Here is a 115,741-nt window from a genome sequence, read left to right as displayed (position 1 = left end):
CACGTACATATTACGTATATAATCATTGCCATCATTACTAAATATCTGATTTAACCATTGTATGTTCTTATATTATGTTGTCCAATGTATGCATGCCATTTTATATGATCTATATATAAAATAAATGATTTGAATTGAATCTGAATTTATGTTAACAATTTCAAGACATACGACTGGCTGCTCCTAGGTGATGACCAGGTCACCATGCAGTGCCATACGTCCAATAAAAAAAAACCCAGCACGATGGAAATTGATTACACTGTGACGTATTCTCGGAACCGAACATACGGGTGCTTCGACCCCTGGCCGCCATTGTTTATCACGTGACGCGGTGAAGCTTTTCCGTAGTTGCCTATGGTTTGATAGTGAAATGAGACAACTTTCGTCGATCATTTACAGCAGTTAACGGCCAAGATGCCTATAAAATGTTGTGCAGTTGGCTGTATAGATCATAATATGAAAAAAAAGAAAATAATGTCTTATTTAACGACGCACTCAACACATTTTATTTACGGTTATATGGCGTCAGACATATGGTTAAGGACCACACAGATTTTGAGAGGAAACCCGCTGTCGCCACTACATGGGCTACTCTTTCCGATTAGCAGCAAGGGATCTTTTATTTGCGCTTCCCACTGGCAGGATGGCACAAACCATGGCCTTTGTTGAACCAGTTATGGATCACTGGTCGTTGCAAGTGGTTTACACCTACCCATTGAGCAGATCTTGTTTTATAAATTTCGAAAAGATGAGACCAGACGCCGCTTCTGGGTAGATGCACTAAAACGTGACAAACCTGATGGAACGCCATGTGACTATGTTGAGTTTAATGTTGTTGCTTGTCGACACTAACCGACGTTAATAGCAAACAAATGGTTAAAGTATATGCAATGATAAAATTTCCACATTATACTATAAATAAAATACACAATTCCATCGATATCCATGAAAAAAAGAAACTGATGCATCCAGTTCTTCAATAAAGAGTATACATGTACTCGTTTTATCATAAAATGTGTGTGGTCTTCATTTTTCATTTAATCTAATTTTATTGTAACTTTGACATTCTCTATACTTGTATTTATTTTGCCATACATAAATTTTAAAATAAAAGTAGGCCTATATACCGTTACATTACATATATATAATAATTATAATATTATAAGTTCTATTATTATTATTTATTTATTTTTGCAAATATGTCTGTAGCAGGCCTGCAGTACAAAAATATAGGTTGTATTCTTCTACTCTCTCTCTCTCTCTCTCTCTCTCTCTCTCTCTCTCTCTCTCTCTCTCTCTCTCTCTCTCTCTCTCTCTCTCTCTCTCTCTCTATCTATATATATATATATATATATATATATATAATATGGCTTCTCCCCCACCCCTCCCAAGACTGTCCCTACTACTAGACATTTTGCCCCCTCCCTCTCCAGATATTGTTCCTACGAACATGTATCTCTGAAACTAAAATAATGGACTGTTTAGTATTTACTTGGTTCAGAGGGAAAATGTATGTGTGCCTTTGTGTTAGAAATATATATAAACATTGACGCAATACCGCGGGATTTAAAAAAAATGTTGACGCACGAGGGTCAAAATGAACACGCACACTGATCAGACCAGAAATTAATTTTATTTGGCCTAATATATATATCTTTTTAATTGAATCTCTTAAATGGTATGTCCACCACATTCCCCCACCCAGTTAACATAGGAATTGATTTGGTATATTGGAACCTCAAGGTAGCACGTCATTAAGAGTTGTGCAAAGGTAGCAGACATTTTTTTTTACATACAAAATATTGTTTGATATTTATCAGTTGGTATATTACTTTAATTACTGCTTGAATAAACTGACGATCAAAAGAAAGTATACCAATTATTTTTATGATAAATAAACACAATACACGTTCATGGAAGGTTAGATAGGTTCCAGTATTGTTCGTTATAATGCAATCAATGACGAATAGTCGCACATTGCTGCGTTTGGGCGATGCCGCACGTGCAAAATGAGTTTATTCATCAAATTTATACTGCACGAGAAACATGATACTCGTGCACATAAGGGTGTAAAAAAGGGGTGCCATTGCTTAGAACATGCCTCAGTCAACAGTGAAACACCAGAGAACATGGCAAGGCTAACTGCTGAAGAAAGAGAGAGCTATTGGTATGGTGCAGTTGGGTGCGAGTTATGCCCATGTGGCAAGAATCCTGAATTGCACAAAATTGACGATCACCAGGTTGATACAGCGTTACAGGGTGACTGGCAGGTCTGCAGACAGACCATGAAGAGGCAACATCGACCCCGCGTCACAACAGCCAACGAGGATCGCCATCTCCGCATCTTACACTTAGGTCTCACTACACAGATGTCATCTGCCATTGAAACACATATTAAATTGCCCAACTTCAAACGAAGATTGCCAATAGAACGGGTTCTCGTTGGCACTAACAACATACACCATTGCGAACATACATTATATAAGCATTTATTTTCACTCCAAAATTGAGAACATTTCCGTCTCAGTTTGTTTGCTATAATATGACCGCATCTGGCTGTAGTACCGGTCCGAACAGATGGTTCATTAACCGATTCACTCCGGATGTCAATTGCGCTATATACCCATGTCCCAAAAGGTCGATGCACAATATTACAAAATAACATGGGCAAAATACAGCCAGAAGGCTTACCATTAAACATACATATTGTTTTAATTCTTCACCATTTCCTAGAAGTGAATATGTGAACCATAACATGTGTCACAATTAAGAACTATAAGTGATCCGTGTAGTGAGACCTTACGTAACAGATTCCTCACTATGACGTCATCTGCAGCGATTGGCCTTGGACAGGTCATCAGTCGTCACATTGTACGTCGTCGACTACGACAGCATAGGTCTCACTACACGGATCACTTCCGGGTGAGAGTTGATTGATCCACTATAGTTCCTAATTGTAACAATGTAATATCAAAACACAACATAATTATTCTTCATTAAATGCATCGAAACTATAAGGTAAATACGCATGATGCATACATAATTAATACAATTTTGTTTACATATACAAACAAATGTTATCACAACTTGATATAATCATAAACAAATATAATTTAAACGTACATACTCCTGAGTAAAGATTTGACTGAACATTACCAAGAGCCAGTGTTGTTGTGAATTTTTTATATTGTCTTTTAAATGAAAGTAAGGATACACTTTTTTTAATAGAATCTGGGATTGTATTCCATGTTTCAACACCGGAATATCTGAAAGAGTGTTTATACAATTCAGTGTTGGGTCTTGGCAATACAAGATTATTATGTGTTCGCAATGGTGTATGTTGTTTGTGCCAACGAGAACCCGTTCTATGGGCAATCTTCGCTTGAAGTTGGGCAGTTTAACATGGGTTTCAATGGCAGATGACATCTGTGTAGTGAGACCATAGTACCAGGGCCTATCGGCCATTCAGAGGGATGACATTGACGAGGCAACATCAATTCGACGTTTACGTTGGGCACGTCAGTTTCAACGTTGGCAACATCGGAACTGGCAACGTGTACTCTTTTCTGATGAGAGCAGGTTCCAGTTATTCAGAGCTGATGGCAGGACTCGGATATACCGACGTGCAGGAGCGAGAACAGCTCCGTGCTGTGTTCAGGAGACTGAACCGTTTGGTGGTGGATCTGTGATGGTTTGGGGCGGTATTTGTGGCCAACAGCGGACAGACCTTATTGTCATTGACGGAAATCTGTCCGACGTCGGATCCATGCTTGCATACTTGCACATGGTGGACATACACGCTATTGAAACATGTTCTTTGTGGTCAAATTTATTCACCTTCGTTATGAGTGGTCCTTTATGAAATCGCACATTTCACCCTAGTGCTGTTGTGAACTGTGATATTATCATTTTATGGGTTTTATTGAGTGTACTCGTGTTTATTTATCGCCAAATTATTATACTTTCAAAATATAACATTTGCATCAACTTGTCTTTTGTGTTGTTTTTAATACTTTGAAAAATAATTGGTATACTTTCTTTTGATTGTCAGTTTAGATTTCTGTCGGTGGTTGCCTGTCTGACCGTAAACGAAATCTTGTAGAATGTCCAGGTAATGCTACGACCCTAATTTTTAAACGCTACCTACCTACCTTAAGGCATATTTTCCACTGTTAGAGCCGTTTTTGATAACTGAAATCATACTTTACTTTTATTGTTTAGATTTCCCATGTCTGTACATCCTGGTGTTTTTAATATCCTAAAATGCATTTTTCATATTGTTAAAAATGCACGAATGTCCAAAAGTTTTAGTTATGGAGTCGAGTTTTAGTCTAGGTTTTTCAATGTCACAGACTCGTGTTTCACTCTGTTGTAACTTTATCCAAATGTGTTACAGGTTTGTAGATTAAAGCCGCACGCCCTAGTTCCATCCAGCGAAAATAAATTATAATTTTGGTTAATCTACAAACCTGTAACACACTTAGATCACGTTTTTATAAAATGGAGTGAAAAAGCAGGTTTTATATCGATAAATACCATGGGAATCCCCATGTCCCAATTGCTTGAAATAATTTTGAAAGTTAGTATTCTGATGTCACGACACATTTCACAGAGTGCGCACAGACTTGGAGTGCGTTCCTTTCACCTCTCCTGGACATGTTCCAACTGTTCTGTCCTGGACAGCGAACGGAATGAGTCTGGAACAGGAAGTTACTTTACGAACATGGGTGCTTCTGTTTAGGAAGTGGCTGCTGCAGCAATCATGATACTTGAATGGGAATAAGACGACACTGACCATGTTGACTATACTACAGTGTTTGAAATAATAAATTTTATATATTTTGTATAAACCGCAATTAGCCTACATTCGCTATTCGGAACCGGGTACTAGTGCCTAACCTATTGTTATTAGCATTTAGATGCACCGTTTATTATTGGTGATGGTGGGTGGTAGTGGTAGTGGTGGTGGTAGTATTTTTTTTTGGTGTTGTATTTTTTTTTTGGGGGGGGGGGTGGTGGTAGTAGTAGTAGTCGTCGTCGTCGTCAGGGGTGGAGAGGCACTTCCCCTCCCCAGGACGAAAATGTAAGATTTTTTTCCCCATCTCTATTTAAATAAAGGTAACAATATAGTTTGTGTCCCCCACCCCCACCCCCCAAGGTTGTATCCCCTCTCCAGATATCGTAAGACTTGTCTGAACTTTATTGTTAATGAAAATGTTCACGAACTGTGAAGAAAAACCTCACAAATGAACAACAAGCAAACGACAACAAATCGGATGTTGATTGCGCGAACCGTGCACGAGAAAACAAACCGAACCAAAATGATAAAGGTCACGTGGTATACCAACGTCTGTGACATTGAAATGGGAATATCCCCTCTAAAAATAGATTAAACCTTGTCTGCTCAACGGTTTTTTCTCAGAGGCGCGTAGCTTTTTAAGAAATACGAAAAATGCATTTTGTGGTATTACAAACACCAGGATTACCAGGATTACCAAAAAACACTTCAGGTGAATGGAAATGTATATTCTAAATAATAAACGGTAAGTAAAGTGAAATTTTATTTGTGAAAAAATGGGTTTAATAGCGAAAAACAACGGAGTAATGGTTAACAACTAGGGCGTGTCCCTTTAACTAAACTTAGTGTCCATTTTCACGGCCTGAAACTAGGGCCTTTAAGAGTTCTTATGACTCTCTCGACATAAGAAACTTTGATCTCGTTCTGAGTGAGGTAGTAGGCCTATCTTTCACCTTTGTTTTTCAAATACAATTTCATTTCTTATTATTAAATTCATGACGTTTATAATGCAATCTATTTTTGGTAGAGGCACAGTGGTAACAACAAATTGTAGATATTATTTTCCAAATCAAAATAAACCATGCATCTACAAAATAAATCGAAATAACTGTCCAACGATGTATTATGTTTTGTCCATTAAGCGTAGGCCTACGTACATCGGTATATTTCAAATATAAGAGATATAATTAGGCCCACTAAGTCAAAATCACTCAAATAGCTCCTTAATTTACTTCAAAATCACTCAAATAGCTCCTTAATTTATTTCAAAATCATGCGCCAAAATTATCATGGGTGAACCAGTTTCGGTGAGCATAAGCATTCGGTTTTAAAGCAAAAAAATATTTATAAACAGACAATTGTTATCCAAATAGCTACCTTTTTATTAGTATTTCTATGCTTCAAAGTTTGTTTAAAGTTTGTTTTGTTGAACGACACCACTAAAGCACATTGATTTATTAAGCATCGGCTATTGGATGTCAAACATTTGGTAATTTTGACATATAGTCTTAGAGAGGAAACCCGCTACATTTTTCCACTAGTAGCAAAGGATCTTTTATATGCACCATCCCATAGACAGGATAGCATATACCACGGTCTTTGATGTACCAGTCGTGGTGCACTGGTTGGAACGAGAAATAGCCCAATGGGCCCACCGACGGGAATCGATCCTAGATCGACCGCGCATTAAGCGAGCGCTTTACCACTGGGCTACGTCCCGCCCCTCTATGCTTCAAATGAGCACTAAACAGATCGCTATGTAGCAAAGTTTACCGCACGTGCGTCAAAACATGTAGCATGCACCAGCCGTGAATATTGTTAACTACGTTACCTGTTTCAGTGAGTGAAACGTTTAGTGGTATAGCTTACAGCCAAAACTTTCCAACACAAAACCTTTCAGTGTTTTATCAAAACATGTATGTTCTTCAACAAAACATGTACCTATAATAATTTATTAAAAAATTATTTTAAAGATTTTAAGGCGAATTACAAAATGGGAGTCCTCGAGAACCAATGTTAACAGACATAATTTTTTGAAAATGAATATAACAATTCTGATGTCTTGCAGTCGTGTTATAAGTTGAGCAAATGCATGGTTATAATGGTAAAATTGTTTGGTTAAAAAATATAAGCTGCATTCTGAGTTTTAATAAATATATACTCTTCAAAAAAGTAGGGGAACTCTAATAAGAATTTACAATTGCAAAACATTTAAGGTATATTAGCTGTGGGGAATGGTTATATGATAATAGTGAATTAATTGGGCAAACATTACAACCAGTAGTTCAGTACTACAGTAGGTTTTATTATCACCAAAGATCTTAAAGGACGATTGGGGTCAGAAGTGAAATTTGAAAGTTGACGGGGTTTTTTTTATCAGTAAATCGCGAATTCAAACAATAAAAATTACTAAAAACAAAACAATAACAACTGTATGATCAACATAATGAAAACAATTGACAGAAATAACGTTCTACACCTTCCTGGAAATTGTCAATATCGAGAATGACACCCCACGCACGTGTACGGGGCAACTGCGTGACGCATGTGCAAACTATGGAATGTGTTTCGGTGTGTTGTTAAACAGACCTGAACGTTCTTTACTAGGATGTCTGTGGTCAAAACGTAATAGTTGATATTAACATTAATATTTCAGGTTCCCCTACTTTTTTTGAACAGTATATAAACAAATATTCAGAAAGATATTTATGTTAAAACATATAAGGACCATAAAGGGTTTTTTCAAATTTTAAAAAGGTATTAAGAAATGTGCTATTTTCATGAGTGGGTCAAGTTCAATCTTGCTTTATTTGCTCGTTTTAACTTTATTTTTACGAAAATGTATGTGAATATGATAGACATTAGTTTACTTTCCCCATGCAAAAGTCAACGAAGTCAGAAATATTCAAATGTACGTACTGTTGCGCACAAACGACGCATCCACCAAAACATGTCGCTCACCGAAACAGGTCCACGGACGATACGTCACGAAATTGCGCAAACGTTTTCACTTTTGGACTCAATCCAACGGGACATTTTAAAAATTCAATGGCACCACAAATAGCCTACACCCACCCGCTACCGAAACTGGCCGGGCTGGTTTTGTTCTCTTGCACTTGCCAAGCGCGAGCGGTCCCCTCTCCACACCGCTTTCTAGGCTCAAAAATATGTACCGGTATTATTAACATCACTGGGTATTGTGATGCATGTCCTAATATTAGTCTTTGTTTTATGGTATGGAGAAAATGTAGGGCTGCACTTGTGTTATTGATTAGCGTGTAGTGGCCATACACCTACCCATTGAGCCCTTAAAGGGACATACCCTAGTTTTTAAACACTAAGGCATATTTTTGACTATTAGAGCCGTTTTTGTTAACTGAAATCATACTTCACTTAGATTATATTGTTTATATTATCCATTTCCGTACATTCGAAGTGTTTTTGGTTATCCTGGTGTTTTTAATATCACAAAATGCATTTCTCATATGTTTAAAAACGTGCGTGCGTCTGAGAAGTAACAGTCATGGAGTCGAGTTTTAGTTTATTTTTAGAGGGTATTTCACCATTTCAAAATCATAGAATCATGTTTCACTCAATTGTAACTTTATCCAAATGTGTTATAGGTTTGTAGATTTACTACACTTACCTAGTGTGCATTTTCATGGGCTGAAACTAGGGTATGTCCCTTTAAGAAATAGCTATGGGTTGGAGCCAATATCAGGCTGCGAACCCTGTACCCAGCAACTTAACCACTGCGCCACCGAGGCCGGTACAGACACGGAACTTAATTTCTTCTTTTGCAACCTATATCAACTGATGGTTCAAGATTTTTCTTTTCTTCTTTTTAATTTTTTTTTTTATTTATTTTATTTTTATTTTTATTTTAATTGCTATAATAATATTAATAATATTAATAATAATTATTATTATTATGATTATTATTATTATTATTATATTGTTGTAGTTGTTGTTTATTGATGTAGATTGTGAAATCGTCTTTTGTCATAAACACATTAAAAGACCTTACCAGTCGATAATCAAAACAAGTAATACCCAAAAAGCGAATGTGCAAGAAAATCGGGAAAAGGGAGAACAAAAATCTTGTGTATAGTTTCGGTTTCATATTCCTCAAACGGCCATTTTGCATTAAAAGTTTAAACATAAAATGTACATAATACAGTTGAAACATTTATCATGTGGCAGGCTACATAACATGACCTAATGTGGTAAATTTATCTTTAAAAATCTATGATATATCGTATCGGGTACATGATGATGAATACATGGGCCCGTGGGGCGGGGCGTTACCGAGTGATAAAGAGATGAAGCGCTCGCCTGATTGTCAGTCGGTTTTTAAAAATATGAGAAATACATTTTGTGATATTAAAAACACCAGTATGACCAAAAACACTTTGAATGTACGGAAATTGATAAACAACTAAACTATGATTTAAGTTATTAAAAACAGTTATATCAAAAATATGCATTAGTGTTTAAAAACTATGTCTCTTTAATTCAATAATTGGCATACGCACGTATGACAATTTTAAGGTTTATTGAAATATAAAATTACTAAATGTTTGACATCCAATAGTGGATGATTATTAAATCAATGTGCTCTAGTGGTGTTGTTAAACAAAACTAAACAGTCGAACCACCTTGGGGGATCCATTCAACTGACAGGTTTTTTCTCATTCCAACCAGTGCACCATGACTTATGTGCTATCCCTATCTATGGGAAGGTGCATATAAAAGAACACTTGCTAGTGAGCTCCATGGTCTAATGGATAAGCTGCTGGACAGTCAAGCTGATGACACTGATTCAAATCCTGTCAAAGCTGGCTCACACGTTCATTCATCTTTCTCATCTATCAAGTGTGGAGATGAACAGCAAAATAAGTTGAAAGATAAGAGGAGGTGTCAGCTCAGGAAGAAATGAGATGGAATTTAAAGGAGAGAAAGAAAAGAGGGCAGTGGGATAAAAAAAAAAAAAGATCACTTGATACTAATGGGAAAATATAGTGGGTTTCCTCTCTAAGACTATATGTCAAAATTACCAAATGTTTAACATCCAATAGCCGATGATAAATCAGTGTTCTCTAGTGGTGTCTTTAAACTAAACGGATGAACAGCAAAATAAGTTGACCAATTCCAACCAAATTTTATTGAAAGTTTTCTTGGCACATGTAGAAATAAGTTTCTGAATTTGGTCATTCTGACCAACCCCAAAGATTCTGAGGGGTGGGTCCCAAAAAAGGGGGTGAATAATCACATTAAACAAAACAAAAAATCTTTTGTTCTCCCATAAATGTCAAGCTTTGGCACATGGTGAAATAAATTAATCAATGTGGTCATTCTGAAATGCTGTAATTGAATAATCTTATGTAGCAGACTTTCAGAACAAAATATTTTTAACTCTGAGGCAAATCAATTATTTGTTTCTAGAATAAAATGCTAACAGGCCCATAGGCATAACATCTAGGGTGGGGAAAGAAGTCTTAGTTGGGAGGGGGGAGGCCAAAGCCAGATTTTAATCTGAATATAGAATAGAAAGAAAAAAAACTACATGTATCCGGGGGAAGGGCTTGCACAGGCATCTCCCCCGGTTCTTACAGGCCTGGCTTATATCATGTTAATAATTTTATTTATTATTCGTGATTAAATATTGTTAATTTTCTAATTATTTGAATGAAATAAGCAAACTAAACACTACACTTCTTATATTTTGTTCATTGCACAATAGCATCTCTAACGAAATATTCTGTAACATTAATACATTAGCTGAAATCGGTTGACAATTAACAGTTGCTAATTTAAGCGATGTTTATTTCGTCTGCACGTGGAAATTGCACTTTGCCAAGTAACATGGTTTCACTACTCAACACCCCTCAGAACAATAGCTGTGAACTGTGGAAAAGCTGTGTGCAACGAACTTCAAAATTAAAAATATTTAATCTTACAACATTTATACTGTTATTTTATTTATTATTATTTTAAACTACATGTATAAACAAATGAAATGCATACATGTATTGGCATTCTGATAGTGTTCTGCAGTTAAAAGTAAGATAGACTGTCTACAAGTCATTTGTAAAGTTTACCGTTGGTTATAATCTGGAAATGGGGCTCTATCGGATAATCGGTTATACCGGTTATTAGCATAAATTTGACATAAACCGGGGCTATGCAATTAAATGGATCTGACTGCAAAAATGACAAGAAAATATTTTATTAATCTGATAAGCAATTACCCAGTATTCATAAACATCTACTGGCCTCGGTGGTGTCGTGGTTAGGCCATTGGTCTACAGGCTGGTAGGTACTGGGTTCGGATCCCAGTCAAGGCATGGGATTTTTAATCCAGATACCGACTCCAAACCCTGAGTGAGTGCTCCGCATGGCTCAATGGGTAGATGTAAACCACTTGCACCGACCAGTGATCCATAACTGGTTCAACAAACGTCATGGTTTGTGCTATCCTGCCTGTGGGAAGCACAAATAAAAGATCCCTTGCTGCTAATTGGAAAGAGTAGCCCATGTAGTGGCGACAGCGGGTTTCCTCTCAAAATCTGTGTGGTCCTTAACCATATGTCTGATGCCATATAACCTTAAATAAAATGTGTTGAGTGTGTCGTTAAATAAAACATTTCTTTCTTTCTTTCATAAACATCTATAAGTATCAGTTGGCTTTCAGTAGATGTTTCATGTCTCTGCCCAACTATTAGAACAGTTAATAACTGAACAAGGATAAAATCTGTTATTGTTCCCCCCCCCCCCCCCCCCCACCCCACTCTTCAATGAGTACTGTTGTGTAAGTTTACTGTTGGTGTTAACAATTTGCCATGGAATTTGTGCTTGTACAGTTGGAATGTGAGATATGTCTATTGGTAGAACATGTTGAAAATCTTCTAGCCATGCTAACTATAGCTAACTGACTTTATTGTTGGTTTCTTAATAAGTATGTATATTGATCAGCATGTTGTTTTTCAGCAGAAATCTTCAGTGAACTAAGAAAACGTAAAAATATACGGTAACAGAAAGGGGATTTCCAAGATGGATGAACGTGTGACACGTGGTGAAGATGATACAGATAAAAAGCCGAAGACTGTTGAAGTTCGAGGTTTCAAACAAGACTTGAGTGATGACACACTTCAGTTGTATTTTGAAAACCCTAGAAGGGGTGGGGGAGAAATTCTTCAATTCCAACGACATCATGGTTCTGCTCACATAACGTTTGCTGATTTCAAAGGTAAACACATTTTCCAGGCATCAGAATTCATGGAATTTTGAGCTGGTGATGAAAAGTTAAGGAAAATAAAATCTTATTAACAACTTGGGATGGTGGTGTGTCACATACTATTACTTTTCACGGTCTACTACACATAACAGTAAATCCGTATCTTGATCATATCTTGCATACAGATGCATACAGGACCATCAAATCTCACATGTAAGAAAAACTTGTGATAGTGGTGTGTCGTGTACTGTTACTATGTCACTGTGATACAAATAAATCAAATAATTTGTCTATACTCACTTGTCCCGTCCATAAAATATAATTACTCTTCTTGGCAGTTCTGTATTGTTAACATTACATGCATAAACTGTTTTTTTGCCAATATAAATATGTCACCAGAGTACCTATGCTAAACAAAATTTATTTTTCTAATACAGAACAATAATGTCATTAATCAGACAGCACCTTCTCCAATGGATACAGTATCATCAGTAGTTGGTCCAAAACAAACTCTTCATCCATCCCATTGCAAAAAGTTCACATAGTTAGAATTGAATCATACCCATAACATATTCATTAATATCTGTGGTTTTCCATCAAACTCCTGATGGGTGTATCATGTACTTCACCAGTACTCGTGTTTACCATACACATGAAATCTCAGCCCATATATCTCATTGTGTTGAACAATTTAGTCTCAATGTGAATGAAAACGTTATAGTTACTGAGCCATTATAGATTCTAACATCGAATTACTCCAATAAAGAGCTAGAACCAGTCCTCTGTTTTTGCCCAGAATGTGTTGGCACAAGGATCCCACACTTCTAAACAGTAAAAGCACTGACAAATAGTTTGGTTAAACCTTGGGGGTACCATTGTAAAATAATTCAATTTTTAATGTCTCCGAATACTATGCAGTTCAGGATTGTCGTATGCTTAAGCAGAAAAATGTGATTGTAATTAGTGTTCATAACTATGTATTTCTTTGGTTTAATGGGTCGGGACGTAGCCCAGTGGTAAAGTGATTGCTCGATGTGCGGTCGGTCTGGGATCGATCCCTGTCGGTGGGCCCATTGGGCTATTTCTCGTTCCAGCCAGTGCACCACGACTGGTATATCAAAGGCCATGGTATGCACTACCCTGTCTGTGGGATGGTGCATATAAAAGAACCCTTGCTGCTAATCAAAAAGAGTTGCCCATGAAGTGGCGACAGTGGGTTTCTCTCTCAATATCTGTGTGGTCCTTAACCACATGTCTGATGCCATATAACCGTAAATAAAATGTGTTGAGTGCGTCGTTAAATAAAACATTTCTTTCTTTTTCTTTTTCTTTTGTTTAATAGATATGGAACCAAAACATTTTTTTATCAGATTATTATACATGTATATGAAGCTACAATCATCATTTAAATGTGAATGTTGTTCTTTTTGTATTCATAATTATGTTCAAGTGTTCCATATATTTTTACACGCCCATCCATGGGTCATATTATGGTATGGCGTTGTCCGTCTATCCGTATGTCTGTCCGTCCATCTGTCCATCCGTCTGTTAACTTTTTCTTGTCCGGACCATATCTTGCATACAGGACCATCAAACCTCACATGTAGGAACAACTTGGGATGGTGGTTGGTCCAAAACAAACTGTTCATCCATCCCATTGCAATTTCAGATAATTACAATTGAATCATACTCGTAACATATTCATTAATATAGATATGGTTTTCCATCAAACTCCTGATTGGTGTATCATGTACCTCACCAGTACTCTTGTTAAAAGGTAATATATAAAACAATTCTGTCCAATGTGTTGTCTGTTTTGTAGTTGCTAAGCAAGTTGTTGAAAAGACTCACAGACTTGGCGACTGTGATCTCCAAGTACAGTTTTCAGTTCCCCCTCCTCCACTGGCTCCTCGACCCACCTACACTGACAGAGTGCTGATCACAGGTATCAGAGAGTGCACAACAACAGACTGTTTGATAAACTACCTGGAAGTCCGAGGGCATTGTGACATCACGGATAACAATGTCCTGTACGGCGACAATCAAGGAATGGCAGTTGTCATATTTGACGAAATGCCAGGTACAAGTTTTAAAAGATTTTAGGTTTGTTTCTGTTAAAATTACAATTAGAAAATGTTAACTAAATGCTCTACTTGTGTCATTCTGTACTTTTACAGTGCTTCATTTAAAGAATAAAGTAAACAGTGAAACAACCATTTTTATTTTAGCGAGTTGTCGACTAAACTTTTATTTATTATAATGCCACCTTGTTGTACTATATTTTGTTAAGAGTAATTATTGGGTAAGCTGTCTACTTTACTACTTTAAAGTTTAATTCAGTTTAAAATGAAAAGGCTGAAAACATTTTAATATTTTAGTAAAACCATAATCCTATTGTAGTACTGGAATTCACGTAGCGCAGTGGTAAAGTGGTCAGTGTGAGATCGATCCCCGTCGGTGGGCCCATTGGGCTATTTCTTGTCCCAGCCAGTGTACCACGACTGGTACCAAAGGCTGTGGTATGTGCTATCTGAGGAACTTTAAACAAAATTAAATTTTTAACATCCAACAACATTCAAACAACTAACACTCCAGAAACCGGAAATGACGTAAAACTATAAATCCCAAGAACTGAGCATGCGCGAGTCTGTCAGTGGTCTCACAACAGTACTGTTAAAATATTTCAAGCAAACTATTCTTTTAACACAAGATCCCATGCTGCTAATGAAAACTGTAGCAGGTTTTCTCTCTAAGACCTTATTAAAATTACCAATTAGAATAGCCGATGATTAATAAATTAATGTGCTCTAGTGATGTCGTTAAACAAAACAAACTTTAACTTTTACTGGAATTCACTGATTTTATCACACTAATGAGTGATGTAAAATATTATAAAAAGAAATATTTTCAGGTTTGTAAAATTGATGTGAATGATGAATTTGTTTTGACAGTAGTATATATATTTAATTAAAATTATGCCACATATCTTATGTTTAATGTACTGTTTCTGGTTTTTTAACTTCAGACCTCTAACACCTTCAAGCAGAATGTGAAAAACGACCTCTGGAAGGTTCTAACTTGACAGTCAGCAAGGTTCCGGTTAGTAAGACTATCACTGTACGAGGACTGAACCCAAAGACCACTGAAAATACGGTTTGTGACTACTTTGAAGGGAGACGTTCTGGTAATGTGGATGGTGTGGAGGTTGAGAAAGTCCAGATAAAACAGAATAAAGGTCACTGTCTCGTTTACTTCAAAGATCATACAGGTAAGTGTTCCTATTAAACTATAAAGAATTTTTTGTAATACTTGCATGTAGTTATAGGATTTATTACATACCTATACCTATTCAATCTTACTATAGTGACAAAGACATTTTCAAACCATGTGATAAATTTATCTTGTATCGCACACATGTGCAATCTGGACAAGAACTTTTAAATGGGGAATTCCCTTTTTATTTTTACTGCAGTTAGTGCCTTTTAGTTACTGACGTCATACACATGTATATGATTTACAAATTATGTCACAACATATTTGAAACACTACACAAGACTGCTGCAGAGTATGATTCTTAACGTTAAGTAAATCCATGAAAGGAGTATTAGTCATATATTTAAGAAAGAGTTGTTATGACGTTAAATTAAAAACATTTATTGTAATAACATAACAGAAGGTAACATAACATAACTCGTTTATTTTGCACAAGAACATACCACTCGACCGCTATGTGGTCTCGTGGTATATATTCTTGCGCAAAATAAACTCGTGCAATAAATAGAAGCAAAAACAACGTATGTAAAGTTCTGTATATTTATCCAGGATTTTTCGCCATGGTCCCATGTCTGATGGGATTGGAAAAATGAGTGTGAGTAAATCCTACATGGGGTATTTTTCAGGCCACTGTTAAATGAATTTATTAGAACAGATATATAATTTAACATATATATTGGGAATTTGTATCATGGAAATTGGGAATGTTCAGTACCACTTTCTTTTGGGATGTGGCCTATGTTCAGACCCACAGAAGGCCAGGATAAATCCCTGACAGGGTCCTTGTGTTGACGATTAAGATACATGTCAAGTGAAATACATGTTGCAATGTGTTGACCATTAAGACACATGTCAAGTGAAATACATGTTGCAATGTGTTGACGATTAAGATACATCTCAGGTGAAATACATGTTGCAATGTGTTGACCATTAAGATATATCTCAGGTGAAATACATGTTGCAATGCGTTGACCATTAAGATACATGTCAGGTAAAATACATGTTGCAATGTGTTGGCCATTAAGATACATCTCAGGTGAAATACATGTTGCAATGTGTTGACCATTAAGATACATGTCAGGTGAAATACATGTTGCAATGTGTTGGCCATTAAGATACATCTCAAGTGAAATACATGTTGCAATGTGTTGACCATTAAGATACATGTCAAGTGAAATACATGTTGCAGTGTACTGACCATTAAGATACATCTCAAGTGAAATACATGTTGCAATGTGTTGACCATTAAGATACATGTCAAGTGAAATACATGTTGCAGTGTATTGACCATTAAGATACATCTCAAGTGAAATACATGTTGCAATGTGTTGACCATTAAGATACATGTCAAGTGAAATACATGTTGCAGTGTATTGACCATTAAGATACATCTCAAGTGAAATACATGTTGCAATGTGTTGACCATTAAGATACATGTCAAGTGAAATACATGTTGCAGTGTATTGACCATTAAGATACATCTCAAGTGAAATACATGTTGCAATGTGTTGACCATTAAGATACATGTCAAGTGAAATACATGTTGCAGTGTATTGACCATTAAGCTACATCTCAAGTGAAATACATGTTGCAATGTGTTGACCATTAAGATACATCTCAAGTGAAATTCATGTTGCAATGCACAAAATAAGCAGTTACTCACAGAAACCAGGAAGATAAACCTTGCATGCAGCCAGTAATAATTTCCAATTTATTTATTTTTAAACTAGAACATTCCTAAGTACATTAGTATTTTTAGAGCAGAGCTAATTTCAGTTTTTCAGTTATAGTCCATCCCATCATTCTGAAAAAATGTTTTTTGAAAATAATTTCAGTTTGGTTTGACTTAAGAAGAAAAGTAAAAGTGTTTTGGAAATAATAAAATATTACTACTTTTGTGTGAAATGTATAAATCAGTCGGCTCAGAAATAAATAACTTGTAGTACATTCTATAGTATGAAAAAAGGCATTGCCCAAGTTTAAACCAGGCCCTGCTAATCAGAAAGATTAGCTCATTGCATGGTGACAGCGGGTTTCTTCTCTCATTATTTGTGTGGCCCTTAATCATATATCCGACACGGTATTATAATTAAAATGTGTTGAGTGTGTCATTAAATAAGACTTTCCTTCCTTTCTTGGCTAGCCTGTCATTAAAAATACTCCTTTCCTTTCCATTGCATTTATGACATTTAATTGCCTGTTCCAGCTGTTGAACCAATTGTTAGTGTGAGCAGACCTCACAAGCTTGATGGCGCTGCACTGGATGTTGCTGTTTACCATGAATGTCTTTTTGACGAAGAAGAAGACGACAGTGAGCCAATCTTGTGTGAGATCCCAACTCCAGTGGAAGTTAAAAACCTTAATAACCACAAATTGAAATTTATTAGAGAGGCTAAAACATCAAATGAACCTCTTCTCAAAGATTTGGAGAGTCATCATTCCAGACTAAGCTGGTCAGAATTAGATGATACATCAGTTACTCTGACTTGTACTCTGACAAAGGAGATGCCAGATGCTTGTTCCTTGTCTAGCCGCTGGGCTAGTGATGCAGAGATTGTATTGCACAAATATTTGAATTTGCTGGAAGTTGAGGAAATACATGTTGTTCAAGACATTTGGGATGAAGTTGTGAAAGAACTGGATGCCAAGCACACTGATGATGTGAGGGTGTTTGTTTCGAGGGAACTTGAGACAGTAGTTGTTGCTGGACATACAGCAGTTGTCAAAACTACAGCAAAACAAATGAAATCTTTGGTGAAGAAGATTACAGAAGATTATGAAAGGAAAAGCAATAAAATATCTGATACTATCAGCAATATAAAAGCAATACAATTGTGTCTGCTTCAGATCAATGACATTCCAGAGCAACTGATGAAAAGATTTCCTGGGTTGACAGTTGAAATAAAGGTACAAACAGCTGAAATAGTTTTTCAGGGAGATCTTGGAGATGTTAAGAATGCAAAGCTTGAAATGTACGAGTCTATTCCGGCATCTAAAGAGTCCAGATTATCCAGTCTTTCTGAAGGTCAGCTGCAGTTGGTTAATAAGAAAAGTGTTCAAGATTATATTTTTAAGAAATTAAAAAGCAAGAATGTTTTAGGTGCCTGGGAAGTGAGTGAAACTGGACTCACAGTCTTGACTTTCAGTGACACAGAGCCTGAGGATGTCGAGGAAGTGATCATAGAGTCTGTGGGTTGAGAACAAACAGACTCTGGATCGTGAAGCTGTGGCCCTGTTGTCATCGGATAAATGGAAAACATTCACCACTAAACTCTCAGCTAGTTTTGGTGATATTTTAGAACTTGTCCATGAAGCTGCTAATAGTGGTATTGCCATTATTGCCACAGATGACATCATTTCTGCCGTAACACGGGAAGTTGATCAATTCATTTTTGATAATGCCACGTACACACAGTCAGTCAAATTTCCATCAGGTATCCATCGCTTTTTGCAGCTATACAGTGAGGGAGAGATCAGTCAAATAATGTCTGATTTGAAAAAGGTTCAAGCAGTCATACAATCTTCTGATAGTGATTTTATTATCAATGCTACAAAGAGTGGATTGGATTCAGTCACAAAAGCTTTAAAAGAATTGGCCAGAAACATTGAACAGAAAAAGTGCGTACACAAAAAAACAGGCATTTGTAAACTCATGCAGTCACTGAGAGGAAGTCAGTTCATTGCTGGTTTGCAGTCCAGTGAAAGGTGCATTATTGAAACAGAATTTGATGATGTTCAAACACCGATTGCAAACAGCCACCACACAGTGGAAGCCGTTTTTGCAACTGATATTTCCAATTTGAAAGTTCAGCATGGTGTCCCAGAGCATTATCTTGGTAACAACTTGAATAACAAGGACATTCTTTCTAACGATGATCTCGAACAAGGTAAAACATGCATGTAGTGCTTTTGTTTTTAAAAATGTTTTAATGATTTACTTGACTACCTAGGTTCTTAAAATGGTTCATTACAGAGAATCAGGCTTTGTTAATCTAGTTTTATGATTATTGTTGTTTTTAACTATCTTCAAGTACTTCATCATTGTTAAATGAAATGGTGTAGGATATATTGGTTTCAACTTTCTGAGAAAAGGTGCATATTATATAACAATATTTATTATCCACATAGTAACAAGATATTCAGGAAAATGTAATCAGTATGACCCACGTGTGTCATAATGATTTTATATGCACAACAGATGATGTAATTTTGAGAAACAACGTCATAACTTAATGCAGCTTCCCCTGTCTTAGATCTATGTAATTGACATCATCTTGTCTTCTCTTTCTAGTTATGTTTGAAACGTTTTGACATGGTCCAAGCTTGTTATTCATAAAAATAATATTTTGGATAATAAAGAAATTATTACACTCGCATGTGAATCGTACTGATTTTATGAAACTCATGTCAGGATTCATGTATTAACCTCGCACTGGCTCGGGTAATACAATAACCCTGACACTTGTTTTATAAAATCAGTATGACACACTAGCTCATATAATAATCTCTATGTATTTCTTTTACTCTTGCATATGCAAGACAGAACTAGCGCATCTGAGAAAGCCATATATGTATTCATGTATTCCACATCATTACGCTTGACAAGAAGGGGAGTTAACTTTATTGTTCTGTTTATAAAATCATTATCTGGATTCAGCAGGATAAAACCATCATTCCAGTGAAGGAAATTTCCACTATCTTAGGTGTATTTTTTCTATCACACATGGCCACTTTTGATGGATTCTTATAATCTTATATGGTGGACAAGCTAAAAACATTTTCATTATTGAAAAAGAGGTAGAAACCACATTACTCATCCAATTTTCATGAATATTCACATTACAAAAATCTTGAATTAGTTCGCATTTGGACTTTATTTCTGTGTCAAAGATCAAGGTCACTGTTACTAAAAATACAAATATGGTATAGCTGTAGCAACTTCATTTGTCATCCTATTTTCAAGAAACTTTCCATATATAGGAATATTTTGAACAAGGTTACATTTCCCTTCTCTACATCAAAGGTTAAGGTCACTGTTTCTAAAACTAGAAATACAATGAACATTTTAGCGACTTCGTTTTTCACCCAATTTTTATGAAACCATGTATAATATTCATATATTATAGGAACAGGATCATGACATCTTGAATTTTGTCTCTGTGTCAAGGTCACTGTTACTAATAATAGCAATTATAACATCACAGCTAAACCGTCTTCATTTCTCATTTGATTTTCATGAAACTTCCCATTTATAGGAATAGGATCATGAAATCTTAAGGGGGTTACTAGAATTTCCAATGCCTTATTTGATTAAGATTCACTTCATGATATTTGAAAAATATTGCATTGCATAAGAATGTCATAATTTGTAATGAAATATCCAGATGCATATAATTAATTTTGTTGTAATATTAACCTGTGATTTAAATACAGTGTCACTGCCACAAAACGCTGACTTTGCTTTTGATGGTGATGTCATGAATGTTGATTTTGATACTGTGAAAGATGGCAGTAAACTACAGGTAGGTATTTTCAATCCTGGCTAATATACCATATTGTCTAATTCAATAGCCATTGATTAACTAATAAATCTGCTTTGGTGACACTATTGTTAAATAGAACAAACTTTTAACTTTCAGTCGAACATGGTTGCATGGATGGGTACAAGAAAATGTCTTCACCTTATCAACCATGCATAGCCACCAAAAATTATTTATATAATCTTCAACTGTTTGTCATTTTTTGTGAATTCATCATTGTATAACTATCAGAGATATGGTATAAAACTGCGTATACACAGAAATTTAATGTCAGTGTTTTGTATTTCCCCTTCTAATTCTTCTGCTTCTGTATCTGTTAATTTATTTACCTTAATGTTATTAATAGTTGTGTTATTTTCATTTGCTGAAGGGGCGCTTTTTGAATACAACTTTTCATAAAAAGTTTTAGTTTCCTCTAAAATGTTATTTTGTTCAGTTACTATACGGCCGTCATCAAGTTGTTTTTACATTTGCCTTAAGACGCTGAGCAGAAATTTTGTGTTTAGCTTTACCACATTCTATTATAGATCATGTTTTGACTTTCATGCGATTTACTCATTTTAGACAGATCGAGTTATGCCCTTGAACTTGTGGACTTTTTGTTTTGCAATTCTGTAGATAGCTTTATCATGTACTCTTAGAGATCATGTTTGACTGTCAGAGTTATGGCCCTTAAACTTAGGAGATAAGAAAATTTGTTCTTCCTGGTAGGGGACGTGTATTGCTTTAGCAGTACTCTCAGAATGCTTTTTATATTCACGTGATGTTTCTTTATTTTTGTATTTTCTTTAATCTGCAAATTCATTACATCTTCACCAAATATCATTTGCAGGCTGCTAAACAATCATCTTTTGCTAAAAGACCAGATCGCAAAAACAGACAATTTGATAAACCATCTATGGCAACAGGTATGTAACGAATATATTTATGAAATTCAAATGTAGAAACCAACCATTAGCAAGAAATATCTAACTTGATTATCTGTATAAAATTTGAATGTATGAACAACCATCCATAGTGACAGTTAACAAGCATGAATAAATGTGTGAAGTTTGAATATTTATTAATCAACCATGATGGCAACTGATACACACACATTGTAAGTAACTGAGTAGCATTTGACATAATAACATAATATTACGTACTGTTCATTTGCAGGTATGTTTTCATTTTTAGCAATACCGGTTATCCTGATAAAAATACTCTTTTGTAAATATTTTAACACATTGTTTCATAAAATACACAATTATAGCCCAGTGGTCTGTAATACGTAGCCCAGTGGTAAAGTGCTTGCTTGATGTGTGGTCTGTAATACCCAACTGGAGAATATCACAGCACACATACATGTACACTGTTATATAGTTGGGGTGGGACGTAGCCCAGTGGTAAAGTGCTCGCTTGATGTGTGGCCTGTAATACCCAACTGGAGAATATCACAGCACACATACATGTACACTGTTATATAGTTGGGGGTGGGACATAGCCCAGTGGTAAAGTGCTCGCTTGATGTGTGGCCTGTAATACCCAACTGGAGAATATCACAGCACACATACATGTACACTGTTATATATTTGGGGTGGGACGTAACCCAGTGGTAAAGTGCTCGCTTGATGTGTGGTCTGTAATACCCAACTGGAGAATATCACAGCACACATACATGTACACTGTTATATAGTTGGGGTGGGACGTAGCCCAGTGGTAAAGTGCTCGCTTGATGTGTGGTCTGTAATACCCAACTGGAGAATATCACAGCACACACACATGTACACTGTTATATAGTTGGGGTGGGACATAGCCCAGTGGTAAAGTGCTCGCTTGATGTGTGGTCTGTTTAGGATTGATCCCCATCGGTGGCTGCATTGTGCTGTTTCTTGTTTCAGCCAGTTCTCCACAACTGGTATAACAAAGGCTGTGGTATGTACTATCCTGTCTGTGGGATGGTGCATATAAAAGATCCCTTGCAGCTAATCGAAAGAGTAGCTCATGAAGTGGCGACAGAATTGTTTCACTTTCTATATCTGTGTGGTCCTTAATGATATGTCTGACGCCATATAACCTTAAATAAAATGTGTTGAGTGCATCGTTAAATAAAACATTTCTTTCCTTCCTGTTACATAGTTCGTGAAGTTCACTTTTTTGGAAGGGTCACTTTTTTTCCTAGTCGTTGCTCATTTTTGTGGATATGTTTTATTTTTATAGCTTGTTTTGGAGATCCCATTGCTGAAAAGTTCAACATAGCTGCACAGCATGGAAAGACTCCAAGGACTATGGAAGATTCTGCGATTTCTCTGTACTATTTTTCTGACAAAGTTACACACCTTAATCGATGTATTGAATGGATCGAACGCTTCTGTGAAGAGGAAACGGTCACAAAGACACTTGAAGATGTCTCACTGAAGAATTTGAATCCATCACAGGTTTGATTAGATCACCGTGCATACACATCCACAAAATTAAAACTAAAAATATTAATCTACTTAAAATATTGTTTTTAGATAATATCATTCTGAATGTATTTTGTAGTCACTATCAGACAAGCTGTTAACCTGTCTTGTATAGGGTGTATACTACCAAATCAAATCCCATAGATGACAATAGTAACATATGTGGCTAAAACTCCTACCTGCAACGTATCGACCGACATAAACGCCACGGATATAAATACTACCACCCCTCACACTTAAAATGAATCAGAAAAAATTGGGGGTCAAGCTGCTCGTTTCTGAGATAACAGGTAGCGTCTATGACTACCCTAGTTCCGCACAAAATTCGAGTACTTTTTTTTACAGGTACCCCATACATATTTCAAGCACAAGGCTACTTGACACATTGGTACTAGATGAAATAAAATTGCATATTTTTTTTACCCAGATGAAACTATTATTTTTTACAATCAACACACTCACATTTATAACCAATCACAGGACTTGTGGTGTTCACTTCTCTATCAAAAGTTCGGTGCACCTCAAACTTTGACCCAGCCGGAAGTTATTTGGTTTAGTACTACCTTTAAGGTTTTATATGTGCTCAACTTAATTTGCAAAGTTTTGTATTTTGTGTATCTTTATTTGAGCTTGTATGTAAAACATGGTAGAGACCTTTTATATGTGTAAAATGTGGTTTTTGCATTTAGATGTGTCAGAACAAATCATGCTTTACAACGATTGACGTCATAACTCATGGTTTTCAGAATTCTGTTTGCCATTTCACATTGTATCATTGTTTTAAAAATATTTGAAAAAATTAATATTTTCAACTTTATATTTATTGGTAAGTTGTTACATTTTTATGTCGTTGCATGAGGTGGACTATGTTTTCCCCGCGTATGATTAAATGAGTTTGTAGGTAAAATGTTTATGAATCGTTCTACAATAAACAAACTGTTGCTTACAAAATTAATGTTTTGTTACTGAAATTAAATGGGCAAGAAAGAGAATCAATCACCGCTGTGAGGTATAGATAAGGCAATTCCAACCCTCGGGATAAAATGTTTTTGTAAAGGCCTCGGTAAACCTCGGTCCTCACAAAAACATTTTGTCCCGATGGTTGGAATTGCCTGATCTATACTTCACAACGGTGATAGATTCTATTAGAACCTACCAAAACACCTAGAAATATATGAAGAGTTCATTTCCAAATTGCAATGCATCCATTTACGTCATTTTGAGAAAAATTATATTTTGTTGCAACATGGCATTGTGTATATCTCACAAAGGACACTTTTAAGATTCTGTTTAATGGGCATAGATTGCATTTTGATGGAAACTCTTTAGTGGTAATGCTGAGTTATTTTAACATCTGTATACCTTCACAGCTACATGTAACTGCAAAATTTGGAAATCAAATATTAGTTACTCAGGGCCGTAGCCAGGAGTTTGGTTTTTTCGGGGGTGCGGCAAATGAATTCTTGGAATGAACGAGCATGGAAGATGCAAGGGGGTTCATGGGTATGCCCCATTGGAAATTTTGAAAGTTAGAGACTCAGAAATACCATTTTGCAGCTATATTAGGGAGGTTACATACTTAAAGCATCAATATCAATAACCAATATGTTTCTGTTATTTTTCCCAGATTTGTTTTCTCGCTAGCTACGGCTTTGATTTACTGTTTAATTTTTTTTTCAAGATTGAAAAAGTGAAGTCTCTAGAGAAAGACTACCAAGTGAAAGTGACATACCAACGAGACTGTGGACAACTTCACATACAAGGACTGCTGCAGGACGTTTCTGATGCCTCTGATGTCGTACACAAAATTCTCAGAGAAGTTGATGGTTTTGAGCTGGAATGTCAGAAAGCTGAAATACTTTCCAATCTTGTTCAGTGGTATTTTATTGACGTTGATAAACAGGGAGAAGAAACACTAACAAAGTATGACAAAGATGTGAATGGTACCATAGAGAAGGCCTTTTATGATAAATATCCCATTGTCACTCTGCAAGCTGGTGGGTTTAAATACATCATTGATTTCAGTACCATGGAAGAGTATCCTGCTGATAATAGACTTGACTCTGTCAAAGTTGTCCGCAACGATCTCATTAGAGGTAAGCTACTTCAAATTTGTCTGCAAGGATCTTAATAATATTGCAAGGAAAATTGTGCATGGATTTTATTATAGGTAAGCCCTATAAAGGTGGGTCTATTTTATTAAAGATTATTGCTACAACAACAAAGGTGTCCACAGTCTGCAATATTCGTATTAAGGACTGGTTGAAGATTGTTGGCAAGTACAAATGGTTAGATGATAGAGAACTTTATCAAATGTGAAACGCTGCTTCTGGTGTGTCATGGGGATATGTGAGACTATTGCACTCACTTCTCTGTCATTAACTGTTAATCCTAATCCAGGACAGACAGACCAGCTCCAGAAATAAATTATAACTGAAAAACCAATTGGTCTCATTGGTATAATGGTTATGTTATCAAGCTTATTGTTGGTAGGTATTGAATCCCATTCCAGTATTGACTCCAACTAAAAGAGGTATTTCGCATTCCTATTGTGCATGCGCGCGAAGAGTAACGTCCCTTGACAAAATAGACTGAAACTAGTCTATTTACAAATTGGGGGGCGTGACAGACAGGTTGTTATGGGCGACTTGAGTAGCTTCGTAGGAGACTACATATTTCGAATTAGATGGTATAATGGCCGAGAAAAACGGTCCGCTGAAATTTACAGCGGAATGGTTCAAATTAAGAAGCAGTGCAACAACTTGGACAAAGTCTCTGCGACTCGTACCCGAGGGTTTTGATAACGCCAGATTAAAAGACTATCTCGTAAAAAGTATAAACAAAACATTTGACAGATTCCATAGGTTATGGCATCGACAGGTTATGGCATCGATCGATATATATATTTGAGAGAGAGACAGAGACAGAGACAGAGACAGAGACAGAGACAGAGAGAGAGAGAGAGAGAGAGAGAGAGAGAGAGAGAGAGAGAGAGAGAGAGAGAGAGAGAGAGAAAGAAGTAGAATATATATATATATACACACACACACACACACACACATATATATATATGTATATACAGTCAAACCTGTCTTAAGCGGCCACACAAGGGAGTAGATAAACATGGCCGCTTAAGACAGGTGGCCGCTGAGTACAGGTTGCCACATATATAGTCTTTAAAACATTTGTTGTTGTTTCTTGTTTTACCGTCTGTACTGCTAATTAACGGATGTGTGCTTCATAGTTGACTATAAATCAACTTTTGACATGTTGTCTCCTTCAGAAATAATGCAAATAGAATATATTAAATTAACCGTTCTCCACAAGTTTGTTTTCTTTTTTTATTTAATTATTTAATTCCGACTTCATGTGATGTATTGTCATAGTAAGTGAATCTACAAATGTCAAGCGTAGCCTGCCCAGAGGTAATTAGATGCATGTCAGATTCATACTTTCTTAATTGATACACAGTGGAGATGTCGGGACTGAATGGGTATTAGTATTCCTGAAGGTGTGAAGATCTGTTATTTGCTGCACCTTATCACTGTTGTTAAAATATCCCTTTCATATAAGAGTAAAACTTTACTGTGGCCGCTTAATGCAGGTATTTTAGCGATTTGGGATCTGATTTAGGTGGCCGCTGGCCGCATTAGACAGGTGACCGCTTATTACAGGTGCATTTACATTATAAATAGTTTGGGAGGAAAAAAGTGGCCGCTTAAGGCAGGTGACCGCTGAGTACAGGTGGCTGCTAGGACAGGTTTGACTGTATATATATATATATAGAAGTGTTTTGTTGCATTTTTCTTAGTGTGTATCTAATTGGGAAAAGTCAAAAAAAGAAGAGATTTTATGCTGTTACATGTATATCCATAAAGTGGGAATTTAAAAAAGGGGGATTTGGGGGGGGGGGGGGGGGTTGAAGGTAGGTGCTGTTCTGTTTACCCATACACATAAACGCCTTGAGTATTATACAAAATATATTTATTTTCTTTACTGTTAATGTGTTTTCCACCATACAATGTCATGGCCTCCCATTGCTTTTGCCCCCCAATTTGCAGATAGGTCTATTTTGGCGAGATCTCGCGGTTTGCGTCCTCGAGTAACTCCCCAACGGGCACATGCGCAGTGGAATGAGAAAGAAGTCTATTAAGAATCAATTTTAACAGCTCATTTTAAAGATATAAGACTATTACACCGAGTTCTTTCCATTAACCTCAGACAGTACTAGACGAGAGCTATGGGGAATGTATACCCAAAAAATGTACATAAAATTTTAAGTGAATACAAAATTAAAAGTTGAAAGAAAGAACAATTGTGGCAACGTAATGTGTTTACAACTAACACTATAAAGAGTACTAAGTATATTTATATACACTGTTCTGAAACTATCAATATAAAACATATGTAATTGAAAATCTAGTCTGCGGTCAAAAAATTAAGTCATGTTTATGTTACATGATCAATATTTTTGGTCACTAAGCAAAATGTTAGCAATTTATGTAGTCATCGTATCTTGCCACATACTGTACCGCATGTATGAAATGTGGTGGCCATTTTTAATTTGTTGGTCATCTTGGAAGTTGTTAACATTGACATTGTATTAAAATAATTTAAACTGCATTAATTCATCTGAAAGAAGGCTATATGGCACCTACAATAGAAAAAATTTCGCTTCACGCATGGCAAAATTCAAAATGCCTGTCAAGGTCATAACATGTCACCTTCAAGATGGATCCCAATCTTAAAATGGTCATTACGGTATACAGAATCATTGTGCCAAATGTTATGCTTGTACCATAAAATGCACAAAACCATCTACATTTAAGTTTTTTCTGCTCCACTTTTGTAGCATTTTAGTAGTAGTGCAGATATGACACTGGTACAACTGCAATGGTGCTGTAACTTTAGCTGCACGTGTGCTGTTACCATGTTGTGTTGCTTTAACCTGGCTACCTGCTGCCTGTGTCCGGAATTTGGTAGGGGATGACTTAACACCTCTGTGTTGAGCTATGAACATGCTGCGGATTGTAGCCAGTATTAGAATATATAAACCTGACATCAACCAACCTTAAATGTTAACTAACTTTATAATAAAGTAAAGTTTAAACCAGACAAAAAATATTTTGCCAAGTTGTAGTCAAATAGAAAGAGATGATATTACATTTGTTTTCATTTCCAATAAAGGCTATTTGAGTTTCATATTAAAAAAAAAAAATCCTGCATTAAATTGCTTTTTGGCTTAAAGTTATAGTCTCTGGTTACCATATTATAACATCATGTACAAATATGAAATACAAGCTCAAATGCACTTTTAAAAAACTTGTGTGTGTTCGCTATGAATGGAGATCGTCAAAAGTATACGCTTGATTCGTCGCCTGTGCCGGCAAAGCACAAACGACAGCCTGTTGTCAGTTTCAGTTAACACGTGCATTTGCCGATTTCAGATTGTAGGGTGCATCTCAAAAAATTAAAAGAGAAATCTTGCGCTGAATGAAGAACATTCGGTTGAGGATACGGTACTAGAGTCTTTCCTTAAAACCAGTTTGATCTTGACAACGTATTATCGACAATCGTACCTTCCTATTTCAGAATTAATATCTTATAAAGTGTTAGTAGAACTTTCAAAGTTTAGTTTGTATACTAGTAACACATTAATCATGTATATATTTTTTAAATAAAATATACTAAAGTAGACAATGAACGTTTTCACTTCTTAATTTTACGTGTTAAAATCGACAAATTCAAATAAATATTCTTTCGTTTGGAAAGGGTGAAGTTAGGGGGGGGGGGTTAACGACATCAAAGTTAGAGCATATTGATTTAATAATCATCCGACTCCATACAACCATAAATAAAATGTGTTGAGTGAGTCGTTAAATAAAACATATCCTATCCTTCCTTCCATCTGCTGTTGGATGTCTAACATTTGGTAATTTTGATATATAATCTTAGAGAGGAATCGGGTGCATGTGCAGGGGGAGGGTATTGGAGGTCGAAACCCTTACTTGCCCAAGCTTAAAAAAAATTGAAATGTATTTTCTGGGGGAGCATGGCCCCATATAAACTTCGCTCAACACAGTCTATAACCCCAACCCCACTGAAATTCCTGCACACGTGCCTTGGAAACCCGCTACATTTCTTTTTAGCAAGGGATCATTTATATGTACCATCCCACAGACAGGATATCACATACCATGGTCTTTTATATACCTGCCAATGGGGATCGATTCTAGACTGGCCGCGCATTTCCAAAAAACACCTTTTTAGGTCTAAGTAATGAATAAAATAACATATAGTCTTGAAATGTTTACGTAAATCGAACACAGTACCCTCTTCTTCTATCCATAGAGCGTTACGTAATTAGTAACACACCCTGTTACATGTAACGCGTATGCCAACAGCTGGCCACTGTCAAAATTTCAAGGCAAATCCCCCACCCACCGACCCCTGGAAAGGCGTTGTACCATACCTCTATGGATATAAATATGTTTTGGAAATATGAGACGACCCCTCAATCAAGACAGTTAAATTTGTTCAAAAATTGCAAAATCTCACGTGATCTCTTGTTGGGGAATTCCACACTTGTGATAAGTCAATGAAAACCAAGATCGGTAGGAGCCCGTCAAAAGTGTCCCATTTTTGAAATACTGGCTTTGTTTTTGACCTGGATAAGACAGCGTAGTAAAACCAATGCAGAGTGCGGCATCATATATGCACCAAACGTAATTGGATTTTCTGTTCTATATGCTTAAATAATCAAAATATTCTGGATACTGCCGCTTTAAAGAAAAAGTACTATTGAGTTAACACCCTTGAATAATTTCACGTATGAAAAATGATGTCATCCTTGTTTTTTAATAAAGACTGGAACTGTATTATACATGTATACAGCAAGTCTATTTTTTCAGGGAATATAACCTTTATTTGAGTTGAATATTAGGTATATTATATAATTTCTTTGTTTGTTATCAACAGGCACGAAATCAAAGATCAAACTGCTGGATGTTGAATCGGTTGATTTCAAAGCAGTGCAAGTGCTAGTTGGAGAGCAGCTGGTAAAGAAAAGTCTTACAACATCTGTCCTTCCGAGTGGTAAAATTCAGCTAAAGTGTCAAGATTCATTTACTGAAGCTCAAGAAATGCAAAACATAGTGCAGGCACTTATCAGGCAAAACGTGAAACTTGAAAGCAAAATGTCAGACCAAGAGATGGCCTTAGTTTTAAAAAATCTACAAGATTCTGCACCACAGGTTTATTGTGCTTATATTCCAGATCAACAAATCATTGCAATTTTCGCTAAAGATCAAAATGGAATTGATGCTGCAAAACAAAAGATTGTAGTATACTTGAAACAGATAAAAAGCCAATCTGAAGCGACCAGAGTCCAGGCAGTTGTAAGGGAAGAGTTTCTTGATGCAAATGTAGTCAAGCTGGAAGTTGATTCACATCATTTTGAAGCAGCCAAAAGACTAAAGATTGTTGGAGAGAAGCAGCTGCAGAAAAGTATTTCTGTGAATCAACTTAAATCTGGTAAAGTGCAGTTAATATTTAAAACAGCAGATGAAGAACTACAAAACAGAATTCAGGCACTTTTCAGAGAGGATATTTCCCTTGAAGGTGCGAACTCCGATCAACAGAAAATCACATCAGTTATCAAACATGTACAGGATTCTATACCAGACATTTATTGTGCTCATATTCCAGATCAACAGATTGTTACTCTCTTTGGGGAAGATTGTGAAAAAATAGATGCTGCAAGACGAAACATTCTAGTAGGCCTGGGCCAAGTAAAGATCGGATATCGAGGGCGCAGAACTTGCACTTCATCCAGTAAAACAATGGACTCTGTACAAAAAGCTAAAGTAAGGTCAGTCTTTAAAAACCAGACCATGGCGGGTGCAGACACAACTGGAGTTCAGCCATTCATTAAAGGGAAACTGCTCGATGTCATGGTATACAAGGGTGACATCACTCGGCTATCAGTGGATGCTATTGTAAATGCTACTAATGGTAGGTTAGCTCATGGAGCAGGAGTAGCAAGAGCTATAGCTGATGCAGCTGGTGATGAATTACTCAAGGAAGGAAACAGGTATATTCAAGACCATGGTGTAATCAGTGTGTCTGGTGTTGCAGTTACCACAGCTGGGCGACTACCCTGCAAGAAGGTGCTTCATGCTGTTGGACCAGCCATGTTTGATTATAAGGACAAGACACATTGTCTGGAAGATCTCTGTAAGACCATACTGAGATGTCTGTGTGAGGCAAGAAACCTGAATATGACATCTGTGGCTATTCCTTCCATCAGTTCAGGTAAATCCATTCTTTCTGTAAAACATTTAGGAGAAGGATATAGTCAAGTAGCATGTACCTAAGGTGCCAAATCAAAATAATTTGTTTTTTCCCATTTCAAGCAGTGCTCCATGATTGGTATATCAAAGGGTGTTGCATATATATTTGTAGGGAGTGCATGTTTCATCCCACTTGACATTCTAGTGGGATGTAACACTTTGATATGTACCAAAATATGTTTAACCATATGGGTAATAAATCTATATTTTAAATATATTTGTGAAATATAACAGTTGAATGTATTCTATGAATCTCTAATTAAACTAAATGGGTTTAAAAAAGTAGGGAAGTGAGGCAATTACGAGCAAATTGTTAAAATGTTGGAAATAGTTTAATTTTATTAGATGTGTGTGGGTGTGTGTGTGTGAGTGAATGTGTGTGTGAGTGTATTTGTGTGAGGGAGTATGTGTGTGAGTGGGTGTGAGAGTGTGTGTATGTATGTGTGTGTCTGTGTGTGAGTGAGTGTGTGTGTTTGTGAGTGTGTGTGTGTGTCTGTGTGTGTGTGTTTGTGAGTAAGTGTGAGTGTGTGTGTGTGTGTGTGTTTGTGAGTAAGTGTGAGTGTGTGTGTGTGTGTGTGTGTTAGTGAGTGTGTGTGTGTGGTATTCATTTGTTTTGTTTTATTGATTGTAGTCTTATTTTTACATATATATTTTTATTTTAGCTTGTGACATGCAATATTAGTTTAGTTAAACATTTCTCTAATATGCTTGCTTGACAATTAATGGATGTCTTTTTAAATACATTATTATTGATATTTGATATTCATTTTCACTGTATATATGGAGTACCCAAGCCATTTTATGTGAGGTGATGTTTAATATTTGATATTTATTTTTAAGGTATATATGGAGTACCAAAGCTGTCTTGTGCTCAGTTGTATGTGATATTTGATATTTATTTTGAAGGTACATATGGAGTACCCAAGCCATTTTATGTTCAGATGTATGATATTTGGTATTTATTTTCAAGGTACATATGGAGTACCCAAGCCATTTTATGTTCAGATGTATGTGATATTTGATATTTATTTTGAAGGTGGTGATGTTTAATATTTGGTATTTATTTTCAAGGTACATATGGAGTACCCAAGCCATTTTATGTTCAGATGTATGATATTTGATATTTATTTTCAAGGTACATATGGAGTACCCAAGCCATTTTATGTTCAGATGTATGTGCTATTTGATATTTATTTTGAAGGTGGTGATGTTTAATATTTGGTATTTCTTTTCAAGGTATATTTGGAGTACCAAAGCCATCTTGTGCTGAGGTGTATGTGAGAGCTGTGAAGTCCTTTGACATGGTGGTCACTGGTGGCTCACTGAGACAAGTTCACTTTGTGGATGTCAATGACACCATGCTGCATCTTATCCAACAAGAGTTTGTAAATGAATGGAACAAAAAGCTGGACTATCGTTTCTGAAGTCTTGACAGTAAATTCATCAAACAGTGTCTTTAAGGATACAACAATAGCTATGCACAATTAGTGAAGCAATTTTTTAAATAATTAATAATGCTATTATGTCTTTAAAATTATCATATTCATAAATAACGTACGTCTTGCCAATAAAGGACTTATTATGTTTTCAAAGTGACAAAAATAGCAGCCAAAACTGATCTGTAGAACCAATATGACATGGCTCAACTGCTCTTTACAAAATACTTAGAATTATCCTTTTTTTATTGGTAGTACCACTTGATTGGTTACGGATAAACAAATACCTGTCATGTTTTAAATACATATGTACTAGTAATTGGGCACAAATAAGCTCAGTTCACCAAGTTATTAAAAGCAGTGAGAACTCGAAGTAGCTCTAATATTTTCAGTCAAATATTTTATCTTTTATTTTTTATTGGTCTGGTCATCGCGTGGTGTATAGGTACATAGTAGTTTCCACTGTACACCTATTGATAACCAGTTTATGTGTAAATAATAAATGTCTTGCTAATTGGCTGTTTGTTAGAAAATTGTAACAAAAATTTGCAGGTACACTTTACACTGTAAGTATTGTGCAAGGTGCACGTTGTTAAGGACTGTCAAAAGAAACTGGGTAAATGGTGTTGTATATTTTATGAAGCAAAACTACCCATTTTGGAAACTCATAGCAGCTGCTTGACATTCAAGAACGCTGTAATATTCTGATTGGTTGAAGTAACCCAATTTAGAAATAATATAAATAATTGTGTGTGTGTGTGTGTGTGTGTGTGTGTGTGTGTGTGTGTTGATGTATGAATATCTGTATATTGTATGTCGAGGTTGACTGTTACATACACAGATATTAAAGCACTGGCACAGGGGATAATTAAATCCTTTCTGACCTCACAAATTGTCCCATGCCGTTGCTGGGATTCGAACCTGTGACACCAAATTGCCAGCAAATTGCAGACTAACATTCTGAACTATCGAGGCATCATTTGCGTCAAAAGTCCGGAATAGCAGAGTTTTGTTCCTAATAAATTAACAGTAGCTGGATGGGACTTTCAAAAGTGTGCTGGTTTACACAGAAATCAGGTTTTAGACAGATGCCGGTTTGGACAGAGTCCACTGTATATAGATATATATACAGTCAAACTTTGATAACTTCGATAACTTGATCTTGAAAGGGATGAGGAAATAGTTCAAGTTTCAGGGAGTTCGACTTTTCTAACTTAATATATAAGAGTTCAAATTTTAAACAGGAAGTAAATGATATAATGAACGTAGATGTATTTTGCGGATGTCAAAACATGGCGGAACATAACTAATAAGTAAAACACTGAATGCCGAATAACACAGTACATTTGTTTTTCACAAAATTATTTTAAATTATCTTAATTATTTTAAATAAGAAAAACCATTAAAAAGCACCAATGCAAATCAGGAACTAACATTTATTAAAAAAGAAAGAAACAGTGCTAATAATTATTACAAGTGCTCTTTGAAGTTAACCAGACTTGTGTCCTAATATTTTATCATATAATGAATTGTTCAACAGTAAAAGTATATTTGTTTTAAAGAAATTATGTGAGTAAAAACTATATGCGAGTGATCTACCACACGTGCACTTTTCATTTTTATGAATATATATATATATTTCATTCTTCTCTACACTGTAAGCTTAATTACGGTTTATGAGAATAAGGTCATTGTCATTGTAATTATGTATTAGGTAGCGAAGCTCTCTACCATGTATGATCAATCTATAGATACAGATATATATATACAGATAGATGCACACACATACATATACATATATGTTTACAAAAACATGTTGTATTCAGCTTGAGATTATATGATAAAGAGAGGAAATAATCTCTTTATCATATAATCTCAAGCTTAATACAACATGTTTTTGTAAACTGTACACACAACTTTAATTCCAGGCCGCCATTACTAGACATTCAAATGACGTAAGAATATGTGACGCAGTGTCTTTTTGAATGTCCTTACATCATAATAAACTAATGCATAATGTTTTTTTGTTTTCTGAACGCTGGACAGCTTTCAGTGTAAAATTATTATTGAAATGTTTTTATTTGATGACTATGAATGCATACATCAATTATGGAGTGTCGCCCTTGTACATTTGCTTAAATGTCAATAAACCTAGTGCTGTGACGTCAATTAATTTACATCTAATTTGCAAAGTTATCAAACTCTTAAAGTATGTGATCTGAAAAATACCACATACTTTGATTGCACTGAAAATGTAAGATATTATATGATAAATATTACATACATATATACAGGAGTCATTTTAATTGGTTTTATTCTTTCAACCATTTTGTTTCTTTACAGCTTTGGTAGGTAAATCAGTGGATAAAAATATGTTAGGTTCACAAAGATGTCTCAAAGCTGCACCATAACAAAAAAGATTTTTTGTGAAATGTAAAGATAAACCTTGAATTATATACATGTCCATAAAAATTATATCCAATTAAATTTATTTACTACTTATTACAAATTTATATTATTGCTAAATCCAATAATTGTGACCGACAGGTTAACGCGTGACATCGCAGATTCAGTTTTAATTACATCTCCCCATTAACAAAGAAATAGCTTCTATTTTAGTGGATAAGCGACAACACATTTCTATATTATTTGTAAATTTTGTTAAACATTCTCTAGGAAACCACTGTTTAGGCCAAGTAGAAGCACTTTACAGTTTTATTAGTTTTTGTTAATAATGTATATCTTTATTTATTACAGATACCTATAAAATAACAAAATATGACATTTGCAACTTTAAATATCTCACTAACCATAGGTGTACAGGCACCCATTTTTGTAGGAGGCTGGCTGCATGATTTAAACAAAAATACCCGAAACTGGATGACAGATTTATTTTACATTTACATTAGTGCCTAACAGTTCTATAGTAATACAAATGAATCACTACACATTTTTACATGGATTACAATTAATATTGTGGTATAGAATGATGAATTCAGTCCAGCTCATTTTGGATCTCTATCGTTTTTACCAGAATTTGCGGATTTGCTCCAGCACTAGGGTGTCTCGTACACTTATGTCACCTACCACAAACTAGTTTGGTGTAAAATTTTCTGGGCTGAATTTACAAAGCCTGTTTTAGACACACACGGTATGCTTAAACAACTGTGTTTAAGAAAAACAGACTTCGTAAATTCAGCCCTCTCTTTTTTATTGTGGTTTTTCCACGCTTCTTTTTTTTTCTTTTTCTTTTTCTTTAAATAAAATACATCTCAATTTGTGATGTAAAATTCATGATTATATCTAGTTATATTTAACTAAAATGTGTTTAATGTTTTTAAAATGCTAATTGTATGAAATCAGTTTTTAATACTGTACGGTATACAATGAAGTGGACATCCACAGATGACAATAGCTTACATGTCTCATTGATCTATGATTTATAAATGAAGAAACAGAAATAATGTAAATCATAATGTACAACTAAACACAAAAAGTTGTCACGAGCATTGCTGTCGGAAAGGTTAACATCTATATCTCGCCTTTCGACTTCATCTAAGCGAGACTAAGAGTACATTTTACCATTTTAATGATTTTCTTAACATTCGTTAACGAAATGGGCATCGCTTTCAGAAGTATAGTATGCAGTTTTGGTAATGACCACTTCATGTTATACTAATCCATGTGATTTTTCATACATTCAAATAAGTTGATATGTATATTTTTAGCTTGAAAAGACCCATTATTTATAATATGCAAATCGAAAGAGAAGCCCATTATTACATCACACAAAAGTGAATAAAATGATGTACCATATTATATAGCTTCTGTACATAAATGGATATATATACCAAACTGAGTTTACAATTTCTTCAAAGTACATGTATTTTATTCAGTATCAGAAAATCACATTTGTGTGGGGTTTTCATATCTTTAAACTTATCAAAATGGTACAAGCATTCACTTTATATTAACATCCGTAATGTAATAAAATGTATGTTGGGATCAAAATAATATATTTTGTAAACTATGAAAATTAACTGGGTAACTTTTACGATTTAAGTTCTATACTGATAGTTCTTCCAAACAAATGTGTTTTCTTAACCATGTCATAATCTTGATTCTTTTTTTTCATTTTCTCATTGCAATTGTAAAATATTTCCTGGAATGGTAATTTTAGATTTGTTCATTATATTTAAATTTAGTAATGTATGTTTATAATCGAGGTGAGACTTTAATAAACAATTTGTCTGATTGTCTGTTATTTTCTTTTGTAACTGACAAAATCGTGATGACAGGCAGGACACGATACCTTTATTATAGCAGGCTAAATCAAAACAAATGAGTCTGGCAAAAAGGTTTAATCTTACCTTTCAATATATTGACCGGCCTCGGTGGCGTCGTGGCAGGCCATCGGTCTACAGGCTGGTAGGTACTGGGTTCAGATCTCAGTCGAGGCATGGAATTTTTAATCCAGATACCGACTCCAAACCCTGAGTGAGTGCCTCGCAAGGCTCAATGGGTAGGTGTAAACCACTTGCACCGACCAGTGATCCATAACTGGTTCAACAAAGGCCATGGTTTGTGCCATCCTGCCTGTGGGAAGCGCAAATAAAAGATCCCTTGCTGCCTGTTGTAAAAGAGTAGCCTATGTGGCGACAGCGGGTTTCCTCTAAAAAAATCTGTGTGGTCCTTAACCATATGTCTGACGCCATATAACCGTAAATAAAATGTGTTGAGTGCGTCGTTAAATAAAACACTTCTTTCTTTCTTTCAATATATTGATGATCTTGTATCATTCAATAATAATAAGGTCACAGATTACCTTCATTGATTTATCCACCAGATTTAAAAATAAAGGAAACTATTAAAAGTATAAAATCTGTTTCATACATGTACCTTGATCTATACACACGGGCGGGATTTAACTCCGTCAGTTGATTGCTCACTTGAGGTGCTTGCATCACAGGATCAAACCACCTCGATGGATCCATTCAGCTGATTGGGTTTTTTCTCATTCCAATCAGTGCACCACAACTGGACAAAGGCTGTGGTATGTATTTTCCTGTCTGTGGGAAAGTGCATATAAAAGATCCCTTGCTGCATTAGAAAAAATGTAGTGGGTTTCCTCTGATGACTACAAGTCAGAATTAACAAATGTTTGACATCCAATAGTCAATGATTAATTAATTAATGTGCTCCAGTGGTGTCGTTAAACAAAACAAACTTTCAACTTTGATCTATACATACAGGTAGAGATTCAGAAAGACGTTGGCCTTCTTAAAAAGTTTTATGATAAAAGGAATGATTTTAGCTTCCAATAGTCAATTTTCCCTTCATGTTGAGCAATATACCTTCTGTTCCAGCTTTTGATGTCTATATTTGGCTAATTCTGAGATGCCTTAAATTATACCTGCTCATCATATGCCATTTTAAAGACCAACATATCGTTTTGGTAGAGAATGTTTTTGACCAGGGTTATAACATCCAAGGACACCTCATCTGGAAGCTTTCAAAACGTTTATGGTAGACACTAGGAAGCCATTTCACGATATATGACACAATGTCTGATGAAATACCCTATTTTGACCGTGTACATGTCTTTTCATCTTTTTGATGAAAAACTTGTACATTTTAACCAGTTCAACTATGTAGTTGATGGCTGTAGGTTTTTACAGTGATTCACGAGTGCATGCTATCACAGCTGTATATGAAAAGTTCAGGCGCAAAACGCGATATATCCATTTTTCATTTTCAGTAAAAATGGGTTTTTTAATTGGCGTATATCGCGTTTTGATACCAAAAAAAACGGGATTTACCCAATACAATTTCATAAGGATCAATTATGTTTTGCAACAAATCAGCGGGCCTACGATTAGCCCTTACTGACATACAATAATGGCTTTAACTAAAAACTAGAAAGAAAATTGTTTATATCGCGTTTTGCACCTGAACTCTTCATATATTCCATTGAACTTTATCCTGTGAAAGTTCGGGTTTTCTAAGCTACCGGTACATGTAGTCTTTGGAGTGGCAGTCCTCCCTCAGACTGCAGGAAGGATGAAGCATCCTGTTATGTATCTCCTAAGGGAGTGGCAGTCCTCCTTCAGACAGTGCAGGAGGAGAAGCATCCTGTTATGCATCTCCTAAAGTAAGGGGTTGGCAGTCCTTCCACAGAGTGCAGGAGGGATGAAGCATCCTGTTATGCATCTCCTAAAATAGTGGCAGTCTTCCCTCAGACTGCAGGAGGAAGGGGCCTGTTACGTATCTTCTAAGGGAGTGGCAGTCCTCCTTCAGACAGTGCAGGAGGAGAAGCATCCTGTTATGCATCTCCTAAAGTAAGGGATTGGCAGTCCTTCAGACAGTGCAGGGGGAGAAGCATCCTGTTATGCATCTCCTAAGGGGTTGGCAGTCCTTCAGACAGTGCAGGAGGAAGCATCCTGTTATATATCTTCTACGGAAGTGGCAGCCCTCCTTCAGACAGTGCAGAAGGAAGCATCCTGTTATGTATCTTCTACGGAAGTGGCAGCCCTCCTTCAGACAGTGCAGGAGGGGAAGCACCCAGTTATGTATCTCTTAAGGGAGTGGTAGTCCTTCCACAGAGTTCAGGAGAGAATGAATGAATGAATGTTTAACGACACCCCAGCACGAAAAATACATCGGCTATTGGGTGTCAAACTATGGTAATGCAAATAAATAAAGTGATGTTCAACATCAATATAAAAATTCAAGGTTTAAACAAAAACAGTGTAAAGAACTGCAAAAATACAAATACAAATATCACAGAATTTTACGGACACTGAATTTTACTCTAAACTTCAATTTGTGCTGTATTGGCCATTCTCAAAGAGAATGTTACACCCCTGCACCACGGTGAGGTTACAGCACACGCAGGGGGAGTTCAGGAGAGATGAAGCAATCTAATTAAAATTAGCTCCACTATTACATGTGGATCTAACAGCAGCTTGTTGGTGCTCATGTCCAGTTGTTCTTTCATTCAACCAATCAAAACCGTACTTGCTTACTTGGATCATGGAAGCAGTCACGACTTTGCCTAACATCCTTTCGATTGCCTTGTGCAGAGAAACGATTTTGCTCATGGAATAAGTTTTTTTCATTCAGATTTATAGCAGAGCTGTTAGTCTTAAGCTAAGAAATCAACCTCACAAACACACACAACTACAGACTATTTATAAAATCGGTAGAAAGTAAGTTCTAGTTTCCAGTGATCGATTATAATCAAAACAATGTATCGGCCATTCTCAACCGATGTGAGGATCGATTATAAATGTCTAATTGATTGTCGCAATTTTTTTTTAACTGTAATTACTGTAGTTAACTGTCCTTTCAGTTTAGATCATTGAACTGATGTGTGTTAGGGATGGTGGGGGTTTTTTTCATGTATACATAAAGAAAAAAATCTATATTAAATATAAATTAAAGTTAAAATTAGCGATTTTTAGGGTCTGTCTTGGTGAACATGGTGCAAGGTCTTTTTAATTCAAATTCTTAAGTTCGTGTAAATCTAATCAATTGTGTAATTCGAAAGGTGATCGCTTGGTGCAAACCGATTATGACCGATTATTGATGATGAAACTTTAACAGCCAGACTGACACTAGGCAATTTGTTGTTAGAAAAGCTCCACTGACAACTGTGATAGCGGAAGTAAAATTTCTATATAAATATTTTAAATTTAAAATTCTGTAAGAAAATAAACTTTGAAAATGTTCAGTATACCCAGTAAATTTTTATTTTGATGTTTTTAATTGAATAAAAATTCAAACTAACTTAATTTATAAAGACTACCCCAGAGAATCATAGTACCAAGTGGCAGAAATATCTAATCAAAACTCTAGGCGAAGATAGACTTTAAAGTTTTCAATTTAAATGTTAAAACCATTTAATAAAAAATTTAAAATTTGCTAAATATCTCTCTGTTAGTTTATGAAGACTGCCCATGAAAATATGTACATTAAGTTTCAGAACTATCCAATCAAAACTATAGGAGAAGATGTACGTTTAAATTTTCAATGTTAAATTTCTATTTAAAATGTTTAAATTTCATTAAAATTCACAAAAGCAAAATGTCCAAAATATCCCTTTTTCGTTTATGAAGATTGTCTTTAATAGCTTACCACGTTTCAAAACTATCCGATCAAAACTCTAGAAGATAGACCTTTTAAATGTTCAATGTTACAATTGCTTTCAATGGACATATGGGTTTTTTAAAGCTTAAAGGGAGGGTAAACTCAAATAAGAGCCTTATGTGTTGGAAAGATGCATACCCGGACCACCAACACATACTGACACTTTAACAAATGAAAAACGCGTAATTTTAGAGTTAATAAAAAAAACATGATTATTCCTGCTAACTGGGGGCAGCCATTTTGTTTCGTTTTTGTGACGTCCGGTGGTATAGCTTCGGGCGAAGTGACATCAGCTCCGTCCAACTTCTCTCAAGCACAGTGTAAACAAACGCTCTAATTTACGACAAGGCGCTTCGCTTTCATCAACCTGACTTGTAAAACAACATAAATGACTTGATAGTATAATAAACTATTTAACTAAATATATTTCAGTTTCCATCAATAGAACGAAATGGAGTTATAGTATTTTCCTCTTTAAAAAAAATCCAAAGAATTTTTATTTTATTATTAGGCCTATTGGTAGGGTAAGTTCGAGCAAAAACGACCACTCACAATACCCAAGTACCTTTTATTTGGGACTACGTAATTGGTCAGTTTTGTGATTTTAGATGGGAAAGTCTACTTAATCAAGGGTTTTACAGAATTACTTATAGTAATAAAGTGATAATGTCCATTACGATTTGAGGGGCGTCTGCGCGGCTATCAGACAATACCTTGTGATCATATTAAAAGAGGCACATCTTTTTAGTGTGTCAAGACACAGTGTCTGGGGACCGTCTAAATATGCACCTGTCAATCAGGAATCACCGGTACAGGCCACCGAAACAAAAGACTAATTAACCAAAAACACACTCCGATTATTATTTAAGTACGTGGGTTAATTTATGTACAAAACATAATACAGTAACTGAGTTATTTCAACACTTTGACAATGGTGGCTTATTTTGTATTGAAAAATAATATATACTTGTCGCCGGCTTACTGGGATGGATATTATTACAGAACATTGCGATGCATCCGCAAAAATCAGGTATGTTTTGTTTCTTCATTTCGAAGACTAATTCCTGACGTGACACGTTATGTATTACGTAGCCACCAGCTCGCCAGAGGGCGTATTCACTGGGGTGGTACAAAATGGATGTGCCCGTTATATATAATAGCCGTCACATTTAAGCGTTTTATTAATTAACTATACGATTATACTTGTTGATATTAAACAATAGTGTACGTTATATATCGTTGAATATGCATACCAGGCCAAATGCCTTAATTGTCCCTTCCTTTAAATTTAATAAAAAATTCCCAAATTCCCAATGTCCTAAATATCTCTATTAGTATGTGAAGACTGACCATAGTAGCCTACCAAGCTTCAGAACTATCCAATTAAAACTATAGGAGAACTTTTTATTTAAATTTTTTAAGCATTTATAAAATAAATAAAAATTACAAATTATCACCCTAGAAATTACTGGTAGGCCCCTAATTTATGGAAGGTGCCCCAGAGGATCATTGTGCCAAGTTTCAGAACAATTCAATCAAAACAATTATGAGAAGGAAAGACAAATTGGTATAGAGAAGCTAAAAAGGTCTAGCCAGATCATGTTCTGAATTTTTTTAAAATGAATAAATTCCATTTCATCGTCAGCACATTAATACATTTGTTCCAAAATCATTTCCTTATGCTTTTTTTTCTTCCTAGATATGGCCACCATTGAGTTGAGAGCTGTGATCAAATATTTTCATATGAAAGAGAGGACTCCCAAGCAAATCAATGAACATATGATCAGTAGACTTAAATGCGAAGGACCTTTGCATGTGCTTAGGTGAAATAATCGTTGCAAAATAGTTTTCAGCATTCAGTCGGGGTAGGATAAGTGATGATTTGTTAATGGGCACGCCCAAAATACGATTAGTTGCACATCATAGCTGCTGTTGAAGTCATTGTACAGTTCCAAAATAAAATATTCACAAAAGCAAAACGTCCTAACTTTCTATGTTAGTGTGTGAAGACTGCCTTTAGAAGGAAGGTGAAGAAAGAGCGGTGCTGAAATTTGGTACAACTTACTCCATGGCTTGTTCCATTATATGGCTGTTCCTAGGTATACGAAATTACATATATACATTTCTGAAAAGGCATGCATATTTTATAAACAACTATTATTCGGTATCATATGGCTATTTTGAAATTAAGTGAAAGGAGAAACCTGCTGCTGCCACACATGCTACTCCTACTGAAAAGCAGCAAGGGATCTTTTAGATGCAATTTTCTTTAAAATATGACGGGTGTGGTTGCATTATTTTTCTATGGAAGTCGAGCGACATCCAAAAATGGCAACATATTCCAAACTACACTATCAGTAACGTGAATTAAATACAGGATTTCCATGGTACTTGAAATTCAAGGAGGGACTGCATTCCTCCAGCAACCTCCCTTTTGATCTATTGCTGTATTACGTATCGCAGCCTTTGATGTACCAATCGTGAACCAATGGATGGGATGGGTAGGCCTAAGTTTGGGTCCTTTTAGATTAATATTTATAAGCATTTAGACTGTATCAGAAACATTATTTTCTTGCCATGAGGTACCATTCTTAAATTGCTTTAGATCTTATTGACAGTCTACGTCACCATTCTAGAAAGAAAAGTTGAAAAATATGTTTATAAAGTTGCATTCTACATTTTATTGCCAAACTGCTTGGGAAAATATGCCTTTCTTTATTACACTAATTAATAGACAAACCTTTTTCAGTTTGATAAATATCATATCCAAGCATATACAATCTAAAAAGACTATTTTAAATCATAAATTCTCATACATGTATTTGTTTTTAATGTCAAATTTAATGATTAGGTTGTCTTTTTTCGTGCTAAAGGTCGACAAATTATTAAAGCTAAACAAAACATGATATAGGCCTACTATATGGATATGTGAAAGTTCGAGAATTCCTCCTTGGATAGTGAACAAAAGTAATAAAAGAGCAAACGCAGACAATAACATCCACAAATACCTCCTAAAGGTATCCTAATGGTTTTCTTATAAAATACAAATTAACAAAACAAAATTAATGTCCATATCAAAATGCCCCAGAATGCAATAAAAAAACAACAACAAAAAAACATTAATTAAAAAATAAATCTATTAAAATTATATATAGGGAGGGAGCATTGTCTCACATTATCCTCATGTTGTGGATTCAAAATAGGTCTTACCAGTATTTTTAGACTTCCTTATTTATACATCCAAAATGAATAATGTACTTTATTTATTCTGAGGTGCTCCTGCTAAAATATGGAGGAAAGTTCAACCAACCAATCAACCATGGCTGGCACATTGATGATTTGCACAAGTCTGACAAGGGCAGCTAAGAAAATACTTGTCCAGCAATTTAAGTCGAAATATTTTTCGGTGACATGTTCAAGAACGACGTCATCGTTTACATACGTTCCAGACACAGCGTCTCCAGAACATGGTGCGAGTGTATTCGTTATGGGGAGCGAGCAGTCTAGAACTTAGTCGACGACGGTCACTTTTCCGAGTTTTCGCACCCTTGTAACGGCTTGTTTTGCCTTCGAACATAATAAATATAACATATCATACTGTAATTTCAGTTCACATTCACCCTCCCGCCCCGGATGTGGTCACTGGCGAAGTCAGAGGCTAGATCCGGGGCGGGCGTGTCTGAACCCTTGTGGATAGGGGCACGTTAATAGAGTTGCCCGTTCACATTCATATATCATACATAGTAGTGACAAAAGTACCTTATTTTCCCCACCTCTATTTTAAAGAAATATTTCTTGGAATTAGTTTAAGGTTAGGGTTAGCGATAGTTATATACAATATATTTTAAAACAATTTGTTCTGTAAAACCAACATGAAGTTTATATTTCGTAATCCAGTATCGCTATGTTTTGCCTTTGAAAAATTAGACATTTTGACTATTCTGTATAAAATTTCTTCCACACGGGTGCTTTTGATGGTGCTTTTAGAAGAAATATAGCACAGAAGACAGAATGAGGCATCATGGGACTAAATCTTCGTTTTATTCCGTACACGTTCGGTTCATTCCGTCATCCCTATGAGATTTATAAGTATTAAAATGCAGTTTCACTTTTTGATCCACTGCATGGTCGAGTGGATACAGTGGTCGGCTACAGTCCCGATGGTCTGGAGTTCGAATCCAGGCCTAGCACTACATCGTTTGTAGTGTTTAATGCAATACCCAGTTCATATGGTTAATTCAATACCCCAATAGTGGGGAAAATACGGTACTCTTTCCCTTTTTTTTATTAAAATAAAATATTTTAAAATATGTTATATTTATTGTGTATAAAGTAGGGCTCGAACTTAACGACGGCACTGACAGCAATTGCCGTCGTGATATAAATTGCCATAGGTAGAGCGCACCACTGATGGCACAATAGTGCTGTCGGTAAAGCTCCTCTACAATGCCAAAATGTATTCACCTGGTGTATATTATATCTGCCAGTATTTAACGTTTGCACATTTGAAATATGTCTACTAGAGGTGTAACAATATACTTGAATAGTGATCTATACGGGGACCAGACAACTCGGCCCAGACAACTCTGGGCCGAGTTATTAGACTGATAGACGGGGCATGCTGTGACACATTATATGCATGTTAAGTATGATAGTTGGCCATGTCGTAGTGTCGAAGTATTGTACTATAGTAATAATAATGCATTATACTGATAGATACCGCTAACTATATGGTCACCATTAAGAATGACAATTGTGCATGTCATACACGCATATCGTAGTGTCGGATGGGTTTCTAGAAGTATTGTACTATAGAAATAACGCAAAAGACATCATTTGCCAAATTCCCACATTTATTACATTAAATACATACGCACATATGTACACAAAAAACCAACAGAACACATATACATAAATAGTTATAATAACGAAATAAAACACCAATCACCAAAAGAACATAGAAATAAAACGTCCAGCAAAAGATAAAAGTCAGTGTGCAACAGGGGCGTAGAGCTTTCCACAGGCCGACAGGAATCTAGAAGTGGACACGTCACCATCTGTGTAGCGTCCCCACAGTAAGAAAATTTGTCCCTGTAGATTCATGAAGGCCTTCCACTGTCACCGTCGCATCTTCCTCTCTGAAACGAACCGGCATGTCAGAGGAACCAGCCTGGCTTCGGTGTGGAGCATGGGAACCAACTTATAGAAGGGAGGGGCTGTTCCAAGGGCACAGTGGTTCAGTCGGTGATGCCAGCCCTCCACATCGTTGTTGGTCCTCACACTCTGGTTGAAGACCGACGGAACAACGCCATGTTTTTTCTGGGATCATCTCGAATGTTTAGGTCACCGACTGTAGAACAAAAACAAATTATTCGAACAGCGGAAACTATCTTCAAAGATAAATGGATCAGCAATTTATCAATCCGACATGACACTTCGTTTCGGGACGTTTAGGTTAAGGTGGGACTAATTCAATACTAACAAAAACACATTCATTCGGTGAGAATACTTTAATTTAAAAAACAACACTTGTCCAACAATAGACAAGATTGTCCCTGTGCCGAGTTGTGTCTGGACTGGGCCGAGTTGTCCCACAGTATTCGTATTCATCACCAGCTGAACCGAATACACGAATATGTATATATGTAATGCTAACTGTACAATTTATGTCTCTAATTCACGCTAACCAAAAACGCAATACCGATTCGATTGTTTTGATAATGTCCAAATCGGTCTTGTATTAGGTCAAGTGCATAGACCAATCCTTTTTTATCAACCCATTGGATTGGTACCCTACATGTACCTTGATTTCACTTTTAAAAAAACACACCCATTATTAAGGCCGAAGAAAAAAAATTACTTGTTTCCTATTACATGCTGGAAAAATATAGGGTAGGTAGGTAGGAAAAACATTTTATTTTGGAAAATAATTGGATATTAAATAAAGGTGTTGACTACCAGTATCCAAAATAACCTCTGCATGTATAGAAATGCATTATGCAAACCAACAATACCATTCATCACAGTGTTTTCCCTAGAAATGAAGTAAGGCATGGTAAAGTGACGTTTTAGAGGCATATTTTATGTGCAGTTTTAAATATAAGGGCTTTTTTTTCCATTATACAATTTTCAAAAGGACAAAAACCTTATGGCCATTTTATTTTTTATATCTATTTCATAACTTAATTTAAAAAAGGAAATATATAGTATTATCCACATAGGTGTGTTTAAAGGCTTCTTTTTACATGGGCAACTTATAAATTTATAAAAGGCAAGGCATTTTGATTTTGAGGGCAACATGGTGTTAACCTATCTGTGGGAGAGTACATACAAAAGACCCCTTGCTGTTTAATAATAGGCAGCTTTACTCTCATACTAACACTTAACTTCTGTACTGGTCCAGGACAGACTTGGTTGAACCTTAATTGGATAGAAATCAGTAAATAAGTTATAACAATTTCTTTTAATGAAAACTGAAAAGAAGGGTTCTATATTTATCTGTCCAACAATAACATTTAAAAAAAATGTTATGAATATTATCTTTCCTAGTGTATCTAAGAAATGGTAGACTTACCAATTTTATAATTTGCAATGTTAGTTTTATTCTGTATGCATCCAGTATTAAAGTACACACTTGGTTTGAAGCAATCAGTTGGCCCAATGAATAGAAATGCAGTACAATGCTCAGGATGCTCAAACGAATGTTGAAAAGTAAAGTTTGTTTTATTTAACGACGCCACTAGAGCACATTGATTTTTATCTTTAATATCATCGGCTATTGGACGTCAAACACATGGTCATTCTGACACTATTTTTATAGGAAACCCGCAGAGTTCCCAGTGACCACTTGCAAAAAATAACGAAACGCATCGAGATCTTACTGACATATTTAATAATTTGATTTGGCAGTAAACTCCATCAGTATCGGTAAACATTCCCTCCCCTAGTTTATCAGAAGGTCACTAAATTTCTACACGGCCAGTTTGTCGCAGGAGTAAATCATTAAATATAGTTATTATTATTATTATTATTATTATTATTAATCGGAACACCTCGCTACGCTAGATGTAGAGTAAATTGGAAAAGATCGCATATATTCGTGAACATTTTTTCTGACTCTTCGCCCGATATCTCACGAATGTTACCGAACTTCAATTTGAACGGAAGTAACTCCATCAATCAATTGTTAGAAAAAAACATTTCGTGGCTAACGGGTCACCAATAAAACTAAATTTGCGACAGTAAAACCACCGATATGCATCCGCAAATCGGAAAACACAGTAGGGTTATCCCCTAAATGACACCAAATTAGTGCTTGTGATAGTTTTGGAATGTTTTCGTGGAAATCGTTGTTATATTAAAAAAAAAAAAATTGGATATACAAAAAAAGTTTTAGGGTCGGCAGGTTCAAATTAGAGTCGGTCGGGTAACCGGAAACAAACAATATTTTATGATATGCCTAATCTGTTTTTACCTTTAAATTTTAAGTTTTAAAAAATGTTGTTCTTCCTTTCTGTAAAACCTTTTCACTTTTGTATTCATAGACATGAATATATATTCGTATTCGTGTATATATCGTAATCGCCACCATGTGTATTCGTTACACCCCTAATGTCTACATACAGCTGTCAGTTTAAAAAAAATTGCCATAAGGAAGGCTCAAAATTGCCGTCGTTGAGCCATTTCACCCAGGGCAATTCTTTTAAAAATTGCCATGGGAGACAGATTCTTAAGTTCGAGTTCTGATAAAGCTAAAACGAATGCAGAGAGAGATTGTCGTCAACCTTAAGATAGGTCGACGACAGTCACTTTTCACACCCTTGGTTTGGCTTCGTACATAATAAATATAACATATATGTTACCATTATTTCACTTGAACTCCATATTTCGTAAAAGGTAGGCCTACAATTCTTTTAACCACAAGATTTTCTTCAAACACATTCAGATGCATTAGTAATGTGCCAAAAAAACAAATTCAGTGGCAATTTTGCATTGGAATTTTTCCAGCATACTTGATATGGAAACGTCATGTACCCATTTTAGTGTTATTATAAGGAGATGCAAAGTGACGCAATTCAAATCCAAAATTATCTATATTATTACAATGCTTTGCCACTTTAAAATAAAAACTGGTCTACTAACCTTGACCTGTCAAATTACTATAACAAGCAGACAACGCTGTTTACAGGTCAGTATTTTTTTATTTTTCATAATTCTGGACAAAATATTAATTTTAATTTTTAAAACATAAAAGAAATTAAAAAAAAAACTTTTGTCAAATATATCATATAAAAAAATTACCGTTGGATATGTTTTATTTATTGTGTACGAAGTCAAAACAAGGGTCCGAAAAGTGATGTCGTTGACCATAGTCATTTACTGAGTTTGTGGTAGACCATAGTCATAGAGCATTGCCTAGCTGACATTCTTACTTTGCTATATCACGTCTCAGCCTCCACTCATAAGGATGCATAGTATTATTGGTTACACAACCTGGATTTTCCTTCTCAATAAAACATAACTTTTTTAGCATTAGGCATGTGCAAAAAGCAGGAAAAGAAAAACAAGGTTACTTTTATTGGGAGATTAGTGCAAAAATATTTTCATATTCAATGCTGTGTTGTTATAATAAATACCAAGTTATGTTTTTGACTTCAAACACATTTTATTCTCTTTTTTTTCCTATTTGAACATCCACTTTCAGTTACAGATATTCAGTAAAATACCATTGCATTATTTATGCCTCAATATATATTCCTCTGTTTGTGCTGTTCCTTACTGGTAGCAGCAAAGTAAATCATAACACACTGTCCACCATATTAACACATTTTAAAAAATAGAAAAAGATAATTTTCCCAGGTGAATCACACATGTAGTGATGATAACCAGTCCTTGTTTTGTGCAGCAAGAATGTCAGAACTAGGTGATGTCAAGGCGATGGATGGTACTGGAATCCACTTCTTGCCTGTTAGAAGACACCCCCTCCCACCTTCCCCAACTCTGTCAACTGTAGGTATTGTTCGTTGTGCCAGGAGTTTAGAATATATAGTAAAACGATGAAGTATCTGGTAGTATGAGTTTCCATGGGATTTAGATATTACCAGTAATTTATGTTATACATGTATGTACATACATTTATTTGTACATTCATTTTCTGTTTCAGGGGAGACAACTCGTATGAACCTTTTCCAGTCTGTTACAAGTGCTCTTGATATTTCCCTGGCAAATGACCCTTCAGCTGGTAGGGTATTCATTTAGTACCGGTATTCATGGGTAGTTTTACACATGTATCTGTTTCAAATTAATTTATTTAGTATTTAGAGACCGTGTTAATATCGCTTTAAAATTAATTGATTTAGTATTCAGAAACAGTATTAACATCTGTTTAAAATTAATTTATTTAGTATTCAGGGACAATATTACACATCTGTTTAAAATTAATTTATTTAAGTATTCAGAGACACTATTAATTGCACTTTGCCAAGTAACACTGTTTCACTACACACAACTTACTTGCGACCTCTCAAAACAATAGCTGTCATCTGAGGAAAAGCCATACAGGTGCCAAATTAATATCTTACAACATTTATACTGTTATTTTATTTATTAGTATTTTAAAATACATGTATAAACAAATGAAATGCATACAGATATCAGCATTCTTTGTTATAACAGAGGCTTGTTTGCAGGGTATGATAGACTGTCCACAAGGTACATGTATTTGTAAAGTTTACCGTTTGTTATAATCTGGAAATGGGGCTCCATCAGATAATCGGTTATGCCAGTTATTAGCATACATTTGACATGCACCCTGGCTATACAATTAAGCAGAATTGACTATTATTATTTGTTTATAATTAATTTATTTAGTATTCAGAATTTGAAACCATATTACACTTCTGTTTCAAAAAAAATAATTTAAGTGTTCAGAGACAGTATTATGTACTACAGAACTTACTTGATATTTTAATACACAAATGCTAATATTATTCAGTTTGGGAGTACACCATAATAACTAATTATAATAGTCTGTGTTACTTCAAAATTAATAAGAGATGTTTTTTGTTTTTGTAGTTATATTTGGTGAAGATGTGGCCTTTGGTGGAGTATTCAGATGTACAGTTGGACTGAAGGACAAATATGGTAATTATATATGTGTATGACATCTTGGTCAACTTACAACATAGTCTTTATTTATTGAATAATAGATGCCTTTTGAATATAATTTATCCTAACTTTTGTAACATTTCATAGTCATTGTAAAACAAATTTTGCTTTAATTATCTAATTTGGGTCTTTTAACAATTGTTGTGAAGTGATAGACCCTAGTTTTTAAACACCATCACATATTTCTCATTATTGGAGCCATTACTTAGATTCTTTTGTTTAGATTATCTTTTTCCATACATCCGAAGTGTTTTTGGTCATCTTGATGTTTCTAATGCATGTACCTCTGAGAAGTAATGGTTATGTAGACAAGCTCTGGTCTACTTTTGAAGTATTTTCTGTTTTAATGACACAAACTACATTACAATCACTCTTTGGTAACTATCCAAATATGTTACAGGTTTGTAGATTAATCAAACTTAATATCCATTTTTGCAGGTTGAAACTTGTGTCTGTGACTAAGTTCACAGTACATTGTTAATTTTAAAAGCCTGATTTGATTGCTACATGGAAGGTATGAGTCAAAATAGTTTCTTAATTGCACAGGATGTTGAGCAAAACAGGTCTCATTCTCGAGAGAATTTATTTCTTGGAAAATATTTAGATAAGAATTATGTAAAGAATGTATTTGAAAATTATATATTCAAATGGCTAATTAAAAAAAAAAATTATCAGTTCATAACTAACTGTTGTAGCCATTTTGTATAAATGTTCACAGCTGACTATGGGCAGGGTGAACCATGCAAGAATAATGAAATTTCCGTTATTTTCATTACAATATAAAGCATACCCATTAGCAATGTGAGTTTGTTAATTTCTCGATAAATGTAAAAATAACATCGTCTTATGACATCTCTTTATATTGGTACTTTGTTTTATTGAGCATTATTGTTTATGAACCTAAAACATTATTCAAAATAAAATATGAACTTTCAGTTTGTGGATGATTTTGTTTTGTTCATACCCCAATGATCTTAAAAGGAATAACAGAATCCTTAAATAAATAATAATGTTGCTTCATTAAATAAATATTTTAAATGTTTGTTATCAGTGTTACTTACAATTGATTGTTTTGAGTGGGTTTTTTTCAGGAAATGAACGTGTATTTAACAGTCCACTGAGTAAACAAGGAATTGTTGTGTTTGGTATCAGTGTTACTTACAATTGATTGTTTTTTTGTGTTTTTTCAGGAAATGAACGTGTATTTAACAGTCCATTAAGTGAATAAGGAATTGTTGCATTTGGTATCAATGTTACTTACAATTGATTGTTTTGGGGGTATTTTTCAGGAAACGAACGTGTATTTAACAGTCCACTAAGTGAACAAGGAATTGTTGCATTTGGTATCGGTTTAGCAGCCGCAGGCTCTACAGCAATAGCAGAAATTCAGTTTGCTGATTATATATTCCCGGCATTTGATCAGGTGAGACAAATCATAACGCACTTGATAAGCGTCAATGACAAGTTTTTATTGGATAACCATTTATAGTCCTTCCCACAGGGAACACCTTTTTATCATACTGGGGAATTTTTACAAATGATTTATTTCTGAGCCAATAGTTTTCTAAATTACACAAAAAATAGTGGGGTGTTTTTTAAAATTTCCAAAACACTTTTACTTTTCTTCATATGTCAAACCAAACTGAAATTATTTACCAAAACATATCTCTCTCTCTCTCTCTCTCTCTCTCTCTCTCTCTCTCTCTCTCTCTCTCTCTCTCTCTCTCTCTCTCTCTCTCTCTCTCTCTCTCTCTCTCTCTCACACTCTCTCACTCTTGATATATGTCAGGGTTTCATATACCATCCATATGTGAAAATGTTCGTATATGTGTCTAAAAGTTTTATATTTAATCCAGTCTGTTGAAGGAACTTGTAAAGAATAAAATAACATGTGGACAGAGGGAAGGTAAAAACAAAACTATTATTATTGGAAAGCTTACCAAAAAACAAACAAACAAGACATAAATATGACATTTACTCTTAGACTAGGAGAATATATTTATTTTTAAAGTTAGACTTCTTTGTAAATACTGAATTTTTAAATATCAGACTCAGGGCTCACACTGGAACAAATTCTGGTTTAGCCAATTTTTAGATATGTACATGTATGTCAAGTATTTCCTTGAAAATTATTAAAATGTGCTTAATTTAAGGAATATTTTATTAGCCAAAAGCTAAATGTTGTAGCCACTTTTAATAAAAATTAGCACTTGGCTAATTTGGCCATATACAGGGTGAGCCCTGTCAGATCAATGTTAGAACAATATTATTTCCAAGTTTCCTCCATATTTTTAAAATGTTTGTGTATGACGTCTATTGCAGATACGGAATGAGGCTGCTATGTTCCGCTTCCGATCAGGGAATCTGTTTGACGTGGGCAAGCTGACTATCCGATCACCCTGTGGTGCGGTGGGCCACGGCGCCCTCTATCACTCGCAGATGGTGGAGGCTTTCTTCGCTCACATGCCAGGCATCAAGGTAAGCTTGTTATCTCACCTGCTTCAGGTACTGATCACATCCCAGTATTGGTTCACGGCACCCTCTATCACTCACAGGTGGTGGAGGCTTTCTTCGCTCACATGCCAGGCATCAAGGTAAACTCGTTATCTCACCTGCTTCAGGTACTGAGTTCACATCCCGGTAGTGGTTCACGGCACCCTCTATCACTCACAGGTGGTGGAGGCTTTCTTTGCTCACATGCCAGGCATCAAGGTAAACTCGTTATCTCACCTGCTTCAGGTACTGAGTTCACATCCCGGTAGTGGTTCACGGCACCCTTTATCACTCACAGGTGGTGGAGGCTTTCTTTGCTCACATGCCAGGCATCAAGGTAAACATTACTTCACTAATTACCTCACCTGCTTTGATTATTAAACCATCAGACTTAATGGTACCAAGTTCAAATGCCAGTAGCAGAAGCGGATCCTTTAAAATTGACAAATGAACCAACATGTCAAAAGGACATCCCAATGAAATATAAAACCAAAAAAATAAAAGAATAAAAAAGGGGCACTTGCATATTTTTCGAGTGGGGGACGAGAACCTTGGTTCTCTCCCCCCCCCCCCCCCCCCCAGATACGCCTCTTGATATTTTCAGAGTGTGGGACAGATCCTTTGGTCCCCCCTTGGATCTGCCTGTGGATACTGACTCATGGTGGAGGCTTTGTTTGCTCACATGCCAGGCATCAGGGTAAACATTACCTCACTGATTACCTCACCTCTTTCTATGGTGTAGTGGTTGCAGTAAGCCATCAGATATAATAAAACTGATACACACTGGGTGGGAAGATGTGAAGCCACTACACCGACTTCTGTCTCTAGGAACTAATCATTGACCAGACAGCCAAGATAATTGAGTTATGTGCCCAAGTCAGTGTGCTTGAACCTTTATTTGATATAAGTACAACATTCAAGTTACAATGAAATGAAAGTGCTGTTGCCAAAATTCTTGTGGAATGTTTTTCATGGGAAAGGAAAATATTTAGTATGCATCCTCCATTACATTTTGAAAATCATTCCTGAAGTGCTGGTTTCTAATGTTTTCAAAACTATGTAGATGTCTATGGGTAGGAGTAGCCTATGTTCCTTTCTTTTTCTTCCTTTCTTGACTAAGTGTTGGAAAAACACATATTTTAGACACCAAGGGCCGAATTTACAAAGCTTGTTTTTCTTAAATGCAGATGTTTAGGCATAGTAAATACATGTAGTTACACACATGTAAGTCTAAAACAGATGTTTAGGCATAGTAAATACTTAGAGAATAACTAATGAGCTACGAGGAATTATGAATTATCTGTCCCGAGTGAATGAATGTTTTACAACATTCATTCACGAGGGACAGATAATTCGTAACTCCTCGTAGCGAGTTGGTTATTCTCTTTATTACCCATTGTCAACTTTAACTGATTTTTAATGTAAAAATTCGTCTGCAGTCTACAACAAAGCCATCAGCCATTACATCATATAATCTTACGCACATTACATGACGTAATGTAAGTGACGTCATAGCATAACGGCGTTCTTTTTACAGCCAAATGTTTACAATACAAAATAATACGACTGTATTTGCATTTGAAAATAATTGTTTTTATATATTAGTAAAGCCGCTGCTTATGAAAATATACCATTTCATGTTTACGAAACAAATGAGTCTTATTTGTTTTTGTAAATCTTTGTAGATCGTATAACGTACGTGTAATCGGACTCATGAATGGAAACATTATATGAATGAAAGTGAAGTTCCGGCCATGCCAAGCAACCAACCAAACGTCGTGATTTTTAAGTCAGCCAATCAGTGGCTGTAGAAGCAATCTGCACACTGTGCAGAGATAGAAAAAATATTACCCTGTATATTTGAGCCCATATGGGTAATAAATGTAGTTACACACATGTAAGTCTAAAACAGATGTTTAGGCATAGTAAATACATGTAGTTACACACATGTAAGTCTAAAACAGGCTTTGTAAATTAGGCACTATGTCGCCATGATTTAAAATATGCTTAGGTATCAGTAAACAAATACTGGTATTCCTTATTATCCTCTTTGTCAGGTTGTCATTCCGCGAGGTCCGATAGAAGCCAAGGGTCTGCTGTTGAGTTGTATAAGAGATGACAACCCGTGCATATTCTTCGAACCGAAGATCCTCTACAGAGCGGCTATTGAGGAGGTGCCTACTGGAGACTACTCAATACCACTGTCTGAGGCCGAGGTCTTGATAGAAGGTAACTTGAAGGGCTTTGAATATTGAACTACTTATAGGTTGTTTTCACATTGATAAAGTGTGCAATGCATCTATATAACCACACAGAGTGGCCATCGAACACCTCACCCACTGGAGACTACTCAATACCACTGTCTGAGGCCGAGGTCTTGATAGAAGGTAACTTGAAGGGCTTTGAATATTGAACGACTTATAGGTTGCAGAATGCACGTCCATCCTAGTTTATGCATGATGGCATTTTTGTTCTAAATGTGGTTTTACATCATAGCAAGAAAAGCCTGACAAAAATCAATGTCATACCGCAGGAAATATAAAAAAAAGTTAACATGCGAGGGTCAAAATTGATGCGCATGTTAACCAGAGACCAGAAATTTATTTTGTTTGGCCATATTGTATTTTATGAGACCATATGATAAGGGTATTAATAGGTTTGTGTGTGTACATTGTATTTTATGAGACCATATGATAAGGGTATTAATAGGTTTGTGTGTGTACATTGTATTTTATGAGACCATATGATAAGGGTATTAATAGGTTTGTGTGTGTACATTGTATTTTTGAGGGACTGTTATTACACTTGTATTTTGTCAAACATTGTGACAGAATATTAATGTGTTTGTGGAATACATTGTTTAAATAAAATTTATTATAGAATATTTAGGAGATAACCATATAGAGTTTTTAGATTTGCTGGTGTTATTGTCTGTTTAATGCCTGCAATAGGGTCTCCACGAGTACTCGGGCACGGATCGAGTCTAGCAAGACTGGAGTCCATTCACAGGACTTGAGTACCCGTACAAGTGAGACAATGTAGGACAATAATTTCAGCAGCGACTAATCAGCGATACAAGTTACACAATAATCATATGATCATGCACTAGTTTCTCTTTTTAATCAGGCCGTCCATTCGTCACAATACTGAACACATCAACTGGTTTCTAAATGCAATTCAATGGCATGATTTTCAGATTCATGTTCAGTGCTGGAATTAAGATGCATATATTTTACTTTATTCTTGAGTTTCATTATCATCTAGTAGTAAGTGTCAGGTACTCGGGTCCGGGTCGAGTTTGATCCTCGAGTACTCGAGTCCAATATTTTGGACTTGTGGAGACCCTAGCCTGCAGATGTAATTTTTGGTCTGAGGTCTAACACTTGTAAATCTAAACATTCTATATGGTTATCTCCATTGTAAACTGAAATGTTTGTTCCCAAAATCAGCTGAATGTCTCGTATTTTAAAAAGAAATACCTGGTTACAATCTAAGCAGTTCAATCCCTTGAACAGTTTACTTGGCATGTACTAATTTTAATGGAAGGAAGGAAATGTTTTATTTAACGACGCACTCAACACATTTTATTTACGGTTATATGGCCTCGGACATATGGTTAAGGACCATACATTGAGAGACGAAACCTGCTGTTGCCACTTCATGGGCTACTCTTTTCGATTAATAGTAAGGGATCTTTTATATGCACCATCCCACAGACAGGATAACACATACCACAGCCTTTGGTATACCAGTCGTGATGCACTTGCTGGATCGAGAAATAGTCCAATGGGCCCATCGACGGGGATCGATCCCAGACCGACCTCGCTTCAAGCGAACGCTTTACCACTGGGCTACATCCCGCTCTACCAATTCCAATGGCATTACTAGGATTGATCCCCATTGGGCTGTTTCTCTTTCCAGCCAGTGTACCACGATGGGTATATCAAAGGCAGTGCTATGTGGTATTCTGTCTGTGGGATGGTGCATGTCAAAGATTTCATGCTACTAATGGGAAAATGTACTGATGACTGGTGTAACATTTGTGGGTTGGGAAAATAAATTTGTATTTGTATTAAACAATGTTACATAATATTAATGTGTCTGTGTGAGAGAGAGAGTGTGTGCGTGTGTGTGCGTGCGTGCGTGCGTGCGTGCGTGCGTGTGTGTGAATAACTAGTTAATGATGTCGGGTATCAGCTTTATCCTGTGATGGTAAGAATGGGACATTTCTTATTCAGGATAAAACCGATATCCAACATTATTAACTAGTTATTATCTTTATCCTGCAGACCATAAAGTTTAAGGGGAAAAGCTATTATTTCTGTTATTTCAGCCACATTGTACAATGACCTAGGAGTCCAATAAGAGATTTTGTAACGTAGCTATGCGTGTGGTGTTAAAAGTTATATCCTGCTACTATACGTCACTCAAATATTAGTGTGTAAGTCTGTGTAATTATTACGGCTAGCATTAATATCACAATACGTCACTCAAATATTAGTGTGTAAGTCTGTGTAATTATTACGGCTAGCATTAATATCACAATACGTCACTCAAATATTAGTGTGTAAGTCTGTGTAATTATTACGGCTAGCATTAATATCACAATACGTCACTCAAATATTAGTGTGTAAGTCTGTGTAATTATTACGGCTAGCATTAATATCACAATACGTCACTCAAATATTAGTGTGTAAGTCTGTGTAATTATTACGGCTAGCATTAATATCACAATACGTCACTCAAATATTAGTGTGTAAGTCTGTAATTATTACGGCTAGCATTAATATCACAATACGTCACTCAAATATTAGTGTGTAAGTCTGTAATTATTAAGGCTAGCATTAATATCACAATACGTCACTCAAATATTAGTGTGTAAGTCTGTGTAATTATTACGGCTAGCATTAATATCACAATACGTCACTCAAATATTAGTGTGTAAGTCTGTGTAATTATTACGGCTAGCATTAATATCACAATACGTCACTCAAATATTAGTGTGTAAGTCTGTGTAATTATTACGGCTAGCATTAATATCACAATACGTCACTCAAATATTAGTGTGTAAGTCTGTAATTATTACGGCTAGCATTAATATCACAATACGTCACTCAAATATTAGTGTGTAAGTCTGTGTTATTATTATTACAATACGGCTAGCATTAATATCATCACAAATATTAGTGTGTAAGTCGTCAGCATTAATATCACAATACGTCACTCAAATATTAGTGTGTAAGTGTGTAATTATTACGGCTAGCATTAATATCACAATACGTCACTCAAATATTAGTGTGTAAGTCTGTGTAATTATTACGGCTAGCATTAATATCACAATACGTCACTCAAATATTAGTGTGTAAGTCTGTGTAATTATTACGGCTAGCATTAATATCACAATACGTCACTCAAATATTAGTGTGTAAGTCTGTGTAATTATTACGGCTAGCATTAATATCACAATACGTCACTCAAATATTAGTGTGTAAGTCTGTAATTATTACGGCTAGCATTAATATCACAATACGTCACTCAAATATTAGTGTGTAAGTCTGTGTAATTATTACGGCTAGCATTAATATCACAATACGTCACTCAAATATTAGTGTGTAAGTCTGTAATTATTACGGCTAGCATTAATATCACAATACGTCACTCAAATATTAGTGTGTAAGTCTGTGTAATTATTACGGCTAGCATTAATATCACAATACGTCACTCAAATATTAGTGTGTAAGTCTGTGTAATTATTACGGCTAGCATTAATATCACAATACGTCACTCAAATATTAGTGTGTAAGTCTGTGTAATTATTACGGCTAGCATTAATATCACAATACGTCACTCAAATATTAGTGTGTAAGTCTGTGTAATTATTACGGCTAGCATTATATCACAATACGGCTGTAGGCTATTAATATCACAATACGTCACTCAAATATTAGTGTGTAAGTCTGTAATTATTACGGCTAGCATTAATATCACAATACGTCACTCAAATATTAGTGTGTAAGTCTGTGTAATTATTACGGCTAGCATTAATATCACAATACGTCACTCAAATATTAGTGTGTAAGTCTGTAATTATTACGGCTAGCATTAATATCACAATACGTCACTCAAATATTAGTGTGTAAGTCTGTGTAATTATTACGGCTAGCATTAATATCACAATACGTCACTCAAATATTAGTGTGTAAGTCTGTGTAATTATTACGGCTAGCATTAATATCACAATACGTCACTCAAATATTAGTGTGTAAGTCTGTGTGTAATTATTACGGCTAGCATTAATATCACAATACGTCACTCAAATATTAGTGTGTAAGTCTGTAATTATTACGGCTAGCATTAATATCACAATACGTCACTCAAATATTATGTACTGGCTAGCATTAATATCACAATACGTCACTCAAATATTAGTGTGTAAGTCTGTAATTATTACGGCTAGCATTAATATCACAATACGTCACTCAAATATTAGTGTGTAAGTCTGTGTAATTATTACGGCTAGCATTAATATCACAATACGTCACTCAAATATTAGTGTGTAAGTCTGTGTAATTATTACGGCTAGCATTAATATCACAATACGTCACTCAAATATTAGTGTGTAAGTCTGTGTAATTATTACGGCTAGCATTAATATCACAATACGTCACTCAAATATTAGTGTGTAAGTCTGTGTAATTATTACGGCTAGCATTAATATCACAATACGTCACTCAAATATTAGTGTGTAAGTCTGTGTAATTATTACGGCTAGCATTAATATCACAATACGTCACTCAAATATTAGTGTGTAAGTCTGTGTAATTATTACGGCTAGCATTAATATCACAATACGTCACTCAAATATTAGTGTGTAAGTCTGTAATTATTACGGCTAGCATTAATATCACAATACGTCACTCAAATATTAGTGTGTAAGTCTGTAATTATTACGGCTAGCATTAATATCACAATACGTCACTCAAATATTAGTGTGTAAGTCTGTGTAATTATTACGGCTAGCATTAATATCACAATACGTCACTCAAATATGTGAGTCTAGTGTAGTGTGTAAGTCTGTAATTATTACGGCTAGCATTAATATCACAATACGTCACTCAAATATTAGTGTGTAAGTCTGTGTAATTATTACGGCTAGCATTAATATCACAATACGTCACTCAAATATTAGTGTGTAAGTCTGTGTAATTATTACGGCTAGCATTAATATCACAATACGTCACTCAAATATTAGTGTGTAAGTCTGTGTAATTATTACGGCTAGCATTAATATCACAATACGTCACTCAAATATTAGTGTGTATCACAATACGTCTGTGTGTAAGTCTGTGTAATTATTACGGCTAGCATTAATATCACAATACGTCACTCAAATATTAGTGTGTAAGTCTGTAATTATTACGGCTAGCATTAATATCACAATACGTCACTCAAATATTAGTGTGTAAGTCTGTGTAATTATTACGGCTAGCATTAATATCACAATACGTCACTCAAATATTAGTGTGTAAGTCTGTGTAATTATTACGGCTAGCATTAATATCACAATACGTCACTCAAATATTAGTGTGTAAGTCTGTGTAATTATTACGGCTAGCATTAATATCACAATACGTCACTCAAATATTAGTGTGTAAGTCTGTGTAATTATTACGGCTAGCATTAATATCACAATACGTCACTCAAATATTAGTGTGTAAGTCTGTGTAATTATTACGGCTAGCATTAATATCACAATACGTCACTCAAATATTAGTGTGTAAGTCTGTGTTAATATCACAATACGTCACTTATTACGGCTAGCATTAATATCACAATACGTCACATTAACTCAAATACGTCACTTAGTGTGTAAGTCAATTATTACGGCTAGCATTAATATCACAATGTCACTCCAATGATAACTTCAGTGTGTAAGTCTTTAGTTATTACGGCTAGCATTAAATCACAATACGTCACAAATATTAGTGTGTACTGTGTAATTATTACGGCTAATGAATATCAACTCACTCAGTGTGCTTTAGTGGTGTATTGAATTAACAAATGTGTACACAGTGAATAACCAATGATTAAAGCATCACAATGTCACTCAAATATTAATGTGTAAACTGTGTAATTATTACGGCTAGCATTAATACACAGTGAATAACCAATGATTAATTATTAACTCATCAATGTGCTTTAGTGGTGTCATTGTTACACAGTGAATAACCAATGATTAAATATTAGTGTGCTTTAGTGTGTAATTATTACATAAGCATTAATACACAGTGAATAACCAATGATTAACTCATCAGTGTGCTTTAGTGGTGTCATTATTACGGCTAATTAATATCACAATACGTCACTCAAATGTGTGCTAAGTCTGTGTCATTAACCAATGAATATACACTCAAAATATTAGTGTGTAAGTCTTAACTCATCAATGTGCTTTACTGTCATGTGTAGTGTGTTACACAGTGAATAACTAATGATTAACTCATCAATGTGCTTTAGTGGTGTCATTGTTACACAGTGAATAACACAATGATTAACTCATCAGTGTGCTTTAGTGTTAATATCACAATGTCATTGTTACACAGTGAATAACCAATGATTAACTCATCAGTGTGCTTTAGTGGTGTCATTATTAACATAACAAATGTTACACAGTGAATAACCAATGATTAACTCATCAGTGTGCTTTAGTGGTGTCATTGAATACGCATAACAAATGTTACACAGTGAATAACCAATGATTAACTCATCAGTGTGCTTTAGTGGTGTCATTGAACATAACAAATGTTACACAGTGAATAACCAATGATTAACTCATCAGTGTGCTTTAGTGGTGTCATTGAACATAACAAATGTTACACAGTGAATAACCAATGATTAACTCATCAGTGTGCTCTAGTGGTGTCATTGAACATAACAAATGTTACACAGTGAATAACCAATGATTAACTCATCAATGTGCTTTACTGGTGTCATTGTTACACAGTGAATAACTAATGATTAACTCATCAATGTGCTTTACTGGTGTCATTGTTACACAGTGCATAACCAATGATTAACTCATCAATGTGCTTTAGTGGTGTCATTGAACATAACAAATGTTACACAGTGAATAACCAATGATTAACTCGTCAGTGTGCTTTAGTGGTGTCATTGTTACACAGTGAATAACCAATGATTAACTCATCAATGTGCTTTACTGGTGTCATTGTTACACAGTGAATAACCAATGATTAACTCATCAATGTGCTTTACTGGTGTCATTGTTACACAGTGAATAACCAATGATTAACTCATCAGTGTGCTTTACTGGTGTCATTGTTACACAGTGAATAACCAATGATTAACTTGTCAATGTGCTTTAGTGGTGTCATTGAACATAACAAATGTTACACAGTGAATAACCAATGATTAACTCATCAATGTGCTTTAGTGGTGTCATTGAACATAACAAATGTTACACAGTGAATAACCAATGATTAACTCATCAATGTGCTTTACTGGTGTCATTGTTACACAGTGAATAACCAATGATTAACTCGTCAATGTGCTTTAGTGGTGTCATTGAACATAACAAATGTTACACAGTGAATAACCAATGATTAACTCATCAATGTGCTTTAGTGGTGTCATTGAACATAACAAATGTTACAAAATGAATAACCAATGATTAACTCATGAATGTGCTTTAGTGGTGTCATTGAACATAACAAATGTTACACAGTGAATAACCAATGATTAACTCATCAATGTGCTTTAGTGGTGTCATTGTTACACAGTGAATAACCAATGATTAACTCATCAATGTGCTTTAGTGGTGTCATTGTTACACAGTGAATAACCAATGATTAACTCATCAATGTGCTTTAGTGGTGTCATTGAACATAACAAATGTTACACAGTGAATAACCAATGATTAACTCATCAATGTGCTTTAGTGGTGTCATTGAACATAACAAATGTTACACAGTGAATAACCAATGATTAACTCGTCAATGTGCTTTAGTGGTGTCATTGAACATAACAAATGTTACACAGTGAATAACCAATGATTAACTCATCAATGTGCTTTAGTGGTGTCATTGTTACACAGTGAATAACCAATGATTAACTCATCAATGTGCTTTAGTGGTGTCATTGAACAAAACAAATGTTACACAGTGAATAACCAATGATTAACTCATCAATGTGCTTTAGTGGTGTCATTGAACATAACAAATGTTACACAGTGAATAACCAATGATTAACTCATCAATGTGCTTTAGTGGTGTCATTGAACATAACAAATGTTACACAGTGAATAACCAATGATTAACTCATCAGTGTGCTTTAGTGGTGTCATTGTTACACAGTGAATAACCAATGATTAACTCATCAATGTGCTTTACTGGTGTCATTGTTACACAGTGAATAACCAATGATTAACTCATCAATGTGCTTTACTGGTGTCATTGTTACACAGTGAATAACCAATGATTAACTCATCAGTGTGCTTTACTGGTGTCATTGTTACACAATGAATAACCAATGATTAACTCGTCAATGTGCTTTAGTGGTGTCATTGAACATAACAAATGTTACACAGTGAATAACCAATGATTAACTCATCAATGTGCTTTAGTGGTGTCATTGAACATAACAAATGTTACACAGTGAATAACCAATGATTAACTCATCAATGTGCTTTAGTGGTGTCATTGAACATAACAAATGTTACACAGTGAATAACCAATGATTAACTCATCAATGTGCTTTAGTGGTGTCATTGAACATAACAAATGTTACACAGTGAATAACCAATGATTAACTCATCAATGTGCTTTAGTGGTGTCATTGAACATAACAAATGTTACACAGTGAATAACCAATGATTAACTCATCAATGTGCTTTACTGGTGTCATTGTTACACAGTGAATAACCAATGATTAACTCGTCAATGTGCTTTAGTGGTGTCATTGTTACACAGTGAATAACCAATGATTAACTCGTCAATGTGCTTTAGTGGTGTCATTGAACATAACAAATGTTACACAGTGAATAACCAATGATTAACTCATCAATGTGCTTTACTGGTGTCATTGTTACACAGTGAATAACCAATGATTAACTCGTCAATGTGCTTTAGTGGTGTCATTGAACATAACAAATGTTACACAGTGAATAACCAATGATTAACTCATCAATGTGCTTTAGTGGTGTCATTGAACATAACAAATGTTACACAGTGAATAACCAATGATTAACTCATCAATGTGCTTTAGTGGTGTCATTGAACATAACAAATGTTACACAGTGAATAACCAATGATTAACTCATCAATGTGCTTTACTGGTGTCATTGTTACACAGTGAATAACCAATGATTAACTCGTCAATGTGCTTTAGTGGTGTCATTGTTACACAGTGAATAACCAATGATTAACTCGTCAATGTGCTTTAGTGGTGTCATTGAACATAACAAATGTTACACAGTGAATAACCAATGATTAACTCATCAATGTGCTTTACTGGTGTCATTGTTACACAGTGAATAACCAATGATTAACTCGTCAATGTGCTTTAGTGGTGTCATTGAACATAACAAATGTTACACAGTGAATAACCAATGATTAACTCATCAATGTGCTTTAGTGGTGTCATTGAACATAACAAATGTTACACAGTGAATAACCAATGATTAACTCATCAATGTGCTTTAGTGGTGTCATTGAACATAACAAATGTTACACAGTGAATAACCAATGATTAACTCATCAATGTGCTTTACTGGTGTCATTGTTACACAGTGAATAACCAATGATTAACTCGTCAATGTGCTTTAGTGGTGTCATTGTTACACAGTGAATAACCAATGATTAACTCGTCAATGTGCTTTAGTGGTGTCATTGAACATAACAAATGTTACACAGTGAATAACCAATGATTAACTCATCAATGTGCTTTACTGGTGTCATTGTTACACAGTGAATAACCAATGATTAACTCGTCAATGTGCTTTAGTGGTGTCATTGAACATAACAAATGTTACACAGTGAATAACCAATGATTAACTCATCAATGTGCTTTAGTGGTGTCATTGTTACACAGTGAATAACCAATGATTAACTCATCAATGTGCTTTAGTGGTGTCATTGTTACACAGTGAATAACCAATGATTAACTCATCAATGTGCTTTAGTGGTGTCATTGAACAAAACAAATGTTACACAGTGAATAACCAATGATTAACTCATCAGTGTGCTTTAGTGGTGTCATTGAGCATAACAAATGTTACACAGTGAATAACCAATGATTAACTCATCAATGTGCTTTAGTGGTGTCATTGAACAAAACAAATGTTGACTTAAAAACAAATAATTTAATATTGTGTTAAAAATTAACAGATTAACATATAAATGCATCTGGCAATCTTATTGTAGTTAGTGATATCTTCATGTATACATGGTTGGTTGTTGTTTATTTGAATTGTGTTGGGAATCGGTTGAACTTTGATCATTTAATAAGCTATTAATAAGTTTTTAAGCTATTTCTCTCACTTTGGGTGACATATTATCTAATTTTTACTATTATTTAGTAAAATTGTATTGACTTAAAGTAAATTAGGGCTAGTGAATTTTTAATCGTGGCTAGTAAATGTTTTAAATCACTGATCCCATGGCTAGTGGATTTTATAAAAATTCTAGAAGCCCTGTTTATAATCGGTTGGCATCAACTGATCAACTTTCAATTACACAGTCGATTAGAACATAAAGATTTGAATTATAAGAACGTGCATCTAATGTCATGTTCACTGGGATCTAGACCCTACAAATGGTTCATTTTACAGTTAATAACTGTTTAATATCTTTTCCTTTATATACACATGAACACATGAAAACAAGCCCCAAACCCAACACATTTATATCGATTCTATCCTCCAGACAGGAGGGATAATTACGGTTAAAAGTTCCATCATCCAAACAGGAGGTATAATTACGGTTAACAGTTCCATCAACTAAACAGGAGGGATAATTACGGTCAACAGTTCCATCATCTAAACAGGAGGTATAATTACGGTTAACAGTTCCATCATCTAAACAGGAGGGATAATTACGGTCAACAGTTCCATCATCCAAACAGGAGGGATAATTACGGTCAACAGTTCCATCATCCAAACAGGAGGTATAATTACGGTCAACAGTTCCATCATCTAAACAGGAGGGATAATTACGGTCAACAGTTCCATCATCTAAACAGGAGGGATAATTACGGTCAACAGTTCCATCATCTAAACAGGAGGGATAATTACGGTCAACAGTTCCATCATCTAAACAGGAGGGATAATTACGGTCAACAGTTCCATCATCCAAACAGGAGGGATAATTACGGTCAACAGTTCCATCATCCAAACAGGAGGGATAATTACGGTCAACAGTTCCATCATCCAAACAGGAGGGATAATTACGGTCAACAGTTCCATCATCCAAACAGGAGGGATAATTACGGTCAACAGTTCCATCAACTAAACAGGAGGGATAATTACGGTCAACAGTTCCATCATCTAAACAGCAGGGATAATTACGGTCAACAGTTCCATCATCTAAACAGGAGGGATAATTACGGTCAACAGTTCCATCATCCAAACAGGAGGGATAATTACGGTCAACAGTTCCATCATCCAAACAGGAGGGATAATTACGGTCAACAGTTCCATCATCCAAACAGGAGGGATAATTACGGTCAACAGTTCCATCATCCAAACAGGAGGGATAATTACGGTCAACAGTTCCATCATCCAAACAGGAGGGATAATTACGGTCAACAGTTCCATCATCCAAACAGGAGGGATAATTACGGTCAACAGTTCCATCATCCAAACAGGAGGGATAATTACGGTTAACAGTTCCACCATCTAAACAGGAGGGATAATTACGGTTAACTGTTTTTTATAATTGATTGTCACATCAGTAGAGCCAAGCCAATCAATTTTCTATTATAATCGACCACTGGAACATAACTAGCATGTTTATTGTATGACAAATGAGTTGGTAATCCTTTTGTATGTTGCTCCTGTTTCTTGATGTTACATATGTATTTGTTGACCTCTCAGCACATTTTCAACTATTGGTACTATTCGTACGTGTCTCATATAAGTCCTTGCAACACTTGGTTTAGAGAAACCCATGGCCATCATATCTAAATCTGTTGATGAAATATTCATCTGAAACCCAACACATGTATTGAACTCTATACACCTTCTCTTTGTTTTAAAGACGTGACATAATTTAAAAAAACAATTTTGTGCTTATATCTAATTACGGTTCAAGCACACACCTTAGCTATCTGGGCTGTCTGTCCAGGACAGTGAATTAGTGGTTAGTGGTTAATGAGAGAGAAGAGGGTGTAATGGTCGTACACCTACCCATTGAGTCGTTAAAACTCACTCTGGGTGGGACTCTGAGCCGGTACCAGGCTGTGAACCCTGAACCTACCAGCCTTTTGTCCGTCTGGCTTAACTATGACACCACCAAGGCCGAGGACAATATTAATCTGTCTGTACAATAAGATGCTTAACTCCATTCTCAGACATCTTATATCAAAGGTAAACGTTAGCTTTTTTTTTTTTTGGACATGATCTGCTCTTCCAGATAACATTTGGTCCTCTCTTAACGAGTGTGAAGCTGATCTTAAGAATGGGTTTGTTGTCAACTGGTGAGAAGTTCTAGCAAGGGCATGCTGGATTGTGAATGTGTTTTAATCTTATTGGTGTAAAGACCTTGCTTCCTCAGACAGACTTGACATGCACACCAGGTCACAGATGAAGTGGGGATTACCGTACACAAATTATGTTGTTTCAAATAACTAAGAATACTGTCATTAATATGCAAGAACAACAACAAACTAAACTGTAATAATAGTTATCATTTAATATAAAAGATATATAATATAGTACAGATGTCATTTCCTGTTTGTGTAATCCAATATACATTGAAACCCCTCTAAACGGGACACTATTGCTACAAAGTGAAAAATCTGGTTTTAAGAGATATCCGATATTTAAAAAAAGACCATGAAAAACATCTGATTTTGAGGGAATTCACTGTATTGGTAAACCATTACTATGAAAGAAACTGAGAAACCTTGATTTAACAAAATTACATTACCTCTGTATGAAAGGTATAAAATAAAAGGTTTTTTGTTTTGTTCATTATTGAATCAAATATTATCAGATCCATTTTGAAATGACATCATTTATTGACTGTATGTGTTTTTTGTCTCACATTAATGAAATCAAATGTTAAGAAACAGGTATTACTTTTCTGGCAACAGTTTTGATGTCATCTTTTGTGTTTACTTCCAGTGCTGTGTTTTAACTGTTAATGCCATTTTTTTCTTAAGTCTTAGATCAGTTAAACTTGGTTTATAGTTGCACCTATAGATGTATGTTCACTACAATGCATGTTAAAAAATGTGTTGATTTAAAAGTTAATTTTTTTGGTTAAATGTTTGCATTTCAAGTTTTAATTTCATACCAAAAGAAGGAAGGAAATGTTTTATTTAACGACACACTAATTTCATACCAACTATAAGTGCCAGATCAATGCAATTTGGTTTATATTTATATCTACGAATGTTCATATCAATGTATATTTATTAAAAAAGGTTAATTTTTGTTTTTAATTTAAAAAATCAGTGTTTAATTAATTTGTTTGGGTTTTTTTTTTTTTGGGGTTTTTTGGGGATGGTGCATATAAAAGATCCCTTGCTGCTAATCGAAAAGAGTAGCCCATGAAGTGGCGGCAGCAGGTTTTCTCTCTCAATATCTGTGTGGTCCTTAACCATATGCCTGACACCATATACCCGTAAACAAAATGTGTTGAGTAAATAAAACATTTCTTTCTTCTTCTTTTTTGTTGTTGTTTTTGGGATGGTTTTTTACCTGCATTGAGATGAACATATATGGATCTGATGCAACTAATACTGAATAAGTTTATGGTAAGCGAGGCATTTAATTGTGAGGAAATTGTGTTTGTATTTTCAGTCGGTCAGTAAAACTGGGAAGGTGGTGATAGCTCACGAAGCTCCATTAACAATGGGATTTTCTGCCGAGATGGCCGCGGTCATTCAGGTAAGTTCTTTCTCCACTCTTTTTTTAGGGGGTAGATTACTCAACAGCAGCTGTTAGCTGGTTTTAACTCTTTCTGTCGGAGGTTAGATACATTAAAAGCGGTCATCTATTTTCAGTATTTTTTAACTCTTTAGACATAGATTATGTTAACAGCTGTCTTTTGTTTTTAACATAGAGTTAATAGATGTCATCTGTTTTTATCTTTCTTTAAGATCATGTACAAGTGAAAGCTGTCATATGTTATTTAACTCTTTAATGACATAGATAAGTTAACAGCAGTAATCTGTTTTTAACTCCTTAAGGACATAGTTTTAATATATGTCATCTGTTTTCAGCTCTTTCTTTAAGATCATGTACAAGTGAAAGCTGTCATCTGTTTTTACTCTTTTAAAGACATAGATAAGTTAACAGCTGTCCTCTGTTTTTAACTCTTCCTTTAAGGTCAAGCTGTTATGAATCTGTTTTTAAGTCTTTCCTTACATATAAAGATAAGTTAAAAACTGTCATTTGGTTTTATCTCTTTAAGTGGGCAGGATTTAACTCAGTGGGTGGAGTGCTCGCCTGAGGTGCATGCATCGAAGGATCGAACCACCTCGTTGGATCCATTCAATTGGTCAAATACCATTGTATATGCTTTCCTGTCTGATAAAGTGCATATAAAAGATCCTTTGGAAAAATATAGCGAGTTTTCTCTCTCAGACACTGTCAGAGTTACCAAATGTTTGACATCCAGTGGCCAATGATTGATTAATCAGTGTGCTCTAGTGGTGTCGTTAAACAAAGCAAACTTTAACTCTATAAAGACATATATAAGTTAACAGCTTTCATCTGTTTTTAACTCTTTCTTCAGAGACACAGATAAGTTTAAAACTCATCTGTGTTTAGAAGGCTTGGGATCTAGTTCATTCAGTAGACAAGAGCTTGGGTCATAGAATCGACCCCCCTCAACAGACCCATTCCACCCCTCCCCCATCTCAACTAGTGTGTCTTAACTATGTATCTTAATTGTCAACACTTATTCTGGTCTGTCTGATGGAAAATGTTTGACATTCAATAGTCCATGCTTAATTAATCAATATGCTCTAATGGTGTCAAAAAACCCCGCACAGCAACAACACTTTCGGTTCTGTTGTAAAAGAATCGGAATGTATTTCTGGTCTAATAGTTATTTTTAAAATTTTGACATAAATTATAGATAATCGATACTTTATTTGAGTTCTTCAAGACAGAACTTAATTCCCTACACACTATTGCCTCTTTTGATGGTTATGATTAAGCATGATAATGAATGCTATGGACTGAACTTACAAACACTGTTTTTGACTTGTGTAACTCGTGTACCGGTAACTACATTCATTTACAATGCTGAAACACCTGCATTTAACAAAAACTGGCTTCATAAATTCAGTCCTATTGTATACTTTTTATCTTAAATCACTTACAATTTTAACTCTCGAAATCCACGTGTAGATCTTATTTTTAGAGTGAAAATTAATTAATAATTAGTTGATAAAAGCTTTGCTCCAATTCATGTACAGAATACACTGAATAGTTGTATTGATCTTTCAACATTAGAAAATTAAAGTTTGTTTTGTTTAGCGATACTACTAGAGTATATTGATTAATAATTAATCGGCTATTGGATGTCAGACATTTGGTAATTCTGACACTTAGACCCAGAGGAAACCTGCTTCATTTTCCATTAGTAACAATGGATCTTTTGTAATACAGGACAGCACATACCACTGGTTGGGAAGGAAAAAAACTCAATGGATGTTTGGTCTTTGATCCAAACACCTCAGATGAGCGCTTCATCGACCAAGCTAAATTCCCAACTCCATCAAACTCCAACTCTATCAAAGATAAAAGGAATCAAATAACTAAACATTATTTGTCAAACTAAAGAGTTGTTTCCCTTGGTCTGAAGACATTCCATATTGCCGTTATCTTATTTTACTGTTAAGACTGTCTTGGTTATTTGTAACATTTGAAAATTAAAATAATTAACTTAACAATGTCCAATTTGTTATTCTTATTTTGTAGCCATATACCTATGTTTATATGCATCTATTACTAGTATAGTTTTTTTCTTCTGATTTCTATAATTATCTACTAATTTTGAACATTTGGGTTTTTGAGACGGAAAAACTTATGAATCTTAAACAAAATCTTCATGTACTGTTAAATGTAAAGCAAAAATGGATATTGTTGGTTAGTAGTGAGAACTTGAAATATTTTTTTATTATTAGTTACTGCTAAGCCTATACAGGAACATAAACTACAACTGCTACTTCTATAGAAAACTATGTCGTTGTCATTCTGATGTTTGTTTTTCAGAACGAGTGTTTCTTGAATCTCGAGGCTCCAATCCAGCGTGTGTGTGGGTACGACACGCCCTTCTCATGCGTTCACGAACCGTTCTTCCTGCCAGACAAATGGAGATGTTTTGAAGCTGTTAAGAAACTTGTTAGTTTTTGATGCAGCTGTATGATGTGTTCCTGTGTATTGTTGAGAATGTCAGGAGGTTTATTTCTCGGGTAGGAACTCTGATAGTGTTTAATTAGATCAGAAATTGTGGAAACCTGATCATGAATATTAACTTTACTGTACTTGTTACCTCCACATAGTTACAGTATGACAACACTACTGCAGTAGTTTTCATTACCCTTTAAAGGATGATTTGATTATATGTGTGGGTTTTTTAAAGTTTCTTTTTTCTTTGAAAGGAGTTGGTTTTTTCCTTTCTATGATAGTATTTAATTAGGGCAGATGGTTGCAGAAATAGAATCATGAATATTACTGTTACTGTACATGTGACATCCACATGGTTACAGTATAACAAAACTGCGGCAGTAGCTTTCATTAGCATTTACAGGATGATTTAATCTGATTTGAACTTTTTTCTCTGGGATATATTCTGATAGTATTTAGATTGGATAATTACAGAAATATGATCATGGATAGTAGTGCTACAGTTGAAATGGTGTCCATATGGATACAGTATGACCAATGCTACTGCAGTAGGCCTCATTGTACTTTTCAGGTGATTTTATCTAAGCATGGGTCTTTGAAAATAGCTTTATTTCTCTGGTATGAACTGCAATAAAATATTTAATTAGATCAGTTGATTGCTGAATATTTGACATCCATATGGATACAGTATGACCAATACTACTGCAGTAGGCGTCACTATACATTTCAGGTGATTTGATCTACGCATGTGTATTTGAAAGGAGCTTTATTTCTCTGGTAGGAACTTTAATAGTATTTTGGTTGATTACGGAAACATGAATGATCATGTTAGTTAAAATGATGTCCACATGAATACAGTTTGACATATACTACTGCAGTGGGTTTCATTACGCTTTGCAGGATGACTTGATCTATGCATTGTTTTTGAGGGAGAGGGGGCAGAGAGGAGGATCTGTCAGATTTGTTTCAGGATCAAGATGAGGAACTCTGTTGATGTGTTCCTTGCCACTTGAGGTTCAGGCACATCCAGGCCCCATCATGAGCATAGCCTCATTATAACCTCAGCTGTGCTAGTATCCAGGAGAGAAAGGTACATCCAGGCCCCATCATGAGCATAGCCTCATTATAACCTCAGCTGTGCTAGTATCCAGGAGAGAAAGGTTGTTCTGCTTCCCTCTCTCGGTAATAACGCCCCTCTTCACATCTTTGGATTCAGAGTCAGCATTCTGCTGAATGTATGCTTGAAACAGTCTAAATTATCATATTATCAGCCAGAAGTGGATATATAGTCCTAATAAATAAATTAGGAAATGTGATATTAATGCCAGAAAATTAGGGTAGAATCTCAATATGAGAAAGTTGTGTTATTATCAAGATATGTGTATTTATATAAGATAATAGATATATATATATATCAAGTGTGATTTATCCAGTGTGATTAGAGGTTGAACGTCTGCAGTGTTCCTGTTGGCCTACCCTATAGATTAACAGAAACAAGGTCATGGGCCATACTGTTGGCCTACCCTATAGATTAACAGAAACAAGGTCATAGGCCATACTGTTGGCCTACCCTATAGATTAACAGAAACAAGGCCATAGGTCATACTGTTGGCTTACCCTATAGACTGACAGAAACAAGGCCATAGGCCATACTGTTGGCCTACCCTATAGATTAACAGAAACAAGGTCATAGGCTATACTGTTGGCCTACCATATAGATTGACAGAAACAAGGCCATGGGTCATACTGTTAGCCTACTCTATAGATTGACAGAAACAAGGACATGGGTCATTTTAAAGACAACTAAACTCAATGAACTATAAGAGCTAGACAGCATTCTACCTATAGCATTCAGGCCAAACTGGCACATTACCAGCATTCTTGTTATGCATTTTATATGTTGGGGTTTTGGAGTAAGTGCTTTTTTTGGGTGCTTTTTTAGGGGGGGGGGGGGGGTATAAGGGGCTTTTTTAAAAATGTCATGTTAGTCCACCACTCAAAAATGTCTTAGGCAGAGACCTTCTGGGAGCATTTACAATTTACAGATTATAAATCTGAGGGAGTATATCCCTAAACTACACAGCTTGGTGAGTTGAATATTAATTCTTTTTAATCTTTCTGTTTTATATATGTTTCCATTGTATGCTGGGGCTGAAGCTAAAACATTTTTTTACAGTGCAATATTAGGCTATTCTTATCTAGGTATCCAGGAAAAATGTAGACGAAAGGGTCCCCCAGGGTTCATATTCTCCACTTCCACTCCATCCCACCCCAACCCACCCCACCCCTGTCTAGGTCATGCTACACCCCTATTATAGTTAAACAAGAACTAGTTCTCTTGTTTGTGAAGAATCTTCTGAACTCTGGTGCAGGCTTTATATGACTACAGTAAAGGACTTTTAGAACGAACACACTTACAACAAACTACCGGTTAGAACAAACTTATTGTAAAGTCCCCTTTTTTCCCCTCTATATAGTATTAATAAATTTTAATGTATAGAATGAACTATATATAACAAATTAACTGTTAAAACGAACCAATTTGTCAAAATTGTGAAGAATTTTAGTGTAAATTACTGGGTAGTGTATACACAGCGAACTGATCTTAATTTTTATCTTGTTTGTATCTTATCAATCGGTAGCATTAACGGCAATGCATCCAAAACAACTGTAATGATATTGGTGATAATAGATGAAATATTATAGTTACAAACACCACTAATTTTTGTGTTTAAATTTGAAAAATCCAAAATGGCCGACTTCCTGAATGAAAATGGCTAACTTCCGCAAATGTGTATAACGAACTACTGCTATAACGAACCGATGTGTCTGGTCCCTTGCTGTTTGTTATACGAGTACTTTACTGTATATTATATGGGTAGTAGTGAACTACATGTACAGGGGTTTACGTTGTATGTGAACAGTATTAATCATTGTTTGATACACTTGATCATATTACTCTAGTGCTGGTTGCTGTTAAAATCTGGTACAGTCAAACCTGCTTATACAGCCACCTCTGTATACAAAGCAATGGTCTTAATAGGTATATTTTTAGTGTTGTTATTTTTTTTTTTTTTTTTTTTTTTTTAAATTTATTATAGTAATCATGTTTGGGTTTTTTAATTAGTCTATCATAAAATAAATCCTAGATTTTTATCCTGCCTGCCAAGGATAAAGGCTGTTCCCCGGGGTTTTTTTACTGGCTGAATTTTTGTTGTTGTTCTTCTTCTTGAAACATATTCATGTGTTTTGCTTGATGTGCAGTATTTCCAATCTCTTGAATATAAATGATGAAATTTGTCAAACACATGTCAGTACCCTGTTCTAGTACTTGGTTCTTCGTGTGTTCTCTCTATATTAGACATAGATGCCTTGTATTTGACAGGTTGTAAGATTGATTGCTCTGTTAGGGCATTTTGTCTTATAATTAGTGCTCCATGATTCGTATATCAAAAGCTGTGATATATGTGCTATTTTGTCAGTTCATAAACTAGTTAAATTTGTGACATTTTGTCTTATAACTAGAGCACTGTGATTCATATATCAAAAACTGTGGTATGTGCTGTATGGCCATTTTATAAGTGTAGTTAATAATGTGCTGAGGTGTTGTTAAACATTCCTAACCTTCAGTGGCTGGTTAATGCTGGTTTGACTGTACTGGAAAGTGTGTCCATTATATTTGTATATATGTATGTTGATACATGTAGGTGTTTTTGTGTGTCCATTATATTTGTATATATGTATGTTGATACATGTAGGTGTTTTTGTGTGTCCATTATATTTGTATATATGTATGTTGATACATGTAGGTGTTTTTGTGTGTCCATTATATTTGTATATATGTATGTTGATACATGTAGGTGTTTTTGTGTGTCCATTATATTTGTATATATGTATGTTGATACATGTAGGTGTTTTTGTGTGTCCATTATATTTGTATATATGTATGTTGATACATGTAGGTGTTTTTGTGTGTGCATATGTTTGGGTGATTGTGTGTGTATATATATATTTATATATGTATCTACAGCAAGAATATACATCCGTCATACCAAGTTTAAAATCATGAAATTTATTATTGAGTCAATCGTTAATTTGATGTAATATAGAGGTGTTTGTGAAGAAATGATTAAAAGGACTAAGATAACCTGTGTCGTATATTCATCCTCATTTCTTTAGTTAATAATATTAACATATAATTAAATTTCCGTTACATTCATAACAATACGTCATCCCATTGGTCCAGCCGTAGCAATGGGAATTTGTTCATTTCTCGATGAACGTAAAAATTAAATCGTCAGGTAAAGTCTTACCTGATGACGTCATTTTATATTGGTAATTTGTCTTACTGAGCATTATTGTTTTATTTCTTGATGAATGTAAAAATTACATTGTCAGGGAATGTCATAGCTGATGACGTCATTTTATACTGGTAATTTGTCCTACTGAGCATTATTGTTTTATTTCTTGATGAATGTAAAAATTACATTGTCAGGGAATGTCATAGCTGATGACGTCATTTTATATTGGTAATTTGTCTTACTGAGCATTATTGTTTTATTTCTCGATGAATGTAAAAATTACGTTGTCAGGGAACGTCATAGCTGATGACGTCATTTTATATTGGAAATTTTGACATATAGTCTTAGAGAGGAAACCTGCTATATTTTTCCATTAGTGGCACAAGGGATCTTTTATATGTACCATCCCAGAGACAGGATAGCACATACCATGAGCTTTGATATACCAGTCCTGGTGCACTGGATGGGGCGAAAAATAGCCTAGCTTCACAAAGACCCGACACACTTTTGTGATGTCATTTTTCATCAGAAGTTGTGTAACACTGACAAATCGTTTAGTCGACTAGTGTGTTGGCATCATAAGCGTACGAGACCGGGGGGGGGGGGGGGGGGGGGCGTGGGGAGCAAACCCTCAAATTTGTGCAAAAATTATAGACATATTCGGGCAAAATGTGGTAACCTGAGACCTTTTTACCATTTATTTCCATCATTCTACCCTCAAAAGTAGTAAACATTTGTAGTAGTTCATTTGCAACCCTATACAGCTGTTTGGTAGTAATGCTAATATGAATAAATGTTGTTATCCAGATTTGCGAATTTTCGTTTAGTGTGGGCAAAAACCAGCCTGCCTACCCCTACAAAAATGGGAGCCCGTACGCCTGTGATTAGCATACATTGTATGTTTTCAGAATACTGTATGCCTGTGGTTATCCCGAGTACTCTGACTGTAAGAGAGCTAGACAGACATTTGGACATAAATACGCTCTCATTACAGTCAGAGACCAAGCTATGTAATGTTTTGGCAATCGCCGACCATCAAAAAGTAGTCAAAGATTTCCACTCTAATACCACAACAATCCTAGGTTTGACGTCAAATACATTTACATCGATCATTTTCGAGTTCCATGATTTAAAAAAATTCAGATATTAATCACTAATACACACACTACAGAAAGAAACCCGACAGCACCCACATTCAGCTAAGCTTCGGCACATTCCGGACAGCAGAATTCTTAGTTCGCCAACCTATATCGTGACACCACTAGAGCACATTGATATACCAGTCCTGGTGCACTGGGTGAAGCGAGAAATAGCGCAATGGACCGTGACCGACCATGCATCAAGTGAGCGTATTACCACTGGGCTGTGGACAATCACCAAAGCAACAGAGTGGTATACACACACACACACATACAGAAACAATATTACATTCACGTTTTCCCAAGGTGAAAAAAGTATTCGATCTACGAGTTGTATGCCTGCTTGACATGTGTATCACTCTGGCATATCAATGGCCGTGGTATGTGCTATCCTGTCTGTGGGATGGTGCATATAAAAGATCACTTGCTACTAATGATAAAATGTAGTGGGTTTTCTCTCTAACACTATGATAAAATTACCAAATATTTGACATCCAATAGCCGATGATTAATGAATCATTGTGCTTTATTGGTGTCATTACACAAAACAAACTTCTTTTTTGGGGGTGATTGTCAGGCACTTGTCGTATTATTGTACGAGACGGCCCCTGGAAGACAGAATGGCTGAGTGGACAATCATGTGATACAACGTCACGATATAGCTTGGCGAACTTAGAATTCTGCTGTCCGGAGTTTGCTGAAGCTTAGCTGAATGTGGGTGCTGTCTGTGGTTGGCGTATATTTTCAGAATACTGCCGACTCGGAATAAAAATTTACTAATACTAGGCTCAACAGTTGGGTTGTAATTTCCCCCACTCCCAACTTACAATGAGTGTGCTCTGATTAACAACGAATTCGTCGTAGCAGTTGTATACGACGAGAATCATGTTGTAAGAGTGCTCAGACTAGCAGCTGGACAGTCAAGAGATCAGCAAGTTGCCCATATCCATACATTTACAGTGCTTAATAAACACCTGCATCTAACAAAAACAGGGTTCCAACCAGTGCGGGGTGTTCACTTGATGCGCAGTCGGTTTAGGATTGATCCCTGTCAGTGGCCCATTGGGCTATTTCTCGTTCCAGCCAGTGCTCCACAACTGGTGTAACAAAGGCTGTGTTATGTACTATCTGTGGGATGGTGCATGTAAAAGATCCCTTGCTGCTAATCGGAAAGAGTTGCCCATGAATTGGCGACAGCGGGTTTCCTCTCTCAATATCTGATGTCATATAACTGTACATAAAATGTGTTGAGTGTGTCATTAAATAAAAATGTGCTTTCCTGTCAATGTGCTCTAGTGGTGTCGTTAAACAAAATAAATTTGGCCCTATATATTTTGTCCATGTAATGATAACCAGGCTAGGGATTTTCAAAGCAGTCTTAGTTCTATAAAATCATATAACTATCGTAGGGTATGATGTCACTACAGTGCACACCACAGTGACGTCATGGTGTAGTTACGATTGCGTACTGCTAAGATAGCTTCGAAAAGATGGGCCCTGCGTGGTCTCCTGGAGTTTTGATCATGCATTATATTGTATAACATTTAGTGAAATATCTTAAAATATCGGTGAAATAAAAGTGTTATCAGTCAGTCTGTGACAATAACACATTTTAGAGTGAAATTTTCACTATTTCACTCTAAAATGTGTTATCGTCACTGTAGAAAGTGTTATCTTCATTGTAAGAAAGCCGGAACTATTTTTCTGCTGGCATTTTAAAAATAAAAGTAAATTGTCAAAAGTTATATAATAAATAGAAAATTTCATGTTTTTTGTCATACATGTATATGATTTATATCTCATCTCGTGAAGTTTGCAATCATATCACATATGATTGCAAACTTCACTTGATGAGAGATAAATCATATTTGATAAAAAACATGAAATATCCTCTATATATTGTATTACTGGTACATGTATGTCCAAAATGTAATGTTTGTTAAATATCAGAGGTTTTTGTAATAATAATTGTAATTGTGTTGACTGATTGATATTTTCTGAAAATTATAGAGACCTCGTCATTAGTCTGTAAAAGAAACAAAACATCAAACACCTTGGTTATTTCAATTACCACCATTATGATTCATATATATGGAAAAATAGGTCTTCAGTATTCTAGTAATTTTATTACATTTTCTAATATGACAAGCTGTTTTATTTGCCTGTTTTACTTTCAAGAACAAAATCAACATTAATGTGAGAAGATAATGTATCTGAAGAAAAAACAGAATCCACCATTTTTTTTATCAACTTGTTCCTCATAAATCATTCTGTTACAGTGACAATGCGACTTACTTGCAGTGCACAGAGCACTTTGATGAGCGCTTTGATGAACGCTGTTGGAATGTGGTCAAGAAGCTGCCTTTAAGAAAAGGTGTATTCTTACTGTTGACATTTTAGTGTCATTTCCGCTCGTTTTTCCTCGAGCATTTAATCAGTAGGCTGCAAATTGTCATCTGCTTTTCTTGTAGTCTTGTTTTCTGGAGGTTTTTTGTGGGGGTTTCCTTTTCCTTTTTTTTTTTTTTTTTTATTACAGAGTTTTGTTTATATAACCCATCTATTACCAAAGAGAAAGGCTCACACAAGATCGTTTAGTTTAGAATTGCAGTTTGTATGATAATAAAAATGTTAGATAGTGGTGAAAAAACCAGTACATTTCAAATTACTTGCATAGCAGACATTGAGACAAAGGTCCTTCAGTGCATTTTAACATAAGACTTCAAGGATGATTGCAAAAATATTTAGTAATGGAGGAAAAAAATTAAGTGTTTTTGTGATAAATTTGCCAAAACAGGGTCGTGATGTACTGGTAAAACCATTGGCTTTAAAGCTGGTAGGTGCTGGGTTCACATTCCAGTATCGGCTTCAATCTAGAGAGTTCATTTTAATAGCTCCATTAAGGTTTCAAGCATGCTGTCCTGGGCAGACATCTCAGCTGTGTCTGCAGGGAAAGAGTTTATAGTGATTAGTGAGAGATGGATATAACTTTATACTTCTCCACTGAATGAATGAATGAATGAATGAATGAATGAATGAATGCATGTTTACCAACACCACAACAAAAATATGCATCAGCTATTGGGTGTCAAACAAAGGTAACTGCATGTACATGGATATGATGAGCCGTTCAATTCTTATTACCAGTAGTTGGTCTTATTGCCGGTATAGCGAGTCTTATTACCAGTATAGTGAGAGTCTTATTACCAGTATAGTGAGAGTCTTATTACTGGTATAGTGAGAGTCTTATTACAGGTAGTGAGAGTCTTATTACTGGTATAGTGAGTCTTATTACCGGTATAGTGAGAGTCTTATTACCAGCAGTGAGAGTCTTATTACCAGCAGTGAGTCTTATTACTGGTATAGTGAGAGTCTTATTACAGGCAGTGAGTCTTATTACCGGTATAGTTAGAGAGTTATTACCAGTAGTTAGTCTTATTACTGGTATAGTGGAGTCTTATTACCAGTATAGTGAGAGTCTTATTACTGGTATAGTGGAGTCTTATTACCAGTATAGTGAGAGTTTTATTACCAGCAGTGAGTCTTATTACCAGCAGTGAGTCTTATTACGAGTACAGTGAGAGTCTTATTACCAGTATAGTGAGAGTCCTATTGCCAGTATAGTGAGAGTCTTATTACCAATACAGTGAGAGTTTTATTACCGGCAGTGAGTCTTATTACCAGTATAGTGAGAGTCTTATTACCGGTATAGTAAGCTAGTCTTATTATCGGTATAGTGAGTCTTATTTCCGGTATAGCAAGAGTCTTATTACCAGCAGTGAGAGTCTTATTACTGGTATAGCGAGAGTCTTATTACTGGTATAGCGAGAGTCTTGTTACCAGCAGTGAGACTTATTACCAGTGTAGTGAGAGTCGTATTACTGGTATAGTGAGAGTCTTATTACCGGTATAGTGAGAATCTTATTACCGGCAGTGAGTCTTATTACTGGTATAGTGAGAGTTATTACCAGTATAGTGAGAGTCTTATTACCAGTATAGTGAGAGTCTTATTACCGGTATGGTGAGAGTCTTATTACCGGCAGTGAGTCTTATTACTGGCAGTGTCTTATTACTGGTATAGCAAGAGTATTAATACCAGCAGTGAGTCTTATTACCAGTATAGTGAGAGTCTTATTACTGGCAATGGGTCTTATTACTGGTATAGTGAGAGTCTTATTACCGGCAATGAGTCTTATTACCGGTATAGTGAGAGTCTTATTACCGGCAATGAGTCTTATTACCAGTATAGTGAGAGTCTTATTACCGGCAATGAGTCTTATTACCGGTATAGTGAGAGTCTTATTACCGGCAGTGAGTCTTATTACTGGTATAGTGAGAGTCTTATTACCGGCAGTGAGACTTATTACTGGTATAGTGAGGAAGGAACATTTTTATTTACGGTTATATGGCATCGGACATATGGTTATGGTCCACACATATATTCAGGGAGGAAACCCGCTGTCGACACTTCAGGAGCTGCTCTTTTTTAATTAGCAGCAAGGGATTTTTTATATGCACCATCCCATAGACAGGATAGCACATACCACGGCCTTTGATGTACCAGTCACCGACTGGGATTGATCCCAAACCAACCGCACATCAAGCGAGTGCTTTACAACTGGGCTACATCTCGCCCCGGTATAGTGAGAGTCTTATTACTGGTATAGTGAGAGTCTTATTACTGGTATAGTGAGTGTCTTATTACTGGTATAGTGAGTGTCTTATTACTGGTATAGTGAGAGTCTTATTACTGGTATAGTGAGAGTCTTATTACTGGTATAGTGAGAGTCTTATTACTGGTATAGTGAGAGTCTTATTACCTGTATAGTGAGAGTCTTATTACTGGTATAGTGAGTCTTATTACTGGTATAGTGAGAGTCTTATTACTGGTATAGTGAGAGTCTTATTACTGGTATAGTGAGAGTCTTATTACTGGTATAGTGAGAGTCTTATTACCGGTATAGTGAGAGTCTTATTACCGGTATAGTTAGTGTCTTATTATCGGTATAGTGAGTGTCTTATTACCGGTATAGTGAGAGTCTTATTACCGGTATATTGAGAGTCTTATTACCAGCAGTGAGAGTCTTATTACTGGCAGTGGATGTGAATTCAGTACTTAAAGTTAAAATAGAGTGAAACATGAGTCGGTGATACTGAAATGCGGAAATAACTTTTAAAAATTGAATTCAGCTCTTCTCCATGACCATTACTTGTCGGAGGTACATGCAATTTTATTTTTTTTGAAAATGCATTTTGTGGTATGATCACCAGAAACACTTTGGATGTACGGAAAAGGTAAACATTTAAATCTAAGTAATGTCTAATTTCAGTTATCAAAAACAGCTCTAATACTGGAAAATATGCTGTAGTGTTTAAAAATCTTGGGGTCTGTCACTTTAATTCTATGCTTTTAAAGGTTGTGTCTTCAATTATGTCTTTTGAAGAGTAATGTTGAAAAAGTAAGAAACAAACATGCAGTTCAGCATTATGCCCCAATGTTATGTGATGTCTATCGTGTTTGTACTGTATTATGCTGCCATGATCTGTTAAAGAGACATACCCTAGTTTTTAAACATTAAGGTATATTTTATAGTCATTTTTGATAATTGAAATCATACTCTACTTAGATTTTGTGGTTTAGATTAAAAATGTCCATACATTCAAAGTGTCTTTGGGTCATCCTGGTGTTTTTAATATCACAAAATGCATTTCTCATATTTTTTAAAAACACACGTAACAGTCAGGTTTTAGTCCATTTTCAGAGGGTATTTCACCATTTCAAAGTCACAGATAATTATGGTTTACTCAGTTGTAACTTTATCCAAATGTGTTTCAGGTTTGTAGATTAACTAAACTTAGTAGTGTTAATTTTTATGGGTTGAAACTAGGATATGACCCTTTAAGAACATGCTCATTATGAATTCAGAGCTACAAAGTGATATGCTGTACTCAAAACTGGGTCTTGTTTGTGTGCAACAACATCACCAGTACAGCTCTACATCAGACATGTTCATTCTTCTTTCATCACTTTTTTTTCACTTTTTTTTTTTTAATCCAGATAAAAGATGTTTTCTTTCCCTCGCATTTTTCATCCATATCGGTTATTGCACTGCTTCCTTGTTTGTGAACTGTTTCCCCTGAATTGGTACAAAATAAAAATGTTAATAGAGAACTTGGGGGATCATTAATTTTCAAAGGAAGAAAAATTGTCCTATATAGTCAGCCTTGTTCCACGAGATATATTGACATACACCCAATAAGAAAAGTTAAGGACCATTTTGATGCACAGTCAGATATTTGAAAAAATGTAATGCAAAAAGATAAAATTTTCATTTAATATTTCAGATGTAAAGTGCAGGTGTGAAACATTTTTAACTGATCAAAAAAACAAATTTAATATTTAAATGGCAACACTGAAGTTGGGGTGGGACGTAGCCCAGTGGTAAAGCATTTGCTTGATGTGCGGTTCATCTAGGATCGATCCCCGTCGGTGGGCTCATTGGGTTACTTCTCATTCCAGCCAGTGCAAAACAACTGGTATATCAAAGGCTGTGATATGTGCTATCCTGTTTGTGGGGTGATGCATGTAAAAGATCCCTTGCTATTAAAGACAAAATGTAACATGTTTCCTCTCTAAGATTATATGTCAAAATTACCAAATGTTTTACATCCAGTAGCCAATGATTAATAAATCAATGCTCTAGTGGTGTTGTTAAACAAAACTATTTTTTTCTTAAACATGCCTACATGTAGTTACTTGGAATTTCTGAATTATTTTCTATAGTCCGTCCCACAGAGAACGCCTTTTTTCACACCATGCAATTTACTACAAGTTATTTATTTTTGATCTGATTGACCTGTAACTTGCAAAAATAGTATTGTTTTGTTATTTCAAAACAATGGAAAGTCTGCACATGGGTGATCATGTATTCATTTGTACACTTATGTCACAATAGTCTGTGAGGCACAAAAGTCTGAACATGTTAATTAATTACATTACATTACGTCTTGAAACAAATGTTGTGGTATGTTTTTAAACAAACAAACAACATTAATTTAATTCATAAAACAATTGTGATCGTGAACATATGTATGAAACTGGTAGATAACAATTTGATGGAAGAAAACTTAATTAATGCATTAAAAGTATACTTTTGCCACCCTTGATCAATATGTTTTTGTATCACCTGTCAACATATGCCTGTCACCGCTGTAATGATCAACCTTGTATCAACTTACACAAGTTTACATAGAAGCTTCAATACATGCCTTATTGTAATTTATGAATCCACAAAAGAAATAAATATTTTATTTTATCTGTTAACGTAAACATCCAAGCATACTTTGAATTTCCCTCAGAGTGACACAACACAACCAATATGGCTGCCTAGACTATAAAGCTTACACCATGGCCTATTTTTAGCTATAGTCTTGTTTCATAAAAGTTATCATTGATTGTCCTATATATGGCTAATGAACACTACTTGTGCTCATTTACAAGTTAATAAGACAATTTTTGTTGAATAATGATAATAAATTTTGACATTGTTTTTTTTATATTGTGATTTTGTGTTATACAAACTAAGGAGCATGGACACCATTTATATTCATCTCTTTTGCATAATCTAAACAATCCTGAAACAGACTATAATAGGAAGTGTTTGTTGTCTAGAACTTACGAAAAGTCAGATCCATTACCTGTTGTTGTTTCTGTGAACATTAGCTACAGAAGTGGTTGTTTTAATGTTTAATGTAGACTTATATGGGCCATCATTCAGGCCAGTAAATACGGGGGGGGAGTTGACACTGAAAATGTACTCATTACTTGAGTTTAAAAAAATTAAAAATTAAAATAACTTTCAGTAGTAACTCGTTTATTGTTCCATTGTACTGTGGCAGAGAAACAAATATCTGTAAAGAAATATTTTAACTTTAAAGTATAACACAAATACTTAGGTGTGCTGACTTAGGTGCCACCAGTGCATCCATTTACACAAACATAGTGACGTACGTCTGATCAATGGATGTGATAGAGTGTGACCATGCTGGTAGTACCGGGTATATCGACTGTGAAGTTGAATGACGTCTTAACCCAAATAAAATGATCAACACAGGTTTCTGTTTTCTAGTGTGTTGACAACAAGTTCAAGATTACTGGTACATCTGGACGGGATGTAGCCCAATGGTAAAGCACTCGCTCGATGCACGGTCGGTGTGTGATCAATCCCCGTGGGTGGACTCATTGGGCTATTTCTTGTTCCAGCCAGTGCACCACGACTGGCATATCAAAGGTTGTGGTATGTACTACCCAGTCTGTGGGATGATGCATATAAAAGATATCTTGCTGCTAATCGAAAAGAGTAGCCCATGAAGTGGCGACAGCGGGTTTCCTCCCTCAATATCTGTGTGGTCCTAAACCATATGTCTGACACCATATAACTGCAGATAAAATGTGTTGAGTGCATCATTAAATAAAACATTTCCTTCCTTCAGTATTACTTAATATGTCTATATGTCTGCTCTTGTCACCTAGTAGGATAGAACCTCACACCCCCCCCCCCCCTCCATTCTTTGATGGGGGTTTTCTCATCTCAAATAGTATTACACAATTGGTATATCAAAAGCTGTGGTATGTACTGTCTTGTCTTTGTGGGAAAGTGCATATAAAAGGTTTCTTTAACGTTTAATGTGTCCTTATACCACTGTGGTTTCGAACATGCCTATCCTGAGTCCGACCAAATGGTGTGTAAAAAAAAGTTTTTTTAATATTCTTACTAATGGTGTCTTTTTCTATTCACATATATATGCATGTATAGAGTCATTGTGTTTATTCCATTAGTTTGCTTTGTAAATGTAGACCACACAATAAATGTTTAATACCACTATTTATCCTAAACAGGGCAGTTATGTTCATAGACACATGTATGTGAGAGTATAGGGATTTTCTTTTCTTTTCTTTTTTTTCCGTTCTGTTTTTTTCTTTTCTTTTTTCACTTGTGTTTCCATTTGTAGCTGTAAATTATTAAGTGTTTACAACCAAACAGTTGAAGCATGCTCTTTAAAAACACAGTCATTGGTTAAACATAAAAATCCATGCATGTCTAAACATCAAAGACCATATATATATATATTAGGAGGCTATGTATTATGCATGTTTATATACACATGCATAGGGTGTTAATTAAGTTAAATATGTCACAAGCTACCAACAATATTGCTCTGAGGTCATTATTCAAATGAATCGACCAACGATTCTATTTCTGTAGTGTTTTGACAACAAGATGTGTTTTCTGACAGTCGGTTGTGCATTCCACATTAAAATTACTGAAGAGAACACAGCACTTGTTAGAGTTCACACAAATACCTGACTGAAGAGCCTTTCACATTCTCATTAGTTTGCTGTATTATATACACAACAATCTTAATTGAGGGCCAGTTAAGTAGATATTTTCATAATTTTTTCTTTAAATATGTTAAAATAAAAACTAGCAAACAACTTCTTAAAGGTTGTGTATGGGATATAGGAACTCTTTTAACATGCCCATATCCAAAAAATAGGTTCAGGCACACCCATCCCGGATCTGACCTCTGACCTTGCCAGGGGGCAGTTCCAGGACGGGAGGCATCAACGTTGTGACATGTTTTTTCATACTTATTGTGCTTATATCCAATTATGGTTGAAGCATGCTGTCCTGGGCACACATGTCAGCTATCTAGGTTGTCTGTTAGTTGCTAGCGATTAGTGAGAGAGAAGTCATAGTGAAATAGCCTTACACCTACTTATTGAGTCGTTAAATTCACTCTGGCTCTGGGTGGGAGCTGGCACCAGGACTTGAACCCATTACCTACCAGCATTAAGTCTGATGATTTAACCACTACACTACCAAGGCCAGTGTGGCATGTTTTTAAAATTAATGATTTAAACAGCAATTTGGAGCAAACAAGATGACAAAGTTTGTTTTGTTTAACGATACCACTAGAACATTGATTAGATGTTAAACATTTGTTAATTCGGACATATTATAGTCCTAGAAAGAAAACCTGTTACATTTTTCCATCAGTAGCAAGGGATAGTTTATATGCACCATCCCACACACAGAATAGTACATGCCATAGCCTTTGATATACCAGTCATGGTGCACTGGCTGGAACGAAATATAGCCCAAATGGGCCCATCGACGGGAATCAATCCCAGACCAACCACACATGAAGAAAGCAGTTTACCACTGGGCTATATCCCGCCCCAACAAGATGACAAGTAATGTTATGACCCAGTGTGCAATGACTCTTAATCAGTGCGCATTATGGCAGTTTTCATAAATGCACATAAAACCCACTGAGTGCAAAATATTTGCATTTATTGCAGGTCGCATTTTACTGAAACAATTTTTGAAAGCATCTTTTTTTTTTCTTCTTTTTTTTATCCCACTGCCCCTTTCCTTTCTTTCCTTTGAATTCCATCTCATTTCCTCCTGTCTTTCAACTTCTTTCGCTGTCCACCTCCACATTCCAGTCCTTGTCTCTCCAACTGTGATACATGCTTGTCTCTTGTGGCTATCAGTGCCACACACCTGCCATTCCCCATCAGCTTTTAGCTATGGGCTATTCTGTGATCATAACTTGTTAAAATATGATGCAAGCAAAGAATTATCAAAAAGTCCACTGACCCTTAATTTGTTCAGTATATGATGCAAGACACAATACTTGTTTGTAACAGTCCCCTAAAGAAAGTTTGGTTTGTTTAACGACACCACTGGAGCACATTAATTAATTATTCATCGGCTATTTGATGTCAAACATTTGTTTATTTTGACTTGTATAGTCCTAGAGAAAAAACCTGTTACCTTTTTCCATTAGCAGCAAGGGATCTTTTATTTGCACAGACAGGAAACTACAAACCACGGCTTTTGATAGTTGTGGTGCACTGGTTGGAACGAGAAAAGACCAATCAATTGAATGGATCCACTGAGGTGGTTCGATCCTGCGATGCAAGCACCTACTAAGGCGAGCACTCAACCAACTGAGCTAAATCTCGCCCCAGTCCCCTGAAGAAGATTTAACTGTGGATAAACATGTTACTAGTTAAACTAGGATTCTATTTGTATGGCAGACTTGTACATTATGCAGAAAGAAAAAAATTTGAAACAGATATACCTACAAAGGTACATATGATTCCATATGTCAGAAAGCTTATGCGGCAAATCTAATCACATGAATCGCATAGTAATGTGAAAGTGTCATAAAAAAAACTTGTGCAAAAAAACAAAAACAAAATCCATTGGATAATGTATATATAGTAAAAACCTCTCAAAACCAGACCCCAACCAGAATTTCATCAAAACCAGATGTTTTTCATGGTCTTTTTTTTTTTAATATCTCTCAAAAATGGATACCCCTAAAGATGGATGCTTTTTAGGTCCTGATGGTGTTCAGTTTAGAGGGGTTTCGCTGTATATAAAATCTGTCAAAATGCACGATAATGCATAAGCATGCAGCATTAACAAACTGCTTAAGCTTGCTGCAATCACATGTAATATTATGGAATCTGACAACCTGCAAACAGTGTTAGCATGCCCTGTTAGAAAACCAGTTAAAGCTGCTTTCTCAAAGTGGCGTAATGACAGTTTCCTGCCAAACAGATTACTTTTCTTTGAAATGTAAACAATATACCATAAATCATAAAATACTAGCCATCTTAAAATTTTGCGAAATCCTAATAAGTGAGAGGATTTTAGCGAGGCCGTCATGTTAGAAACTGAAAAAAAGAATAAGCTTAAGTTGTAGGATGAGCTGAAATAATGTTTTTGACATATCTTCAATCTAGTAGAAAATTACAGTATTGTGCATGCTAACTAATTATTGTTTTTGCTATCCGTTTGGTTTAATCAATAGTATGTAACCATCGTTGTGCCTTCAGCTAATTACAGACAAAATAATTGCACAAATGTTTTTTGGAACAGTCTGTTATATGTATGTCTCTTTAAATTTAGCGTCATGAAATGACATTTAATGCTCGCTAACATTTCCTGATGTAAAGTACATGTGTACATTCTGTTATGTGCTTTTAAAAAATTACAAGCAAATATTTTAACTTATTAGTAAAAAATATAAAATATTATTGGAGACTACATGACTTTAGTATAATAATTAAGACTAAAGTTATAATTTTCTTAAATACAGGTAGTTAACTGGTGAATGTTTAATGTTCTTTGTACTGGATAATAATTAAGACTAAAGTTATAATTTTCTTAAATACAGGTAGTTAACTGGTGAATGTTTAATGTTCTTTGTACTGGATAATAATTAAGACTAAAGTTGTAATTTTCTTAAATACAGGTAGTTAACTGGTGAATGTTTAATGTTTTTTGTACTGGATAATAATTAAGACTAAAGTTGTAATTTTCTTAAATACAGGTAGTTAACTGGTGAATGTTTAATGTTCTTTGTACTGTATAATAATTAAGACTAAAGTTGTAATTTTCTTAAATACAGGTAGTTAACTGGTGAATGTTTAATGTTCTTTGTACTGTATAATAATTAAGACTAAAGTTGTAATTTTCTTAAATACAGGTAGTTAACTGGTGAATGTTTAATGTTCTTTGTACTGGATAATAATTAAGACTAAAGTTATAATTTTCTTAAATACAGGTAGTTAACTGGTGAATGTTTAATGTTCTTTGTACTGGATAATAATTAAGACTAAAGTTGTAATTTTCTTAAATACAGGTAGTTAACTGGTGAATGTTTAATGTTCTTTGTACTGGATAATAATTAAGACTAAAGTTGTAATTTTCTTAAATACAGGTAGTTAACTGGTGAATGTTTAATGTTTTTTGTACTGGATAATAATTAAGACTAAAGTTGTAATTTTCTTAAATACAGGTAGTTAACTGGTGAATGTTTAATGTTCTTTGTACTGTATAATAATTAAGACTAAAGTTGTAATTTTCTTAAATACAGGTAGTTAACTGGTGAATGTTTAATGTTCTTTGTACTGTATAATAATTAAGACTAAAGTTGTAATTTTCTTAAATACAGGTAGTTAACTGGTGAATGTTTAATGTTCTTTGTACTGTATAATAATTAAGACTAAAGTTGTAATTTTCTTAAATACAGGTAGTTAACTGGTGAATGTTTAATGTTCTTTGTACTGTATAATAATTAAGACTAAAGTTATAATTTTTTTAAATACAGGTAGTTAACTGGTGAATGTTTAATGTTCTTTGTACTGGATAATAATTAAGACTAAAGTTATAATTTTCTTAAATACAGGTAGTTAACTGGTGAATGTTTAATGTTCTTTGTACTGGATAATAATTAAGACTAAAGTTATAATGTTCTTAAATACAGGTAGTTAACTGGTGAATGTTTAATGTTCTTTGTACTGGATAATAATTAAGACTAAAGTTATAATGTTCTTAAATACAGGTAGTTAACTGGTGAATGTTTAATGTTCTTTGTACTGGATAATAATTAAGACTAAAGTTATAATTTTTTTAAATACAGGTAGTTAACTGGTGAATGTTTAATGTTCTTTGTACTGCATAAGGGGTGGGACGTAGCCCAGTGGTAAAGCGCTCACTTGATACACAGTCGGTCTGGGATCGATCCTCGTTGGTGGGCCCATTGGACTGTTTCTCGTTCCAGCCAGTGAACCATGACTGGCATATCAAAGGCCGTGGTATGTACTACCCTGTCTGTGGGATGGTGCATATAAAAAATCCCTTGCTGCTAATTAAAAAGAGTAGCCCATGAAGTGGCGACAGCAGGTTTCCTCTCTCAATATCTGTGTGGTCCTTAACCATATGTCTGACGCCATATAACCGTAAATAAAATGTGTTGAGTGCGTCGTTAAATAAAACTTTTCCTTCCTCGTACTGCATACTGTCAGTTACAGTGAAAGTAGTTTTGTGATTTATATTATGTCAGTATAAGCCTGTATTACACATTATACACATGTATATGCTTTAAAATCGTGACACAATGCAATTATCTAATGGAAAACCCTTTTTTTTGTTTTTTTATGCTTTATTGGCGTGACATGAAAGATTTCTCTGAAAAAGCATATATTAATTTAAATGTGTTTATAATATTATATCATTGATGTCTAATCCTATTACATTCACTGAAATGACCAAGAAGATGTTTAAACTGGAAGTACTTAGATGAATTCCGGAGATATGCATGTACAATGTACTTTCAGTTTAAGTAAGAATATTATTCTCAAAATAAACCATATTTTAATGACCTTCTGCTTTTTAAAATCATTAGTCAAGTAGTGATAGCTGCACAAAAATCATCTCTTCACAAAATAATTATTTATGAATTTATCAATGTATAGGCCTAACAGTATCAAACTGTATAAAATTGCATGCATAGCAAAACAATTTTGTATTAAATTTGCTATTTATACATTGATAAATTCACACACATTTTTACAGACAATTCTTATAATTATAAACAACATAATTTATTTAGTTAAAAATAGCCATAAATCAGTTTTCAATGTCTTTTCCATAAGCTCTTTTCCCATAATGACATCCTATTTGACATAATGGTGTCATTTTCTGAGCTTTATAGAAGGATAATATTAAGTGTTTTAGCAACATCGTCAGATCAGAATGAAGTAAATCATAATAAAGTGAATAATAACCTGTTCTAAGTGTTTCACACTAGTGTGTTGAATTTAATTTTCTGGAGAGGTTGTAAAGAGTAAAAGATAATTTTAGTGCTTTGCTGACAGTCGAAACCAAAAATATCTTGGAACTGGCATGCAAAAATAGATGAAATTCCATCTGCTAAAAATAAATCACTTTAGAAGTTGTGACTGTCATCTCTCATTAAATTTCATTAACATATATGAAATTCTGTCTGCTAGAAATAAAACAATTTAGAAGTTAGGACTGCTGGTTCTAATTAAATTTCATTAACTTATTATTTTAATTAATGTGCCACTCTTGTTAATAATGAAAAATATTGCAAATAGTTTGCATAGGGATTGAAATTACATTACTCTATTTCAAATAATATATACATGTATATGTTGGGACTGCATATGCTTGTGCATTCCAGTAATTTGAATGGTTAAGTAATAATTAAAAGTGGCCTGCCACAATGAATAATGGCATTCCATTGTAACAGTAGAATGAGTTAAAGGTTGTGACCACAAGTCTTTCTTTATTTCACAAAGTAATTCATTTACCAGGAACCTAATTATGACATTCCATTGTAACAGTAGAATGAGTTAAAGGTTGTGACCACAAGTCTTTCTTTATTTCACAAAGTAATTCATTTACCAGGAACCTAATTATGACATTCCATTGTAACAGTAGAATGAGTTAAAGGTTGTGACCACAAGTCTTTCTTTATTTCACAAAGTAATTCATTTACCAGGAACCTAATTATGACATTCCATTGTAACAGTAGAATGAGTTAAAGGTTGTGACCACAAGTCTTTCTTTATTTCACAAAGTAATTCATTTACCAGGAACCTAATTATGACATTCCATTGTAACAGTAGAATGAGTTAAAGGTTGTGACCACAAGTCTTTCTTTATTTCAGAAAGTAATTCATTTACCAGGAACCTAATTATGACATTCCATTGTAACAGTAGAATGAGTTAAAGGTAGTGACCACAAAACTTTCTTTATTGCAGAAAGTCATTCATTTACCAGGAACCTAATTATGACATTCCATTGTAACAGTAGAATGAGTTAAAGGTTGTGACCACAAAACTTTCTTTATTGCAGAAAGTCATTCATTTACCAGGAACCTAATTCACAAAGGTCTCTTAGGTCTCTTTGTAAGTCTTTTAGCACTGCATTGCGAGGTCGCAAAGTTGCGAGAGTTTAGTGAATTAAAAAAAAGAAAGAAAGAAATGTTTTATTTAACGACGCACTCAACACATTTTATTTACGGTTATATGGCGTCAGACATATGGTTAAGGACCACACAGATTTTGAGAGGAAACCGCTATCGCCATTACATAGGCTACTCTTTCCGATTAGCAGCAAGGGATCTTTTATTTGCGCTTCCCACAGGCAGGATAGCACAAACCATGGCCCTTGTTGAACCAGTTATGGATCACTGTCGGTGCAAGTGGTTTACACCTACCCATTGAGCCTTGCGGAGCACTCACTCAGGGTTTGGAGTCAGTATCTGGATTAAAAATCCCATGCCTCGACTGGGATCCAAACCCAGTACCTACCAGACTGTAGACCGATGGCCTAATGACTACGCCACCAAGGCCGGTGTTTAGTGAATTAGGCCCCAGATACTGAAAGCTCAATTCTGTGAGTTCAGTCGGTTACCTACTGGGTAACATGAGTCGCAGACAATTTTGTTAAGACAATTTAGAAACATATTTTACGAGAAATTTCATTCTATTATTTAGATCTTTTACTATGTTATCTTAATGCAGTATAGAGTCTAATGCAGTATAGATTTCATTATTTATAAATGACAGTTTAAAGAGAAATTTTGAATGAAAGACTGGTGAAGAAATTGTCTCGTCCATTTTTTTAATAGTGTTTCAGTAGGAAGGAAGGATTTTTTTGTTATTTAACGACGCACTCAACACATTTTATTTACAGTTATATGACATCAGTCATATGGTTAAGGACCACACAGATGTTGAGAGAGGAAACCTGCTGTCGCCACTTCATGAGCTACTCTTTTCAATTAGCAGCAAGCGATCTTTTATATGCACCATCCCAGACAGGATAGTACATACCACAGCCTTTGTTATACCATTTGTGGAGCACTGGCTGGAAAGAGAAATAGCCCATTGGTACCACCGACGAGGATTGATCCTAGGCCAACCGTGCATCAAGAGAACACTTTACCACTGGGCTATGTCCCACCCCTGCATTCAGTAGGTTATGATTATGCAGTATGAATCTTAATATGTTTGTCTGTATGTCTGTCTGTCTGTCCCACATATAGTTTTTACAGACCTTTTCTTCGCATTGTCTCAAGATATTGAGCACACATTTTGTGTACAGCTTTATCATATACTGTTACATATCAACATTGACTTTCACAATGATTTTCCCATTTCTGACAGAGTTATAGCCCTTGTTGAGCCCATAAGGGTAATTTTTTGTTTTATGACTGGCCTCATTGGTGTTGTGGTTACCGTGGTTAGTTTTAACAACTCAGTGGGTATGTGTAAGACCCTTAAACCCTCTTCTCTCTCACAAACCACTAACAACTAACCCACTGTGCCCAGGACAGTGTGCTTGAACCTTAATTGGATATAAGCACAAAAATATTTTAAAATGAAATGAAATAAAAATGTTTTATCAGTACTCTCAGAATGTTTACGATTGAAAGTAGACTTTAATTACAAAGTCAGTTACCATGGAATTGTATATTATATGTTTCTGTGTACAATGTTTGACTGAACATCACTGTATACATTATACTGATGGAAAGACATAATGCCACACATGGAATTGTAGACCAGATTTAAGGTACTACTAGCATACAAAGTTCTGATATGCAGGATTGACTGTCAGTGGCGTTGAATTGACTGCCAGGAGCAGGATCAACTTCTGACGCTATGGATGGAGGGTTTGGGTTACATGCAATCACTGTTTGTGCGATATCCTTTATTTGTTCATCAGAATAGTTCCTGTTAGTGGGTGATAGCGGAGACGAGATGTGAACTAATGGAGCTAATGGTTTGATCCTGCTCTTCTTGCACCTAATCCCGCATCCTGATGGCCATGAACGACATCTGTGACACTCGGCTAGCTAGGTGAAGACTCTCATCACTGCGTTATTCTAACAATGTCAAATACACACGGTATTACACAACCGCGTGTGCTGTATGCAACTTATCAAATTAACTTATCAAATGCGTTGTAAATATTATCTTGTGATCTAAATGCAGATGTGCATAAAAACTACTTAATGATCACAAAAGCCTGTTGACAGCTCATACATCTTTCAGTTTGACACCCAATAACCTATGGTTTGTTTGTCCTGCAGAGGGGTAGAGGAGGGGGCATATAGTCATAAAATATTTATTCTTCTCTAATACAATGTCTAACAATGTTGGGGTATCATATAGGGCTGTACATAATATTGCTAGGTATGTCATACAGGTATGCAAGATTTCTTGGTGGCGGTGAGGTATAAAATGTCAATCTTTAGTCGCATATATATTTTTTTATTATTATTTGTGTGTGTGTGAAAAATGTGGATTTGATGTTTTATCGTTTAAACATTATTTCCCATGTACCTGTGGTATTAGTCAAACAGATTGATGCACAAAGGCTTGCCTATAATTCTCTAATAGGAATTGGGCCATTTCTTATTCAAGCCAGTGCACCATGACTGACAAATCAAAGGCCATGGTAGGTACTATCCTGTCTGGATGGTACGTATGAAAGATCCCTTGCTACTAATGGAAAAATGTAGTGGGTTTCTCTCTCAGACTATATGTCAACAATTACAAAATGTTTGATATCCAATAGCTGATGATTAATAAATCAGTGTGCTTTATTCGTGTTGTTGAACAAATAAACTTTAAGTCCAATAGGAAAAAATATGTATTCATAGAATGAGTCTGTTTTTAAAAATTACTTTTTGGTTAAGATTTCTTACAAAGTGCATATAAAAGATTCCTTGCTGTTAATCGTGTTGCCTATATAAGATTGTTGTTTTGAATTATCAAATGTTTGACATCCAATAGCCAATAAATCAAATGTGCTCTGGTGATGTCATTAAAGTTAAAGTCTGTTTTGTTTAACAACACCACTGGAGCACATTGATTTATTAATCATTGGCTATTGGATGTTAGACGTGGTAATTTTGATATATAGTCTTAGAGAGGAAACCTGCTACATTTTACCATTAGTAGCAAGGGATCTTTTATATTCATCATTGCACCAATGAAAAAAATATAGCATGTTTCCTCTCTAAAACCATATCAAAATCACCAAATTTTGACATCCAGTAGCTAATAATTAATAAAATCATTGTGCTCTAGTGGTGTCATTAAACAAAACAAACTTTTCTATAAGACTGTAAAAACAAAAATCATCAAATTTTTGACATCCAATAGCCGAAAATTAATAAAATCATTGTTCTCTAGTGGTGTCGTTAAAAAAAACTAAAAACTTAAACAAAACAACTTTCACTTTATATAAACATTCCTTTCTTCTGATTCTTGCCGACATTACTATAACCCAAGTCATTGACAAACATCTTGGTGGCTTTTCTTTGAAACCATGTTGTACTAGGAAGATATTAACATCTTCATCAGTGTGTCGGGTTGGTGTGAACAGATGGATTTTCCACGCTCAGACTAACACACACAATAAGACAGATTGAGCAGTATTGATTGGTCAACATAAATATGCTTGTCTCTTCCTTCCAAATGGTTTCCTCAGCAGCCAATGACGTCAATGGTCTTTTTCTGCTGTCTTTAGGCTTTTTTCTTTCCACTCAAACCTAGACCTCTTTGGCAAGTATAACAGAAAAACAATTAAGTGGCACATATTTAATGCATAGGTTAACATGCTCTTCCTTAACCAAAGGTGATTATTTTTTAATACTTTTTTGCAAAAAAAAAGAAAATGCAAATTTGTTTTTAATGTTAAATGACAGTTTGTTGGTCTGTGTAATTAAATGTCTTTTTTGCGTGTATTTTAATACTTTTTTTAATTAAATTTTTAAAATTATTATTAAAGGTACAGACCCTAGTTTTTAAACACTAAGGCATATTTTTCACTTTTAGAGATGTTTATGATCACTGAAATCAAACATTACTTATATTTTATTGTTTAGATTATTCATTTCTGTACAACTGAAATGTTTCTGGTCGTCCTGGTTTTTCTAATACCAAAAAATGCATTTTTCATATTTTTAAAAATGCACGTGTGTCTGAGAAATAACAGTAATGGAGTTGCATTTTAGTCTATTTTTAACAATATTTCACTGTTTCAACATCACAGACTCTTGTTTCACTCTCTTTTAATGTTATCCAAACGTGTTACAGGTTTGTAACTTAACCAAACTTAGTGTCCATTTGAACAGGTTGAAACTAGGGGGTGTGCCTTTAAAGTTAAAGTTTGTTTTGTTTAACAACACCACTAGAGCATATTAATTTATTAATCATCGGCTACTGGATGTCAAACATTTGGTCATTTTGACATAGTCTTTCAGAGGAAACCCGCTACATTTTTCCATTATTAGCAAGGGATTTTTTTAATATATGTACCATCCCACAGACAGGATAGAACATACCACAGCCTTTATTTATTTATTTTTTGCTAATAAAATAAAATGCAAAATGTTAGTTTTTTTGTAAAATGAAGATATAAACACTTAGTGTTCCTAGGTTTATATTTATATAATATCATAATCTGTGTGGTACTTAACCATATATTTGAGGCCATATACTGTAGATCTTGAAATTAACGTGTCCCTAAATTATGCGAGTGATGGTGGGCAGACTAAAATGTGACATGAAAATAATGCAAGTAGCCTCCATATGAAATATTACTTTCCTAGCAACACATATCTGTGTACTTTTTGGTTAAATCTGAGTTACAGGCATCTTCAATGAGATCAACTCACTAACATGTACACATCAATTGACTGTTTAGTCCCCAGTGTTTTTCGTGAGATCAACTCAAAACATATTTTTGCAGCAGTAATTTACCTAATGTGTATAGTTACCTCAATCTGGCTAAACATTAGCATACATAACTGTATCTTCCTAAGATATGCTGAGAAAGTAAAAACAAAGAAATGGTTGACCTCGGGATTAGCGTGCTAAAACCCAATCACGCGTGATGAATTGTGTCGGCTTTTGCTGGATGGACAATTAGTCTGTCTTGCCTATGATGAATTGTGCTCCAGTTGTTTTATAAATGTATTAGAATTTTAATCTTTGTTTTAATAGCGTGTGACACATAGCTTGCTGGACTATTGCTGGACAAAACACAGAAATAAATGTCATATTATTAATGCAAATAACACAAACTCACATTTTCCGCATTAATATTATGATCACATTAATTTCAGGATCTACAGTAACTAATTAAAAATGTGTCATTAAATAAAAATGTCCATTCCTAATATCTCTACCTTTTGGTAAAATATAACTGGTTTCCTTGTTGTTAGACTTTGGGTCAGAATGTCAAATGTTTGACATCCAATAGATGATGGTTAATTAATTAATGTGTTCTAGTGGTGTCATTAAATAAAACAAACTTTTCTAGTACTTTACACATTGTAAATTTGACTGATTGTCTTCTGAATACACAAGATAAATATCACCTTATTGTTTACTCGATTCCATATACACGTGGTAAATAGCAACCGCTGTGCTCTACATATAATATGAAGCAATGAATGAATTTTTTGGCACTAATTCAATATGCTAGCAAATGTCATGTTTGAACATGGAATTCTTTTCTATGTATTTTTGTTAAGCTTCAAAAGCAAAATCTTCTTATCTTCAGGGGAAGATCTAGGAAATATTTAGGGGGGACTAATGGGAAATGGGTACATGGATCAACTCTTTAAAAGGGTAAAATAATGAAAGTGGGAAAAACGAGCACCAATATATTTTTAGGGGTTTCAATGGGGATGGGTTTTCTGGTTCCACCTTCAACCCTTGCAATTGCCCACGGCAATTTGCAGTACCATGGAGGTTTTCACAGCACTTTTTTTGTCGTGGACAATATTTGATTTTTTTTCACCACATTTTTTACCAAACACATTTTCTTAATTGCAGTTAAGGGGCTCAGTGGATTCATTTAACTGATATTGGTTTTTCTCGTTCCAACCATTGCACCACAACTGGTTAAAGGCCATAGTGTGTGCTTTCCCATCTGTGGAAAGTGCATATAAAAGATCCCTTGCTGTATGAAGAAAAATGTAGTGGTTTTCCTCTGATGACCATATGTCAGAATTACCAAATGTTTGACATCCAATAGCTGATGATTAATTAATCAATGTGCTCTAGTGGTATCATTAAACAAAACAAACTTATGACTATATGTCAGAATTACCAAATATTTGACATCCAATAGCCGATAATTAATTAAGCAATGTGCTCCAGTGGTATTGTTAAACAAAAATAAACTTTAGTTGCAAGGATTGCACCTCAGGTTTCAAGGGTTGGGGTTGTTTTTGTTTTTTCAAAAACTAACCAGCATTTATGCACATACACACAAGCTTTATCACCTCATGAAAATTCTTCTTTTTAACTTCATTTTCATACCAGTAATCAGTTGGAAGCGAGATTGCGAGACTGCAAACTCAATACTGTAATGCATTGTATAAATGGTGGATTGACATGCTACATGTTGTTGAACATGGTATACATCAGATGTGCCATCTCTGAGATCAAGGCAGATCGGGCAAATTGAGCCAAGAAGTCGCTCGGCAATGAAAACCTGTTTAACGTGATATATATATCCCGATCAATGGGATTCACGTACGAACCTTCATTGGTGTTCATTGATCGTGGTAATATCATTACAGAGGTTTATCAGATTGTTTTTAAAGCTCTCTTGCTTCATTTGTTTATGACGTCAAACGTACCATTTGTATTGGATGTTTCCGTGCAAGTGCCTGGGTATTAAAAGGGAAATTGCTCGAGGGAAAATAAATTTAGTTTTACTGTAACCGTGAATGAGATGAGCAGTTTATCATTGTTGTATATCAGGGAAGGGTGTGGCTTGGTTGTAGAAAGCTCGCCTGAGGTATGTTTTGGTCATGTGATTAGTTGTCCTCAATTGTTCCTCTTTACAACGAACGTCTTCTGTCCCAGGTCAGACCACTGGTCAGAGATCGGACCTGGGATAGACCAGAGATTGGACCTGGGATATATAAGAGATCGGACCTGGGATAGACCGAGATTGGACCTGGGATAGACAGAGATCAGACCTGGGATAGACAAAGATCAGACCTGGGATAGACCAGAGATCGGACCTGGGATAGACCAGAGATCAGACAAATGGGATAGACAGAGATCAGATGTGGGATAGACAGATATCAGACCTAGGATAGACCAGTGATTGGATCTGGGATAGACCAGAGATTGGACACATGGGATACACCAGAGATTGGACACATGGGATACACCAGCGATCAGACCTGGAATAGAAGTGTCTGAACCTCGATTGGTACATCCACAGCTATTTATGTTCTGTCTAGTCTACAGCCTCCTAAGTCTGATAGATATTGGGTTCGCAACTCGATACCAGCTCCCACCCAGGGCAAGTTTAACAACTCTGTGGGTAGGTGGCCATTACACCCACTTCTCTCTCACTGATCACTAACAACTATTCACTAACCCACTGACCTGGACAGACAGTCCTGATAGCTGAGGTGTGTGCCTAGGACAGTGTGCTTGAACGTTAATGAGCACAAAAAGCCGAGTATAAACAAGTTAACTTACTGGTGTAGGTGATAAGCCGTTGTTGGGTAGGTACTAGGTTCACCTCTTCATACCGGCTCCTACCCCAAGTGAGTTTAACAAGTCAGTGGGTAGGTATAATTAGGCACTAGACTGACTTTTTTCTCACTAACAACTAAAGTTAACATTTGTTTTGTTTAAAAACACCACTAGAGCACATTGATTTATTAATCATCATAGTCATAGGAAACCCACTATATTTTTCTATTATTAGCAAGGGATCTTTTATATGCACCATTCCAAAGACAGGATAGCAAATACCACAGCTTTTGATATACCACCAGTCATGGTGCACTGGTTAACTGACATGCAATATATATAAAACCTGGAACCATTGTAAAGTAGGCAATCTAATACATACACTATATACTCATTTTGAACAGTGGACAATTTTTTTTTACCTGATTTCAAAATCTCCCAATATTGCATGCAAATAGGCTATAACCATTTCAATCAACAGTCATGTTGTATGTGTTGCATGTGACCTCAGAATGACAAACTATTCTGAAGATCTATTTTTATGAAAAGTAAATTAAATACAATATATAAAATCTTTAAAATGGGTAATATATCAGGAGCTGATCCAGGATTTTTTTGTAATTTAAAGGGGGATCTACATGCCACTATTTAAATGAAAGTTGTATATTGGCAGTAAATGCACTTTAAAATAAGTGGAAAAAAACACTTTTTTTTTGTCGTGTGCAGGGAGATCCAGACCCTCTAGATCTGCATCAGCTTATGGGGTTAGTATTTTAGCAAAGAAAAGCAAAAAGTTGTGAGTGAGATTTGATGAACTGGGTGAAGTCGGACATTGGTCTGCTGTTGATGGTTGTTACCATGGTGCTGACAAGAGATCGGTGGCAGGGCGAGGGGGGAGGCCATAGGGTTTATGCACACCCCCATCAAACCATTTTTGTTTTATTTTTACTGTATTAAATTTTATAAAATCATACGTGCATGTTAGTCCCCCTCCCCCCCAATATGAGTTGGTCCCCCTCCCTCCCAATATAAAATCCTGGCTACACCAGTGCAAGAGATGTATCGATAAATGACCACATGCCATGTTACCTAACAGTGTGACAATAGCAGCCCAGATAAGATAATCATAAGTTTGACATTGCTGACTCAGACTGGTCACTCAGTGTACGCTGGTTGGTAACGCTATCTTCTAAACAGTCCCATTTAAGACCAAATATGTGATCTTAAAAACAGCATTTATTATCTCTCATGTAGTCACTGTTGTCTTTTTTTGTTTGTGTGTTTGATACCTTGTTCAAGCCATTATTTAACATTGTCAGCTTATAATTATTTATCACTGTTCATGTGATACTTTGTTTAAGTCATTATTTAACTTTGTCAGCTTACAGTTATTTATCACTATTCATTTGATACCTTTTTTAAGCCATTATTTAACATTGTCAATATTATATAATTATTTATCACTATGTTCATTTAATATATTGTTTAAGCCATTATTTTAATACTGTCAACATATAATTATTTATCATGTTCATTCGATATATTGTTTAAGCCATTTTTTTACATTGTCAACTTATAATTAATTATCACTATGTTCATTTGATACTTTGTTTAAAGCATTATTTAACATTGTCAATATTATATCATTATTTATGACTGTTTATTTCTTATCTTGTTTAAACCATTATTTTAACACTGTCAACATATTTATTACATTGTTGATTTCATACCTTTTTAGGCCATTATTTTAACGCAGTCAACATATCATTATTTATCACTGTGTTCATTTGATACTTTGTTAAAGCCATTATTTTAACATTGTCAGCTTATAATTATTTATCACTGTGTTCATCCATTATTTTAAAACAGTCACCATTATGTACTTATTTGTTCATTTGATTCCTTTTTATAACCCATTATTTTAACATTGTCACCATTATGTAATTATTTATGACTTTTTTAAAACCCATTATTTTAACATTGTCACCATTATGTAATTATTTATCACCTTGTTTAAGCCATTATTTTGTCTGGGTTTTTTATAAGTGATTATTATTTTATTTTTTTGTAAGTGATTAAAAAAAAAGTATCCTAAAATAGGTAGTTAGTATTTTAAGTTGTGTTGTGTTTGAAGTGGTGGAAATCTGTTGAACACATCATATACTATAAGTAGATTGTGAACAAGCTTTACACTGGTGTGTTAGTTTGTAAGTAGCTTTCTATTTAAGTAGATTATTATCTCTTGTTCTGTTTTTAGTACCAAGTTGTTTGATCAGTCTCACGCTGCCTCAACGATTAATTGAATGTGATGCATTCACCTTGGCTTTAATGTGGAAAGGATGGGGCAGGATGTAGCCGAGTGGTATAGCGCTCGCCTGATGCATGGTCGGTCTGGGATAGATTCCTGTCATTGGGGTATTTCTTGTAACCAATCTATCAACTAGCCATAGTTTAAAATGTGTTGATGTCATGCAGTCTCATTAAACAAACATTTCTCTCTGTAATGTGGAAAGAGAGAGGGAGGAAGGAGGGAGGGAGGGAGGGAGGGAGGGAGAGAGAGAGAGAGAGAGAGAGAGAGAGAGAGAGAGAGAGAGAGAGAGAGAGAGAGAGAGAGAGAGAGAGAGAGAGAGAGAGGGAGGGAGGGAGGGAGGGAGAGACAGAGACACAGAGAGAGAGAGAGAGACAGAGAGAGAGAGAGAGACAGAGACAGACAAGAGACAGACAGACAGACAGAGAGTGGAGGAAATCCAATGCCACCACATGACCTATATGCACTTCTAACAGAAAGCTTCTAACAGAAAGCAGCACAGAGTCTTTTATATATTTTTCTATAGACAGGATGGTACATATTACGTCTAGCTTGGCAAAAAGGCAAAATTGCAAATTTTAAAAACATGGCAATTTTGATTTGAATTTAGTGAAATAATATAATGATTGATATTTTATTTGAAAATAAGTACTACCCAATCTCAAGTCTTAAAATTTATACACATGTATTATTTTTCAAGTTAAAGTGTGTTTACGGTGATGTCAGTTGTTTAGGAAATTTTCACATTGCGAACATATATTCAACCCCCTCCACCAAAAATAAATAAATATAAGAAATAAAAAACATAAAACATGTCTCAAAATTAACATGGCTTACAGAAGGGATTTCTGCAATTATTAAAGTTTGATAAGTGATTTTCTGCTGACCCAGAGCTTTATCCTTCAATGTACCAGTGATGGCCATGGCATTGGTTTGGACAGATCAAAACATGGCTTCATCAGGGACAGTTGATCCTGTGACCTGAGGCAACAGACAACTGAGCTGTATTATCTCTCTGGATTATAACATGAGTCATGTCCTGTGATGAATACAGCTGTATTATCTCTCTGGATTATAATACGAGGCATGTCCCGTGATGAATACAGCTGTATTATCTCTCTTCACTATAATACGAGGCATGTCCCGTGATGAATACAGCTGTATTATCTCTCTTCACTATAATACGAGGCATGTCCCGTGATGAATACAGCTGTATTATCTCTCTTCACTATAATACGAGGCATGTCCCGTGATGAATACAGCTGTATTATCTCTCTTCACTATAATACGAGGCATGTCCCGTGATGAATACAGCTGTATTATCTCTCTTCATTATAATACGAGGCATGTCCTGTGATGAATACAGCTCTATTATCTCTCTGGATTATAATACGAGGCATGTCCTGTGATGAATACAGCTGTATTATCTCTCTGGATTATAATGCATGTCTTGTGATGAATACAGCTGTATTATCTCTCTGGATTATAACATGAGGCATGTCCTGTGATGAATACAGCTGTATTATCTCTCTTGATTATAATACGAGGCATGTCCTGTGATGAATACAGCTGTATTATCTCTCTGGATTATAACATTGTAATCAATGTCCTCTGTCTGTTACAAAGTTTGTTTTCTTTAACAACACCACTAGAATACATTGATTAATTAATCGTAGGCTATTGGATGTTAAACATTTGGTAATTCTGACACATAGTTATCATAGGAAACCCGCAATTCTTTTCCTAATGCAGTAAAGAATCTTTTGTATGCACTTTCCCATAGACAGGAAAGCACATACCACGACCTTTGTCCAGTTGTGGTGGTGCACTGCTTAGAACAAGAAAAACCCCAGTCAGTTGAATGGATCCATGGAGGTGGTTCAATCCTGCGACACAAGCACCTCAAGTGAACACTCAACCGACTGAGCTAAATCCCGCCCTGTGTCTGTTACAGCTCCTAGCTGTCTCTTACTAACGAGCTACTCTCGATTCACTCATATCAAAACCTATATTAGCTCGGCCATTTACCTTTCGACCGACCGTTCAAAATTGGGCCAAATTCCCTCAATCAAAATTGCGCACCTTTTTCTCTTTGGCATTTAACTGCTCCATTCAAATTCCATAGCACCACCACCACCACCACCCACCTGCTACCGATTTGATCGGGCTGCTGGTGCTCCCTTGCACCTGCCAGTGCAGGCGGTCCCTCCTCTCCCCTCCCCCCACTTTTCCTGTCATGGACGGAGGAGCTGGCCAAGGCCGGCTCTTGTGCCCATGACAGGCGTGCGCTACAACAGCTTGTTCTGAATGTGCACGTAAAACCCTATGACATGTCTCTTACATGGTAACCTTCTGAAGCCATCAGTACCAGGGCAAGACCGATGTGCGTGCATGGTGATGCTGGAGGCAGATCCTTCTAGGAAGACCCCGGCTGCTAAATCTGCTCATCCATTTCCTTCTATTTGTGCCGTTTCTATTCCAGTCTTATTAGTTTCCATTCCTATTTATAAGGTTATCTTGAACACCTTGTCATGGGCATCACCATTCCAGTGCAACATTAGATATGTCTGAAGATCAATACATCTGCTCCAAAGTGAAAAGTGAGTTCTTTCATTCACTTTTACCCCAGATGGGCTAATCTGTGTGGGAAATTCCACCTTCCTTAATTATCACACCTCAATGAGTTCTGTGTGTGAATGATTCACTTCATTTGTTAGACTATAGAAGAATGCCGTGGGTTATTGAAGAATTACCAACCTCGGTGGTGTCGTGGTTAAGCCATCGGACATAAGGCTGGTAGGTACTGGGTTCGCAGCCCGGTACCGGTACCTGCTCCCACCCAGAGTGAGTTTTAACAACTCATTGGGTAGGTGTAAGGCCACTACACCCACTTTTCACTCACTATCCACTAGCAACTAACAACTAACCTACTGTCCTCGACAGACAGCTCAGATAGCTGAGATGTGTGCCCAGGACAGCATGCTTAAACCTTAATTGGATATAAGCACGGAAATAAAGTTGAACTGAACAGATTGAAGAATTGCCAGAAAATCAAATGTGCTGTCTTTTTAAAGGTTAACTTTATGATAAAATTAGCAATTATGAGCTAGATGGTTTAATTTATTGTACTGTATACCCTCAATTATGAGCTAGATGGTTTAATTTATTGTACTGTATACTCTCAATTATGAGCTAGATGGTTTAATTTATTGTACTGTATACTTTCAATTATGAGCTAGATGGTTTAATTTATTGTACTGTATACTCTCAATTCCCAATAATGATGAGCAAACATTTCTTATTTCTGTTTTTGTTTGCATGGCAAAGTGTCTTACAAAATACCTATGTTGAAATTTGAAACTTTATTCCAAAACAAGGATGCCTTGAGACATCCCTTTACTGTCTTCATTACATACACTATAATAAAACAAATCTTACAAATTACATCACTGTTAAAGTGATATAATCATATAAACTTCGTCACCATTCAGGGCAGCTGAGTGCTCGCCTGAGGTGCTTGAATCACAGGATCAAACAACCTTGGTGGATCCATTCAACTGATTGGATTTTTTCTTATTCCATCCACTGAATTGCATCTGATCAAAGGCTGTGGTATGTGCTTTCCTGTCTGTAGGAAAGTGCATATAAAAGATCTCTTGTTGCGGGTTTTCTCTGATGACTATGAGTCATAAATATCAAATTTCCAATAGCTGATCATTAATTAATCAATGTGTTCTAGTGATATCGTTAAACAAAACAAACTTTAATGTCACTTTTCAAGAGCGTTAACTCTTGGTCTTTTTTCCTTTCCCCTGCGTGTGCTGTAACCTCACCGTGGTGCAGGGGTGTAACATTCTCTTTGAGAATGGCCAATACAGCACAAAATTGAAGTTTTGAGTAAAATTCATTATCCGTAAAATTCTGTGATATTTGTGTTTTTTCACAGTTCTTTACACTGTTTTTGTTTAAGTCTTGAATTTTTATATTGATGTTGATCATCACTTTATTTATTTGCATTACCATAGTTTGACACCCAATAGCCGATGTATTTTTCGTGCTGGGGTGTCGTTAAACATTCATTCATTCATTCATTCATTCATTTTTTCTTTCAGCCATAAAGCAATTTTAATTAAGGATATTCAATATTTAATTTTTTTTTTTTTAAATAGCCTTTAATTGTTGTCATCTCCTGATATTTTACATCTGGTTTTAACTTTACCGGTACTTTATTATAAAGTTAACCGTTAGCACTAATTTACAGGCCTGTAGGAGCCGGGGGGGGGGGGGGGGGGGGGGGGGGGAGACTAGGTGGGCTCAGCCCCCCCACACACACACATTTTTCGCAAGTTTTTTATTTCGGGACTTTAAAATGTCTTATAATGCTAATACGGAAACCTGACGATAGAACAACCATAAAAATGAGCCCGCCCCACTCTTTGAAAATCCGTCCTACAGGCCTGAATTGTATAATACCTAATAGTCATGAACTCGAGTTGTTTCTTATCTCAACGAGTTCCCTATGACTTATACATCAAATGCTGTGGTATGTTCTGTCCTGTCAGAATAACCTACATGTGGTTGTAGCATGATTATCCTGTCATTTTATTGACCAGTTAGTTTCACTGTGATGTGAAGATGCCTGCTAGGTTTAGTTTACTCATGAGTTAACATTAAGAGTCAGTTCATATAATAAACGGCCATCTGCAGCAGCTGCTAAGACTCTGTTTATGGCAAATAATTGTAGAAGTAAAGCAATGATTAGTAATTAGTGATAGCCCCAGTACTGTGTAGCATACATTTTAGTATTGTTTTTAGTATTGTTTTTAGTATTTCTCTTACGTTTATTAGGGTATGACACCCCACCCACCCCACCCACCCACCCCAAAACAACCCAATCATCTGTGACCTTACATAAGCTTGTAATTTTGTTTTGTTTTTCATACCCCGATGAATTAAAAGAAAAACAGACAATCCTTACGATTAAATTTGAAACATATACTTGCTAATGATGACACTAAAAGTTCATATTTTATTTTGAATTATATTTTTCCAAGTACCAATGTAAATTGACATCATCAGATATGACGTTCCTTGACAACATTATTTTTACCTTCATCGAAAAATTACAAAATTTCCATTGCTATACCTGTGCCAATGGGATGACGTCAAATTGTAATGAATGGAATGGAAAGTTAATTATATACCTTTAATCTCTACAATCTTCAGACATATTAAAATGACTTGCAATAAACAGAGTATTCTGAAGGGAACAAAAAAGGATACCATTATCATGGCTCTTGCGTGGACTTTCCTATTCTTTCCTAAGCATTTACTTATGATATCATCACATGTCTTTATCTCCAGGCAGCCAGCTGTGGGTCATCTGAGTCCGTAGTTCTCCTCACCCCGCCCTTTCCAAGAATTAACCCTTATTTACCAAAAGCAAACAGTTTGATAGATAAGTTTCAAGGTCATATATAAATAACTGTTTTAAAAAGTCTGTTATTGAATCGTGGTGCACCAAGGTTAGGGGGCCACATTACCATTTGTCGTGTCCTTACTTCTTGTAGCAGTTAATATAGTCCCATTAATCAAATAGTTCTGCATTAAAATAAAAGTTATATAAAATTCTTATATGTCTTTTGAAATCTTTACAAGTAGATTGACCTCTGTAGTAATTAATGAAGGAAGGAAGGAAATGGTTTATTTAACGACGCACTCAACACATTTTGTTTACGGTTATATGGCGACAAACATATGGTTATGGACTACACAGATATTGAGAGATGAAACCCACTGTCGCCATTTCATGAGCTACTCTTTTTGATTAGCAGTAAAGGATCTTTCATATGCACCATCCCACAGTACATACCACAGCCTTTGTTACACCAGTTGTGGAGCACTGGAACGAGAAATAGCCCAATGGGTCCACTGACGGGGATCGATCATAGACCGACTGCACATCAAGAGAACACTTTACCACTGGGCTACGTCTCGCCCGTCTGTAGTAATTAAATAACCATTTGGTTTGAAGTTACTTGTTATAGTGATATCACTACGTGTACCTGGTGTTTACTTGTTATACTGATATCACTACGTGTACGTGGTGTTTACTTGTTATACTGATATCACTACGTGTACGTGGTGTTTACTTGTTATACTGATATCACTACGTGTACGTGGTGTTTACTTGTTATACTGATATCACTACGTGTACGTGGTGTTTACTTGTTATACTGATATCACTACGTGTACCTGGTGTTTACTTGTTATACTGATATCACTACGTGTACGTGGTGTTTACTTGTTATACTGATATCACTACGTGTACGTGGTGTTTACTTGTTATAGTGATATCACTACGTGTACGTGGTGTTTACTTGTTATAGTGATATCACGACGTGTACCTGGTGTTTACTTGTTATAGTGATATCACTACGTGTACCTGGTGTTTACTTGTTATAGTGATATCACTACGTGTACGTGGTGTTTACTTGTTATACTGATATCACTACGTGTACGTGGTGTTTACTTGTTATACTGATATCACTACGTGTACCTGGTGTTTACTTGTTATACTGATATCACTACGTGTACATGGTGTTTACTTGTTATAGTGATATCACTACGTGTACGTGGTGTTTACTTGTTATAGTGATATCACTACGTGTACCTGGTGTTCTGCCAGTTGCACAACAGCTATATAAGGAAGGCAGTGATCTGAGTTGACGGTGACTAACTAAAAATGTTCATGGTTGACCTGTTGAATGTTTTTGGCAGTGTACGAGAGCACTCCCTAAAACTAGTAGTCACATGACCCTCTTGGTGTTGTATTTCTCACAAACTATATTCTGACAGAAGTTGTATTGAACTGCATGGAGTAATTAATGGTGGTATGTAACCGTAGGCTGGTTTCCAGTCATGTACAGTGAAACCACTCAAAACCGGACCCTCTGTAAACCGGAATTCCCTCAAAAACGCACATTTTTCACAGCCCCTTTTAAATATCTGTACAGAAGAGAACCTTTCCAAACCGGATACCTCTAAAAAGTGGATGTTTTACTTGGTACCGAGGGTGTCTGGTTTAGAGGAGTTTCACTGTATAATATGGCTAGATGTTACAGTGATCAAGTTTCCACAGGCACGGCCGGCGGAGCAGGGGTTTAGAAGAGTTTCACTGTATAATATGGCTAGATGTTACAGTGATCAAGTTTCCACAGGCACGGCCGGCGGAGCAGGGGTTTAGAAGAGTTTCACTGTATAATATGGCTAGATGTTACAGTGATCAAGTTTCCACAGGCACGGCCGGCGGAGCAGGGGTTTAGAAGAGTTTCACTGTATAATATGGCTAGATGTTACAGTGATCAACTTTCCACAGGCACGGCCGGCGGAGCAGGGGTTTAGAAGAGTTTCACTGTATAATATGGCTAGATGTTACAGTGATCAAGTTTCCACAGGCACGGCCGGCGGAGCAGGGGTTTAGAAGAGTTTCACTGTATAATATGGCTAGATGTTACAGTGATCACTTTCCACAGGCACGGCCGGCGGAGCAGGGGTTTAGAAGAGTTTCACTGTATAATATGGCTAGATGTTACAGTGATCAACTTTCCACAGGCACGGCCGGCGGAGCAGGGGTTTAGAAGAGTTTCACTGTATAATATGGCTAGATGTTACAGTGATCAACTTTCCACAGGCACGGCCGGCGGAGCAGGGGTTTAGAAGAGTTTCACTGTATAATATGGCTAGATGTTACAGTGATCAACTTTCCACAGGCACGGCCGGCGGAGCAGGGGTTTAGAAGAGTTTCACTGTATAATATGGCTAGATGTTACAGTGATCAACTTTCCACAGGCACGGCCGGCGGAGCAGGGGTTTAGAAGAGTTTCACTGTATAATATGGCTAGATGTTACAGTGATCAACTTTCCACAGGCACGGCCGGCGGAGCAGGGGTTTAGAAGAGTTTCACTGTATAATATGGCTAGATGTTACAGTGATCAACTTTCCACAGGCACGGCCGGCGGAGCAGGGGTTTAGAAGAGTTTCACTGTATAATATGGCTAGATGTTACAGTGATCAAGTTTCCACAGGCACGGCCGGCGGAGCAGGGGTTTAGAAGAGTTTCACTGTATAATATGGCTAGATGTTACAGTGATCAAGTTTCCACAGGCACGGCCGGCGGAGCAGGGGTTTAGAAGAGTTTCACTGTATAATATGGCTAGATGTTACAGTGATCAAGTTTCCACAGGCACGGCCGGCGGAGCAGGGGTTTAGAAGAGTTTCACTGTATAATATGGCTAGATGTTACAGTGATCAAGTTTCCACAGGCACGGCCGGCGGAGCAGGGGTTTAGAAGAGTTTCACTGTATAATATGGCTAGATGTTACAGTGATCAACTTTCCACAGGCACGGCCGGCGGAGCAGGGGTTTAGAAGAGTTTCACTGTATAATATGGCTAGATGTTACAGTGATCAAGTTTCCACAGGCACGGCCGGCGGAGCAGGGGTTTAGAAGAGTTTCACTGTATAATATGGCTAGATGTTACAGTGATCAAGTTTCCACAGGCACGGCCGGCGGAGCAGGGGTTTAGAAGAGTTTCACTGTATAATATGGCTAGATGTTACAGTGATCAAGTTTCCACAGGCACGGCCGGCGGAGCAGGGGTTTAGAAGAGTTTCACTGTATAATATGGCTAGATGTTACAGTGATCAAGTTTCCACAGGCACGGCCGGCGGAGCAGGGGTTTAGAAGAGTTTCACTGTATAATATGGCTAGATGTTACAGTGATCAACTTTCCACAGGCACGGCCGGCGGAGCAGGGGTTTAGAAGAGTTTCACTGTATAATATGGCTAGATGTTACAGTGATCAACTTTCCACAGGCACGGCCGGCGGAGCAGGGGTTTAGAAGAGTTTCACTGTATAATATGGCTAGATGTTACAGTGATCAACTTTCCACAGGCACGGCCGGCGGAGCAGGGGTTTAGAAGAGTTTCACTGTATAATATGGATAGATGTTACAGTGATCAACTTTCCACAGGCACGGCCGGCGGAGCAGGGGTTTAGAAGAGTTTCACTGTATAATATGGCTAGATGTTACAGTGATCAACTTTCCACAGGCACGGCCGGCGGAGCAGGGGTTTAGAAGAGTTTCACTGTATAATATGGCTAGATGTTACAGTGATCAAGTTTCCACAGGCACGGCCGGCGGAGCAGGGGTTGGGGGCTGGGGGGGGGGGGGGCTTTAGACCCTCCAATAATTCTGAATCAAAAGTATTATTGGTAGTAAATCTTAAGGCAGAGATGTATTTCACTTGTAGAATGCAGAAAATTGCATTTTAGGACATCTAGTTTTCAAAATCTTATGTTTGAGCATACCTCTGAACCCCCTTGAAATTTTACTTTACACCCTCAGTCGCAATCAGCCCCCCCCCCCCAATCCCCCAATGTCTAATTGCTTCTTCCATGCCTGTTCCATGGGAAAGTTTACTTGAATTCATTAGAGCCATTTTCCACATGGATATGTTTCTAAGCATGACACTGGTGCAGAATGCAGACAGATACGTATATCAAAAAATTAAAGTCACAAACCCTAGTGTCAACCCATAAAAATGGACATTAAGTTTGGTTAATCTACAAACCTGTAACACATTTGGATAAAATTACAACAGAGTGAAACAACAGTCTGTGATGTTGAAATGGGGAAATACTCTTAAAAATAGACTACAACTTGACTCAATCACCGTTACTTTTTGGACGCGCATGCATTTTTTAAACTATTAAAAAAGCATTTATGTTACATTAAAAAGACCAGGATGGAAATGAATAATCTAAACAATAAAATCTGAGTAAAGTTTATACTTTAAAGTATTATAAAAGACGGCTCTAATAGTGAAAAATATGTCGTGTTCAAAAACTAGGGTCTGTCACTTTAATTCTATATATATCAGTAGTGTTTTCATATGAGCAGTGCAGTTTCTCATAGATGGTCTCATGCTACACTAAAAATTGCCTTCAGGGTATCTTGATCAGGTGGTGTGTAATTTTGTTGTAATGTAATGGATTTTGCAAGTGACTGGGGCAACAGAGTGTTAAAAAAACAAAGAGTATGGATTGATCTTTCAGATGTGTAGGAAACACCTGCAAATTACCCATGTCACTGGAAAAGGTGTAAGCTATTTCAACTTGATTTTTTCCTGCATGTAATTGTAGCTGCTATAATGGTTCCATATACCATGTCAAATAAAAATACTGCCTATAAGGCACTCTCTTTTTCTTCTTCTTCTTTTTTTTTACAAGAAAATATTTCACATCTGCAAAATTTTGAAATGTCAAGTAATTTATAGTAACTAGCATATATCTATTTCTTGCTGCTGCTGTGAGTTATTATTGACTCTGTGAGTTATTAGTACTGACCCTTCAACAAAGGGTCTAATTAATGAACTTAGCCTTGAACAGTGGGGCAAGCAGGCTACTGAATACCTACAGATGCTACCTCCCACACTGAAGCCACATTTAGCAAACACACTGAATGAAGTTAGGCTTAGAGAGACGAAAATTAGCCGCCTCCCACACCGCACTAACATTTACATTGCACGGGTTGAGGTCACCTGACATTATCATACATATGTGTATAAAACAGCTGTAATTGCCACTGGTCAACAAGGTAACTGAGTAAGTAAACCGGTCTATACCAGTGCTACAATAGATAACGGTCTATAGATACTGTGGGCCGAATTTATAAAGCCTGTTTTAGACTTACACGCGTGTAACTATGTACAATTTCAATGCTTAAACACCTGGTTTAGACTTACACGCGTGTAACTATGTACATTTACAATGCTTAAACATCTGGTTTAGACTTACACGCATGTAACTATGTACATTTACAATGCTTAAACATCTGGTTTAGACTTACACGCGTGTAACTATGTACATTTACAATGCTTACACCTGGTTTAGACTTACACGCATGTAACTACGTACATTTACTATGCTTAAACACCTAGTTTAGACTTACACGCGTGTAACTACGTACATTTACTATGCTTAAACATCTGGTTTAGACTTACACGCGTGTAACTACGTACATTTACAATGCTTAAACACCTGGTTTAGACTTACACGCGTGTAACTATGTACATTTACAATGCTTAAACACCTGTTTTAGACTTACACGCGTGTAACTACATACATTTACAATGCTTAAACACCTGTTTTAGACTTACACGCGTGTAACTACGTACATTTACAATGCTTAAACACCTGTTTAGACTTACACGCGTGTAACTACATACATTTACAATGCTTAAACACCTGTTTTAGACTTACACGCGTGTAACTACATACATTTACAATGCTTAAACACCTGTTTATGTCTTACACACGTGTAACTACACACATTTACAATGCTTAAACACCTGTTTATGTCTTACACACGTGTAACTACACACATTTACAATGCTTAAACACCTGTTTATGTCTTACACGCGTGTAACTACATACTGCTTAAACACCTGTTTAGACTTACACACGTGTAACTACACACATTTACAATGCTTAAACACCTGTTTATGTCTTACACGCGTGTAACTACACACATTTACAATGCTTAAACACCTGTTTTAGACTTACACGCGTGTAACTACATACATTTACTATGCTTAAACACCTGTTTTAGACTTACACGCGTGTAACTACATACATTTACAATGCTTAAACACCTGTTTTTGTCTTACACGCGTGTAACTACACACATTTACAATGCTTAAACACCTGTTTTAGTCTTACACGCGTGTAACTACACACATTTACAATGCTTAAACACCTGTTTATGTCTTACACACGTGTAACTACACACATTTACTATGCTTAAACACCTGTTTATGTCTTACACGCGTGTAACTACACACATTTACAATGCTTAAACACCTGTTTATGTCTTACACACGTGTAACTACGTACATTTACAATGCTTAAACACCTGTTTTAGACTTACACGCGTGTAACTACACACATTTACAATGCTTAAACACCTGTTTTTGTCTTACACGCGTGTAACTACATACATTTACTATGCTTAAACACCTGTTTTA

The 115,741-nt window shown here is 35.6% G+C and overlaps 3 protein-coding genes across 5 annotated transcripts; all 3 read left to right on the top strand.

Annotated features, from left to right (window-relative positions):
* Positions 1-8,379: 8,379 nt before the first annotated feature.
* Positions 8,380-18,510, top strand: LOC121372627 (protein mono-ADP-ribosyltransferase PARP10-like). Of its 3 annotated transcripts, none has more exons than XM_041499053.1 (5): positions 8,380-9,024; positions 11,792-12,047; positions 13,858-14,115; positions 15,061-15,303; positions 17,515-17,952. In XM_041499053.1, exons 2-4 carry the CDS (start codon positions 11,852-11,854, stop codon positions 15,066-15,068), a joined length of 462 nt encoding a protein of 153 aa, XP_041354987.1. In that variant the 5' UTR covers positions 8,380-9,024; positions 11,792-11,851; the 3' UTR covers positions 15,069-15,303; positions 17,515-17,952. The 3 variants fall into 3 exon arrangements, with proteins under 3 accessions (XP_041354987.1, XP_041354986.1, XP_041354985.1); XM_041499052.1 differs by having other exon boundaries at positions 11,789-12,047; XM_041499051.1 differs by lacking the exons at positions 8,380-9,024; positions 11,792-12,047; positions 13,858-14,115 and having other exon boundaries at positions 15,067-15,303; positions 17,515-18,510.
* LOC121372626 lies at positions 18,510-34,950 on the top strand. The gene is made up of 7 exons (XM_041499050.1): positions 18,510-19,195; positions 20,742-20,830; positions 21,681-21,756; positions 23,048-23,265; positions 24,974-25,388; positions 30,271-31,605; positions 32,880-34,950. Exons 1-7 carry the CDS (start codon positions 18,793-18,795, stop codon positions 33,065-33,067), a joined length of 2,724 nt encoding a protein of 907 aa, XP_041354984.1. The 5' UTR covers positions 18,510-18,792; the 3' UTR covers positions 33,068-34,950.
* A 9,608-nt stretch (positions 34,951-44,558) lies between these two features.
* LOC121372295 (2-oxoisovalerate dehydrogenase subunit beta, mitochondrial-like) lies at positions 44,559-73,130 on the top strand. The gene is made up of 8 exons (XM_041498590.1): positions 44,559-44,697; positions 50,391-50,468; positions 51,302-51,370; positions 52,684-52,817; positions 53,717-53,872; positions 55,945-56,116; positions 69,883-70,010; positions 72,348-73,130. The coding sequence occupies exons 1-8, from the start codon at positions 44,562-44,564 to the stop codon at positions 72,486-72,488; spliced, it is 1,014 nt and encodes a 337-aa protein (XP_041354524.1). The 5' UTR covers positions 44,559-44,561; the 3' UTR covers positions 72,489-73,130.
* The last annotated feature ends 42,611 nt before the right edge of the window (positions 73,131-115,741 follow it).

Source organism: Gigantopelta aegis, chromosome 4, assembly GCF_016097555.1.
Source record: "Gigantopelta aegis isolate Gae_Host chromosome 4, Gae_host_genome, whole genome shotgun sequence".
Classification (NCBI taxonomy): domain Eukaryota; kingdom Metazoa; phylum Mollusca; class Gastropoda; order Neomphalida; family Peltospiridae; genus Gigantopelta; species Gigantopelta aegis.
The sequence above is the reverse complement of the archived record's forward strand: the minus strand, read 5'-3'. Positions and strand labels throughout refer to the sequence as shown.

Excerpts from the sequence above, each read along its gene's own strand:
- LOC121372295 (XM_041498590.1), top strand. The coding sequence starts at position 44,562 with ATGATTTGCACAAGTCTGACAAGGGCAGCTAAGAAAATACTTGTCCAG. Across the intron at positions 50,469-51,301 it reads GGCAAATGACCCTTCAGCTG|TTATATTTGGTGAAGATGTG; the intron begins GTAGGGTATTCA and ends TTGTTTTTGTAG. Across the intron at positions 53,873-55,944 it reads CTCACATGCCAGGCATCAAG|GTTGTCATTCCGCGAGGTCC; the intron begins GTAAGCTTGTTA and ends CCTCTTTGTCAG.
- LOC121372626 (XM_041499050.1), top strand. The coding sequence starts at position 18,793 with ATGTCTGATTTGAAAAAGGTTCAAGCAGTCATACAATCTTCTGATAGT. Across the intron at positions 20,831-21,680 it reads AAGATGGCAGTAAACTACAG|GCTGCTAAACAATCATCTTT; the intron begins GTAGGTATTTTC and ends TATCATTTGCAG. Across the intron at positions 31,606-32,879 it reads TATTCCTTCCATCAGTTCAG|GTATATTTGGAGTACCAAAG; the intron begins GTAAATCCATTC and ends TTTCTTTTCAAG.
- LOC121372627 (XM_041499051.1), top strand. The coding sequence starts at position 17,814 with ATGCCAGATGCTTGTTCCTTGTCTAGCCGCTGGGCTAGTGATGCAGAG.